This window comes from Schistocerca gregaria, chromosome 10, assembly GCF_023897955.1.
Source record: "Schistocerca gregaria isolate iqSchGreg1 chromosome 10, iqSchGreg1.2, whole genome shotgun sequence".
Lineage (NCBI taxonomy): Eukaryota > Metazoa > Arthropoda > Insecta > Orthoptera > Acrididae > Schistocerca > Schistocerca gregaria.
Genome location: NC_064929.1, coordinates 129645000 through 129789178, shown reverse-complemented (window position 1 = coordinate 129789178; position 144179 = coordinate 129645000). Strand labels below are relative to the sequence as shown.

The following is a 144179-nucleotide window of genomic DNA, read 5'->3' as shown; positions in this document are numbered from 1 at the left end:
TTATAGCACAGCATTGTATGATAGTGATTCAAAGACTGTAAGAAGTCAGGAGAAGAAGGGAATTGTAATACAGTAGAGCGTCGATTATCCGAAGTAATTGGGGTACATGGGTGTTCGGAAAACTGGTTTGTTCAGATAATTGAACTGTACATGTTTGTTTGCCAAAAAGAAGTACTGTACAGTAAATTTATTAATAAAAACAGGTGTCTCTTTTAGTATTACAAAGTAACATACAAAGGTAACTTCAGTAGGAATATATAGTATGTGGCACAGTTTATTAAACAAAAATATACACATATTACATACGCATTATGCATGAACAATACACACAGTATACAAAATTAACATTTAAGAAAATCCTTTATTTTGGTCTGTCTAAGCAAGCCTACATGCTTACGAGCAGTTAAGTCACGTACTTTTTTCATTGCAGATATCTGAAACTGGTCACTTTCATCTTGGGCTTCTACTGTCAGTGACAAACCGACAGAAGTGTGCTGATTGTTGAATCACAGCGACTGGCGGCTTGGCTGGTGAGCAGCGCCTCGGGAAGGCCCCACTAGAAGCAATGTTCCGCTGGCAGTGGTCCAGTGCGGCGACTACTGTGGGATACTTGGTTTGGGAGTGAGGGGGATGATGGACGGTAGGGTGGGAGAGTAACAGGGGCGAGCGAGTACACAGTTTGGTTAAGCGGTCGTTCGGTTGACCGACGTTTGGATAATCGACGCTCTACTGTATTTGAGATACCGTAAAACCCTACTTTTACATATTTCAAGAGACTTCAAAAGGATTGTGTAAAATGTGGGAAAATGAAAAATGTGGGAAATACTGTTTTAAGTTGTAAAAGTTATGTATAGGATACCCCCTTGCACTTTGTTTGATATATGTACATAACAGCAATCTAAAGACATGCCAGGGACTTGTTTTTTATCTCATGGAGGTTTATCATCTAACAAAAACCACTGAGGTATAAGTTTAAGGACATAAATGCTTATCCTGTTGAGAATAGTCTTTCAGATCATAGTGCACAGCTTGTTACAGTACATGACATAGCTCCATGCAGTATAATAAATCAGACTTTCAAAGCAGTGCGTTCAATTAACAATATAAATATTGCAAACTTTAGGGAAAGCCTACAGCAGCTAGACTGGGATGAAGTGTATAAGGAACCCGATGCAAACTTGAAATATAACTTATTTCACAATACATTTTTAAGGGTATTTGAAAATTGTTTTCCCAAGAAAATAGTTAAACATAATTCCAAGAACACATATAAAAAACCTTGGCTAACTAAAGGAATAAGAATATCTTGCAACCGCAAAAGAGAACTGTATCTAACAGCAAGAGGGAGTACTGACCCCGAAATTGTTCAATATTATAAAAACTATTGTGCGGTACTAAGAAAAGTTATTAAAAAGTCCAGAAGCATGTGTATCATGTCTGAGATCAGTAACTCTGATAATAAAATTAAAGCAATTTGGAATATTATTGAAAGGGAAACAGGGCAACCAAGAGCACAGGAAGACTTTAGTGCAATAAAACTGAATGACAAGTGCACTAACAAACAATCAGAAATTGAAAATATTTTGAATAATCATTTTTTAAATGTTGTGGAGAAAATAGGATCTAGATCTTCACTAGAAGAGGCAAGGCTATTAATAGAAGAGGCCATACCTGCGCAGTTTGAAACAACTGTAATTCCACCAACCTCTCCCTCTGAAATCAGTAAAATAATAAACTCACTGAAAAGTAAAAGCTCTTACGGAATTGATGGCATTTCCAGCAAAGTACTTAAAGCTTGTTCCCCACAGATAAGTAGGATTCTCAGCCACGTATTTAATAGCTCTTTGGAGCAGGGTGTTTTCCCTGATAGACTGAAATATGCCATTGTAAAACCATTGCATAAAAAGGGGGATACATCGGATGTCAACAACTACCGCCCAATCTCTCTTCTGACAGCTCTATCAAAAATTTTTGAGAAAGTAATGTATTCAAGAGTAGCCTCCCATATTTGTAAAAATAAAGTACTAACAAAATGTCAGTTTGGTTTTCAGAAAGGCTTTTCAACAGAAAATGCTATATATGCTTTCACTGATCAAATATTAAATGCTCTGAATAACCGGACATCACCCATTGGTATTTTTTGTGATCTCTCAAAGGCCTTTGATTGTGTAAATCATGGAATTCTTTTAGATAAGCTAAATCATTATGGTTTGAGTGGGGCAGTGCACAAATGGTTTAATTCATACTTAACTGGAAGAATGCAGAAAGTTGAAATAAGTGGTTCGTGTAATGTTAAAACAACAGCTGATTCCTCAAACTGAGGTGCTATCAAGCACGGGGTCCCACAGGGTTCGGTCTTAGGTCCTTTACTGTTCTTGATATACATTAATGACTTACCATTCCACATTGATGAAGATGCAAAGTTAGTTCTTTTTGCTGATGATACAAGTATAGTAATAACATCCAAAAACCAAGAACTAAGTGATGTAATTGTAAATGATGTTTTTCACAAAATTATTAAGTGGTTCTCAGCAAACGGACTCTCTTTAAATTTTGATAAAACACAGTATATACAGTTTCGTACAGTAAATGGCACAACTCCAGTAATAAATATAGAATTTGAACAGAAGTCTGTAGCTAAGGTAGAATTTTCAAAATTTTTAGGTGTGTCCATTGATGAGAGGTTAAACTGGAAGCAACACATTGATGGTCTGCTGAAACGTCTGAGTTCAGCTACGTATGCTATTAGGGTTATTGCAAATTTTGGTGATAAGAATCCCAGTAAATTAGCTTACTATGCCTACTTTCATTCACTGCTTTCGTATGGCATCATATTCTGGGGTAATTCATCGTTGAGTAGAAAAGTATTCATTGCACAAAAACGTGTAATCAGAATAATTGCTGGAGCCCACCCACGGTCATCCTGCAGACATCTATTTAAGGATATAGGGATCCTCACAGTAACCTCACAGTATATATATTCCCTTATGAAATTTGTTGATAATAATCCAACCCAATTCAAAAGTAATAGCAGTGTGCATACCTATAACACCAGGAGAAAGGATGATCTTCACTATGCAGGGTTAAATCTGACTTTGGCACAGAAAGGGGTAAATTATGCTGCCACAAAAGTCTTTGGGCACCTACCAAACAGCATCAAAAGCCTGACAGATAGCCAACTAACATTTAAAAATAAATTAAAAGAATTTCTAGATGACAACTCCTTCTACTCATTGGCTGAATTTTTAGATATAAACTAAGTTAAAAAAAAAACTTAATCATTAGTGTCATGCAATATTTTGTGTAATGCAATTTCTTGTACAGACATCTTTTATTAACCTGACACGTTCCACATCATTACGAAGTATCGTATTCATGATCTATGGAACAAGTATTAATCTAATCTAATCTAATCTAATCTAATCTAATCTACTGGAACTGATAACTGTCTGGGAAGTAGGAACGCTTGACTCAATTTCATACGTCATAACCGATGTTTTTGAAAGCCTGCAGCTGTAATTCATTATTTGAATAATGAAATACTGCACTAGTTACGTATTTTTCCATGCTTATCACAATGTGTTTCAAGAATTTTTTCTCATTGTCAAATGCAAATATGTACATAAGTATTTTGCGTGGTGTTTGAATATGTATTATTTTGTGTCTCTTGCACTGTAGTTGTCTTAGTGACGTTACTAGGTAATGTCTCATCAGCTATGTAGATACCACTCCCACCCCGCCCGCCCAGCGCGCACACACACACACACACACACACACACACACACACACACACACACACACACATTGTTTGTTTGTTTAACATGATGAAAAAATTTACGTAAATACTGCACTTGACAAAGAGGATAAATTCTTGAAACACGTTTTGCTCGACATGAATAAAATATGTAACCAGCACTGTGTTTCAACTAAAACCATTTGATCAAAGCAAAGTGATGACAGTGTTAGCTAGTCCTCCAAGTGGCTACATGCTGAAACATGCTAAATGTGGTTCGACAATGGTGTCACAATGATAACAACAATCACGAAACTGCATTTGCACAATAGGAACAGTTTGGAAATGGTTGTGATATCTTCATTCGAACGAACGTAGTTCCTCCCAGCAGCCACTATGCCAAGTAGAGCTTGGAAGTGGTTGGAGATATGGCATGAATTGTTCTAACTTTTGCACATTTACCAGTTCAGATCCGCCTAGTAAGAGTGCCCTGGTGTCAAGAAACTTTTACCACATAATATTTGTAAACACTACTCGACGGCCAACATCATGACATCATCATTTTTTCTCCACAAATTTTATTTCATAATGCGTAAATTGTGGGAAAATTATAAATATGTTGATCAAAATTGGGTGCAAATTAACATTGTGCGCATAGGAAATTTGATGGGACCGATAAAAAATGTTGTAAACAGTGGGAAAACATTAATTTTGGGAACGTAAAAGTGGAGTTATATTGTATGCTTCTATAGGAGGATGTTGAAAATTCAGTGGATTGATGAGATACGGAATGAGGTGGTTCTCCACATAATTGGTGAAGAAAGGGACATGGGGAAAACACTAATAAGAAGAAGGGACAACACGACTGGGTACATGTTAAAGCATCAGCAAATAACTTCCACAGTACTGGAAGGAGCTGTAGAGGATAAAAACTGTAGTGAAAGACAGAGATCGGACTGTGTCCTGCAAATAATTGAAGATGTAAGATGCAGTTGTTACTCTGAGAGGAAGGGGATGGCACAAGAGAGGAATTCGTGGCAGACCGCCAAAAAACTATTCAAAAGACTGATGACTCATTGTGATCGTGGAGTCTGGTAGATAGTAGCTTACATCCTGGCGAAATGCTCCCTTCTCCTAGTTTTGCTTGCCTGGCACAGTCTGAATTCTTTAATGTTGGAGGCTGACATATGGACAGATTAATTGGTGTTGATTTTCCTCCAAAAATATAGTTTATGTTGAGCAATCTAACATTTTTAAACTGCTCTCGGGAAGGGGGAGGGAGGGGGAGATTCCCACCCCCACCCACATACTGCATCCAGTGGGCCCTCGTTACTTTTAAATGTGGTTGTATTGAATTGTATTGTGTTATTTATTGGTCCTGTTGTCTACATAGCAGCTTATGCATAAGACATTGGACAAGTCAAGTTATAAATTTAAAGGCATACATATTTAAGGTTACAATAATACGCTTTACCCGTAAGTATTTATATAACACATTTCATAAATCAAAATATTCTTCAATTGAGTAAAAGCAGTGCTGCTGCAGATATGACTTTAGAGATTTTCCAAATGTATTGTCCTCAGTGACAGGTTTTATGTTTTCAGGAAGTTTGTTATAAAGCTTAACACCCATGTGAAAAGTACCTTTTTGGCACACTGCTGTGCTGATTTGAGTCATATGTAAGTTTCTGTTTTGTCCGGTAAAGTGCTCATGTATATCACAGTTTTTTTGCAGTCTCTGGTCCTTGCCTATTACATTTAATTTAAAGAAGAAAAGGGTTTCCATAATGTATACACATGGTAATGGAGGAATACCAGATTTTTAAACAGGGGTACAAGAGTCTAGGCTTGCACCGAAACAAGATTCTAATGGCCCTTTTTTGTAGTTTAAAAGTGCTATCAGCTGTTTTAGAGTTTCCCCAGAAGGCGACCCCATATCTAAGACGAGAATGAAAGTACGCATGATATGCATTCAATACTGTTTTCTCACTACACTGTACCACATTTTTCTAGGAATACCCCTTAAAATAGACTCAGATAAAGGCAAGCCATTAAGATTTCCTTATCCTTCATGCTATCAAATGCTGACAGTTCAGTTGAACAGGTTTCTATGCTTCCTGAAAGGGGGTGGCTTACATTCCCTCATTTAACCTTTTGATGCATGGGTGGCTGGACTATCAAAAATCTGTGAGAGGGTTCTGTGAGAGAGTGTTAGAAAATTTTGAAGGGGTTGGTGACAGAATGAATATGAAAGCATTTATAATGATGCTGTGACCCTTATATGAAATACAATATTATAAATTATAATTTACCACAGTACAATAAGGTAAGTGTCATTTTTACTGATCCACATCAGAATATTTGCTCATTAAAAATTGCACTCTCACAAATAATTTCACTGTGTTCTCTGCATAAATTTTTTTCTGCACTTGCAAAATAATTGACCACTTTTGTTTCTAACTGATGTGAATATACGAAGCTGCTTCTTTACAGTGACCTTTCTGTTTCCTCGATCTTTGTCTGTCGGTGAATAATTCCGTAGTGTGTTGTGGTTTGCAGAACTTTAATTTGGCAGGATGCTTCTTGATTCTCCTCTGCATATCAGAGAAGTTTTGCTTTTATCAGTTCAGTCTTACATGTAGTAGGCATATTACTATGAAAGTAAGCCGAAGATATTAACTGCTACATCCACATTTGTGTGGAAGACTTAAGTATCATCTTCTTGACAGACCCTTCTAAGTTTATGTAAGTCCCTTCTAGTCAAGAGAACAAGCCCACGATTTATGTTCATTATAGAATAATACTTTCTCTCGCTCGCCTTTACGTTTTTCGCCTACAGTGGTGCTGTGGTGCAGAGGCTTAGCAATATCACACATTTGTTCTGTTTGACCACAGAACATACCACTGTCAAATTTTCTTTCAGATGGAAATGACGATTATGTGAAAGTTCTCTGGACAGGGAATTCGTCTTAACTGGATTTTCCTTCTTATTCAATTACACTACCTTTTACTGAGCCTGGGGGTATTTTCATGATGCACTCAGATTTTGCTCATTGATGATTTATTTCCCCTATTGAGATCCGTTGTGGCCTGTAAGGAAATCAGCAATTCTATACTCACAAGGGGAGGCCACGACGTTGTGATTATAAATTTACTTCGAAATTTATATGCCTCTAGTAGGCCATTAAAACAACAGAATTTGCAAGTAGTAAGGTGCGCTATTCTGGCAATGCTAAGTAAAATGCAAGAGAAGCTTATGATTGTATTATGTAACTGATGTATCTGTGCACAGGTGGCGGAGTTTAGAGTTCACGGTAATGAATAGCAAACTTTAGCAGCTATATAACATTATGTAATTTACTCTGTCACATATGTATAACAATTGATGTATTTTGCACACCTTGATAACTACATCTGTTGCATTATTACTTAGTTATCTAATAAATGTTAAAACTATTAATACATTATATAAAATAGAGTACTTCATTTGTGAACTTCACATCTGTTGTAATGGAGATATGTGGTTCATGGGCAACCTGAATGTAGACTAGAGTGTGCTTTATGTTCCTTCCCATTGAATTGCTCTTTCTTTTGAAAGTATTTACATTTTGATTTTATTATGAAATGTATAAAGCTGCAAATGAGAAATAATCTGGGCTTGTCTACATTAGTTTCAATACACCTGAAATATTGAATGTTATAGTTATAAGGGCTATCCAGATAACCCAATGTGTACACAAGGGTTAATTAGATAACAATTAAAAAACCTTACATTTTATGAGGTAAATCACTGTTCAGTTAAACAATAACAAAATAAACTTTCATTCAATCACTCTGTTGTCATGTACAAGTGTTACTGCACAGTAATGAACCTTCAAAGCATTAAACAGCACAGTTGCATCATATCCCAGCCAACCTCTTATTTGATTGCTAATTATTTCATAGACAACTGCCTCTTTGTGAGAGTGTGCTGCTAGCTTGGAATCTTGCACATGTTTCTTGCACTGATTGTAATTTGTTTCTTGTGACACAACTTATCGATGTGTTACCTGAAGCAATAATTAAGGTACAGATACAGGCTCACAACTGTGAAACAACAATGGATTGGTACAAGACAAAGCGAATTGTGGGTGGTGCACTTTATACATAGATGTGCTCACTTGAGGGTAAAAACAATAATACATTGTCATGTGGGGCATGATACATTATTTCGGTCCAAAGTGTGCATAACCTTCATGCACATTACATGTTAGTTACATCATATTTTCTGTAGGTATACACAGTAACCATTTATTTAAGTTGCTATTCTTATGAAAAAAAAATGCCTTTGTGTATCTTCCAAGTTCCTTTGTTGGTGGTGTTAATGTCCTGTAAATAATGATTGTGAACATATAGATTAACATTTTGACCTTTAAGGAATTCTAAATTGTAATAGAATTTAATAATTTCTTTTCTGATTTTTATTAACTTTTAAAAAATGTATGTTATGTGAAAACTACAAGTCGTCAAAGAAACTCCAGATGATAAAACAGAACGTGTACATCCAATAAAATCTGAACAAGACAATTTAATTCAGAGTTCAGATTGTAGAGAAAGAATTATTAGAAACTAAAAACATATTACACAAGTTTACAGGTACGGATATAGGTGCAATTTCAGCAATCAGTAGCGAACTAAAACCTAGCTTGCAGAAACTTGAATTAGAATGGAATCTTCGAAACAAGATAAACATCAAACCTAACGACTCTTCTGAGACTGAAGAGACAGTATACAGAGTCATATACTATACTCATGGGTGATAGATCAACAACTAGACTTAATCATAAATTTCCAAAATTACAGCATCAGGAGATATACATCTTGTTTTATTTCTAAAATCTTTCACAAATATGGAACAGATCACAATAAAATTAAATTTTTGATAACTCACACAGCACAGTGGGGATTTTCAAAAGTATGAAGAGTTCGAAAGAGCTTTTAAAAGAAAAAAAACTGGGGCGATGGGGCTCAAAAGAAGCTATGTCCAGAACTTTTATGTTCAGAGCCTTACAGCAATAATTATTGGTAGGGCTACAGAAACTTCATAGAGTGGCATATTAATGAAGCAACAGACTTTGACAGGCCATAACAGTCGAACATTTGTTAAAAGTGGTCATCAGTTGCTGATCATGGAGGGCAAGAGACAGACTTTTTAAAAAAGAGACTGGCGTAAAATTAATAGTTTATTAGAATATTTGGAACACATAGACACCATGGAGCAATAATCAGAAAGGTGGGCTAATAGTAATAGAAAAAGGGACCAAGACAATACCACCTATAGCCATCACAATAGAGGAAATGATGGTCAGGATCGTAATAGATTAGGACGAAGATATAATAATAGGAATAATAACAGGGGACATCAAAATAGGGCATTCAACAACAACATTTGTAATTTAATTAGATTGGTGATGGAATAAGTTTAAGAGTTGGGCTATTATAGGGAAGATTGTATCACACAGATGCGAGTATGGGTGATTTTAGAATCTGGCAGTGATATTTCAGTAATAGATCAAAAATTTATAGAACAAAACAACATGTTTCAACTTTTTCCATGACTTCCAGCAGCCAGAGTCAAGGTCATAGGAACAACAGGGTCTACAAGTAAACTGGTAAGTAAAGAACTATTCATTGCATTTTTGTTAAACAAATATAACATTCAGTTCCTAATCGTTGTTATTGTAGGTTTCTATGTACCTGTGATTTTAGGAATAGATTGGTTAGCAGAGCACAAAGTAACATCAGATTTTGAAAATGCCTCAGTGAGATTTCCATATAGAGCAGATGAAAACATACACTACTGGCCATTAAAATTGCTACACCATGAGTATGACTTGCTACAGACACGAAATTTAACTGACAGGAAGAAGATGCTGTGATATGCAAATGATTAGCTTTTCAGAGCATTCACACAAGGTTGACGCCAGTCCCGACACCTACAACGTGCTGACATTAGGAAAGTTTCCAACCGATTTCTCATACACAAACAGCAGTTGACCGGTGTTGCCTGGTGAAACATTGTTGTGATGCCTCATGTAAGGAGGAGCAATGTGTACCATCACATTTCCGACTTTGATAAAAGTCGGACTGTAACCTATCGCAATTGCGGTTTAGCGTATCATGCCATTGCTTCTCGTGTTGGTCGAGATCCAGTGACTGATAGCAGAATATGGAATCGGTGGGTTCAGGAGGGTAATACGGAATGCTGTGCTCGATTCCAACAGTCTCGTATCACTAGCAGTCGAGATGACAGGCACCTTATCCGCATGGCTGTAATGGATTGTGCACCCATGTCTCGATCCCTGAGTCAACAGATGGGGACATTTGCAAGACAACAACCATCTGCATGAACAGTTTGATGATGTTTGCAGCAGCATGGACATTCAGCTCAGAGACCATGGCTGCGGTTCCCCTTGACGCTGCATCACAGACATGAGTGCCTGCGATGGTGTACTCAACGAGGAACCTGGGTGCACGAATGGCAAAACGTAATTTTTTTGAATGAATCCAGATTCTGTTTACAGCATCGTGATGGTCACATCCGTTTTTGGCGACATCGCGGTGAACCCACATTGCAAGGGTGTATTCGTCATCGCCATACTGGCGTATCACCTGGCGTGATGGTATGGGGTGCCATAGGTTACACGTCTCAGTCACCTCTTGTTCGCATTGACGGCACTTTGAACAGTGGACGTTACATTTCAGATGTGCTATGAACCGTGGCTCTAGCCTTCATTCGATCCCTACGAAACCCTACATTTCAGCAGGATAATGCACGACCTCATGTTGTAGGTCATGTCCGGCCCTTTCTGGATACAGAGCAACTGGCTAGTCACAATACGCCACGTGGTATCATGTTGAAGCTGTATGGGCAGCTGTACCTGTACATTTCATCCAAGGTCTGTTTGACTGAATGTCCAGGTGTATCAAGGCCGTTATTATGGCCAGAGGTGGTTGTTCTGGGCACTGATTTCTCAGGATCTATGCACCCAAATTGCATGAAAATGTAATCACATGTCAATTCTAGAATAATATATTTGTCCAATGAACACCCGTTTATCATCTGCATTTCTTCTTGGTGTAGCAATGTTAATGGCCAGTAGCGTAGTTAACGTATGTTCTGAATTGTTACCTACACAAAAATTGGGTGTAATGCTTACAACAGAAGTTGAAGATGTGAGTACAATTAAACGATTTCATAACAATGATTTACAAATAACCTAAGACGATGTAGTTAGTAATATTACTAAATCAAATAATCCTAACAAAGAAGAAAAGTTTTAATTTATGTTGATGGCATTGTAGTTGTATCTACATAGCAGACTGAACACATTCAGTCTCTGGACGAATTTATTCATAGACTAAATTAGCAAGGCTTTACAATTAAACTATGAAAATCAGAATTTGGTAGAAATGAAGTAAAAATTTTGGGTTGTTGTTTTTGTTGTTGTTGTTGTTGTTGTTGTTGTTGTTGTTGTGGTCTTCAATCATGAGACAGGTTTGATGAGGCTCTCCATGCTACTCTACCCTGTGCAAGCTTCTTCATCTCCTAGTACCTACTGTAGCCTACCTCCTTCTGAATCTGCTTAGTGTATTCATCTATTGGTCTCCCTCTACCCTCCACCCTGCCCTCCAGTACCAAATTGGTGATCCCTTGATGCCTCAGAACATGTCCTACCAACCGATCGCTTCTTCTAGTCAAGTTGTGCCACAAACTCCTCTTCTCCCCAGTTCTATTCAGTATCTCCTCATTAGTTATGTGATCTATCCATCTAATCTTCAGCATTCTTCTGTAGCACCACAATTCGAAATCTTCTATTCTCTTCTTGTCCGAACTATTCATCGTCCATGTTTCACTTCCATACATGGCTACACTCCATACAGATACTTTCAGCAATGACTTCTTAACACTTAAATCTACATTCCTTGATGTTAACAAACTTCTCTTCTTCAGAAACGTTTTCCTTGCCATTGCCAGCTACATTTTATATCCTCTCTACTTCGACCATCATCAGTTATTTTGCTCACCAAATAGCAAAACTCCTTTACTACTTTAAGTGTCTCATTTCCTAATCTAATCCCCTCAGCATCACCCGACTTAATTTGACTACATTCCATTATCCTTGTTTTGCTTTTGTTGATGTTCATCGTATACCCTCATTTCAAGACACTGTCCATTCCATTCAACTGCTCTTCCAAGTCCTTTGCTGTCTCTGACAGAATTACAATGTCATCGGCGAACCTTAAAGTTTTTATTTCTTCTCCATGGATTTTAATACCTACTCAGAACTTTTCTTTCGTTTCCTTTACTGCTTGCTCAATGTACAGATTGAATAACATCGGGGAGAGGGTACAACCCTGTCACACTCCTTTCCCAACCACTGCTTCCCTTTCATGCCCCTCAACTCTTATGACTGCCATCTGGTTTCTGTACAAATTGTAAATAGCCTTTCATCCCCTGTACTTTACCCCTGCCACCTTCAGAATTTGAAAGATAGTATTCCTTAATCTAGCTTCTAAAGATAAGTCGTAGGGTCAGTATTGCCTCACATGTTCCAACATTTCTACAGATTCCAAACTAATCTTCCCCGAGGTCAGCTTCTACCAGTTTTTCCATTCGTCTGTAAAGAATTCGCGTTAGTATTTTGCAGCTGTCACTTATTAAACTGATAGTTCGGTAATTTTCACATCTGTCAACACCTGATTTCTTGGAATTATTATATTCTTCTTCAAATCTGAGGGAATTTTGCCTGTCTCATACATCTGGCTCACCAGATGGTAGAGTTTTGTCAGGACTGGCTCTCCCAAGGCCGTCAGTAGTTCCAATGGAATGTTGTCTACTCCGGTGGCCTTGTTTCGACTCAGGTCTTTCAGTGCTCTGTCAAACTCTTCACGCAGTATCGTATCTCCCATTTCATCTTCATATACATTCTCTTCCATTTCAATTATATTGTCCTCAAGTACATCACCCTTGTAAAAACCATCTATATACTCCTTCCACCTTTCTGCCTTCCCTTCTTTACTTAGAACTGAGCTCTTGATATTCATGCAAGTGGTTCTCTTTTTCTCCAAAGGTCTCTTTAATTTTCCTGTAGGCAGTATCTATCTTACCCCTCGTGAGATAAGCCTCTATATCCTTACATTTGTCCTCTAGCCATCCCTGCTTAGCCATTTTGCACTTCCTGTTCATCTCATTTTTGAGACGTTTGTATTCCTTTTTGCTTGCTTCATTTACTGCATTTTGTATTTTCTCCTTTCATCAATTAAATTCAGTATCTCTTCTGTTACTCATGGGTTTCTACTAGCCCTCATGTTTTTACCTACTTGATCCTCTGCTACCTTCACTATTTCATCCCTTAAAGCTACCTGTTCTTCTTCTACTGTATTTCTTTCCCTTATGCTCTACCTGAAACTCTGTACAACCTCTGGTTCTTTCAGTTTATCCAGGTCCCATCTCCTTAAATCACCACCTTTTTGCAGTTTTTTTACTTTTAATCTACAGTTCGTAACCAATTGATTGTAGTCAGAGTTCACATCTGACCCTGGAAATGTCTTACAGTTTAAAACCTGGTTCCTAAATCTCTGTCTTACCATTATATAATCTATCTGAAACCTTCTAGTATCTCCAGGGTTCTTCCATGCATACAACCTTCTTTCATGATTCTTGAACCAAGTGTTAGCTATGATTAAGTTATGCTCTGTGCAAAATTCTACCAGGCAGCTTCCTCTTTCATTTCGTAGGCCCAATCCATATTCACCTACTACACTACACTATAGGGCAACAGCTTGACCAGCTCATTTTAACTTGGACAGCACTGGCCGGTCAGCTTGTACAGCTAGCCTGCAGTGACATGGCCAGCTGCAGTTTATGCATAAAAAGAGGAGCAATACAGCTTCGAATGTCATTTAATTTTTAAGCAGAATGAAATAATACACTGCCGTGCTTTGTGTCCCGAAAGAGTTTATCATCCGATAACTATAATTGGGAGAGTCTTTTTGTTGTGCCTATCTGCGACTCGGCATCTCTGCTATATGGTCAATAAAGGATAAACATTTATTGATTACTGTGGCTAGTGGTTCAGCAAGCCCTAGAGTAATCTTCTTCAGGACTGTGCAGGACATGTCAAAGATATCTACAATCTCTGAATGTTTATATGTATTCACTATTTGTCCAGTGTCCTTCGGGTGCAAGCCATTCTAGTTTTTAATAGTGTAACAGCTTACATTTTTTATTTGAACTGTGGAATCTAAGCCTGAGTCTGGAATTTCATTTAAAATATTTCTTACTATCCTTACGAAGTACTGATTGAAGGCACCAGGACTATAGGAATTTATGACTGAAGTAGGCTTCTTCCAGATCTCATTTATCAGATTACAAGCTGTTTTACATGGACTGTGAGCATGTTTAATATCCTCAACACCGTTTTTGTCAATCTTCTTGTCTCTTAAGTAGTTACAATGAAGCAGATCTCTAGTTGGAAAATCTAAATCTGTCTTCATATGGTCCCTGAATGTTAATATGGCACCTTTTAATTTATATAGCTTAGGGTGTGTACTGCATCTTCCCTGTAATAGGTTTTCCCCTTCCTTGTCATTTGCCTGTAGGATATTTCTTGATGATTTCTGGGAACCTGTCATCAAATTTTGTTTTCAAGGTTTGGAACAGACATTCAGATGTGGCACTGGCTCCTGTTACTGAAATTTTTTGCTGCTAATTCACACCAGACAGCACTTCTTTGAGATCAGTTAATCTCTCATCTTTAATAACCCTTTTACTGAATGTGTAGCTTGATCATTATGCGCTTGATTGCAATTTGCTCTCTCTCCTCATGTTAAGATCTATTACTAACACACTGTGATCTGCAATCATTGGTTCAACTACGTTGATATTGTAATCCCAAATGTTAAGGTTGTTGATAACTGTGTCTAGACAGGCATCGCCCTTAGTTGAGAATATGTTTGCTGCAAACAGCCCACAATACACAGGTAGATGCCGTGTTTCTTGACTTCCGCAAGGCGTTTGACACAGTTCCTCATAGTCGTTTAATGAACAAAGTAAGAGCATACGGACTATCAGATCAATTGTGTGATTGGATTGAGGAGTTCCTAGATAACAGAACGCAGCACGTCATTCTCAATGGAGAGAAGTCTTCCGAAGTAAGAGTGATTTCAGGTGTGCCGCAGGGGAGTGTCATAGGACCGTTGCTATTCACAATATACATAAATGACCTGGTGGATGACATCGGAAGTTCACTGAGGCTTTTTGCAGATGATGCTGTGGTGTATCGAGAGGTTGCAACAATGGAAAATTGTACTGAAATGCAGGAGGATCTGCAGCGAATTGACGCATGGTGCACGGAATGGCAATTGAATCTCAATGTAGCGAAGTGTAATGTGATGCGAATACATTGAAAGATAGGTCCCTTATCATTTAGCTACAAAATAGCAGGTCATCAACTGGAAGCAGTTAATTCCATAAATTATCTGGGAGTACGCATTAGGAGTGATTTAAAATGGAATGATCATATAAAGTTGATCGTCGGTAAAGCAGATGCCAGACTGAGATTCATTGGAAGAATCCTAAGGAAATGCAATCCGACAACAAAGGAAGTAGGTTACAGTACGCTTGTTCGCCCAATGCTTGAATACTGCTCAGCAGTGTGGGATCCGCACCAGGTAGGGTTGATAGAAGAGATAGAGAAGATCCAACGGAGAGCAGCGCGCTTCGTTACAGGATCATTTAGTAATTGCGAAAGCGTTACGGAGATGATAGATAAACTCCAGTGGAAGACTCTGCAGGAGAGACGCTCAGTAGCTCGGTACGGGCTTTTGTTGAAGTTTCGAGAACATACCTTCACCGAAGAGTCAAGCAGTATATTGCTCCCTCCTACGTATATCTCGCGAAGAGACCATGAGGATAAAATCAGAGAGATTAGAGCCCACACAGAAGCATACCGACAATCCTTCTTTCCACGTACAATACGAGACTGGAATAGAAGGGAGAACCGATAGAGGTACTCAGGGTACCCTCCGCCACACACCGTCAGGTGGCTTGCGGAGTACGGATGTAGATGTAGATGTAGATGTAGAATACAGGTTTAGATTTAAGGTGTGTAAGGTAAGATAAACAATTCTCCATCTGTGCAATGAAGTTTTTGAAGTTACCACCTGGTGACTGGTACAAAGAGATAACAATGACATCAGTGTTTGCTGACACTAGTGAAGCCTGATTGAGATCCAGGTCTGTACATTTTTTAAAAAATCAGTGTACTTTATACTAAGATTTTTGTTTGTACTCACAGATATGCCATCACAAATTGTAGTGGATCAATACCGGTGCATTTACCGTATCTAAATATTAGTATAAACGAGAAATGAGAAAATCGGTAAGTGCTTATGAAAGACTTATAACAATACTGAGGTAATCAGCAACTGCCGGAAGCTATGCTAATCTGAAATTTTGTGCTGTTTTGTTACCTTAATTTTTGAGCCACATAGTTAGGGAAACAAGTCGTGCCACAAGGTGAGGTGCCAAGTGTCACGGAATCGCAGTATGCACATATACACATGGCGGTTGTATCGCGTACATAAAGTTTATAAAAGAGCCGTGCATTGAAGGGATGTCACTTGTACTCAGGTGATCAAAAGCGAAAGGTTTCTGACATGATTATGGCCCCACCGTGGGAATTAACAGACTCTGAATGCATAATTGTAGTTGGAGCTAGACACCTGGGACACTGAATTTCGAAAATTGTTAGGAAATTTAATATTCTGAGATTCACGGCATCAAAAGTGTGATGAGAACACCAAATTTTAGGCATTACTTCTCGCAATGGACAACACAGTGGCCGACGGCTTTCACCGAGAGCAGTGGCATTTGTGTAGAGTTGCAACTATTAACAGATGAGCAACACTGCGTGAAATAATCACAGAAATCAATGTGGGACCTATAATGAACATACTGTCAGGACGGTGTGGCAAAATTTGGTGTTATTGGGGTTACGGCAGCAGACAACTGATGCGAGTATCTTTGCTAACGGCACATCTTCACCTGCAGTGCCTGTCCTGTCCTCTTGACCGTATTGGTTGGACCCGAGACTGCTGAAAAATTGTGCCCTGTTCAGAAGTGTCCCAGTTTCAGTTGGACAGAGCTGACAGTAGGGTTCAAGTGTGGCACAGACGCCGCAAAGCCACCCAAACTGTCAACAAGGCACAGTGCAAGCTGGTCATGGTTCCATAGCTGTGTCGGCTGTGTTTACATGGAATGGACTGTGTCCGTGTTCCAACTGGATAGGTCATTGACTGGAAATGATTATGTTAGGTGCTTGGAGACCATTTGGTTCCAAACAATTACGCCATGTCACTGGGCTCAACTGTTCACAGTTGGTTTGAAGAACATTCTGGACAATTTAAGTGAACGATTTGGGCACTCATATCACCCGACACGAATGCCTTCTAATGTTTACGGGACAAAGTTGAGAGGTCATTTCGTGCACATCCTGCACTGGCAACACTGACACAATTGTGGAGGGCTATAGAGGCAGCATGCCTCAATATTTCTGCAGGAGACTTCTAACGACTTGCAGTGTCCACGCCACATCGAATTGTTGCACTGTGCTGGACAAAAGGGGGTCTGACAATATATAAGAGATACTCCATGACTTTTGTTACCTCTGTGTATATGAAATAGTGAAGCATTTCAACTGGTCTGTGTCAATTCGAGTGCCACCAGGCTTCACGCAGGCCAAACACCGACAAATTTTTCAACTTTTGTTTCATTCACATGCAATTTGTGTGGACAAACACTGCCTGTATAGACAAGTCAGTGCAAGTATCTCAGTGTGTAAGAGGCCCTTAATGCTCTCGTGCCGATTGAACAATCCCGTGATGAAGTGTACCACTCTTTGTTGGATCTACCCTATCTCTTCTGTTAAATCAACATGGTAAGAGACCTAGACTAATGAGCAATACTGCAGAATTGCTTGAACAAGTTCCTTGTAGGCCACTTCTCTCTTGGATGAATTATATTTCCTTAAGATTCTTCCTATGAATCTGTCTTGGGTATCTGCCAATATCTACAGTGCAGTGGGCCTTGTGGTGGAACAGAGCAAGCTGAGTATCGCAAGATCTCTTGTCTGCAGAATCCGTGTTGATTTCTATAGGGAAGATATTTGTTCTCCAAAAATGTCATATTACATGAGCAAAAAGCATCTTCAACAGATTGATGTTAATGTTATAGGCCTATAAATATGTGCCTCTGTCCTAAAACCCTTTAGGAAATAGAAATGACCTGCACTCTTTTGTCCAGACACTAAGTACCCTTCTTTGCTTGAAAACTACAATAAGTTGCTGCTACAAATGGTGCATGTGTTTTCACTTAATCTCTGTAGAATTGCACAAGATATCTCATCTGGTTCACATGCCTTTCTAATACTAAATGATCACAGTGTGTTTCTCTTCCATGGTCGCTTACCTCAATATCTGCTGTTGCAGTTTGCGTGCAATGATTGAAAGCAGGTACTGTATTGTGATATTCTGTAGTGAAACAGTTTCAAAAGACCAAATTCAGCATTTTGGTCTTCTGTCACCTTCCATTTCACTGCCAGTATGGTTATGACAAGTGAAAGAGAGTGAGATAGCGAGAGGAATTTATGTGTGTGATGAATCCCTTTCCTAAAAATTTCTTTCTTTCATACCTTCTCTGTGTTACCACAGATAACGGTGTCACCGATATTATTTATACTAAGATTGCAGTACACATGCGTTGCCTAGTTGCTTCCTCCACCTTGAGTGGAATGCATAAGTTCTGAATAACGCTCACCAACTTCCAATCTTCTATAGTTGCTGTGCCTTGCACAGATAACAGCACTTAGGTAATGATTCCATTATCTTGAGGCTGCAATAAACAATTAGTGAGGAACAGGTATTGTATAAATAATTAAATTTTGAATTAGTTTGTTTAAATGAGATACCACTTGCTTTTAATTAGCAGAATATGAGAAACTGCACAGTTATAGTCCACTATGTGAAACACAAATAAATTTCATTCTTCACACTTTAACTGCATGCTTTGCTATTAAAGTTCTTAACCAGTACTGAATGTGGCACACAATAGTTCTATCCTACGAGATTGCCAATGGAGCTCTGAGCTGATAGTCGAACCACTTTGCCCACCATCCAGATTAGGTGCAACCCGAGAATCTCTGAAGTGCTTTGTCTACCTTTTTCTTTAGCAATTGTTTATTGTTATGCTGGTAATTAACACTTTTGAAATTATGGAATGATAGCCTGCTATTGAGAGAAGCTTTTATATGAAATGCAAGTAAATTCACTGTTTAGTTTATCATTTTGGCATGTTACTTCCGAACACAGTAGCCAATAGTGGAGAAGGATTACAATTTGGGCGGTCGTTCTCATGATACACATACGTAATAAACCACTTTTCACCAGTGCCTCACACAGCGTTGCGTCATCTTCCCACTGCTGCCTTCTCAACTGCTCTAAGAAGTCTTCTTGCCGATGAAATGATGACTATAAAGCTAGAAATGTTACATGGTCACCGGGTGACTGACTAGATGATTTCGATCCACTTACTTATTTGATGTAAGTCAATAACTTCTTACCTGAAAGCCAATTATATGGATAATTCAGTGCATCTAAATGACATTCAGAGTCCCTCGCAAGCTGCCATGTCTGTTTGCATGTGTATTGTGTTTATAATATACTGACTGGACAAGGTTGAACAGAAGTGGGGGATTAAAAAATTACAAAATAAAAACTGCTAGCAAAATGTCAAAATAGAAATGAAACTATGTTATTCTGATGTTTATCAAATGATTCTGTGTAATCAAAGAATTATGAAACTGACATTGGGTTCTGTCTAGGTATGTATCAATGTATCTTTATCCATTTTCTCTACATTTACATATATATGATCACTCTGCAATTCACAAGTAAGAGCTTGGCAGAGGGTTCATCAAACCACATTTAAGCTACTTCTCTACTGCTCCACTCTTGAGCGGTGCATGGAAATGAACAATTAAATCTTTCCATGCAAGTTCTGATTTCTCTTACTTCATTGTGGTGATCATTTCTCCCTATTCAGGTGAGCACCAGCAAAATATTTTCATACCCTGAGGAAAACGATGGTGACTGAAATTTCATGAGAAGGTCCTGCTGCAAAAAAAAAAAAAAAAAAAAAAAAAAAAAAAAAAAACACGAATGACTTCACACCATTTGTCATTTGCAGTCAATTGCCACTTTTCAGAAGGAGATTTTCACTGTGCACTGATATAAAACTTCCTGGCAGATTAAAACTATGTGCCAGAACGAGACTCGAACTCGGGATCTTTGCCTTTCGCAAGCAAGTGCTCTACCGTCTGAGCTACCCAAGCACAACTTACGCCCTGTTCTCACAGCTTTACTTCTGCCAGTACTTCGTCTCCTACCTTCCAAACTTTACAGAAGCTCTCCTGTTCGCAGAAGACATGGCTTAGATGGTAGAGCACTTGCCCGCGGCAGGCAAGGGTCCCGAGTTCGAGTCTCGGTCTGGCACACAGTTTTAATCTGTCAGGAAGTTTCATATCAACGCAAATTCCGCTGCAGAGTGAAAATCTAATTCTGGAAACATCCCCCAGGCTGTCACTAAACCATGTCTCCACAATATCCTTTCTTTCAGGAATGCTAATTCTGCAAGGTTCGCAGGAGAGCTTCTGTTAAGTTTGGAAGGTAGGAGATGAGGTACTGGTAGAAGTAAAGCTGTGAGGACGGGGCGTGAGTCGTGCTTGGGTAGCTCAGATGGTAGAGCACTTGCCTGCCAATTGCCACTTTTTCTGCCACATAGATATCTTGCCCAAATCATTCTGCAATTTGTTTTGACCATCTGATGACTTTATATAATGGTAAATAACAGCATTGCCTGTAAAAAATCTAAGAGGACTGTTCAGGTTATCTCCTAAATTGTTTATGTATATCAGAGACAACATAGGGCCTATAACACTTACTTGGGGAATGGCAGATATTACTTCTGTTTCTCTCCATGACTTTCCATCTCTTATTTCAAACTGTAAACTTTCCAGTAGGAAATGACACTGATCCAGTGACTCACCCCAAATGATACTCCATAGGCACGCAATTTAATTAGAAGTCACTTGTGAGGATTGGTATCAAAAGACGTCTGGAAATCTAAATATATGGAATCAATTTGACATACCCTGTCAGTGGCATCCATTACTTCATGAGAGTAAAGAGCTAGTTGTGTTTCACAAGACTGATATTTTTCTAAATCTGTCTTGGCTATTTTTCAATAAATCATTTTCTTCGGGGTGATTCGTAATGTCTGAGCACAGTATATGTTCTAAAATCCTACTGCAAATTGACATTAGTGATATTGTTCTGTAATTCAGTGGATTACTCCCATTTCCTTTCTTGGGTGTTGCTGTAACTTGCTCAACTTTCCAGTCTTCAGATACAGATCTTTCTACGAGTGAGCAGTTGTATATGATTGCTAAGTATGGAGCTATTGTATCAGCATACTCTGAAAGGAACGTGACTGGTATACAATCTGGACTGGAGACCTTGCTTTTATTAAGAGATTTAACCTTCTTTGCTACACTTAGGGTATCTACTTCTAAGTTATTCTTGTTGGCAGTTGTTTTTGATTCAAATTCAGGAGTATTTACTTCGCCTTCTCTTGTCAAGAAATTTTGGAAAACTGTGTTTAGCAACCCTGCTTTACTGATGCTGTCAATAACACCACCATTGTTATCATGCAGTGAAGGTATTGATTACATCTTTCCACTGGTGTACTTTACATATGGCCAGAAACTCTTTGGGTTTTCTGCCAGATTTTGGAACAGAGTTTTGTTGTGGAAACTATTAAAAGTATCACGATAAAACAAACTAGTTTCAAAACAGAGATATTTTGACTTTGTGCTTTGCTTGATACATCTCAATTACTTCACAAGGCTTTTCTAAAAATGTATCAAAATTAATAAAGCAGTGATCTGTCGCCTAGAGAACCTATTCTTCTTCTTCTTCTTCTTCTGTAGTGGTCAATCCAAGGATTGGTTTGCAACAGCTACAATGGCAGTTTGTCTCCATTCTGTGCGTCTTTCAGCTTTTCTCTTCATTTCTTTATAGGTGTTACATCCCACATCTTTCACGATTTGATCATGTACCTCATCCGTTGTCTTCCTCCTGGTCTTTTTCCCTCGACATATCCCTCTATGATTGTGTTCAGGAGTCCTTTATGTCTTAATAGATGGCCTGTAAATTACACTCTTCCTTTAACAATGAAACTCCAGAAGCTTCTCTTCTCACCTGCTCTTTCCAGAACCACTTTGTTTGTGACCTTGTTGAGACATTTTATTTTGAGCATGCATCTATCTATAGCACCACATTTCAAAAGAATTTAGCTTCTGGTCTTCCTCTGTCCTGAGAGTCCATGTTTCACACCCATAGCACGCCACACTCCACACATATGATTTCAAAAATCTTTTCCTGATTTCAAGGCTGATGCTCTTAGATGTTAAGATGTTTTTCTTCTTGTTAAAAGCAGCCTTTGCTTGAGCAATTATACTTCTCACTTCTGCCTTGCCCCTTCCATCCCTGGTAATATTATACTGCCCAGATAAGTAAATTTACCTACTTGGTTTTTTCGGTCATCGGTCTCATCGGATTAGGGAAGGACAGGGAAGGAAGTCAAATTCCTTTTGAAAGGAACCATCCCGGCATTTGCCTGGAGCGATTTAGGGAAATCACGGAAAACCTAAATCAGGATGGCCGGACGCGGGATTGAACTTTCGTCCTCCCAAATGCGAGTCCAGTGTCTAACCACTGCGCTTATCTATTTGTTCAAGCAGTTCATTGCCTACATGAACTTGAACTTTCACTTGATCTTTTTTGTTGCATGCCATTACTTTTGTTTTTGCTTTATTAATTCTCATATTATATTCTTACCCCATAACTTTATCCATTGTATTCAGTAGGACTACAAGATCTTCTTCACTTTCAGCTAGGACATCTATGTCATCAGCATATCTTATCATATCTATTCGTTAGCCATGAATTACTACACCTGTCTGTGAATTTTCCCTTACTTTTTTCAGCGCCTCTTCAATGTATAGGTTAAAGACAATAGGATAGTGCGCAACCTTGTTGGACACCTTTCTGTATCTGCATCTCTTCTTGTTTTGTCTGTCCACGGATAACTGCTGTCTGGTTTTTGTACATGTTCCATATAATTTTTGTATCTTTATAGTCTATTCCTACTTTTTTGAGTACCTCAAACATCTTATCCCATTTAACATTATCAAAGGCTTCTCTACAGATACGAAAGCTATGTATGTTGTCAGGTTCTTATCTAGTCATTTCTCTTTTATTAGTTTTAGAGCAAATATTGCTTCTCTGGTTCCTCTATCTTTCCGGAATCCAAAGTGATCTTCGGAGAGCTTTGACTTTTTGTTCTATGCATTTTAGGATAATTGAGGTTTCTATTTTAGAGGTGTGAGTAACTAGACTGAGCGTCCTATAATTTTCACATCTTGTAGCATTTGCTTTCTTTGATGGGGATCATAATGTTTTTCTCAAAGTCTGTAGGATTTTTACCCTGCTCGTACATGTTGAAAACAAGATTATACAACTCCTGATTCAGTTTTGCTCCTCCAGAGAACCTATTATGTCACTGCAAATGAGAGGTGGTTCTGACTTCCAGTACATGTTAGTAAAGATGGGGATAATTTCTAAATGAGAAGCAAAAATTACATAATTTTTTTCTTAAGCAATTTCTAGGCATTATCTTCTGATTATTCGATGGTTTCCAGAAGGCAAAATCTAAGTGAATGTGGCATTTTGAGACTGTATCTATTATATATTAAATAGTTTCCATTATTTCACAAGCAGTTTTGGCTTTCTAAGCTATTATCCAGTGATAAGTATTTGAGTGAGTGGTGTTGAGAAACTGCTGAGATCATTAAATCTGAACAAAACTCCAGGCCCGGTGGAATCCCTATCAGATTCTACACTGAATTTGACCCTCTTCTAACTGTTATCTGTCATACCTCTCGAATAAAAAACTGTGCAGAGTTCTTGGAAAAAGCACGGGTCACACCCATCTACAGATCCACAAAACTGCTTTCCAGTATACTTGACATCGTTTTTGTTGGTATGAGCTTAGAACAAAAGATTGATCATGTGAAACCAGACTCACACTTTTCTCACATGACATATTGAAAGCTTTGCATAAAGGCAGCTGGGTAGATGTAGTATTTCTTGATTTCCAAAAAGCATTTGACTCAGTACAACACGTATGATTATTGTCAAAATTATGATTAGATGTGGTATAAAGTGAAATTTGTGGCTGTATTGAGGACCTTTTGGTAAGGAGGATGCAGCATGTTATCTTGGATGGAGAGCCATCATCAGATGTAGAAGTAACATCTGATGTGACCCAGTGAAGTGTGTTGGGACCTTTGCTGTTCATGTCGTACATTAATGACCTTGCAGACAATATTAATAGTAAAATTAGACTTTTTGCAGATGAAAGAAGTTGCATAAATATTCAGTCACATCTTGATAAGATTTAAAAGTGGTGCAGGGCTTGACAACTTACTTTAAATATCTGGAAATGTAAAACTGTGCACTTCACAAAATGGAAAAATGTAGTATCCTATGACTATACTATCAATGAATCACTGTTGGAATCGACCAAATTGTTCAAATACCTGGCTTTAAAACTTTGGGTTGTAGACTCCAGTTTATTGGTAGAATAATGGGAAAGTGCAATCAGTCTACAAAGGAGATTGCTTCTAGAATATGGCTTAAGTGAGTGGGACCCATACCAGATAGGACTAACAGGGGATACTGAACATATACAGAGAAGGGCAGCACGAATGTCTACAGGTTTGTTTAATCTGTGGAAGACTGTTACAAAGGCACTGAAGGACTCGAATAGGAAGACTCTTGAAGACAGATGTAAATTATTTGGAGAAAATCTACTAACAAAGTTTAAAGAACCAGCTGTAAATGATGACTAGGAATATACTACAACCCCCTATGTATTGCTCACAAAGGGATCGTGAGGATAAAATTAGAACAATTACGGCATGCACAGAGGCATTCAGAGAATCATTCTCCCTGGGTTTCATATGTGAATGGAACAGGAAGAAACCCTAATAACTAGTAAAATGCTCTGCTGCATGTCCGCAGTGGTTTGCAGAGTATAGATGTAGATATAGATATAGACAAGCTAGAAAAGTTGCCACATGCACAAAAATGGCAGCAAATTTCAACTTGTGTTTCCATTCATTTTCGTTTATGAAATTAACTGTTCTTGACATTTTAACTGTTAACTGGCGCACATAAGGTCCTTACAACACATTCTCCACTCCCAAAATCTGTCCTCTCACCTCCTCCCCACTCTTGTCTCCCAACCTCTTTGCTTGCTACCCACTGTCAACACACTCGCCTATCTTTCCCCACTCCTCTCTTATTTTGCTCATTTTTTCGTCACCTGCCCGGTCCACCCCCCCCTGAGGCTGCTCCTGTTGGCATTCCAGTCCCTGCACACTCGGCCAGGCAGTGTTTCTCTGCTGCCCCACTTGTACATTACTATCCCCTTCCCCTTCCCCACTTCTTCCGGATTGCTGCTACCATCCCATGTAATGGTTGCAGCCTGACCTGAGCTGCCGGAGTTGGCAGTTGTGATTGTGAGATGTGGTTGCCCGAATGGTGTGTGTTTCTCTGTTCCTCTTTTGCTGATGAAGGCTGTGGCCAAAAGCTTTTTGCAAGTGGTGGCTATTAATTGTCCCTGTCTGCAACTCAATGTGTCTTCTTTACAGTAAGTAGCAATATATCTTTTCCTACATTGTTACAATAAATGAGTGTTCCTCCATCTTATCTGTTGTTCTGTTTCCACCAGTCATCATAACTTATTGGTGCAGTTGTCTGATTGACGATTCCTGCTTGCAAAATGGATAATGGTGTTCTGATTAATTCCATACACATTACTAATTGAAAGATGAGAGGCCATTTGAAATGTTCTTCAATATGTTTTATCCCTTGTTATGTGTTTTAGCATCAATCCAATACAATGAACACACATTACTTTTGCAGCACTTTCAAAGTAGACAAAGTCCAACCGATAACTCTGCTGTTAAAAGGCTTTGCATAAGGATGGAACTTAACAAAAAAAGTCATAGGTCATTGAAGTATTTTTCCAAACAGTAACTTTTGTTTATATAATTTCAACTAAAAATTACATCATAATTAATGTACTCTATTTATTTTAGGGTCAAAGCTTTTTCATAATGATAATTTTATATTTGTGTTACCTTTTTTATAACAGTTCTTTTTAGTAGCTTCAATGCAAACATATTATGAGGACGTAAGAATTTAAAATACACCAAATTTATTTCTGGATGATCATTTTCAAATGTTTAAACAGTCAATAATATTACTTACAAATATAACAAAATATCTAAAAAAATGTAATACATAAACAACAGCGATAGCAAACAAAACTTTCACTAAGAACCATAACTTACATTGTTTTCAGAAGGATTTTATATTGGTCCTTTCATGTTGTTGTTTTTGTTGTGGTCTTCAGTCCAGAGACAGGTTTGATGCAGCTCCCCATGCTACTCTATCCTGTGCAAGGTTCTTCATCTCCCAGTGCCTACTGCAATCTACATCCTTCTGAACCTGCTTAGTGTATTCATCTCTTGGTCTCCCTCTGCGATTTTTACCCTCCACGCTACCCTCCAATACTAAATTGGGGATCCCTTGATGTCTCAGAATATGCCCTACCAACCGATCCCTTCTTCTAGTCAAATTGTGCCCAAAATTTCTCTTTTCTCCAATTCTATTCAATACCTCCTTTCATATAAACAGCAAAAGGCTAACCCAATATATCACACATGTAATATTTTTGTACTGTGTCGTATACCAAAGTGAGTGCAAGACATTGTCCAGTATCATTACAAATCGCATGGGGAGCACATATCCTGTGGTAGGGAAGTTTCCGTGGTGGAAGCGCATTCTCGTAATGGACCTTACATGTTGACTGTCGTGCGACTGATCTGTAATCCACAATCTTGTGGGATGAGCAAATTTCTGCTCTTTTTCGTATGTGTTATATTGCTTTGCTGTAAGTTCTGCGATGTGGTCAGATGCACTGAAATTTTGAATTGCTATGTGCTGTGATGAAATTTAGAGAAATTTCAACTATGTTTTACACCGTTGCAACTCCGACACCTGTTATATATTAGTTAAATGCATGTTTCCGCCCCTCAACTCTGTTACAGGGTTGAGTACTGAGATTACAGTTAATGACTCACATATGATGTGCATCTTGGTGAACCATAGCAGTTCCTGTCTCCCATCCATGTGGATTACATGTTGGTGTCACCACGGACTTTCAGACTGAGCCACACACAACTGATTTCATCAAAGTGTATGGTCCTGAAGATGGCATTGACGCAACATTGAAACCAGTAGTGAAGTAAATATAAAATCTTAAGTATAGGTGGAGGAATTTAATTTTTAATAAAAATAAAATGTTGGTTCTACTGTATCTGTTATCAGTTATCACCCACTGTGTTATGTTTGATTTTTCTTTAAAGAAATATATGAGTACAAAGCGTACAAACTGCCAGCGATTGCCATAATTTTCTTCTTCTTATCATCCATACTTTCCAATATATGAACTACTTTCGAGGTGCAAAAATGTACTAGGATAAATAAAATACCGCACTGTGCAATGTACTTGTGGTGATATAGTCGCAATTCCTGAAATCCATCACCCATGGCCTCAGGCCTGCCGAGGAGCATCGCAGTCCTGGATGTGTGGATAAATATTGAAAATCCACCACATTATGCAGTACATAAGTACTGTTGACACAGTACTTATGTACCGCATTTTTAAAATGTGGCGACTATTCAGGCGGTTTTAGTTTTATTTCTAGACCATGCCCTTTTAGACATATTATAGATTCAGGTATATCTTCTGAAGAAGGCTCAATTACTTGGGCTGAAGCCTAGGTAAAGGTTGGTTTCATTAGCGCAATCGAGGTTGATAGTTTTTATATATTACGCAATTGAAAAGCCTGTGGCACCGGATGTACTGTGTGGCCTGATACATGGCGAAGAGTTCTGCTGCTGAAGACTAAGCTGTGTTATATACACTGATACCAGGAAACATCGGTGCCAGTGACGAAGGCACACCCGACACCACGATCAGTATACACAAAGGTACTATCGCGAAGTTCTGTACGAAGGTTGTGAAACTGAAGGTGATAGCGTGAGGTTTGAGTGGTATCCTTAGAAGCAAATAAAGTCCAAGGTGAACACAGGCCGCAGTGTGAAACCAAGGTACTGAAGGGTTGACACCAACCAGGAAAGCAGCAGATAACATGAAGTTAAACTTCCGAAAGCGAACTCCTGTGGAGGTGGAGTGTGCAATGGAACACTGCTTTATGAGGGGTGGGAAGGATCTGGGGTAGGATGTTCCTCATTTCAGGGCACAATGATAGATAATCAGAGCCCTGATGAACCTGTATAGGAGGGATTTTATGGTGTGGAAGGGATGGCAGCTGTCAAAATGCAAGTACTGTTCGCGATTGGTGGATTTAACGTGGGCAGATGGAGCCATCAGAGATGAGATATATACCTTCCCTTTGAAGGAGATGTAATTGTATAATAGGACAAATTTAGGTGTGTGAGGTAGAGAGTTTGGCATTTGAAACACATTGGGGAAGGAAGTGTTAAAATTGCAGCAAGACCATGGACTTGAGGCTGTTGATGTATAGGGACATGGCATCAACAGTGACAAGCAGGAATCCGGGAGGTAAAGAGGTGGGGATGGTGCAGAGTCAGTGAAGGAACCAGTTGGTATCTTTGACTTGGGGTGCTAGATTAAGGGCAAATGGTTGAATATTTTGGTCAACGAGTGCCAAAATCCTTCCTATGGGGCCATATTAACCAGCTAGAATGCAGCATCCAGAATTGTTGGGTTTGTGAATTTTGGGGAGCGTGTAGAAGGTGTGTGTATGCAGTGTCATAGGAGTGAGAAGGCAAATGGATTCTGGGAAGTGCCTACGGCTTTAAGTAGGGATTGGAGGTTATGTTGTACTTCTGGGATAGGTCACTCTGGCAGACTTTATAGGTGGACAAGTCAATCAGCAGAGACCTTCCACCAGAAAGTCACTGCAGCTCATCGTGACAGTGGCACAGGCTTTGTCTACAGGGAGGACGAGTAGGTGAGGATCTGTTTTTGTGACTGTGTATGACCGTCTTTACCTCTACGGAAAGGATGGTGTACATAGGAAGGGACCTGGGGAAGGATGGTGAGGCCAAGTTGGAGATAAGGAATTCCTGAATGTGACCAGGGGGTGGTTAGGTGGGGAGTATCAGGTCTGGATGGTAGTATGAACAGGGAGAGGTACGGTTCATTGTTGGAATTATATTGGCTTTGGTTGGAGGCGTTGGTGGCAAGTAAGTTTTTCCATTGCAGGGATTGGGAGAAGAGGAGTAGGTCTTTGAAAAGTTGAACATGGTTAAACTTAGGTGTAGAGCAAGAGGTGGCCCTTGGATAGAACTTAAATTTTGTGGAATTGAGAATCTTGGTGAAAAGATTGATGACAGTATTGTGGGATAGTTTAAGCTCTGCAACTGGAATGTTGGCTGGAAGTTTTAGGAGCTGTGGCAGGTTGAAAAGGCCCACTAGGTAGGGTCTGGGTGCTATGAGGGATCGACCAACAGGGGCACTGTGGGTGGGATAGGGGCCGGATAGTGGTGCTCCAATGTGGCTGTAGGATGTTGGCAGGTTGGATTACTTACACAGGTAGTGTCTGGAACGCTCATCCAGGTGCTGGAGACCTCATCTCTTCTCCAACCTGTACCCTGCTATTCCTCCCCCTTCCCCACCCTATTCACCTGGCAGTATCATTCTCATCACAGCTGCTGGTGGGAACAGTCATATGTACATGATATGTGCTTGTGTGTTTTCTTTTTTTTTTTTGCTGAAAAAGGCTTTGGCCAGAAGCTACAATGTCAAAGTATCTTCATTGTATCTGTCTGCACCTCAATGGATCAACTGTACATTGAGTAGCAATCCATCCTTTAAGAAGTATTTCATACAAATTTATTGTTCTGTGCATAATTTTCTGAATATTTATGCCGATGTATTGTTAGTTAAACTGGAAATATTTTCTTTAAATAAATATTTGTTATTTACTACAAATGAGAATATTTTCCACTGTGTACAAATTCTAGGGATTGATCGATGAGAGGATATGGAAAAGAAAGGTCTAATGACCTTTGGTCCAGAAGTGCACAGTTTCCATGCTACAGACAATTTATTCAATTGTACATTGTTACAGAGACTGTGGTCTGATATGCGCTGTACCGTGCAGTCACAGTCACAGTATGCATGTTTTCTTCCTAGAAGATGGTACTGTCTCTCATATGTCAGGCCCCTAGCACTCTCTCCTGCCATAATAATTGGCAATGATGTGTCTGATTCATTTCTCTTGCTGAATCACCTCGTAGTGGATGTGGTACAGCATTGTCCACAGTGGTTCCATATTAGAATTGAGGAGCTTGTTGACATGGTTATTATTTACAGGAAGGCAAATGGCAGTGGGCACCAAGGCTGTATCAGGAGACCTACCGCCACTGAAAACAAGCACAGCATTCAACGTTTGCAGCAGTATTATGCTGTTTGTCTGAGACAGGGTCATTTCAAGAAGCAGTAAATCATGAAGGATGTACCTGAAATGTCCAGACACCAGACTTTGAAGAAAACGTGATTAACACTGTGGAAGGCGACCTCCGTAACAGAACCAGTCAGTTGGCCCACCGGTACATGGTAAGACATATGACCCTGTGGAACATTCTCCATGACAACCGTTACTACCCTTATCATGTACAGCACGTGCAGGGCTTACTTTCGACAGACTTTCCACATCAGGAGCAGTTTAGTCACTGGTTTCTGTAACAGGGAACCACGACTCCGGGATTCGTGTCATCCATCCTATTCACAGGTGAAGCCACCTTTATGCGGAGTGGTATCTTCAACTCTCAAAACAGTCAGCTGTGGGGTAGTATGCAGCGACTACGAATCGTCAACATCGGTGCAGCCAGAATGTGTGGGCCGGGATAATTGGCGACCGTATTCAGGGACCAGTCTTCCTTCCATGTCACCTAGCAGGCCGGAACCATCGGCATTTCTTGTCAGTGACTTTGCCTCCCCTGCTGGAAGAACTGCCAATGGTGATTCAGAGGGTGATCGAGCCCATTTGGCCGTTACTGTTTGGACGCATCTCAAGCCGTGCAACTGGCCCCCCTTGTCCGATCCAACAAACAGGGAAGGCACAACTGCTCGTTCACCGGATCTCAACCCGTAAAATTTCTGGTTGTTGGGCCATCTCAAAAGTATCGTGTATGCATAGCCCATTCCACATGTGGAGACATTGGAGCAGCGTATTCGCAGTGCTTTTGACACTGTTCGGATGCAGTCCGGCCAATGTGAACGTTGAGAGACAAAACATGCTACAGCCTGTACAGGCATGCATTGAGGCACATGGAAACCATTTTCATCACATACTGTAACTGTGGCTGCGTGGTATAGTGCGTATTAGACCACAACCTCTGTAACAAAGTATGATTGTTAGTAGTATGAGTCTCTAGCATAGAAACCATGCATTTCCGGACATAACTTCATTAGGCCTTGTTTGCTCTGTATCCTGTCATCAATCAAACCCTAGAGTTTGTGCATTGTGGACAAAAATCTGCCTGTTAAAAAAATTTTACTTTTGTATTCAACTTTTGGGAATCCCTTTCACAATTAACCGTTTTCCCAATAATTTTGCCATTTTCTAACCAGACAGATATTAGCTAAACTCACTTAAATGGCTATTGTATATCTCTCTTAATTTCCCTATTTTTTTAATAGGCAGCATGTAGTATGCTCATATTTTACCATTTGATGATTCCTGTAACACGCACATCTACGAAGAGTCATTGCGTGAAACCTTATTCAGTCCAAGCTAAGTAATCCAAATATAAAAATATTATTTGGCAATTTCTGCTTGATATTCAAACAGTAATTATGTGGGGTCAGTCAGCATCCAACAATCCAAACATATAAACTGGACACGTAGAGGATGTGAACTGCATCACAACCGTATAAAGTAACATGTTGCTCTGGTACAGGTGAAGGATCCTGCTTGCTGCAAAGCTAATGAAAGAGAGGAACATTGGGTGGCAACAAATACAAAGACGTTGTAAATAAAGTTACTCAAGTGTTCTGTACTTTATTTAACTTAAGGTGCATCAAGTCCATTAACAGCAGATGGACATTCAGAGAATACATACCAAGAGACATCAATGACATAATTATAGATCAGCTAAGCAACAAAGTTGCGAACAAAACTTCTTCCATTGTCTGTTGAATACTCGTGTGTCAGTCGAAAAGTAGTAATGAGTTTGAGCCGAGGCATGTTGCGTAGCAGCTCAGAGAAAGCATTTCCTCCCTCATATGCCACATGCAGCTCCCTGTTAATTGAGGAAAAAAAGGCATATTAGAATAACACTTGAATTTCTATAATTTGTTACAACTTATTTATTGTAATACTCACATCGAGTACACAACTCCAACTCTCACTGTTGTGTTGTAAATGGGGTGCCAAGGAAATTTATCAGGATATTTGAAACTGGTGAACTGAAGTCTCCGTAACTTCAGAAGCACACAGACAGCCAATAGCATTCTGCATAAAGTTTTATAAATGCTTAGTTCGGCATTTTGGATAAAACATTAGTTAAATTGTGTAAGTGGAAGCCTTAATGTCTAGTACTAAACTGCACTGGCTGTGTTGTTCTAAAATACTTTGCAGTGTTCTTAAGACACGTCTGAGGGAATGGGCAATGCAGTGATCGAAAGCTGCACGCTACATTTTTGTCGGGCTACGCACTGGTAACACACTAGACCTTCCACTCAATGCTAACTGTCGCCTCGGCCAACCGAGCACACTCTCCAGACTGATTCGAAGTTCCACGTGTTACCGCTATCGTCTACATCATATGCTTGCATTCCCATCATTTCCCTATATTCCTGTCCCTTTCACAATTGCTGGGTAGGAGAACAATTGTCGGTAAGTCTCCATACGATGTCTAACTTCCCATTCTGGGACATTTCATGAGATTTATGTAGCAGAAAATTATATACTATCTGATTCTTGTTGGTGTGTACATTCTTAGAATTCAGTGGCACGCTGCAAGATTTTTTACCAGTAGGTTTGATTAACAAGTGACTATTGTGGAAATGCTATGTCAACTTGAAGCACAACCTGTGGAGCAAAGATGACCTTTTCTTGAATCACTTAAGAGTTTAGAGAATTGGTAGCTGCAATAAAGTGTGTAACAATTGTACTGCCACTTACATATCATGTAATGTATATAGATGGTGTAAGGACAAATGCACATGGTGGTCAATGGGAGCTGGTGATCTGCACGCTTAATGCAGATTTGAGATTGTGAGATCATATATATATATATATATATATATATATATATATATATATATATATATATTAAAAACAAAGATTCCAAGACTTACCAAGCGGGAAAGCGCCGGCAGACAGGCACATGAACAAAACACACAAAAAACACACACACAGAATTACGAGCTTTCGCAACTGGCAGTTGCTTCGTCAGGAAAGAGGGAAGGAGAGGGAAAAATGAAAGGATGTGGGTTTTAAGGGAGAGGGTAAGGAGTCATTCCAATCCCGGGAGCGGAAAGACTTCCCTTAGGGGAAAAAAAGGACAGGTGTACACTCGCACACACACACACAAGGGAAGTCTTTCCGCTCCCGGGATTGGAATGACTCCTTACCCTCTCCCTTAAAACCCACATCCTTTCATTTTTCCCTCTCCTTCCCTCTTTCCTGACGAAGCAACTGCCAGTTGCGAAAGCTCGTAATTCTGTGTGTGTGTTTGTGTGTTTTGTTCATGTGCCTGTCTGCCGGCGCTTTCCCGCTTGGTAAGTCTTGGAATCTTTGTTTTTAACATATTTTTCCCATGTGGATTTTTGTTTCTGTTTTATATATATATATATATATATATATATATATATATATATATATATATATATAAGATGATGATGTGACTTACCAAACAAAAGCGCTGGCAGGTCGATAGACACACAAACGTACACACAAAATTCGAGCTTTCACAACGGGCGGTTGCTTCGTCAGGAAAGAGGGAAGGAGAGGGAAAGATGAAAGGATGTGGGTTTTAAGGGAGAGGGTAAGGAGTCATTCCAATCCCGGGAGCGGAAAGACTTACCTTAGGGGGAAAAAAGGATAGGTATACACTCGCACACACACACACACACACACACACACACACGCGCGCGCATACCTATCCTTTTCCCCCTAAGTAAGTCTTTCCGCTCCCGGGATTGGAATGACTCCTTACCCTCTCCCTTAAAACCCACATCCTTTCATCTTTCCCTCTCCTTCCCTCTTTCCTGATGAAGCAACCGCCGGTTGCGAAAGCTCGAATTTTGTGTGTCTATCGACCTGCCAGCACTTTTGTTTGATAAGTCACATCATCTTTGTTTTTAGATATATTTTTCCCAGGTATATATATAAATTGAATTGCAAAATACTAGGTTTAAGTAATGCGTTATAGGTGAATTATAGGTGAAAGTAGATTAGGGTCTGTTTCGGTTGGTGCAGTAATTTATGGCGGAGTTATTCCGGGAGGGGGGCCACCAGATAGCTGCACCTGACGTCAGAGCAGGTGGGATTTTATGAAGTTATTGTCAATCAGAAGTTAAATCAATTTGTGACCCTACCAGCACCTGTTACTATGTAACAGTAGTAATTTCACAGGAGAGAATCCTTATGGTGTCAATGATCATCTGCAGGTCTCACTGCATCTATGATACACACATCATTCAGAAACAGACTCGAGGGACTTCCGATGTTACCAACTTCTATGAGCTCTTCAATATTCCTCTTCAATTTGGGACAAGAACCAGGTAGGAAACAAACACAACAGGAAGACTGAAAGAAGAGTAGCACATTTTGGTATGAAGGTGCTTGTCCAACTCTAGAATCACGTGCTTCACGAAGCGCATTACTTTTACAACAGTCAGATTTTACATTCCAAAAAGAATAAATATCAAAAACTGCAATGCTGCTGTAACACTCGCTCTGAGTACTGTCAAATTTGTTTGTATAATAAAGACACAAAACCTATTTAACTCCACATACAGAAGGAAAATGGGATCATTTGTGCAGTTTTCTGCTGCAGCAGCGTTTTTGAGGCAGAAAGTTTGTGTGACACTGTCCAGCAGTATCAGCTGCCACACTTCTGTTACAGTCACAGGATATTAAGCACCTGCAAGACAGTGTTATTCTTCACAATGAGCCTAAATTTTTCTAACTTTTGTAACCTAGTTATTTTGTGAGATCTATACTGTAGGTAATAGTACAGCTTTACACTCATTTTGCCCCTTCTGTCTATTAGGTCTACAACTTCGCTTCCACCATTTTTTCCTCAAAGTTCAAGGCTTTATTGTGAGAAACTTAAAAAATGGCCATCACTGGCCACTACTTTCTCCCATCTTTTGGGCAGCATACGAATCCTGTGGTGGAAGACCTGGGCATCTTATGAGGAGATCCACAAACTGGTCCAATTTTGCACTTGTTTGTACGAGCAGAAGCGCTGCTCAGCCAGGCCGTGTGCCACTGGTCAAAACATGTTGTAGTCAGAGGGAGCTAGGGATTCTCATTTCAATGTTGCAGAGTACGTTTCGATGAGTTTTGTGACTAGGAGTCGAGCACTGTCGTGCTGCAGAATCCCCTTTTCATATCTATCAAAGTATTGTGGTCATTTGTCTTCCAATGATTGGCTTAAATGCATCAACTGCTTCCGATAACAATCTCCTGTGATGCTTTCAGTCGGTTTCAGTACCTCTAAAAACCTTCTCTCTTCCGACACCATGCCGATCTTCACTGTCAAAATCACCGTTCTCGAGGTGTTGAAACTGTTCTCTGCACATTCTTTCACTAATGTGTGTCTCACCGTAGGTCTTAACCACTTTTTTTTTTTTAGCCACAGATTTCTTCACATTAAAGTAGAAAATTAAAGCTTCCCGCAAACGCTGAGAATTGGGCTCTTAAGTCGACACCTTTATTGAGAATAACTTTATGGTGCTATCACAGATCGACTAACATTTTCACGGTGTTATGTTTACAAATGCCTGAGTTCACTGTACAGCACTTACAATCTGGCACCTGCACCACCACTTGCCACTGCTGCCATCTGTTGCAAAATGGCGAAAGCAAAGTTGTATACCTAATACGTACAGATACAGGGTGACAATTTTTAAAGTATATGGAATTAAACTGCCATAACTTCTGAAAGATTTGAGATAGGACGTGCAAACTGCACAGTTGACTGCATGATGGGAATTATTATGTGGATGCACGGTTTGGTTAACCAACGAAGCCCACTTTCATTTGGACGGATTCGTCAATGAGCAAAATTAGTGCATTTGGGGAACTGAGAATCCACATTTCACAATCGAGAAGTGTTTTCACCTTCGACAGGTGACTGTGTGGTGTGGAACGTCCAATCGATCAGCGCAATATTCTTCGACAGCTCGGTGACTACGGAACGTTCATAACGGGTGGCAAGGACAAAGAATCCAGTGAAATTTTTTAAAGTGCTTTATCTGAAAACTACCTTCAGCAGTTAAACAGAGAAGCGACTCGTGGCAATAACATATTAGACCTTCTGGAGACAAACAGACCCAAACTATTTGAAACAGTTAATGCAGAACAGGGAATCAGCGATCATAAAGCGGTTACTGCATCGATGATTTCAGCCGTAAACAGAAATATTAAAAAAGGTAGGAAGCTTTTTCTGTTTAGCAAAAGTGACAAAAAACAGATCACAGAGTACCTGACGGCTCAACACAAAAGTTTTGTCTCAAGTACAGTTAATGTTGAGGATCAGTGGACAAAGTTCAAAACCATCGTATAATATGCGTTAGATGAGTATGTGCCAAGCAAGTTCATAAAAGAGATGTAAAAGAGCCACCGTGGTACAACAACCGAGTTAGAAAACTGCTGCAGAAGCAAAGGGAACTTCACAGCAAACATAAACATAGCCAAAGCCTTGCAGACAAACAAAAATTACGCGAAACGAAATGTAGTGTGAGGAGGGCTATGTGAGAGCCGTTAAATGAATTTGAAAGTGAAGTTCTATGTACTGACTTGGCAGAAAATCCTAAGAAATTCTGGTCTTATGTCAAAGCGGTAGGTGGATCAAAACAAAATGTCCAGACAATCTGTGACCAAAATGGTACTGAAACAAAGGATGACAGACTAAAGGCCTAAATACTAAATGTCTTCTTCCAGAGCTGTTTCACAGAGGAAGACTGCACTGTAGTTCCTTCTCCAGATTGTCGCACAGATGACAAAATGGTAGACACCGGAATAGACGACAGAGGGATAGAGAAACAATTAAAATCGTTCAAAAGAGGAAAGGCCGCTGGACCTGATGGGATACCAGTTCGATTTTACACAGAGTATGTGGAGGAACTTGCCCTACTTCTTGCAGCGGTGTAACGTAGGTCTCTAGAAGAGCGAAGCGTTCCAAAGGATTGGAAAAGGGCACAGGTCATCCCCGTTTTCAAGAAGGGACGTCGAACAGATGTGCAGAACTATAGACCTATATCTCTAACGTTCAGTTGTAGAATTTCGGAACACGTATTATGTTCGAGTATAATGTCTTTTCTGGAGACTAGAAATCTACTCTGTAGGAATCAGCATGGGGTTTCAAAAAAGATGGTCGTGTGAAACCCAGCTCACGCTATTCGTCCATGAGACTCGGAGGGCCATAGACACGGGTTCCCAGGTAGATGCCGTGTTTCTTGACTTCTGCAAGGCATTCGATACAATTCCCCGCAGTCGTTTAATGAACAAAGTAAGAGCATATGAACTATGGGACCAATTGTGTGATTGGATTGAAGAGTTCCTAGATAACAGAACGCAGCATGTCATTCTCAATGGAGAGCAGCATGTCATTCTCAATGGAGAGAAGTTTTCCGAAGTAAGAGTGATTTCAGGTGTGCCGCAGGGGAGTGTCATAGGACCATTGCTATTCACAATATACATAAATGACCTGGTGGATGACATTGGAAGTTCACTGAGGCTTTTTGCAGATGATACTGTGGTGTATCGAGAGGTTGTAACAATGGAAAATTGTACTGAAATGCAGGAGGACCTGCAGCGAATTGACGCATGGTGCAGGGAATGGCAATTGAATCTCAATGTAGACAAGTGTAATGTGCTCCGAATACATAGAAAGATAGATCCCTTATCATTTAGCTACAATATAGCAGGTCAGCAACTGGAAGCAGTTAATTCCATAAATTATCTGGGAGTACGCATTAGGAGTGATTCAAAATGGAATGATCATAAAAAGTTGATTGTTGGTAAAGCAGATGCCAGACTGAGAATCATTGGAAGAATCCTTCGGAAATGCAATCCGACAACAAAGGAAGTAGGTTACAGTATGCTTGTTCGCCCACTGCTTGAATACTGCTCAATGTGGGATCCGCACCAGATATGGTTGATAGAAGAGATAGAGAAGATCCAACGGAGAGCAGCGCGCTTCGTTACAGGATCATTTAGTAATCGCGAAAGCATTACGGAGATGATAGATAAACTCCAGTGGAAGACTCTGCAGGAGAGACGCTCAGTAGCCCGGTACGGGCTTTTGTTAAAGTTTCGAGAACATACCTTCACCGAAGAGTCAAGCAGTATATTGCTCCCTCCTACGTATATCTCGCGAAGAGACCATGAGGATAAAATCAGAGAGATTAGAGCCCACACAGAGGCATACCGACAATCCTTCTTTCCCCGAACAATAAGAGACTGGAATAGAAGAGAGAACCGATAGAGGTACTCAGGGTACCGTCCGCCACACACAGTCAGGTGGCTTGCGGAGTATGGATGTAAATGTAGATGTAGATGTAGAATGGTAGTGAATGTTTTGGCAGACGATTTCTTCCTCATTATCCAAAGTAACCCTCATTTTCACAAGATGATGTTTGTGCAAGACTGAGCTCGACCCCATCAAAGCAGGAGAGTGATGTCCTGGAGAAGTACTTTGGAGACCGTATTAGGGCTCTCAGGTACCCAGAGGCCACTGACACTGGCCTGGATAGGCCGCCAAATTCTCCAGATCTGAACGTGAGCAACTTCTTTTTGCGCAGCTATATTAAAGAGAAGCTGTACAGCAATAACCACAAAACCATTGCTGAGCTGAAAACAGCCATTCACGAGATCATGAGGGCATCAATGTTCTAACACTTCGGCGGATCATGCAGAATCTTGCTATTTGTTTATGCCACGTCATCGCCAATGATGCCAGGCGTATTTATTGTGTCATAACCTAAATCAGAATATCTGTAGTGATGTGTGTGCATGGGGTAGTTTGTAACTAATTTTTTTTTTTTTTTTTTTTTTTGTTCATATACTTCAATAATTGTAAATCGCCACTGTGTTTTCACACAGGGATAGGTGCCAAATATACACACTGATTAGTACTTTATTTGTGCAGTGGACAGATGCAGCAGTACTACCCACCGGAGCTTCTTTAGTCTGCCAGGAAATTCACGGAACGGCACAGCTCCGATATTGGAGCTGTGCACAATATCCAGGCACCGCAGTTCCTTCATGTCTAAGATCTTCCGAAGGCTCGGTTGCAGCACAGACAAGTCATCGAGTGCCCGGAGGACCAATGTGTGCAGAGCTGGTAGCTGTGATATGAAAGCCATGCAAGCTCCACCCAACCTTTGGCACCCAGAAAGCTCCAATCTGCAAAAAAACAAAACATAAAGGTACCAAAATGTCCATTAAACATTGTAAGAGCTGTGACTGTCCAGTCCAGAAGAACTGGTGGTCTCCAACCATGGTGTGCAGACCGACATCCTGTCAGCTGGTGGATACTCAGTGGCAAAATTACAGTTACAGAAAACTGCTTTGCACATGTTAGTTTACTAATTACTACATTCATAATTCCAAACTGACGTGTGCATTGCGATGATATTTGCAATGAAACTGGACAATGCTACACTCATTTTGAAGTCAACAAAATACACAACATTACTAAACTATACGATACACCACTTTATTAAATAATGTGACACCGTAATGCCACACACGGGTCTGAGTTGTCTGCATTACTACTAGAAAGTTATTTATACTGTGTACATGTATACATCGGTATGAAGTGTTCCTCCAAGTAAATGATGTTAACTCATAATAATTTTTATACCTTGTCATTTCTTTACAGATTTTATTCTTTCAAAAATTTTCTTTATTCTAATACATCTGTTACTAATACTATCAATTACTAAAACTTTTGTATACAATAAACGAAAAAGGTACGACAAAACTGCACTGTTAGACAGACAAACCTAAATACATATGTTTTCTAGACAAACTCACATACACTTGTCACTCACTGGCTGCCACTTTTACAGTTTTAAGTCTACAACAGTGCATTTCTGACCTGTAGTTCTCTGGGAAAATTTTCATAATTTGAAGTCCTCTGTCCTGGTCTCAACTTATCATCTTGTTTCATTCCATCCTATGTAATATAAAACAGAACAAATTAACATACATTAATAATGGAAGTGTGTGCACGAATAATGCTGTGTGGCACATTTTGCAGTTTTTAGGAAATTGACAAAAATTAATTCCACAGAATTATTACAAAACAATAATTTTACAGCAGATATGTATTGTTTGTACATACAGACTCTTGAAAATACTTCATTGTGCTTTTTAAAATTCCGCTAAGCACACTTTTTTTAAAAATAAGTACGTATTAAAATGGGAAAAATACTGTAGCAATGGGCAGATCATTCTGTATTCTACTGCAATGGTGAAGTTGTCTAGAATCTAAAAGTTGTAAGAAAGAAAATTATAACAAGACATAAAATAATACTTATTGTAAACTGATTCCTTTGGTCTTCAAAAAAGTAAGAGAACATGAGCTTTTATCAAGTTTAGACACACATCTGTTACATAAAACTCAGTCATAATGTCCAAGGGATCCCTTTTCTTCTCTTTATGAAGTTTCAGTGCCCCACTGTAGAGCAGTTGGAAACCAGAAGGCAATGGAAAATTTTTTTAGTTGATGTTCAAAACCACATTTTAGAACAGCACGTGTGTCCATGACGCACACTTACATCTTACAGGATTGTCACTAGACAGCTTTGACCTGAGTACATCACAACTTTTCAAACCATACGGCTTTCTTAAAACCAACTCAGTGGATCCTATGCCCTCGATGTCTTCCAGCATCATTTCCTCGATGGGCAGTTTTTAAGGACTGACAAAGGATTCGGCAATGACATACTTCTATCCTGAAGGAACCATAACTCTAACACTTTAATTCTTTTCTTGATCATTGCGATGTTCCAGTCGTTACGTAGGAAACTGTGACTTGAATATAACTTCTAATGTATTCCTGTAAAGTACATGCTTCAAAATAAGTTTTGCCTCACCTCGGTTCCAAGACTTCCAAAACCCGTACATAAAATTGGAATTGAGATCAACATAAACATCATTTCCGTCCTTTTTATTGCTCATGAAGACCACACATTGCATGTTGTACCACCCTACAGTGAGACCTTTAGGTGGTGGCCCAGATTGTTGTACCTCTAATACCCAGTAGCACGTCCTCTTGCACTGATGCATGCCTGTGTCATGGCATACTATTCAGAAGTTCATCAAGGCACTGTTGGTCCAGATTGTCCCTGCCTTCAATGGCAATTTGGCGTAGATCCCTCATAGTGGTTGGATAGGGTTCAAGTCTGGAGAACATGCCGGCCACTCTAGTCGGGTGATGTCATTGTTCTGAAGGAAGTTATTCATAAGATGTGCACCAATGGAGGTGCAAATTGTTGTCCATGGAGACAAATGCCTCTCCAATATGCTGCCAACATGGCTGCATTATCGGTCAGAGGATGGCATTCACATATTGTACAGCTGTTATGGCACTTCCATGACCACCAGCAGCGTACGTCGCCCTCACATAATGCCACCCCAAAACAGCAGAGAACATCCACCTTGCTGCACTCGCTGGACAGTGTGTCTCATTCGTTCAGCCTGACCAGGTCACCACCAAACATGTCCCCGACGATTGGTTGAAGGCATATGTGACACTCATCTCTGAAGAGAACATGATGCCAATCCCAAGCGGTCCATTCGGCATGTTGTTGGGCCCATCTTTACGGCGACGTATGATGTCATGGTTGCAAAGATGGACCTCGCTGTGGGCGTTGGGAGTGAAGTTGCGCATTGTGCAGTCTACTGCACACATTTTGAATCTTAACACAACATCCTGTCACTGCATGAAAAGCATTATTCAACACGGTGGCATTGCTGTCAGGGATCCTCTGAGCCATAATCCGTAAATAGCAGTCATCCACTGCAGTAGTAGCCCTTGGGCGGCCAGAGTGAGGCATATCATTGATGGTTCCTGTCTCAGTGTATCTCCTCCATGTCCAAACAATATCACTTGGGTTCACTCCGAGACACCTGGACACTTCCCTTGTTAAGAGCCCTTCCTGGCACAGAGTAACAATGTGGATGCGTTCGAACCAAGGTACTGACCGTTTAGGCATGGTTGAACTACAGACAACTCGAGCCGTATTCCTCCTTCCTGGTGGAACAACTGGAACTGATCAACTGTCGGACCCCTCCGTCTAATAGGCGCTGCTCATGCATGGTTGTTTACATCTTTGGCGGTTTTAGTGACATTTCTGAAGAGTCACAGGTACTGTGTCTGTGATACAATATCCACAGTCAATGTCTATCTTCAGGAGTTCTGGGAACCAGGGTGATGCAAAACTTTTTGTGCTGGTCAGATAGAAACGTAGTGCTAAAACTCTCCAGTTATTGTTCTGTCTGGCACAGCAACCAGACTGTACAGTCACTTTGCGTTCCATACCTCCCTTCTTCAAGCATATTGTAATTGTTCACCACAGACTTAAGCAGACAAGGAACTATTTTGGCCAAACCTCTCCTTGTGGTGGATTCATCCCACAAATTTACTGTGATGTTTCCAGTACTGACATCACAAACTGTAAAATTATGCCACGACAGCTGTCTTCTGGTAGAATACCTTAGAATGTGTCAATGTAGGCCAAAGTATACCTTTTTGTAGGTCAACACCCATTCCACGTACACTGTTGTTCCTTTTAGCCGTTTTCGTATCTGTTTTTAGTGATTCATGTGCTCGGTCTGCTTTCGTGTGATGCAACTGACTGTAAAGTTCGATGTTGTGCAGTTCTATTTCATCTAAAACTGCAATCATTTTGTGAAACAACGAATCTCACTGTCTGTAAATATCTGACCTAGGTGTTACAAAACACAAATTAAAATCTGCGTGAAAAACACACTGTTAGTGTGACCTGCTTATTGATTTATCAGGAAACTTTTTGGTATACAATCAATACACTCTGCACAGGTTGAGGTTGGGGTGCAGACGTTCTTTTGAGGATTTATTCCTGCTGTAATATCTCGTGTGCTTTGAGAAACTTGCTATGTGTTCCTGAATCAGAGCTCTGTCATCATTTGATAAAATGTTTTCCGTGACCATTTTTAGGAGTGGCCATCCCATCTTTTAGTTTATGTTGAAGAGCTTGTATTCATTGTTGGACAATGCAGAATATTTCAAGCAATGTTCTTTGACACACTTCTTTTTACAGGACTTTGTATTTGAAAGTAGCTCCTTTCCGTGAAGTATCGTCTGTCATTCTTTCATCCGTCTGGCATGCATATTTCCACGGATCTTATCCAGTAAATGGACTCATATCAAGACATGATATTCTTTCTATAGCTTTAACTTAATTTCCAGTTTATGTTCTCGCGTCTTTCTTTTGAGGATACTTCTGGATTGCACACACAAGCGTGAATATGCAGACAATATCATTCAACTGGATTCCAATATTTCACATTCTCTTTTAATTATATGGCGTTATATTTTTTCATTGATGATAGCTACAGAACTGTAATTACTTTTATTCATGTTACTTACTCTTACTGTAATTTTTTTGGAAAATTCAAATAATGTATGTCGCCAGAACCATGTACTCAACAGGGCACATTTACTACTGAACAGAACACACATGCTACTCTGTATACATACATCTTTTTAGAAAACCCATACAGCATTATTCCACTCACATGCGCCAAAGGCTGTTTCACAGGAACTAACTTTCCTTTTCCGATTTATTTTGCAATCTGGCATGACAAAGCCTTTTGGTCTTAATATCCTGCCACTTACTGATGTTAATTTCCCTTTTCCACACATTATTTGCACATTTCAAACCACTGACAGTAAGTGTCACCCCACTACACTTGGCCAGTCTCATAACATACAGCACCGTTCACACAGAGGAGTGAAAACTGTTTAGTGCTGCCCTCAGATGGTAAATGGCTCAAATGGCTCTGAGCACTATGGGACTTAACACCTGAGGTCGTCAGTCCCCTAGAACTTAGAACTACTTAAACCTAACTAACCTAAGGACATCACACAGATCAATGCCCAAGGCAGGATTCGAACCTGCGACCATAGCAGTCACGTGGTTCCGGACTGACGCGCCTAGAACCGCTCGGCCACCGCAGCCGGCTGACGGTAAATGGATCAACTATTACAGCAGGTGATGTATGCTACATTGTTCTCCACAATTATATAAAATGTCAAAATTTGCCATACAGCATTATTTGTGTGCACACTACAATAAATGAAAACTACCTCAGCTGCATTACTACGCATTTGTCGTGTTAGACTAGTTTCATCTGTCGATCACAACTGGGTTGGCAAGTTACGCTCAAGTCATGACATGAATGGTCTGTCCGCTGTATGTAATGTTAAAGACCAAATCGAAAAACATGAATTGTAAACACCCTGCTGACTGTCGAGCAGAAGTATGGTGAGCAAACATGTCACATACGTGCAGTAAACTCAAAACCAGCAGATTCCTGTTTCCAAAATGATATTTTCACTTTGCAGCGGAGTGTGTGCTGATGCGAAAACTTCCTGGCACATTAAAACTGTGTGTTGGACCGAAACTTGAACTTGAGTTCGCATCTCGCTCAGGGCACACAGTTTTAATCTGCCAGGAAGTTTCATATCAACGCACACTCCGCTCCAGAGTGAAAATCTCATTCTGGAAACGTCCTTCAGGCTGTGGCTAAGCCATATCTCCGCAATATCCTTTTTTGAGGAGTGCTTGTTCTGCAACGTTCGCAGGAGAGCTTCTGTAAAGTTTTTAAGGTAGGAGACGAGGTACTGGCAGAAGTAAAGCTGTGAGGATGGGGCGAGAGTTGTGCTTGGGTACCTCACATGGTAGAGCAATTGCCCGCGAAAGGCAAAGGTCCCGAGTTCGAGTCTCAGTCCGGCACACAATTTTTAACTACCAGGAAGTTTCTACAGAAGGAGGCTGTCACTGTGTAACTTAACACCCGTGGGACCTAACATTCACCAGTCAGATATACTACTCACATTTCCAAATGTTCCAGACGGTTGATCATGGCCAGTGCTCTGTCGGTAATTCTCAGTGAAAACCTCAACCTCAGTTCACGCAGATTAGGGCAGCCCTCTGAAATGGCAAGCACCGTGTCATCCTCGAGGTCACTGGCGAAAGGCAGCTGCAGCCGTCGGAGCTGTGTCAGACATCCAGGCCTGGAATCGCAAAAAAGAAAGATGTATAACGGAGTTTCGGGTAGGACTACATACTCTACGAAGAAATGTGGATGTCTCCACTGATGTCCACAGAAAGAGAAAGGGTGTCCCATAAAGAATGCAATTTATAAATTGAGCAGCGATTTCAGCTTGTTAGGTAGCTGGGCCTGAAATGTAAGCGACTGTTACCTGTTGGTACTGAAATTACCTACTGTCACGGTAAGTTGGCATTTGCGCTTATTGGTGTCAGCTAAAATGGAGCGATACACAACAGATCGACACGTCAGGAGTTTGAAAGTGCATGTTGAGTTCGGTGAATGCTACGCAGAGACTGTGCGAAAACTGTAATTTTTGGTAGGCGAAATGCACCTATGTGTCCACAGTACAGCGACTGGTGAGGAAACTTGAAGATACAGGATCGACAGAACATCAAATCATCTGGACGTCCAAGTCCATGTCCTCGTTCCCATCATTCAGTAGATAATATCACTGTCGTCAGTGAGAGCATCACTACGAGCCCAGTGAGCTGATTTGCGGCCATTCTCAAGGGTCGGCCAGTCTGAGAAGCAGTTTGCATCAAATTTTAACAGAACACCTGCATTTGCATCCTTCTACAACCCAACTAACATGAGAGCTGTAACTGACGGACCGTTTGAAGTAACGAACATTTTCCGACTGGATATTCACAAAACAAGAATTCAATAGCAATTTTTGTTAGGAAAATAATATTCAGTGATGAGGCACACTTCCAGGTTAATGGTTATGTGAATAAACAAAATTGCTGGATTTAGGGCACGGAGATTCCTAGCACGGTCTGTGAGAAGTCTCTTTATCTGGAGCATGTCACCGTTTGGTACCGGTTATGGGGTGGCGGATTAATTAGGAATTTTTTTTTTTTTTTAAGTCAGTGACATGTGATCATTATCACCACATGATAACACAGTTTTTATGGCTGCAGATGCAAGTACTGAATACAGAAAACATGTGGTTCAAACAGGATGGGGTAAACTACTACACTGCCAGGGAAATGACAACGTTGCCGACAGAAAGATTCTCCGCTCATCTTATCTCTTACAATGGCGATCAGAAGTGACTACTGAGATCATCTGATTTGACACTGTGTGACTTTTTTGTAGGGATAAGTCAAATCTTCTACTTACGTAAACAATCCACAAACCATCCCTCCACCCGAGGCAGGGATTTGACATGTCATGGGTCAAATTCAAGCAGAATTTTGCTCCAGAGTCATTGAAAATTTTGCCCACAGAGTAGATGTGTGCAGATGAAGCTGTGCACATTTGCCTGATATTTTGTGTGTTTCATACTGACATAATACTACCAGCAATCTTCAAATAAATTGCGTGTATTATTCCTAAATTTAAAGAAATGCAGTCTTCATGGGACACCCTATACTATTCTACACCATCATAATTGATACACTCCAAATGCTTCCATTCTTTACACTGTCAAATGGCAGAATCATTCATCACATGATTTCAATTCTCCAAAACAAGTGAATGTGAGTGTTCATTGTTATCAAACTACAAATACATAATTTACTCCTACTTCTTGACCTTTCAACAATTATGGCACTCTTATCACAGCCAGCATCATCCATTGTTGAGTACATTATTCCACACAAAAAACTGTGCAAAACTGAAGAAACATTATCTGTTTATCATTCACGCAATCAAAGCCTACATTTCACAATTTTGAATCCAACAATGAAGCACATAACATAATGACGCGCTGCTGACGAACGCAATTTACACTCACCGTTCTTCCCGTCTCCAAATACGTCTCACATAATCCTCGTCCTAAAACCGGCGATGTTATACGTAGCGCAGTCACAAAGATATTAGCAAAAGCACTTAATCACTCCTCACTGCAGTGTTTTCTCCAGATCTATGACAGTATGCAATCTTCCAGTAGTATTCCTTCAGCCCACAGGATGTGTACTAACAGCATGTCCCTTATTTTAGTCAAGTTGTACCACAAAGCACTTTTATCTCTAATTTGATGCAGTATTATTTCGTTAGTTACTCAAGCCAACCCTCTTGTCTTCCAGTGGTGGTCTACAATGTACTTCTTCACGAACAATAGTATGACTATCTCCAAATGTTTTAACCCTTTTCTTCTCATTTCACCACTTGTACTGTTTCCTTCATGAACACCTCTAATTTGTCAATGAATTCTGAAAGCTTTCATGCATTACGCATTACGCACTGTGCATTGCTCACACATGGCAGGATTTTCAATTAATTGCGGCACTTTCAATACACACAAAAAACGTGCAACGACAAATGCTTCTGTCTTGTCACTACCAGTAGCCAGTCAGTGAAAGGTAACAGAATGCACCCATGGATCACCAAACACAGCACCGCAGCTGCCATATTTAAATCAAAAATTACATTTATATCTACCAGGTGTACCAGTATGAAATGTGCATTTTTTTCTGAAAATGAAACACTAATTTTGAATTGAAAAGTAAAAACATTTTATTCAAAGTACTGACCATTGCTTTCTATACATTTTGACCGCCTTTCTGGCAATTTGTGCACACCACACCAATGTAAATGTTCATCTTTTGAAGCAAACTAATCAGACACCCAATTTCTGACTTCTTCGTAGGAATCAAAGTGTTCCTCAGCCAACGCGTGCGTCACTGATGAAAACAAAAAAGGTAGTCGGAAGCGGGCCAAGCCTGGTGAATATGGCAGGTGGGGTAGCAGCTCCTAGCCAAGTGTTTTGATTGTATCCTGAACCAGTTTTGCTTTGTGTGAAATGTGCATTGGCGTGTAAAAAATTACTTTGTCATGTCTTCTGGCCCATTCTGGTCTTTTTTTCTACCAATGCATAGTTCAAATTAATCATTTGTTGTCTGTAGCGATTAGTATTCAGTTTCACCGGGTTTTAGAACCTCATGATACACCACAGCTTTCTGATCCCACCAAACACAGAGCATTGTCTTCTTGCCGAAGCGGTCTGGTTTTGCAGTTGATGTTGATGGTTGTCTCGAATTAACCCACGATTTTTCCCATTTAGGATTCTTAAAATAAATCCATTTTTCATCGCCAGTAACAATTCAATGCAAAATTTATTTTCTTCCATGTCTTTTTGAAGCAAAATTTGACAAATGGTTTTTTCGGTCTTTCATTCAAATCGTGTGGCACGCATTTTCCACACTTTTGGATCTTTCCCATAGCTTTCAAACGGTCAGAAATTGTTTGTTGTGCAACATTTAGCACTGCTGCCGTTTGCTTCTGACTCAAAGTCCAATATTGCTTGCAATTCGGTGTCTTCGATCTTTTTTTGTGGTCTTCCACGTTCATTTCTTACATCAAAATCATTATTTCTGAACAGTTTAAACCATCTTTTGCATGTTGCTTCTCATAGAGCATGATCACCATATGCCTCGACAAGCATTGGATGCGACTCTGCAGCACTTGTTTTTCAAATGAAAACAAAAAATTAATGATTTCTGTAAATTATTACTTTCTGGTACAAAATTGAACACTATTAACACAATGAAAACATGTCATGATGTTTGTTCCATGACTAAATGTATATTAAATATCTTCGACAGATGTCATACCAACCAAACAAAAACGAATTAAGGCTTGTTCACAACAAATGTTCCCTAATGACATATTTGTATCTTAACGCTCATTTCATAGTGGTACACCTGGTATACGGTACAAACAACATAAATGTGCAGCACAGAGTACTTTCATTTTTCCACTTATTAGGGCTTCTATCAATTTCATTCGCATAAGCAGCACACGAAGAAGTAATGCTTAAATACACAGCAATCAATCTAATTTTGTGTAATAGTTGAGACCTACATTCAAGCATCGGCCAGTTCAGGTTTATGAGCATTTCCATTACACTTCTTCCCACATCACGCAAACTTGTGACGATATGCGTTGTTGTTTTTATTGTTATTGTCCTCATCATTGCCTTCAGTCCAAAGACTGGTTTGATGCAGCTCTCCATGCTACTCTATCCTGTGCAAGCCTCTTCATTTCCTAGTAACTACTGCAACCAACATCCTTCTGAATCTGCTTTTGTACTTGTCTGTTGGGTTCTCTCTACAGTTTTACAGAGGGAGAATATGCCCTACCAAACAACCATCTTTTTGCCAAGTTATGTCATAAATTTATTTTCTCTCCAACTCTATTCAGTACCCCCTCATTAGTTACGTAACCTACCCATCTACTCTTCGGCATTCTGCTGTAGCACCACATTTCAAAAGCCTCTATTCTTATCTCACCTGAACTATTTACCATCTGCGTTTCACTTCCAGACGAGGCTACACTTAAATTCATATTCAATGTCAACAAATTTATGTTCTTGAGAAACACCTTTCCTTAGCCACTGCCAGTCCACATTTTATATCCTCTACTTCAACTAGCCATCATAAGTTATTTCACTGCCCCAATAGCAAAACAAATCTACTTTCGAGACACTGTCCATTCCGCTTCGCTGATCTTCTTTCTACAGGTTCAATGTCCATTGACAGTACTACACTGTATGGATCCCACACATTTGAGCAATATTCTAGGATGGCTGGCAAGAGTATATTGTAACCAGTCTGCCTTGTAGGTTTGTTGCATTTTTCTGTTATCTGACTTGTGAATTGAACTCGGGCACTTGTTTCAGCTATAACTGAGCCTATGTTAATATTAGCATTTGAATACATTTCAACCCAGTTGTGACTCGTTGCTATTGCAATCATAGGATGCTACAAATTTTTGTTTTCTGAAGAGGACAATTTTACATTTCTCACATTTGAAGCAAGTTACCATTCTTCGCACCACTTTGAAATCTTATCAAAAGCTGACTCAATATTTGTTTAGCTTTAACAGGCAATACCATGTTACAGATAAATGCAAGATGTGCAAAAGTTCTGAGGTTACTATTAATATTGCTCCAAGGTCATTCATACACACCGTGAACAGCAAAGGTCCCAACACACTTCCCTGGGGCATGCCTGGAGTTACTCCACCTCTCAATGCCTCTCTGTCTTATGACATGCTACATCCTCAATCTTGTCACAAATTTCATCACATATCTATGTGATTGTCCTTTCATTACTATATATTAGTGTGGTAAAGTATCAAATGCTGATCAGAATATTACTTACCATAATGAAGACACTTCAGGTTGCAAACAGACACAATTAAAAGACACTCACATATAGCTTTCAGCCACAGCCTTTGTCAGTAAACACACGCACACACACGCACACACACACACACACACACACACACACATACACACACACGAAAGCCAACTCCACCAACTTGGGCCAGAATGCAACATCTTCGGCCAAGGGAAAGGGGTGGCAGTAGACAGGTGAGGAGAGAGACGAACACTGTCTGGTGGAGTGTGAATGGACTAGACTGCAAACAGGTGCAGTGTCAGGAAGTTGTGGGGCCGGAGGGAGGTAAAAAAAAGGAGAAAACAAGAAGAGGAGCAGGGAAATACAGGTGGATGCATTGGCAGAGGGCTGAAAATAAACAGGCTGCGAGACGAGAATGGGGAGAAGATGGTAGGGTGGAAACTGTTGGGTAGACGGTGTGGGGACTGTTTTTTACTTTTGGTCGAGGCCGGGATAATTACACGAGTGGAGAATGTGTTGTAAGGACAACTCTCATCTGCACAGTTCAGAAAAGCTGGTGAAGGGAAGGATCCAGATGGCTCCGGTAGTGAAGCAGCCATTGAAATCGAGTGTTTTGTGTTCACGTTGGCCACAGTTTGGCAGTGGCCGTTCATCTACATCTACATCCATACTCCACAACCCACCTGACGGTGTGTGGCGGAGGGTACTTTCAGTACCTCTATCGGTTCTCCCTACTATTCCAGTCTCGTATTGCGCATGGAAAGAAGGATTGTCGTTATGCCTCTGTGTGGGCTCTAATCTCTCTGATTTTATCCTCATGGTCTCCTCGCGAGATATACGTAGGAGGGAGCAATATACTGCTTGACTCCTCGGTGAAGGTATGTTCTCGAAACTTCAACAAAAGCCCGTACCGAGCTACTGAGCATCTCTCCTACTGAGTCTTCCAATGAAGTTTATTATCTCCGTAACACTTTTGTGATTACTAAATGATCCTGTAACGAAGCGCGCTGCTTTCCATTGGATCTTCTCTATCTCTTCTATCAACCCTATCTGGTACGGATCCCACACTGCTGAGCAGTATTCAAGCAGTGGGCGAACAAGCATACTGTAACCTACTTCCTTTGTTTTCAGATTGCATTTCCTTAGGATTCTTCCAATGAATCTGTCTGGCATCTGTTTTACCGACGATCAACTTTATACGATCATTCCATTTTAAATCATTCCTAATGCGTACTCCCAGATAATTTATGGAATTAACTGCTTTCAGTTGCTGACCTGCTATATTGTAGCTAAATGTTATGGGATCTTTCTTTCTATGTATTCGCAGAACATTACATGTGTCTACATTGAGATTCAATTGCCTGGTGGTCAGCTGGTCGGTAGTCATACCAATGTAAAAAGCTGTGCAGTGACTGCAGCAAAGCTGGTATATGATGTGGTTGCTTTCACAAGTGGCACGGACCCTGATGGAGTAGGACAAAACTGTGGCAGGAATGGAATAGGAAATGCTTGGTGGGTGGATTGGGCAGGTTTTGTACCTGACTCTTCCACAGGGACATTATCCTTGTGGCAAGGTGTTGGGATTGGGACTGGCGTAGGGATGGACTAGGATGTTGTGAAGGTTGAATGGGTAATGGAACACCACTTTAGGAGAGGGGGAGAGTATTTCGGGTAGAATGTCCCTCATTTCAGAGCACGGTGACAGGTAATCGAAGCCCTGGCGAAGGATTTGGTTCTCCTGTTTCAGTCCAGGATGGTACTGAGTGACAAAGGGGACTGTCCTTTGTGGCTGGTTCTGGTGGTGGGAGGATTGGGGTTTTCATGGGAAATGGCACAGGGTACCTGTCTGCTGACTACATCTGGGGAATAGTGCCTGTGTGTGAAAGCCTTCATGAGACCCTCAGCAGGCTATATGGGAGGAATGACGGCTGTGAAAATGCAGGTACTGTTGCTAGTTGGTGGGTTTAATGTGGACAGAGGTGTGTGCAGATGGGGTCATCAGAAAGGAAGAGAAAAACATTTCAGAAGGTGGCACTGTGTTGAGGAGGATCACATGAAGTGGATGGGAGGGAAGGTGTTAAGGTTGTGAAGGAGCAAAGATAGGCCGTTTTGGCCCTGGGTCAAAATCATGAAGGTATCACCAATGAACCTGTACTAGGCTAGGGGTTTGGTGTTTAGGGAGGTTGGGAATGTCTTCTCTAGATGGCCCTTAAAAAGTTTGGCACAGGAGGGTGCCATGTGGGTGATGTTCTGGGAAAGAGCTAAGGCTTGAACTTCTTCCGGGAACATCTCCCATGAATCCATTTCCTCCTCACACCTGTGACATGCCACACACCCACCTTCTACGTGTTCTCAAAATCCACAAACCCAACTATCCTGGATGCCCCAATGTGGCCTGTTATTGTACCCCCAAGTGAAGAATTTGAGCACTAACTGACCGACACATCCGTAATCTAGCCTTCCGCATCAAAGACACCAACCACTTCCTTCAATGACTCTCCGCCATCCCCATTCCTTTACTTCCTGGATCCCTACTAGTTACTGTTAACACCACCTCCCTATACACCAACATACCTTACATCCATGGTCATACCGCTATTGAGCACTACCTTTCCTATCATCATACAAACTCCAAACCCACTATCTCATTCCTCATACATCTTATTAACTTTATCCTAACCCACAAATATTTCTCATTTGAAGGGAAATTATATAAACAAATCTGTGGCACAGCCACGGGCACCCCGCATGGCACCTTCCTATGCCAACCTTTTTATGGGCCATCTAGTGGAGACCTTCCTAGCATCATAATAGACCAAAGGCCTATCTAATTCAGGTTTATTATTGATCTTCATGACCTGGACCCATGGCCAAAACACCCTATTTTTGTTCCTTCAAAATCTCAACACCTCTCCCATCCACTTCAACCTAGCCTGCTGTGATCATAGATGCTGACCACCTCCTCTCTGATGGCTCCATCTCCACATTTGTCCACATTAAACCCACGACCCACCACAGAACTCACATTTTGACAGCTGTCGTCCCATCCATACCAAAAAATTCCTCCCATATAGCGTGGCTACCCAGTGACAGCATATCTGTAGTGACAAAAACTACCATGCTCAGTATGCTGAGGGTCTCTCAAAGGCTTTCACACACAGGCACTATCCCCCGGATGTAGTCCGCAAACAGATACCCTGTGTCATTTCCCCTCACAACCCCAATCCACCCACCACCCCCAAGAACCAGCCACAAAGTACTGTCCGCTTTGTCACCCAATATCACCCTGGACTGAAACAGGTGAACTGCACCCTTTCACAGGGCTTCGATTACGTATCTTCGTGCGCTGAAATGAGGGACATCCTACCCGAGATACTTTCCATCCCTCACGAAGTGGTGTTCCCTCGCCCACCTAATCTCCACAACATCATAGTGCATCCCTACGCCACACCAAATCCCAACCCCCTGCCACAAAGGTCATATCCCTGTGGAAGAATCGGGTGCAAAAACTGCCCAATCCACCCACCCACCACTTCCTACTCCAATCCTGTTATAGGTTTATCCTACACCATCAGGGTCCGGGGCACTTGTGAAAGCAGCCATGTCATTTACCTGCTCTGCTGCAGTCACTGCACAGCTTTTTATACTGGTATGACTACCAACCAGCTGACCACCAGGATGAATGGCCACTGCTAAACTGTGGCCACCATGTGGCACAACGTGCAGCTGAAAACAACACACTCAATTTCAATTGCTGCTTCACTACCGGAGCCATCTGGATCCCCCTTCCGCCGTCAGCTTTTCTGAACTGCGCGTATGGGAATTAGCTTTACAACACATTATCCACTCCTGCATGTATCCCAGCCTCAAACTAAGATATCATACTGTCCTCACACCCTCCACCCAACAGTTTCCACCTTGTTTGTCCTGTCATCTCCTCCTCATTCTCGCTTCCCACCCTGTTTATTTGCTCCCCTCTGCCAATGCATCTGCCTGTCTTTCTACACCACTCTCCTTTTTTGTTCGTATTGTGCCCACCTCCCTGTCCCACAATCTACTGACACTGCGCTTGTTTACAATCTAGTTCTGGCACACTCCACGAGACAGTGTTCGTCTTCCCCCCCCCACCTGTGCACTGTTATCCCAACCCCCTCCAGATTGCTGCTTGCAACCCATGTGATGTTGCATTCCGGCCCACGCTGTTGGATTTGGCTGTCGTGTGTGTGTGTGTGTGTGTGTGTGTGTGTGTGTGTGTGTGTTTACTGATGAAGTATTTGGCCAAAAGCTATATGTGTGTGTCTTTCAATCACGCTTGTCTGCAACTTGGCATGTCTTCTTTACAGTAAGTAGCAATCTATCTTCTCCTACAATGCTGGTATTCCTACCTGGAATTTCCATTGTTTGCTTTTCAGGATACGGCATGTACGCAGAAAACATTCCTCGTACCCACCTCTGGTCACCTCAAAGAATGAAATTTTGGTAATATAAACTATAACAGTGCCAAACTAAACAATGTTGACATCTAAAACAGTAATAATGACAAGTGACTTACTGAAATGCATAAGATACCGTATGTGGTACACGTGGAAAGAGGCGCTCAATGCACAGCTCCTCCAGAGTGTGTAGCTCACCGAGGGCTTGAAACGCCGCGGTTTCGTGACGTTCGGCATCCAACTCGTTTGTCACATTAAAATTGACCAGCCGCAGTTTTTTAAGTGAAGTGTTATACTTTTTCAGCAGCTGCACAGTACACCTGTGGACAGATCACAAAGTTCATTTCTTTATCTCATTTACACACATAAATGTCAAAGATATGGAGACTACGAAATAATACTACCGAGAACTCTGGACTGAGGAACACTATAAAGGAGAAGAATTAGCAAATTCAGAGGATGACAGGGACTAATTTGTATATTCAGGTGGTGACGAAACACTAGGCAAGATACGGGAATACAGGAGAGGCCCTGAAACAGATGAAACACAGAAAATCTGCAGGACATGCAATCGACATACTACTTCTTCAGTACACAGGGTTAAAGCTGCAACTGAGGCTCTAGAAGACAAGGGTGGCACCTGAGTTATGGCAGCCAGTAGAGATGATATTGCTCTACAAAGAATGATGGTGAAATGTCCGTGAGACCTACAGAGAATTAACTCTATGTGACTATCACCTACATTCGACATCACAACAACCATTCACAAACGGGAAGCAGTATTAGTCGTGGAGGTTACATAAAAATGTTGGGGGATACAGAAAACGGGGCATTCGTCATCTTAACGCGGAAACGGAGCGATTTACCGCAAGTCCAAAAGCAGTCCATTGGCTTCTGGACCAAGTGTGAAACCATTTCCAAAATGAGTATGTTTGTAAACTCTCCGCAGGGTGTCGGATAGTGCGTGGTTGTAACAGTCTAAATCTATATCCATACTCCGCTAGCCATCTGAACGTGTGTGGCGGAGGGTACTTTGTGTACCTCTATTGTTCTCCCTTCTATTCCAGTCTCGTATTTTTCGTGGAAAAAAAGATGGTCAGTATGTCTCCGTGTGGGCTCTAATCTCTCCGATTTTATCCTCATGGTCTCTTCGCGAGATATACGTAGGAGGGAGCGATATACTGCTTGACTCCTCGATGAAGGTATGTTCTCGAAACTTCAACAAAAGCCCGTACCGAGATACTGAGCGTCTCTCTTGCAGAGTCTTCCACTGGAGTTTATTTATCATCTCCGTAATGCTTTCACGAGTACTAAATGATCCTGTAACAAAGCGCACTGCTCTCCATTGGATTTTCTCTCTCTCTTCTATCAACCCTATCTGGTACAGATCCAACACTGCTGAGCAGTATTCAAGCAGTGGGCAAACAAGCGTACTGTAACCTACTTCCTTTGTTTTCGGATTGCATTTCCTTAGGATTCTTCCAATGAATCTCAGTCTGGCGTCTGCTTTACCGACGATCAACTGTATATAATCATTCTATTTTAAATCACTCCTAATGCCTACTCCCAGATAATTTATGGAATTAACTGCTTCCAGTTGCTTACCTGCCATATTGTAGCTAAATGATAAAGGATCTCTTTCTTTCTATGTATTCACAGCACATTACACTTGTCTACTTTGAGTTTCAGTTGCTGTTCCCTGGACCATGCGTCAATTCGTTGCAGATCCTCCTGCATTTCAGTACAATTTTCAATTGTTACAACCTCTCAATATACCACAGCATCATCTGCAAAAAGCTTCAGTGAACTTCCAATGTTATCCACAAGGTCATTTATGTTTATTGTGAATAGCAACGGTCCTACGACACTCCTCTGCGGCACACCTGAAATCACTCTTACTTCGGAAGACTTCTCTCCAATCACACATTTGGCCTCATAGTCCTTATGCTCTTACTTTGTCTATTAAATGACTGTGGGGAACTGTATCGAATGCCTTGCGGAAGTCAAGAAACACGGCGCACCTACCTGGGAAACAGTGTCTATGGCCCTCTGAGTCTCGTGGATGCTACGTTCTTCTAGAGACCTACGGTACACCGCTGCAAGAAGGGGAGCAAGTTCCTTCGCGTACTCTGTGTAAAATCTAACTGGTATCCTATCAGGTCCAGCGGCCTTTCCTCTTTTTGAGCGATTTTAATTGTTTCTCTATCCCTCTGTCATCTATTTCGATATCTACCATTTTGTCATCTGTGCGACAATCTAGAGAAGGGACTACAGTGCAGTCTTCCTCTGTGAAACAGCTTTGGAAAAAGACATTTAGCATTTCGGCCTTCAGTCTGTCATCCTCTGTTTCAGTACCATTTTGGTCACAGATTGTCTGGACATTTTGTTTTGATCCACCTACTGCTTTGACATAAGACCAGAATTTCTTAGGATTTTCTGCCAAGTCAGTACATAGAACCTCACTTTCAAATTCATTTAACGCCTCTCACATAGCCCTCCTCACACTACATTTCACTTCGCGTAATTTTTGTTTGTCTCCAAGGCTTTGTCTATGTTTATGTTTTCCTGTGAAGTTCCCTTTGCTTCCGCAGCAGTTTTCTAACTCGGTTGTTGTACCACGGTGGCTCTTCACATAGCCCTCCTCACACTACATTTCACTTCGCGTAATTTTTGTTTGTCTGCAAGGCTTTGTCTATGTTTATGTTTTCCTGTGAAGTTCCCTTTGCTTCCGCAGCAGTTTTCTAACTCGGTTGTTGTACCACGGTGGCTCTTTTCCATCTCTTACAATCTTGCTTGGCACATACTCATCTAATGCTCGTACGCGATTTGAGGTATCAAAATGCGATTTTTGCAAACGATAGCACACGACGAGGCGCATACGCCATGCGTTTAATACTCAAAACTTTTCTATTTGGTGAGATATAGAAGTAACTCTTCCACAGCAGTGAGAGGTCGGCAACTCGGGATGCGTACAGATGTCTGAAACACTATAGGAAAACTCCAGCACAGAGCACACGTACGTGTCTGCAACACTCGGGGGAGCGGCTCAGCATGACACGTATACGTTCCCGCGGCAGTGAAAGGGTTGAAAGACGTACTCGCTTCTATATGGCAGTTATTAGACGAGTTAAGTGAACTAAATATGCTACAAAATTATGCGCCCCTCTGCATGCTCACCTCGTTTCCTGAACTTCCTCCATCATCCAGGGCAGTGTGGCAGAAGTGAGGATGTGCCTCTTCACCTTCAGGAAGTATTCTAAGTCGAACACGCTGTAACAGCTCGAGTCAATGTGTATCTCCTGCAGCTGGGGACAGGAATTGGCCAGGATGCGCAGCTTTACAAATCCCATGGGGCCGAAGGTCGTGCGCATTCCCAGGCTGTGGAGGTCCGGACGCAGCCCCAGGCTGGTCACGCTGCTCAGATGCTGCAGGTTGGACAGCAGTTGCACGTACTGTCCATCCGAGAGGAGGCTGCTCCCCAGTGTCAGCTTCTGTATCTTCGGACACTTCTCGAATACGTACTTCATAAGCTGCGAGAAGAACAAAATGTGGCACATCTTTTAGGAAGCCAGTTAAACTTTCCACAGTAAAACTACAAGGAAACATTTACTAATGCGTACCACAATTGGGTTGGGTTGTTTGGGCAAGGAGACCAGACAGCGAGGTCATCGGTCTCATGGGACTAGGGAAGGATGGAGAAGGAAGTCGGCCACGTCCTTTTAAAGGAACCATCCCGGCATTTGCCTGGAGCGATTTAGGGAAATCACGGAAAACCTAAATTTAGATGGCCGGACGCGGGATTGAAGCGTCGTCCTCCCGAATGCATACCACAATTAATTTGTTCTCTCGTTTCTAGTTCGTTCCAGAGATAGTGTTCAGAATCGTGGCAATGAAAATGACAAATTTTCTTCATAATCCTAAAGCAATAGTGGAGTTTACTTAATGTAATTGTTAACCCTCAGCTCTCAACCATGGGACAGGCCCGACAATGTAAACAATTGATTAGACTCGCACGGCGGCAACCACAACCGTAGATGGAAGCATAACAGACCAAAGACATTACTAGCTAGGAACTAAACACCTATGGTTCATAAAATGCTAACACGACAGTACTGGCGAGCCCCTGCAACACAGTTATTACTGGAAACCCAGATGTGCGACCAGCCGAAAAACAGGCAACTGCAGGGAAACCGTACTGTACACAGCACGCAAACCAGCCACCCCCCCCCCCCCCTCACCCTACACCATCTGTGAGACGATCCATGACCAATCAACCACTAATGTACAACGACCTTGAACTGTTGCAGGGACGCAGCAACTGCAGCAAGCGCCGCAACAAGCTCCAACGACGACAAAGGTAACGATGCACGTTACCTCGAACTAACACAACCACACCTTGCAAACACTGTCGCAGATAGCAAGCCGCTACTGCTCTTACTACCCGTCCCACTGTCGCAGAGGTATTTTTTCCCTTAGCTCTTGCCTTGGCACTTTTTTTCCTCTGCCCTTACAACCGCTACCCTTCAATCGTTTTCGACCACTTCTATCTCCTGATGGACCATGTTAATGAGTAATCTTACCCAGACGCATGGACAACATCACAGCCCGCATCCTGTGAGGCCTGATTCAAAAACTAACATGTTTACGGAGGTGACAGTAGAACATTTGGTTTGGTCACCATGTTGGTGTGGGCATTGAGGGGCCCCATCCTTAAAAAAAAAAATCGCACAGTGGCCGTCGCCCGATGTGAACTTCCGTTCACTGTAACTGGTATACTGGAGCTTTCACTGCCTTACATCTTGTACTGAAGAGTTCTAACATCTACCGGCAAGCAATGTAACTACATGGAAATGCATCTAGCGAATGCACACTAAGTTGCTGTCACGTTCCTGATTCATTCTGCAGGTAGTGTTCAGAATCGTAGCAACAAGAATGGCTAGTTTACTTCGCAATCCTGAAGCAACAGTAGAGATACTAGACAAAAGTGTGAATGATACGAGTGATTTTAGCAATGACAGCAGTAACAAAACAGTGACAGTAGTCAACTGCTTCATTCTGTACAACTTGGGTGTTACCACCAACCCAACTGAGCCACTAGACATATAGGAGTGGCATTTCTGAAAGCTCTGGTTGGGAATGTACAGTACAAAAATGGAAGAGGGAAAGACCATTCACTTTCGATGACGAGGAGAGACGGTCGAAGCAGCCACACTTCATTTGCCCGAACAAAAAGATCGACAGCAAGGGATGTGCTGTTTGCAATAACAGGAAGGTAAAAGATTGTACAAGAGAAGCTGTCCACTACTGCAACACGCGTTCCAGAAAACCAGAAATCCATCTGGATGAATACTTCGAAAAGTACTGCCCACTGAAGAAATATAGGGCATACATAATGATGATGATGATTATTGGTTTGTGGGGCACTCAACTGTGTGGTCATCAGCACCCATACAAATTCCCAATTTTTCCACAGTCCAAGTTTTATACACAGTATGAAGGGGAGGATGAAATGATGAGGACAACACGAATACCCACTCCCCAGGCACAAAAAATCCCCCAACCTGGCTGGGAATCGAACCCGGGAACCCGTGATCCACAGGCAGCAACGCTAGCAACTGGACCACGAGCTGCAGAGTAGGGCATAAATGACGAAATAGTGAAATGAAAGACAAAACATGACATGATTAGTGTTACAATGTATGTCTAACTTGTTTTATTGTTCAGTTTGTGGTTAGCCTTTGCATAATTTCATACTGAGTGAGAGAGATTATTCAGTGCAAATATTATAAATACAGTGACAGTACAGGGTGAAAAAAAAATTGAGAAGGAAGAGTTGCTGCAGTCATCTGTTAAAGACTGAGGTGAGTGAGGTATCATTATCTGTTAATGCATTCCAACTTCTCTCGTTAGTACTAAACCGATTTGGTACGCAAGAATATTTCTCTGCACTTTGAGAACAAATAACATAGAGAGATTAGAATTTTTATAATTTCTTCTGTTTGTTGTCCAGTTATTATTCAGTTTAACTCTTGGCACAGTTAATTCAATGGTACAGCCTTGCTTTCAAAATACATTTCAGGGTTTCAGTTTTTCAATGTATGAGAGGCATTCAATAATAATTAGTTCAACAATTTTTGTTTCTTAAAGCAGGTTGATTTTATTCAGGATTCCAATACTCCATATTACTCCCCACTGTTTTGGCTACAGAATCTTATTTTTTGACACAATCTCTGTTCAATGGACAGCCTTACGCCACCTTACTGGCTGGGCCCGTAGACCCTCAAGGTTCCACTCCATTGCTCGACGTGAGAGCCGACGTCTCGCTGCATCGATAAGCTCCCCCGTCAGAGTACTGCTTTCCACAGAAACCGTCCTTCAGCGCGCCAAACAGGTGGAAGTCTGAAGACGCGAGATCTGAGCTGTAGGGTGGCTAAGGAATCCAGCGGCCATGCGCCTTCAAATACCGCGACTGGTGGACAACCGTACCAGCACTAGACACAGCGATGTGCAGTTGTGCAGGGAGGTGTTTGGTTGTTATCCATCAATCACCTCGAATGACAGTGTCTGCACACACTGACACTGCAGGAATCCCAGGTGTGTGTGTGTGTGTGTGTGTGTGTGTGTGTGTGTGTGTGTGTGTGTGTGTGTGTGTGTGTGTGTTTTAGCACTGCCTACGTCTCTGCTGCACATTAACAGATTGCACAGGGGTAAACAACAATGGCTTGAAAATAATCAACCAATAGACAAATGTGCCAATTTGAACAATGGCAGAAGGACAACAACTTCATAAAAGAACCATTTATCTGTTGTTCATGAACGCATTAGCTGAACACCAAAAAATGGGCATACGGGCCAAAACCAGCTGGCTGCATTAGAATACACACTTTTGTCTAATAATTGCAGCCTAACAAAGGAAAAAGTGTCACATTTATACAGGCTGAAGATTTCAATTCTATGAAATTATTAAATACACAAAATTTACAGTGAAACAATTATAATCAAACTTGAAAGAAAGGTCAAACTTACTGAGTAAGTCATCTCCTGTCGGCTATCAATTTGTAGGCTCGTGAGGTTAGGACAACTTGCGCAAACCTTTTGCAGGATATAGGGCTTAACGCCACGCATCAGTGTCAACGTTCGCAGCTGTGGCATGGTTGGCGCTGCCCGCAGAATCTCTTCATCCTTCCCTTCAAATTTGCAGTTGACGCATTCTGTGCAGACGACTCCAGAGCAGCTCCACTCTTTCACTGGGCTGCAGGTGTGAGAGAGACACACACATTTTGTAATACTGGTAACAGCTCAGACTCTTACATTCTAACACCAGCTTGTAATGGTACTTCATTTACGTGACCATTACGACACTCCAACCCCAGTTCTCGATACCAGTAATACTGTTCTACTTTTCTGCAAAGTAACAGACATATTTTTGCGCCAATATTCACATTTGGTTTTATTAATGTATAGGTACTCCGATGTATCGATATATTACAGTGATATGGTTCTCGTGTGTATTCATTTCTGTGAGACTGTCATACCTTTTGACTTACTTGTAACCATTTTGGCGCAAATGCGCACAGAGAGCAGTCTTCGTTTCACTTTGCAGAAGTTAAGTTGTTTTTTCGCTTTGTAAAAGAACAGCCAAGTCTTGTGCTTGGTTAAAGCGGAATTTAAATACATGAAGATTGATACAAAACTGTTTTATTGATGATGTGACAATTAAGAAGAAGTATATGTGAATTTACAAAAAGCTTAACAAAAATGTGGATCGTGAACACCAAGTCAAAAATTATTTCTACCATACCATTGTTCTGATCTGGGCTTGTTTGATCATAAAGAGTTTCCTGAAAAATGCATTTGTTAGGACTTCAAATATTGCTAAAATACAGATCTGGACCTTCTAGCAGTCAAAGTGGAATCACCCTAGAATCAACAAGATGGGCCATAACAACTTTTACGAAATCTATGTGGGACTCGGTTCAAGATAAGTGCCAAAATTAATGACTTTTTTACAGTGACATCATTATTTCCATTCTGACGATACTATCCACAGTCAATAACTTTGTTGTTGCCAAATAAAGTGAACATATGCTGCATGAGCAAAATTTTTAATCTGATTTCTAACTTACTTAGCAAGTGGTGGTATTGTTAGAAGCTGTCGGTCAGTTTTATCCCACATGCAGAATGAGTCACACGACACACACAAAAGATAGTCATAACCTTTTAGTTGTAACACAATGTTGCAGGCCATCTGAAATTATCGGTGGTCCACTCCATTCGGTTTTCGTTCCTGTGGCAGAGGGATTTTAATATTACTTTGAAATCGCTGCACGTGTTTTTCACTCTCAGGGGTACATTAACCCTAGAGAGCACACGACCAGGTGCAGACCTGGGAATGCTCGTCAGCATCTCCTGCCCGTAGAAGGGCAGGAGGGAAATAAAGTATCTCCCATGGACCAGAAAGCCAGGGAGAAAAACTGTCAACATATCCAATTACAACAGCTCCTGCAAGCCAGTAGTGGATAAAATATGTGCTTTGAAATATGCCTCAGAAAGAATGGAAAACAATCCAGCTATTCCCAATCATTAATATTTGGTACACACAACATACTCACTGACGGGGAAGATGGAGGAAGTGGTGGATTTGATGAATGGGAGCAGACCAGATAGTCTAGGACTGCCAGAAACCACGTGGAGGGGTAAAGGAAGCAGAGAACTCAAGACTGCATACAAGGCAGACGGAAGACACGGAGTGGCAGTAGTTCTGAGAGGAAGGTTGAGGAGGAGGTCAAGGCAGTAAGTGGCTTGATGATGAAAGTCAGAGTGGTAGCGAAAGGAAATGATATGGAAACTGTACAATCTTAATGTCCTTTGATGATTTCACTTTCGTGAGATTGGCACTGAACTGATTCTGCAAACTGTGCATTTTTGTATGACAGTCATTGCTTGTTTTGCAAACCTTGTGAGAGCTTCTCCGCAAAAATATTTAAAATAATGGTTCGTGGTTTTTTCTATACATAGACACGGTTCCTTCCTATATGCACATATCAAAGCATTGACTGCTCCCTCATTTCACAGCAGTGCCATATACGACAACAGAACAAAAGCGAGCAGCAACAAAAGTGTGCTGGCTGTTCTTCCGAGGCACGATGTCAGAGGTAAAAATGTCTTATGATAGGCCTGCGGGCAGCATTAGAAGAATATTACCAGCAAAACAGCACTGGATCTATGAAGGAAAAGGTAGCTGGCTAGCAGCTGACAGAACTTACCTGGCAGCTGTCGCGTGAGACATCGCGTGGGCTTATGGCGATACTTACTCTGTGTGAGATAGCTTTATGCCGAGGAGGGAGTTTAAGGTGGAGGTTGTAAGAATTAGTAGTTATCGAGGTAACTGACTGTCAGGATCGTGAGGCAGTGCAAACAGTTGTAAAAAAGGGAGGAATTACTGAATTTGGCTATCACAATTTATGTTTAAAAATGCTGCCAGTTCCACGTGTAGTATGCAAAACAATAGAAATCCAAAGGTTTCTGCAAAATATGGAACAGCTGCAATAAACGGACCATCAGTTCTTGAATTTCAGTACAAAATCTGTTTAATTTCTGGCTCTTTAATAACTCTGAATACATGACAAACTCAATCCATTAGAGTAAGCTGTAATTATAGCTAAATTCTGTGTCAATCTTAAACTTTGAAACAAGGAGTGTTAAACAGGAAATCAAAAAGTTTGTGGATAATGTCTGAAATTAACAGCTCCAACAAGAAAGTAAAATCAAATCAATCTGGAATATCAAAAAGATACAGAGCAGCTGTACACTCCAGCAATATCAAAAGGAATGTTCTGAACAATGATTATTCAAGGAAAGCTAGAACTTTTAGCAATCATTTTTTGAGTGTCACTTCTCAAACAAGTTGCAGTTCTTTGTTAGATGGTGTAATAAGTATATTAAAACACAATAAATTAGAATATTATGGTGTCACTGGCAGTGCTGTGAAATGGTTCGAATCGTATCTAACAGAAATCAAAGGGCATCGTTGCGAAATATCTGAGCAGTAGGCCGGAAGTCTTCATCTGAGTGGGAATTAATTACATGTGGTGTTCCTCAAGGTTCCATTGCTTTCTCTTGTGTACATTAATGACCTCTTGTCTATTACATTGCCAGATGCTACATTTGTTTTATTAGCTGATAATACAAACATTGCAGTAAGTAGCAACTATAGTACGATTTAGAAATGGCTACTAATCAAATTTTCACTAACATCAATAAATAGTTTGAAGCTAATTCAGTGTCATTAAACTTTGAAAAGATTCACTATATGCAGTTCAGAACCTGTAAGAGATTTCCTTCCATCATGTCTATACCATATGAAGACGTGCAGATTGAAGAGGTTGACAGAGTTAAATTACTGGGATTACAACTCAATAACAAATTCATCTGGGCAGGGCATATCACAGAATTGCTGAAGCACCTAAACAAGTCTATATTTGCAGTGAGAATGATGTCAGATGTAGGAGATATAAATATAAAAAACTTGCATACTTTGCTTACTTTCATTCTATTATGTCATACAGGATCATATTCTGGGATAACTCATCAAACCGAGCAAAAGTTTTTTGCATTCCAAAGCATGTAATACGACTACATTTGTGCTGTCAATTCAAGAACATCATGAAGAAACCTGTTCAAGGAACTTGGTTGGTATTCTAACCACTGCTTCTCAGTATATATGTTGCAAGTAATTTAGCCTATCTCTATTTCCAACCAATAGCTCAACACAAAGTATCAATACTAGGTATAAAAACAACCCACATAAAGACCTATAATCAGTCACCTTGGTCCAAAAAGTGATTCAATATTCAAGAACACACATTTTCAATAAATTGCCAGTGACCATTAAAACTTTATTTCTGATAAAGCACAGTTTAAACAGTTTGGAAGAGTTTTTGATAGGCAAGTTCTCCTACTCTACAGGTGAATATCTTTGCACGGAGTTTTAGACCAGCTTAAATAAAAATGACTGTTGGATTTCACTTTTGACAGCACTTGGTTAGGTATTGTGTGTATGATGAATTTATTTAAAATGCATAACTGCATTTCATTATGACAGTGTATTAATTCTGTAGTTAGCAGTTCCAGTTTATGTAATGCATTCACCTATCTCTTGACAATTATCTGGACAGTGAGTACTATATTCAAATGTTTTATGTTTTTTATGTTCTACTTTCTAACTTGATCCACACTCATGAGAATAATCTAATTTTGGGCCCATGGAATGAAAACTGAATGTAATCTAATTTAACCTAACCTAAACAGCTCATCTGTGCCTTTTCATCAGACAGGAGTTCCCAAGTAATCCTTAGAGAAATAAAAAATGTCATTTATACTTTTGAAAAATAACAATTTTGCAGGTATTGACAGTATTTCCAGAAAGCTATTTAAGGCACGCTGTAATGAAATTAGCAGTGTCCTAGCTCTCACACACAACACATCGCAGCAGGGTGGCTACTCAAACTTGGTTATGGGAGAGGTGGGGGGAGGGGGGGGGGGGAATTCAAGGTAAGAGGAGAAACATGATATCATAAGACACTCCCTATAAGTTAACATGGCTGGGGGTACCACAATAACTTTTTCTTCGCTACAGAGACATACTAGCCAATAAGCAGTTCAATTGTGGTTCTTAAACTTACCTAATTTATATTGAATAATTTTGTACTCTTAACAGAGTTTGAAATATAATTACTTTCAAATATGTGATTTATAAAGCCCGATAAAATCAGGCTACAATAGGTTAAAAGCATAAAATTACCTGCGATTTTATGAAATTCCCTGAGATTTCCAGGTAAAATGTAGTTCCATGGTTTCCTGGAAAAATTGGCACTCTCACCAAAGAGTGATTCCGCAGAGGATGAAGTATGCTGTAGTCAGACCTGTTCAAAATTTTTTTTTTCCAATGACAGTGATTGCAGCAATGGATGTCACAACTTCGAAACTTCGATTAGAATAGCATTTTATTTTCCTTTTTCACTGGCATAGTTTTGGCAACATAGTAATTTTCAAGTAAGTTTCAAGTACCTAAACCACACTGCTGACCAATACAATTGCAACTCATGGGCGGTGCGGGCAACAGGTGCCAAACTGGCATGATGTGTTCTACATCCTTAGATGCATACACAGATCAGGCAGAACATTTATGTCCAGCTAGCTAATAACCGGTATGTCCACCTTTGGCACGATTAACAACAGCAACACATCGTTGGAAACAATGAGGCCTTGGTAGGTCATTGGAGGGAGTTGGGATCACATCGACGCACACAAGTCACGTAATTCCTGTAAATTCCGGGAAAGGGGGGGGGGGGGGGGGGGGGTGTGATGAAGTCTGATACCACATTCTATTACGTCCCAAATGTGTTCGATCGAGTACAGATCTGTTGAGTTGGGGGGCCTGTACATCAATTGGAACTAGCCACTGTGTTCCTCGAACCACTCCATCACGCTTCTGGCCTTGTGACATGGTGTGTTATCTTGCTGAAAAAGGACACTGCCTTAGAGAAAGGTGATCATCAAGAAGGGGTATACATGGTCTGTAACCAGTCTATGATACTCTGGGCATCACGGTGCCTTGCATTAGCTCCACTGAACACACAGTTACTCATGTGAACATCCCCCAGAGCATAAAGGCGCATTTACATTGAGCTCAGAACAGGTTTTTGTTCGGAACATGGTGTGCAACTTGTTCCCGAAACATGTTGGCAACATTGTTCGTTGTTCGCATTCCTGTTTGCACTAGCGACCAACATTTCTACGTATTCACATAGTCTGCTGCGGTGAAGGTTACTTTGTGTATTCACATCAAAAGGTACACTATGTCAAGTGAAGAGGAAGAATTAATGACATTTGGTGCTGCATTAATAATACTTAATGAAATGAACAGACGAAGAAAACTATGTAGTCATCGTCGGTGGACCAAAACATACTATAGATGGTTCAAATGGCTCTGAGCACTATGGTACTTAACTTCTGAGATCATTAGTCCCCTAGAACTTAGAACTACTTAAACCTAACTAACCTAAGGACATCACACAAATCCACGCCCGAGGCAGGATATGAACCTGTGACTGTAGCGGTCGCGCCGTTCCAGACTGTAGCGCCTAGAACCACTTGGCCACTCTGGCCAGCCTACTATAGAAGACGTGGCGGGAATGACAAGCTTTGTGAGCTGAATTTGGAAGACTGTTCTGGCTTTGGCAACTTCAGTAGGGTCGTCGTCCGATTTTGAAATGTTGAATATTATAGGACCAGTTGTTTCAAAGAAAGTCACAAATTTCAGAAAAACAATCCCTGTGAACCAAAGACTTGCTGTTACTCTTCATTTTCTAGCATCAGGAGACTCCTATCAAAGCCAGCCATATCTCAAATAGTTCGAAATAGTTTCATACCATCCAGGAAACGTAGATATTTAAATCCAAACCACTTCTTTTCGTAAAGTGCGTCAGTAGCACATCCAGATTTTTTACTTTAGTTTTCTTTTCTCTCGTCGATACTGAGACAAGAGATTTCATTTTTTTGTCCATGTCACTGCTGCTGTTGCCAAGTGCCGCAGCAACTTTTTGTAATGAATCATGTTTGATTTTAGTATTTTTGTAACCTGCACAATGTAAATTCCACAGGCACTCCTCTGCCTCAAAGAGCGACATCAGCTGGAAAATTTTGTCTTGTGACCACTCCATTTCAAATAAAAATGAAGGAACATAAAATAAACGCACCACTACACTCCAGCAAAACAAACACCAAAACACTCACTCAGAGCAAACTAACACTAGTGCTGCATAGCAGAATTTAGTGGTAGCAGGCCACAAACAATGTTTCTTCGATCTCTACTGATGCAGCTGGGGAACATTGATTTTGTGTTGCGAACATTGGTAGTCCATTACTAGACACGAACAATGTCGCATTGTGAACAATGTCGCGTTGCGAACTCAGTGTAAATGTGCCTTAATGGAGTCGCCACCAGCTTGTCTCCATCCCACAGTACAGGTACGAAGGAGCTGTCGCCCTGATAGATGGTGGATTAGCGCCCTCCCATCTGCACGATGAAGAAGGTTTCAGGATTCACCAGACCGTGCAATGCTCTGCCACTGTGCCGATGTCCAGTGCCAGGTGACACTGCTATTGGTTAGATGGGTTTATATTGATAGTAGGTCAATGGTAATAATGTTCTGACTGGTCAGTGTAGATGATTATCATTTCAGCTTGCAATGCTATGACACTGTAAGTTCAATATTTAGCAAGGTTCATCTGAAAAATTTTGTGTTAACAACGATGACAGGAAAAGTATTAGCTGCTAAAAATTACACACCAAGTGCATAATGAGGGTGACAGGAAATGTGTGTGTCCAGTAGGTGCAGAGATCAACCTTCTGTGGAAGGTATGTACTACAATTCACAAAATGGACATATTTGGCATTCAAGAAACATTCAAAACAAACCATTAACTTGCACCATGAACACTGAATGAAAAATGGTGCATCGCAGACAGCACAAAGATTCACACCTTCAAGATAGAAGGTTTGGGAGTTACAAACTGTGCACGAGATTCAGCTAGGAACCAACCCTTACAGAACGCATACAAAATCCTATTGATGTAACGGGGTGATGAGAACTGGCAGAATGTGATGGTATGCAACCACCGAATGCAAAACTGGGTGTCACGGAGCTCCTCATGAAACTGGCTATCCTTTTAGGCACAGCTGCAGATAGTGCAATAATGTGTTTCGAAGGCACAGAAAAAACAAACATTCAGATGTTAAGTGTGTCCAGTGGTCCCAGATGGTATGAACTGCAATGTCACACACTATTCAGAAGGGACAGTTTGCTTTAAAGGAAAATGATTTTTACATGTAGACCAGAAATCAAGCAAAAGCAAGTTATTTTGAGCAGCTATTGGTAAACAAAGTGCTCATACCATATTTGTAGTTCTCTTGCGCCCACTGTCCCACTCTCGCTTGCTACGATGTAAATATTTCTTACTGTCCTCGAAAGGTCACGACACGAGAAAGAACCGTAGGGGGCAAACCACCTCCAACCACTCACAGTACAATAAATTACTTTCCTACAAATGTACTATCCAGATTAATAGTTCACATAATTATATACGAGTGCATTAATGCGTTAAGTTGATAAAACTCTCTTGGAACCTCTAAATTCCAAGGTCCATTTCATATGCATTTCCTGTTCAATTCCCAATTGGTCAGAGTTGAAAATAAATTCCTTACTGAATAATGGGATGCTTTTGCTTATCTCGCATACAAGTGTTCAGGCCAATTGCGCAGTTTGCCGTGCATCGTCAAATTGATGCCTTGTTTAAAATTATGTCTTCAATCTTCCAAGTCTGTAGCACTCTTTGAAGCTACCTTGAAATCATTATAATCTACACTGCATGCAGTTTGAAATGCAAACCTTAGTGGGTCACAATTAACTAAGCACATCCTGTAAATAGTATCGAGAATCCTTGAACTGTGCAAACACCAGTTTTTGTAACAAGTGCGCCTCATCCTCACTCGAACATTTTTAGTTTTTCTTATGCACCACACAATCGTGTTGCAATGGACGCATTGGAAATCAGTTGATAAAATTTTTTTCAATATGCTGTGGATTATTGTCCACATACATAGTTACTTTAGTACCCACTTCTCGGACAATTGTCCTTTACTACATTTCACTGGAAATAGGATTTGTGGTTCCTGTCCGACAAGGTTGATAAACTACACGACTCGACAACTATTTCAATATCACTTTCACTTGTTAAGCAAGTAACATCACTCTATTTTTCACGTAAATTGCCCGCAGAGTCGAGCGTATATGACACCACACATTTTTCTGTCACATCTTGCAGAAACACAAAATTTCATGTGCCACTACTTTCTCACTCTAAATTTCTTTGGGTACCATTCAGATGAAAGCAACCTCGGAAACTGTTGTTGTAGATATAACACAATGTATACTTTGTTTATCATTGCCATTGCTCTGCTTTGTAACAGCACAAACAGCACTGTAGCACTGTTGTGAGATACTCATCAACTGAGCTGTTTGACTACGCTCCGTAGCCTTGTGCTGTGCTCACCACTGGATACTTCAGCCATGCTCCCTGTTGCCATTAGCAGCCAATACTGTGGTGGCGCAGTAGACAATATGTAGGGCATCGAACACCATAAACACCACTGGCCTTTCGCAACCTCAAGGGGTTCCTCAGAAGTAGTTCAGTGTAATGACACCTACATTTTCCACAAAAGAAAAGACCGCACAGAGGGTTTCTTATTCACGTATTGCATTTGAATGTTGGCGTTTGTGAGAAGATCGTGTTATGCCTCGTGTGACGTGGAGAAATGTCAACCGGCAAGTGTCTGAACTGAACGGCAACAAGATTTCAGAATACTGAGACTGGCTACTCGTACAGTGATACTACCGCTCAAGTCGTCGTATCCCACGACTGTCATGTGAATGGTGTTGTTGTTGTTGTTGTCTTCAGGCCTGAGACTGGTTTGATGCAGCTCTCCATGCTACTCTGTCCTGTGCAAGCTTCTTCATCTCCCAGTACCTACAGCAACCTACATCCTTTTGAATCTGCTTAGTGTATTCATCTCTTGGTCTCCCTCTACGATTTTTACCCTCCATGCTGCACTCCAATGCTAAATTTGTGATCCCTTGATGCCTCAGAACATGTCCTACCAACCGGTCCCTTCTTCTAGTCAAGTTGTGCCACAAACTTCTCTTCTCCTCAATCCTATTCAATACTTCCTCATTAGTTATGTGATCCACCCACCTAATCTTCAGCATTCTTCTGTAACACCACATTTCGAAAGCTTCTATTCTCTTCGTGTCCAAACTATTTATCATCCATGTTTCACTTCCATACATGGCTACACTCCATACAAATACTTTCAGTTATTTTACTTCCTAAATAGCAAAACTCCTTTACTACTTTAAGTGTCTCATTTCCTAATCTAATTCCCTCAGCATCACCCAACTTAATTCGACTACATTCCATTATCCTTATTTTGCATTTGTTGATGTTCATCTTATACCCTCCTTTCAAGACACTGTCCATGCCGTTCAACTGCTCTTCCAAATCCTTTGCTGTCTCTGACAGAATTACAATGTCATCGGCGAACCTCAAAGTTTTTACTTCTTCTCCATGGATTTTAATACCTACTCCAAATTTTTCTTTTGTTTCCTTTACTGCTTGCTCAATATACAGATTGAATAACATCGGGGAGAGGCTACAACCCTGTCTCACTCCTATCCCAACCACTGCTTCCCTTTCATGCCCCTTAACTCTTATGACTGCCATCTGGTTTCTGTACAAATTGTAAATAGCCTTTCGTTCCCTGTACTTTACCCCTGCCACCTTCAGAATTTGAAAGAGAATATTCCTTAATCTAGCTTCTAAGATAAGTCGTAGGGTCAGTATTGCCTCACGTGTTCCAACATTTCTACGGAATCCAAACTGATCTTCCCCGAGGTCAGCTTCTACTAATTTTTCCATTCGTCTGTAAATATCTCGTGTTAGTATTTTGCAGCTGTGACTTATTAAACTGATAGTTCGGTAATTTTCACATCTGTCAACACCTGTTTTCTTTGGGATTGGAATTATTATATTCTTCTTCAAATCTGAGGGAATTTTGCCTGTCTCATACATCTGGCTCACCAGATGGTAGAGTTTTGTCAGGACTGGCTCTCCCAAGGCCGTCAGTAGTTCCAATGGAATGTTGTATACTCCGGTGGCCTTGTTTCGACTCAGGTCTTTCAGTGCTCTGTCAAACTCTTCATGCAGTATCATATCTCCCATTTCATCTTCATCTACATCTTCTTCCCTTTCCATAATATTGTCCTCAAGTACATCGCCCTTGTATAAACCCTCTATATACTCCTTCCACCTTTCTGCTTTCCCTTCTTTGCTTAGAAGTGGGTTGCCATCTGAGCTCTTGATATTCATACAAGTGGTTCTCTTCTCTCCAAAGGTCTCTTTAATTTTCCTGTAGGCAGTATCTATCTTACCCCTGGTGAGATAAGCTTCTATATCCTTACATTTGTCCTCTAGCCATCCCTGCTTAGCCATTTTGCACTTCCTGTCGATCTCATTTTTGAGACGTTTGTATTCCTTTTTGCCTGCTTCATTTACTGCGTTTTTATATTTTCTCCTTTCATCAATTAAATTCAATATTTCTTCTGTTACCCAAGGATTTCTATTAGCCCTCGTCATTTTACCTACTTCATCCTCTGCTGCCTTCACTACTTCATCCCTCAAAGCTACCCATTCTTCTCCTACTGTATTACTGTATTTCTTTCCCCCATTCCTGCCATTTGTTCCCTTATGCTCTCCCTGACACTCTGTACAACCACTGGTTCTTTCAGTTTACCCAGGTCCCATCTCCTTAAATTCCCACCTTTTTGCAGTTTCTTCAGTTTTAATCTACAGGTCATAACCAATAGATTGTGGTCAGAGTCCAAATCTGCCCCTGGAAATGTCCTACAATTTAAAACCTGATTCCTAAATCTCTGTGGTTTTTCTTCCCCCCCCCCCCCCCCCCCCCCTCAGTCTACTGACTGGTTTGATGCGGCCCGCCACGAATTCCTTTCCTGTGCTAACCTCTTCATCTCAGAGTAGCACTTGCAACCTATGTCCTCAATTATTTGCTTGATGTATTCCAATCTCTGTCTTCCTCTACAGTTTTTGCCCTCTACAGCTCCCTCTAGTACCATGGAAGTCATTCCCCCATGTCTTAGCAGATGTCCTATCATCCTGTCCCTTCTCCTTATCAGTGTTTTCCACATATTCCTTTCCGATTCTGCGTAGAACCTCCTCATTCCTTACCTTATCAGTCCACCTAATTTTCAACATTCGTCTATAGCACCACATCTCAAATGCTTTGATTCTCTTCTGTTCCGTTTTTCCACAGTCCATGTTTCACTACCATACAATGCTGTACTCCAGACATACATTCTCAGAAATTTCTTCCTCAAATTAAGGCCGGTATTTGATATTAGTAGACTTCTCTTCGCCAGAAATGTCTTTTTTGCCATAGCGAGTCTGCTTTTGATGTCCTCCTTGCTCTGTCCGTCATTGGCTATTTTACTGCCTAGGTAGCAGAATTCCTTAACTTCATTGACTTCGTGACCATCAATCCTGATGTTAAGTTTCTCGCTGTTCTCATTTCTACTATTTCTCATTACCTTCGTATTTCTCCGATTTACTCTCAAACCATACTGTGTACTCATTAGACTGTTCATTCCGTTCAGCAGATCATTTAATTCTTCTTCACTTTCACTCAGGATAGCAATGTCATCAGCGAATCTTATCATTGATATCCTTTCACCTTGTATTTTAATTCCACTCCTGAACCTTTCTTTTATTTCCAGAATTGCTTCCTCGATGTACAGATTGAAGAGTAGGGGCGAAAGGCTACAGCCTTGTCTTACACCCTTCTTAATAACAGCACTTCGTTCTTGATCGTCCACTCTTATTATTCCCTCTTGGTTGTTGTACATATTGTATATGACCCGTCTCTCCCTATAGCTTACCCCTACTTTTTTCAGACTCTCTAACAGCTTGCACCATTTTATATTGTCAAACACTTTTTCCAGGTTGACAAATCCTATGAACGTGTCTTGATTTTTCTTTAGCCTTGCTTCCATTATTAGCCGTAACGTCAGAATTGCCTCTCTCGTGCCTTTACTTCTCCTAAAGCCAAACTGATCATCACCTAGCGCATTATCAATTTTCTTTTCCATTGTTCTGTATATTATTCTTGTAAGCAGCTTCGATGCATGAGCTGTTAAGCTGATTGTGCGATAATTCTCGCACTTGTCAGCTCTTGCCGTCTTCGGAATTGTGTGGATGATGCTTTTCCGAAAGTCAGATGGTATGTCACCAGACTCATATATTCTACACACCAACGTGAATAGTCGTTTTGTTGCCACTTCCCCTAATGATTTTAGAAATTCTGATGGAACGTTATCCATCTCTTCTGCCTTATTTGACCGTAAGTCCTCCAAAGCTCTTTTAAATTCCGATTCTAATACTGGATCCCCTATCTCTTCTAAATCGACTCCTGTTTCTTCTTCTATCACATCAGACAAATCTTCACGCTCAGAGGCTTTCAATGTATTCTTTCCACCTATCTGCTCTCTCCTCTGCATTTAACAGTGGAATTCCCGTTGCACTCTTAATGTTACCACCGTTTCCTTTAATATCACCAAAGGTTGTTTTGACTTTCCTGTATGCTGAGTCTGTCCTTCCGACAATCATATCTTTTTCGATGTCTTCATATTTTTCCTGCAGCCATTTCGTCTTAGCTTCCCTGCACTTCCTATTTATTTCATTCCTCAGCGACTTTTATTTCTGTATTCCTGATTTTCCCAGAACATGTTTGTACTTCCTCCTTTCATCAATCAACTGAAGTATTTCTTCTGTTACCCATGGTTTCTTCGCAGCTACCTACTTTGTACCTATGCTTTCCTTCCCAACTTCTGTGATGGCCCTTTTTAGAGATGTCCATTCCTCTTCAACTGTGTCGCCTACTACGCTATTCCTTATTGCTGTATCTATAGTGTTAGAGAACTTCAAACGTATCTCGTCATTCCTCACTACTATATTGTGATCTGAGTCTATATCTGCTCCTGGGTACGCCGTACAATCCTATATCTGATTTCGGAATCTCTGTCTGACCATGATGTAATCTAATTGAAAGCTTCCCGTATCTACCAGCCTTTTCCAAGTATACCTCCTCCTCTTGTGATTCTTGAACAGAGTATTCACTATTACTAGCTGAAACTTGTTACAGAACTCAATTAGTCTTTCTCCTCTTTCATTCCTTGTCCCAAGCCCATATTCTCCTGTAACGTTTTCTTCTACTCCTTCCCCTACAACTGCATTCCAGTCGCCCATGACTTTTAGATTTTCGTCCCCCTTTATATACTGCATTACCCTTTCAATATCCTCATACACTTTCTCTATCTGTTCATCTTCAGCTTGCGACGTCGGCATGTATACCTGAACTATTGTTGTTGGTGTTGGTCTGCTGTCAATTCTGATTAGAACAACACGGTCACTGAACTGTTCACAGTAACACACCCTCTGCCCTACCTTCCTATTCATAACGAATCCTACACCTGTTATACCATTTTCTGCTGCTGTTGATATTACCCAATACTCATCTGACCAGAAATCCTTGTCTTCCTTCCACTTCACTTCACTGACCCCTACTATATCTAGATTGAGCCTTTGCATTTCCCTTTTCAGATTTTCAAGTTTCCCTACCACGTTCACGCTTCTGACATTCCACGCCCCGACTCTTAGAACATTATCCTTTTGTTGATTATTCAATCTTTTTCTCATGGTAACCTCCCCCTTGGCAGTCCCCTCCTGGAGATCCGAATGGGGGACTATTCCGGAATCTTTTGCCAATGGAGAGATCATCATGACACTTCTTCAACTACAGGCCACATGTCCTGTGGATACACGTCACGTGTCTTTAACGCAGTGGCTTCCATTGCCTTCTGCATCCTCATGTCGTTGATCATTGCTGAGTCTTCCACCTTTAGGGGCAATTTCCCACCCCTAGGACAAGAGAGTGCCCTGAACCTCTATCTGCTCCTCCGCTCTCTTTGACAAGGCCACTGGCAGAATGAGGCTGACTTCTTATGCCGGAAGTCTTCGGCCGCCAATGCTGATTATTTATCAAAATTTAGACAGTGGCGGGGATCGAACCCGGGACCGAAGATGTTTTGATTATGAATCAAAGACGCTACCCCTAGACCACAGGTCTTACCGTTATATAATCTATCTGATACCTTTTAGTATCTCCAGGATTCTTCCATGTATACAACCTTCTTTTATGATTCTTGAACCAAGTGTTAGCTATGATGATTAAGTTATGCTCTGTGCAAAATTCTACCAGACAGCTTCCTCTTTCATTTCTTAGCCCCAATCCATATTCACCACTATGTTTCCTTCTCTCCCTTTTCCTCTGACGAATAACAGTCAGCCATGACTATTAAATTTTCATCTCCCTTCACTACCTGAATAATTTCGTTTATCTCATCATACATTTCATCAATTTCTTTATCATCTGCAGAGCTAGTTGGCATATAAACTTGTACTACTGTAGTAGGCATGGGCTTTGTGTCTATCTTGGCCACAATAATGCGTTCACTATGCTGTTTGTAGTTGCTTACCCGCACTCCTATTTTTTTATTCATTATTAAACCTACTCCTGCATTACCCCTATTTGATTTTGTATTTATGACCCTGTGTTCACATGACCAAAAGTCTTGTTCCTCCTGCCACCGAACTTCACTAATTCCCTCTATATCTAACTTTAATCTATCCATTTCCCTTTTTAAATTTTCTAACCTACCTGCCCGATTAAGGGATCTGACATTCCATGCTCCGATCTGTAGAACGCCAATTTTCTTTCTCCTGATAATGACGTCCTCCTGAGTAGTCCCCGCCCGGAGATCCGAATGGGGGACTATTTTACCTCCGGAATATTTTACCCAAGAGGACGCCATCATCATTTAATCATACAGTAAAGCTGCATGTCCTCAGGAAAAATTACGGCTGTAGTTTCCCCTTGCTTTCAGCCGTTCACAGCAAGGCCGTTTTGGTTAATGTTGCAAGGCCAGATCAGTCAATCATCCAGACTGTTGCCCCTGCAACTACTGAAAAGGCTGCTGCCCCTCTTCAGGAACCACATGTTTTTCTGGCCTCTCAACAGATACCCCTCCGTTGTGGTTGCACCTACGGTACGGCCATCTGTATCGCTGAGGCACGCAAGCCTCCCCACCAACGGCAAGGTTCATGTGAATACGGAATCTATACTCGAGACCTAGCAGTATCTCGAGAGCTCCATTGGCTAGCACCCAAGAGGACAGACACTGTTTGTTTGGCCGAGTGAGATTGTACAGCTGTGTCATGTGCTTAGAATAGGAAATGTGTTGTTGTGTAGCAGGGCAAGTCTCCAGACAGAGTGATGGAGACGAGCACAACACACCATAGACATGGGAACCACTGTGGTACTTCCTTTAACAGTGCAGCACGCGCGCCTGCACACACACACACACACACACACACACACACACACACACACACACACACACACACACACACACACACACACACAGAGAGAGAGAGAGAGAGAGAGAGAGAGAGAGAGAGAGAGAGAGAGAGGTGTGTACCCAATAACAACAATGAACATATGACTGGCACCATGTCACCTTTCCAGCCAGGTCCCGATTCTCTGTACAGCACCACGGAGTATCTGTCTGCGTGTGGGAGCTCTGAAGCAAACAAATATTGCCAGATTCCTTTTGTCATTGTCACAGGGCTCTGGCACCTGCAGTGATGCTGTAGTGTGCCACTCGGTGCACAACACGAGCGCATCTGGTTCACATTGCTGGTAATTTGGACAGCAGCTTGGGGTGTATTTTTCCTTTTTTTCTGCTGTTGTTTATTTTGTAAGATTTGTGGTGCATCTTATACCGGCACTTGCGTAGCCGATACGACGGCAATATTTTGCCAACCCCAATTCACCACCAGATGAAGGTAGTACTACTTTTATCCTCTCTTCTCAGAGTAATTTTTTTGATGGTCCGGATCCTTCCGTGAAGCCACCTCCCTTTCAGTCCAGCTGCAGTGAAGATTCCTGGAATGCTTCTGTAAGTTCTCTCTACTGCACTACTAAATAAATAGCCACATTTCTCACAAACAGGGGTATATTTTGTCAAACATTTTCACTATTACTCTTAACAATACAACTAAAAATTGGTACAGTAATACTACTCTCTCAAGTACATTCAAACGTCTGTACATATACACTGTAGTATCTGAGAGGAAAACCAGAAAATCAACTACCACTCTTCAATTGTTCATTATGCCCTTGAGAGTGTGTCATTTACTCTGTGGCTCTCAGATTCAGGCACTTGCTGCACTCTGGCACAAATGACTCCCGGATGACCAGTGGTTGTGATACCATTTTTACTAGTCCCCTTCTCGCCAGCTCTACCACTGCTCCACATTCACTGCACACAAGAAAGGAAAACACACAGTTTCCCTTTCCCCCTACATTTATCCTTCTTCAATTTACCTAAGAGCATCTCTTGTCAATTGCTTTCCAATGGTGTGTTGGGATGTTTACAAATATCCCGAAGCACTACATATAGCGCCACTCAGACAAGAGATCTTGTGCTCAAGTCTCTAGTTACATACACATTTTTATTAACAATTCTATTATTATTATCATCCTACTCTTACAGCTGCTTTTACATAATCTCTCCAATATAACTTTTTATAATCGTTAATGACCACTTGTGACTATGTTGAGTTAATTACTTAACTACTTTGTTCCTGTTTGGCAGGATTCATTCATTTTCTTCATATTTGTAATATTATTTTGCATATCTTCTTACTTTCTTTAATTCTATGGCTGTCATTTCTAGATCACCTGAATTATCTGAAGGAATGTACATTGTAATACAAACATATTACTTGTCATTAATGTTGTTCTTAAGTTCCTTTTATTTGTGATCCTCTTGACCCCATAATTGGTTAACCATTTTCGTTTTCTGTTTTAGAGAATTTTACTATCTATATACTGGATACTTGTGAGACATTTATTCTGATATACTTAGATATCATAATATTATTCCTCTTTAAATATGGTACTGCAATATTAACCTTCTTTACATAACTAACTCACCTTTCATTATTATACTGATTATAAACTTTATGATTTTCCATTATATTGACATCTAAGCGTTCTCTTTTTAGAAAACTTTACTTCCTTAATAACCCACCTTCCAAGAATTCGGACTTGTATTCCAAAGGTTTTGCGCGCAGTTATGTTGAGGTGTAAATTGTCTCCACCACTGCACTCAAATCATTTCACTTCTTTACTGTAAACCATTGGGAAAAACCTCTTGTTATTTATAACCAATTTTAAGAATAATCTGTGGATTATCCTTTTAACAAAACTTATGCTCACTTCCACCAAAGAGCACTTCTGCATCTTAGTACTGTAAAATGTTTCTATTTCCTTCAGTGTGGTAGTGCCCCATATTAATTCCTATTCTACTATGGTATAACCAGTCCCTTTCTTGGTGCCCTTTCTGGCACAGTATAGGTCAGCTTCTCTTGGGTCCACCTATCAGCCTTTTTTTCATCATTCCTAATTAGAGAGTACACTCCACATTTCATATACATTTATATCTCCCATTACTTTTCCTTCTACTTTCTACAATATTACTTTGAGGTTCCCTTTTGACTTCCATGTCTGTACTCTATTTCAGATGTTAAGTCTTTTGCTTACTATCTTCTCCATATCTTAATTCATCTATTGACGACACTACATGTCCAAGTATTGTTAGCAAAGTTTGATTATATTTCTTTAGTTTGTCGGCACTATATAAACCTTTCTCGTGAACAGTGTGTGGTTCAATTAAACAGTATGCTTTCGGGTGTGGACTAAGATCTTAAATGGGCCTGCACATTTTGGAAAAAAACTTCCTGAAAGTCCTGTTTTATATTGATAGGTACATGGTACGGTCTGCAGGAAAAAAGATACCTTTGTTTTTAATCTTAAAACCACACACACACACACACACACACACACACACACACACACACACACACAATCTCCTGTACTGTCTGAAAATACATCTGAATATCTGAACAATATTCGAAATAGCTCTTCCTTTTGAGTAAGTGTTAACAGTTCTGCTTCATAAGCCTTTGCATACATATCAGCTTTATTTGCAGTTTGTTGTAGATTCCTTACAACCTTCTCCATTGAACTTTTATTCGTTATTAACCATAAATTACTCCCATTTAGTACTTGACAGTGATCTGTCTTAACTAAGATCTCTTTTATTATAGTTACCAAGATTGCACTTAAAAGAATCACTTGAAGTCAATTACCACTTAGTATTTCATTAACCTGTTTACTCCTAGTAATACTTGCATATTTATTTTAGGGACTATTAACATGGTTTGTTCAAACTCCACCCGATGTATTCCATAGGTAATCCCTGTTTCCCATTTCGCTACATTGCTCTTAGTACCTGTAATACCTACAATATGTACTACCATAACAGGTAACTTAGGAAATTCCTTTATTCTTCCACTTAATAGCAATTCCTTTGTAATTATTGATACTTCGCTTCCTGAATCAATGTAAATTTCCGCTCCTCTATTTCCTATTCTTCTGATTTCAATTGGTTTGCATTGCACCTTTTTAAATTTTCCTCTTCTGTTAATAACCAATTGTTAATAGGTGACATTTTACTATAAATGGTCATTTTACTTATATATGAGTTGAGTACTGTTCTGCGTCATCCTGGAGTTTGCCCCTTGACCCAGGATTGTTCTCGTTATCTGTCACTATGACTGGATACTGGTTGGAACTTACTTCAATAATATGCTGAATTGCTTATGCGTCATTATTTCGTTGCATATTTATTTGTTGGTTGTGAGGTGTGAACATCTGCAAGTTTATGTTATCAGTCTGATTTCTTCCCCCTCTAGGGTTGTTATGATTTAGTCTGTTATCCTTGCTGTGAACAGTTTCATTACTGCTTACTTTACAATAATTGGATTCCTTCATCGGTGGTAAGAAATTAGGAAAGGATTTGTTATTCCTATTCCCCGTATTTTGGTCACACGCTGAATAATTTTCATTTCTTCCAATATTCAGACTGTCTAAACCTTCAAGAAATATTAATAACTCTTTCACAGTTTTCCACCCTCTATACAATGTCCCTTGTCAAGTGTGGTATGGTAAAAGTCTAAGTTCATTTCATCTATTGGATCATCTAAGTACGTCAATTTTGTCAATTGCCATTCTATTTACTTTTTATATGTGCCCCATGAATTATTGTGTGGAGTAGGGTCTAATAACTTTAAGATTAATTTGTCCCGAGTACTTTATGACCAGTACTTCCTCTTAAAGCTTTCCTCGACATCTTTCCAAGACACAAATTCTTCTGCACAACCATTTTCTCATTCCACAGCATCTCCCATTAACTATATTAATGTGAAATTTATTTTCTTTAAGTAATCCCACTTTTTAGGTAAAGATCCGGCAAACACTCTTATAAAATAAATTCAGTGTACATCACTGTCTGGTTTATACTTTGGAAATTGCTTTGCTAAATTAAACCCATTTCCTATATATAAATCCTCTACTACATCTTTAACAACTCCTGACACAGTTTCAGGTTTACTGTTTTCTAATTTCTTTTGTATTGTCTATTGTTTCCCATATTCTATCAAGTTCTTGTTTACTGTTAGTTGCACCTTCCCCAGAAGTGATTTTGTTATTTCCCTCTCCTTCCCTCTTTCCTGATGAAGCAACCGTTGGTTGTGAAAGCATGAATTTTGTGTGTATGTTTGCGTTTATTTGTGTGTCTTACCAATGTATAAAGCCTATTCATATTTTTGTTGTGATGTACCAGTCATTTATAATTCATTTATTGTGTATTCACACCTAAGCAGTGAACACTTCAATGTATAATGCCTAACCATGTTTTGTCATGATGTACCACTCGCTTATGATTCTTTTATTGTGTATTCACACCCAAGTGGTGAACATGTACCTGTGTATAAGGCTCAACCACATAATTGTTGGTGATGTTTCAATCACTTATAAAACACAACCAATATGATGTATTAGTCACTTATTCAAGTTTTTGTATACTCTTACGTATCATTCAATTATATGCTAGCTAGCACTTACTGTGAAGGGAAAAGCAACAACTTCGTTGCGCATATATTCCTGAAAAAAAAAAAAAAAAAAAATACATTAATTAATGTTTGAATGATTGTAAAGGTGGGAAGGAGGTGTTGAAAGTGCCTTGACAAATGAAAAATAGTAAGATTGGCCCTGGTCAGACATTTCATTCAACAAAGCAGTAGCCGGCCACGGTGGTCTCACGGTTAAGGCGATCAATCCGGAACCGCGTGACTGCTACTGTCGCAGGTTCGAATCCTGCCTCGGGCATGGATGTGTGTGATGTCCTTAGGTTAGTTAGGTTTAAGTAGTTCTAAGTTCTAGGGGACTGATGGCCACAGCTGTTAAGTCCCATAGTGCTCAGAGCCATTTGAACCATTTTTTTTTTAACAAAGCAGTCTGCATACTGCAAACATCTAGACTATCTACAAAAGAGTCAGTGTACTGGATTCTCAATGTTCATACAGTTAAGAAATAACTTCTTCTTTCCTTGTACTACTGAGTAATAATTTTTGCATAATACTTCATATTTAATTTACACATTTAATCAAACACAGGACTTATCCCATACCATAAATAGAATGCTTGTTCCTCCAATTTACTGCAAAATGTGTACTGTTACACAGATCTATCAGAAAATGTTTCATTCAACTTTCAGTTTCACAAATCCTTTTGGGGGGCGCTGAACTGTAACAACTCATTAAGACCCACTTAAAATGAACATTTTCCAGTCTAATTCAGGAGCGCACATGTGAACAAAATACGTAATTTGTCTGAAAAAATTATAGCTACAAAACTAACTATTACATCCGAATTATCTTAAAGTATAGAAGCCCTGTAAATGAAGGGAACATTTTCCATAAAGGGAGCCTCTAGTAATTAATAAAATATGAAAATACATTATTGTAATTTCATATTCGACAAGTTATACTCGAATAAAATAACGAACACAAACTAATATAGAATTGTACTTGCTGTTCTGGAGCAAACATACGTTTATATGTGTATTTTCAGTTTTTATATGTTAATTTTGATTGTTACTTAATCAAAAAATCATTTTAAACAATCCGAGGATTGTTCGGGGTTGTTTATATTATATATATATAAAATAGAAAGAAACTTCCACATGTCTGCTTGTGTGTGTGTGTGTGTGTGTGTGTGTGTGTGTGTGTGTGTGTGTATGTTTTATTCATTGTGCCTATCTACCGGCACTTTCCCACTTGGTAAGTCTTGGAATCTTTGTTTTTAATATATATATATAGGGATAGCCGTATTGGCATAGTGAGTCAGTACTTTGTGTATATTTGGACAGAAGACTTGTAGCTTGCTCAGCAAGATTCATTTCATTATTGTAAGTATGTTACTGCTTATTTCAGATTTGTCAAGATGCTTTTATTTACTTTGAGACCATAACAAATACTCAGCTGAAACACTATACTGGATTAAATATTCATTTAACTTTATAGTTAAATTTTACAGTAGCTGTTATCCAGGACTTCGGCTGCGACAGATCGTCTGCAACGATGAGCACACAAACCCCAATATAAAAGTCAAACTTATTCACAGATACGTTTTAGACCTGATGTGAATATTCCTCCCCCTGAAGATGCTCCATAAGAAAGAAACATAACGCCTTATTTTAGATTTTTTTAAATAAGCAAAATTTAATTTGTTATTTCATAGTTTGAATGATATAAAGAGAATGACAGTAAGAGTAATTTATTTATTTTCGACTGTTGTGTGTCCTATGCATCCCTTAATTTTACAATTTTTTGGAGAGTCTGCTGAAAAGTGTAAAAAGGAGGTCTTATCGGAATTAAAAAGCAAATTGGAAACTACCATTGGTCATTTGGACACAGGAATAAAAATTGGAATAATAGAAGATGTAACATAGTTAAAATACAAATAGAATATTACTAATGGTTGTTAAGTCATCAGAACAAAAATGCAAATTGAATAAAATGAAAGAGCTCTTGCAGTGTTCAGACTAGTCACCCCGAATAGCAGTAACAGCCACCTTCGCTTACCTCGCTGTGACGACGTACTCTTTGTCGAGCCAGAGCATCGGGTCCTGTGCCAGCCTCCTCCAGCGCACACAAACATTCTGCACGATGTCTACGAGGTCGCTGAAGCTCAAGGAGGAAAATATATTGATGATAACTTCATCTGGAAGGTGGTGAAAATGCATCCCTCCTTCATCAGCCGAATCATTTTTCTCAGCCATCTCACTGTTGCGACGGACCTTCGTCGACGGCTCGCCCCACTTGCGTCTGCCCTCTGCCATTCCTCGCGTGCCGACAGCGGCGCACAATTGGGTGTTACGGAAGTCTCAGATTAAGAGTGTGCTTCCTTCCGCTGAAACCAATATTATTCACTCTTCCCGATCACAGATTTCTCATTAACAATAATAGATCGACATTGAATTAAAATATGACATTTAAACATTAACAATACTATAAATGGATAGAATGCTACTCACAGTTGAAGACAAGGACGACAAGAATGTCCCGCGTAAGCTTTCGGCAAAATCCTTCTTCAGAAAGAGATATATACACACACATATTCATCCGAGGAAGGACACCACACACACGATGACGACAACCTCCGGCCGGGCAGCGGTCATGCGTGTGAGGTGTGCTTGCGTTTATGAATGTGTCTGAATTTCTCTTTTGTGAAGAAGGCTTTGTCTGAAAGCTTATATGAAACAGTCTTTTTATTTTGTCTGCCTGAAACTTAATGTATACTTTCCAAATACTGTTGATATTCCTACCTCTAATTTCCATTGTTTATGTTGAAATACTACATCACAAATGATACTCTACAGCAGGGCTTCTCAAATTTTTTCCGTCAGCATTCTGCTTTGTGCAGCCACTTTTCTCTGCTGCCCCCGCTGACAGTCATCAATGTAGTTAGTTTTGTGTTGGTGCATAAGTTCGTTGCGTTTTTCTGTAAGTTTAATAAATGTAATACATACACGTCAGAGACACTAAAGTGCGTGTCATTTGTGACGGCGGCCGAGTTTAGGTTCGTTCTGTGCATCTGACGTCACAAAACACAGTCAGCCAATGAACAGAGAACGACGTTGCCAGAGCTCGACTGCTGTGCAGAGCACAGACGAGTGTCTTCAGTTTTAGAATCGTTCAGTCATAAATAAAGTAATTGAACAAAAGCAATGTCTTGATAGCAGACTTTCTTTTATAGAAAGTTTGGATAAAGCATTCTTCATATTCTGCTAATTAATTAAACCAAACAAGCAATAAGCCTCATAATTCAGGTGATAGCAAGGAAAGGTGTTTGTATCATTCTCACTAACTGCTTTTTCGCAATAAAGAACAGCGGTAATTTTTTATTTCCTATTGTACTTTGACGAAACGTGAGTAATTCATAATCATACCAACAGTGTTTGTTGGTATTTTGGATGATATTTTAAAGTCCTCCGGGAGATATATTGAATGACGAGCTGCGTTAGCATAATGGTTAAGGTGTATGGCTACTAAGCGAAAGGTTCTCAGTTCAATCCTTGAACGGTGATTTATATTTTCTTTATTTAAAACCAATATCAAAGTGCCTTACTTTATGAATTTTATTCATTAGAACATAATTTTTTGAAATTTCTAGTGACAACTAAAATCAACCATACGGAAAATGTACGCTGTGGACTTTTACCTCTGCAAACTCTTCAAAATTTCGTGCAATGGTTTACTACATCTAATGCTGCACAATAACTGTGTTGAACATCAAAACAAAATTAAGTCATTTATGGGGGGAAAGTATCAGTCAAAAAGATGTGTAAAAATCAAATTTTTGGGTCAAATAGTTTTTGTGAAATCGAATGATAAAGTGTGTCAAAACAGTCTAAACACCATGTGCCTGCACAGGCGAGCAGTGCAATGATGACAAAATCGCGCACCACGGAATGCGGGGAGCTTCGCTCCTCCCTAAATGTAAGTTTGCAAACTATACTATGGCGCTGTTTCTCTTGGCACGTACAACTGGCAACGCAGTAATCTCCCATGTCTGGGCGGGCATGCACAAACTGCCAAGATCAAAGAATTTAACTATAGTCACCAATGATATATTCTCCTACACTATTTACAACAATCTGCCAAGGCTGGGGTAACTTTTCAATTATGGAACTGTAGAAATTATACGGTTTTCAGGCAAAGAACTTATGTTCCATGTTCAGAGGGCATTTTCATCCAGAAAGGAAATTCCTCAGAGGTTGTTCGATAGAGAATGAAAAAGGCGAAAATATGAGGGTGCAAGATCGGGGGAATAATGTAGATGCAGAATGACTTCCCAACCCAATTCCTGTATAGCATATTTTGTCAGTCTAGCAGGATGTGGGCATGCACTGCCTTAGAGGAGCATTTTTCACACAGTCTTCCTGCTCATCATTCTTCGACTGCATCTACAATATGTCTCAGTTGTTGACAATAAATGTCAGCAGTGACGGTTGATTACATCTCGGGGCAGCAGTTAGTAGTACACCACAATGTTGCTGTTCCAATAGATGCACAATATTATCTTTCAAGGATGCATGCATATCTTTGTATGGGAAGTTGTTTTGTTTGGGCTCAAACAGACTTTCTCACCAACAGTAATGCAACAGGATGGGAACCATCAGTGTCGTTCATGAGCTAACTGGTGATGAGCAAGCACAGATGCACATATGGGCACCTGCTGATTTTTGTGATTTTAACTTAGACCATGCGGTACCCATACAACTGATTTCTGAACATTCCCAATCAGATGCAAATGTCATACGATAGTAGAAGGATCACAGTTCACCACATCTGCCAGTTTTCGAGTACAATGATGTGGATCATTGTGGGTAAATGTTTTTAAACGGCCTTCACCGGTCTTCCCAAATGTGGAGAGTGCCTATTATCAAAACAATCCTCCTTAAAACGATAAAACCATTTTCTTGCTGTCCTGTATCCAGTGGCATTATCCGCATACACGGTGAATACGTTTCTGGCTGCTTCTACCGATGTCAAACAGAAGAATATGTTGGAAATGTACCGATTTCTCCACTTGGCACTCTATTTTCTAGTGTCCGCAGCTCCACTAACTATCTCCAAATGACAATATGTAAACTCAAATAGCAACAGTTAATTACAAATAACAAATCACAACCAATAATAAAGCCACAGCAGCTCTAATACTAACAAGCAAAACAAAATGTTACAAACTTATGCACCAAACAAACCGTAGTAAATAACTTCACGAGTCAAGGTGATGCTTACCTTTAGGACAAATTCTTATAGAAAAGAAGTTCATTGGGAGGGGAGATAGAGCAGTTGGCTGCAAGGGGAGTTGTGGCTAATGCACAATGATGGGAAGCTGTTCATTGGAGGGGAGCTGTTCATCGGAATGGGAGATAGAGCAGAGGAATGGGAGACTGCAAGGGTGGGGGGGGTGGGGGTGCAGGATGAGTGAAGTCACAGTCCTGTTGTAAAGTGGAAAGGTCGGTGTGGGGCAGTGGGCTAGCAGAGACTAGTCAGCAGGATTTAAGGGGCCAAAGGATGCATTGTAAGGGCAACCCTTATCTACGTACTTCAGACAAGATGGTGTTGTGGGGAAGTTCCTGCATGGCACACGTTATGAAGCAGCAATTTAAAACCACCACATTGTGTTCTGCACCATATTCTGCTGCCAGATAGTCTATGGTACTCTTGTCCAGTTTTGAACCGGTTGACAGTTGGTTGCTTTTCACGTCCACATAAAAAGCTGTGCATAAATGGCATCACAGCTGGTATACCACAGGGACTCTTTCTGCAGCTCGCCCTGTCTGTGGTACGACAAGCCCGTGACGGGACTTGAGTCGGACGTGCAGAGTGGGTGTATTGGAAAGGTCTGGCAGCTGGGTCTCCCACATAGGTATGCTACATGAGGTGTGCAGTTGGCAGTAGGTCTGTCACTGGGTGGACTAGAATACTGCTATGTTGGGTGGTTAATGGAATACCATTTTCAGAGTTTTGAACAGATGTACAGTCAGTGGTACACATAATTAACAAGGCATGACTAGGAAATGTAAATTTAAGTGTACTTCTGGCAACTTCTACAGTGCCTTAATGATTAAAGATGGTATAAGTTTCAATGTCCCAGATAGTAGAATACAGGAAGAGATGTTGAAATACTCTGACCCATCACTTTCTCAAGTGTTGCAAATCTTAGGGCAATACGATTTGGGTGCCACAGCAGTCAAGAAGTTTGAGCGGGCCTCAATTTGTCGGGTCGAGTCACCCCTTGCTCGCGATTGCCCCGAGCAGCCACAACAACGACCACATACACAGGCGTTCAGGCAGGTAACCAGACCTGTGAATTTAGTGAAGTCTTAAACTAGATGTCTTGCTCGCCATAAAAGAAAGGATTGCCCATCACGTAGTGCAACGTGTTACACATGTGGAAAAAAAGGCCACGTCCGAGTAGTTTGTTTGCAACGGCACAAAAATGCCAATTTTGCCCACTTCCAGAAAAACAGGTTCGTGCACATGCAATGAACATTATGTTTTCTAAATCTATGACAGACTAAGGTTGTGCCTCCTTCTTGCCCTAGTGCTGTGCAACGAGATTCTAACAAACTATGTCTCACTACGAATGTCGTGTGAACATTCAGTTACACACAGGTACCTCAGTAACTTTACATAAGTGTGCCACATATGAACAGTTAGGCTCACCACACCTTTCAAAATCTAGTAAGCACCTCACTGCTTACAACGGACAGGAAATACCAGTGCTTGGAAAGTGTAGTTTGCCTGAGACTTACAAAATCTCACACCAGAACAATGAATATTACTGCTAAATCTACAGAGTGAGAACCAAATTTTATTGCCAACTTTTTATTAAGGAAACTGCAATAAGCCACCATCGGTACCACACTCTTCAAAATTAAAAAAAGACCAGTAAGGATCCTTTGTTCGGATCAAGGAAATAACAGCAAATTCCTATAATCAGAGTTCCCTTCAACTCTATACCCGTACAACTGTTCCATGTCATAGTCGGCTGTTAGTAGCTGGTAGACAGCCAAACACGTTGGAAGCGACCTATCACAACTGTTGCGGGAGAGAGGATGGTGAGGTGGCACACCGCTGAACCCAGCAATCTTCTCTGCACTCGGTGAGTCGAGAACTGCCTGCTGAACAGTCGGCACCGACTTATCTAGCCCTGGGTGGAAGGATATTTGCAGGACGATTTGCACACACGTGAACACCAGGAAATGGTTCGTTGTTCATTGCGCCCCCTTCTTCTACTGTCGGCTGATGCCCTGATGTTCGCCAGACCTACGTGTTTGTTGTCAACTGTGATACTTGCTTGTAAACACTCGTGTCGGCCAGACTTCACAGTGGAGTCAGCAACCCGCACTGCTGGTCTGTCTGCGGAGTTGCTGCTGTGTTAGGCGTCTGTAGTGACTGCAGCATTTACTGTGTTGAAATCGAGAGAGAGAGAGAGAGAGAGAGAGAGAGAGAGAGAGAGCTTTTTCGGATTAGATGCCTTTGATTTGTTTGGACTTGGCATCCACGACAATGTACTTTCCGTATCGGCTTGAGATCCAAAAGACAGTGTCGATAGCTTGCTTAAAGAATTTCCTGAACTATTTTCCGAAGGAATGGGAAAAGCTAAAACCTTTTTAGCGCATATTACATTGAAAGACAATGCACAGTCTAATTTTTTCTGGGCCCGCCCTGTTCCAATTGCTTTACGAGACAAAATAGCCAGTGAACTGAAAGAATTGCAGGATAATGGCATAATTGACCCCACTCTAGCTAGACAGAGGACAAGTCCACTAGTTTTGTTACCTAAGCCTTCTGGTCACATTCGCATTTGTGTTGACTTCAAGTCTACAGTCAGTCCACAGGCACCAGTTGATACTTATCCGTTACCTCACCCTGAGGAACTCGTGGACAGGCTCGGTGCAGGACACTACTTTTCTAAGATAGATTTGTGTGATGCCTACTTGCAAATTCCTTTGGATGAAGAATTGCAGAAAGCGTTTGTTGTAAACACACATACGTCTGCTCAAGTATTTGCATCTGCCCTTCGGCAGTGCTTCAGCATCCATCATTTTTCAATGTTACTTAGAACAGCTGACTGCAAATTTCCTTTTTGTTCAAACTACCTTGACATTATTGTCGTCTCAGGTCGTACACCAGAGGAACACACCACCAATTTGTATGCTAATTTTCAAGTGTTGTCAGAATCAGGACTCAAGTGTTGCCTCGAAAAGTGTGGCTTTTTTCAGTCTGAACTACGGGACATAGGTCATGTGATAAACAATCAGGGTGTTCACCCTGTCCAACCTCATTTGCTTGCAAACTGTGACCTGACCGTTACTTGCAATGTGTCTGAACTGCAGTCGTACTAGGCAGGATGATGTACTACATCCAGTTTATACCGAATACCGCTCATATCACAGTTCCATTGCATCGCTTGCGGCGTAGAAATGTACCTTTTGTTTGGACTAAAGAGGGTCTAGATCCATTCCTATGGAATCGGCACTGTGCTTTCGCACAAAACTGGTGCGCGAGACAGATCTGTTGCTTTTGCCTCAAAGTTGTTAACTCAAACCCACTGCAATTATTGTCAAACAGAAAAAGAGGTTCTCGCTATTGTGTATGGTGTCGCAAAATTCCATCACTATTTGTAATGTCGCAAGTTCTATTTAGTGACAGATCACAAGCCTTTGCAGTCCTTGTTTCATCTGTCAAAGGCGCTTCCTACATTCACTGCTCAAAAACGGCAACATTGAGGGGTTTTGCTTTTGCAGTATGTGTATGGAATTGTGTAGAGACGTACGGCAATGCAGATGCCTTATCTCACCTTCCGATTGGCCCAGACTCTGATTTTGATGCATCTATCATTTCTTGCTGCCAAATCGATGCACAGTATTCCAAATTGCTGCAATCTTTTCCCTTGCACTACAGAAAAATTGCACAGGCCACGGAAGCAGGCCCAGATCTCAAGATTTTGTTTCATTACATTCGCATGTCTTGATCTCATTCATTGAACAGTATCCAGCTGATATCTTGCATGTCGGCATAATGTTTCAGATCAATCGCATGGGCTTATTCCAAAAGTGTTGCAAAAGGATGTGTTGTTATTGCCCCACCAAGGACAGTTGGGAATTGATCGCACAAAACAATGTGCCGGCACTGTACTTGTCAGGGCATGGGTGCCCACATATAACAGATAACGTCTCAGTGTCACGCATGCACGAAAAGCCATCTGCTCCGTCACAGACATTCTCAACTTGGCCTAAGACTCAAACGCCACGGCAATGAATACACATTGACTTTAAGGACCATTTTGGGACACTCATTGGCTCACAGTGGTATACTCTTTTAGTAAGTTCCCTTTTGCGGTTCCTACAAACTCTACCACATCACACAGCACCATCCAAGCATTGTCCTCCATATTTTACATCGAAGGTTTGCCAGAAGTACGTGTCGGACGATGGACTGCAGTTCACATCATGTAATTTTGGACGGTTTTGCGAACAGAATCTGTTTCTCCCACAGTCCAATGGAGATGCAGAACACTTTGTACGCACTTTGAAGCAACAGGTGGCCAAGCTTCTCATCTCCTACACACAGGAATAGGCGCTGCAACTCTTTCTCGCCTCCTATTACTCTCACCTACAAAATGTACTATTACTGGCAGAACTTCCGCATGGCCACCGCCATCAGACGCTGCTACACTTGCTACAGCCACCGCAGCATTGGGCCCTGCCAATGGTCCAATGTATTACTTTACATCATGTGATCTTGTTCTTTTCAGGGTTTGTGACAACTGGGGCACTGGGAAAGAGGCATGATCCAAGAACGCATTGGCTCTTCTAAGTATTTGATTGCAGGTCCCGATAGTTTGCAGCACCGTCACCAGAACCAAATTTCCGCATGTCATTTGCCCCGCGATTCTGCTGCTTTTCTTCCCTCAGCTTCGCGTGTTCAGGGGACTGCGTGGCCTTTGTAGCTCCCTGCTGGTGCCACCAGGGCACTCCAGGAGAAGTGAATGGATGATACGCTCTCGCCCCCCGCCATCTCTTCACCAACCCAATGGACGTGGCCACACTGTGACCGTTGTAACAATACGAGTCAAGATAGATGTAATGGAACTTGAATAGCGTATTTGCCTCTATTGGTTACGGCAGAGAGATCGATCTTTCGGTCCTGTCTGTATATTTATATATACTATTTCATGAATAAAGGCTCGGCGAGTGTAAAGCTATCGTTAAAGACGCACAACGCGCGATTTGTTACGATTTGGTCGGTCATAACAATAATAATATGCTTTTGAATACAATAAAATATAACTGTGATACCTGTCTAGTGTTATTGGAAATAATATGTAGTAAATTAATGAGTAAGGTAGCCGATCCTTTAAGAAGAGGTAAAATTGGGCATGTTGAGGTGTTTTGCTTCATATCGACGAAGCCGATGATACGGCGTCATTTTTTCGTTTACTCTTAGAAATAAACAAGTAAAGAAGTGCTAATTGTGCGTTGTGAAAAAATATAAGGGTGAGTATTAAATAACTACAGTATACAATCAGAGTAACAAAAGGACAATTAGTTACACAAAATCATGGCTAGCAAAGTGTGGTCATTAAATTGAGTACAACAACAGGGCAGTCAGTTCCAGGATAAATCTATACGCATCTCACGAGGGACGTGGTATTGAGACAAATTTTTTTTAATTATATCGCAGAGAGCGGGCTCCAATTTATGAAAAGGAGAAAAGCGTTAACTTTTACGCGAACTCTTAATAATAGCGGATCGGAGAGAAAAGTGTGTAATTGTCTTACGCCTAACATACATTCGTGGAGGGCGGTGGCTGAACTAAAAGAGTCAATTACAAAATACTGTACCCTTATCATTGACTGTTGCTTTCGAGCAACCAAATCTGTTCATCAAAGGTATTCGATGGAACTTGGGAGTTGGGGTTCAGGCACTCGCATATACTCCACATCAGAGTGTGAATGAGTGGTGAATGCGAAATAAAACTGTGAACAAAGTTACATTAAATAAGACAGAAGAAAAAAGACAGTTTGGTCGTAGCTGTTATTATTCCATAAACTGTAACATTTCTTATCATTGTACGAAGCCTTTATAGGTGATCTTTATGACAATTTGCTTCGAAGGGATCTCGTTATGAGTTAAGTTTTGGGGTCCCTGGTCAAGAGGAAGTAGTTCGTAGATCCTAACTACTGCAGCTATTCTGGAATCAGGTGCTACCGTGACTGTTGTGTGTTGTCAGTGACTGAAGGTTACAATATCTCATGCTATAACATCGACGCGCCTTTCCACTTGGTATAACGGTGCCTCAAGGCAACAACGACAACACCAACGACGAAGGAAGATACGGTAGACCGTCATCGCCCCAGGACAAACCCTCACACCTGCCAATGTCCCCTGGCAGCTGTTTTCTGGAAGATGTTCATGTTGCTTCACAACACCGATGGCAGGGTATATTCGGGAGTCGCCATCCTCCACGGTCACGGCTCCAGGCTCATCTCTACATCCAGCATCCTGCCTCCCTCCCCGTTGTTCTTGTTCGCAACCTCACTACACGACAACAGGGCGGCAATTCGGCGGGGAAGAATGTGCTGGCGTAAGCAACAATTGTGATACGTCACTTCCGTCGTGTTAGGTTATCTACCAGCTGCTAACAGCAGACTTTGACTTGGAACAGTTGTACGGGTAGAGTTGAAGGGAACTCTGATTATATTGCTTGATCCACAGAAGGGTTCCTTATTGTTGTTTTACTTTTGAAGAGAGTGGTACTGATGGTGGTTTATTGAATTTTCCTTAATAAAAAGTTGGCAATACAATTTGGTTCTTGCTCTGTAGATTTAGCAGTAATATTCACTGTTCTGGTATGAGATTTGTAAGTATCAGGCAAAGTACACTTTCCAAGCACTGGTATTTCCTGTCCGTTGTAAGCAGTGAGGTGCTTGCTAGATTTTGAAAGGTGTGGTGAGCCTAACTGTTCATACGTGGCACACTTATGTAAAGTTACTGAGGTACCTGTGTGTAACTGAATGTTCACACGACATTCCTAGTGAGACAGTTTGTTAGAATGTCACTGCACAGCACTAGGGCGAGAAGGAGGCACAACCTTAATCTGTCATCAGTTGCAGCCCAGTCGAGTTGCAAAATCAGGCATCACATAGCAACCAGAATAGTGTACATAGTGGACTTTGTACTTCGCCAGCAGTGATGCTAACATGGACTACTGCAGAGAGCTTGCAACACAATGACTGGCTAGAGCTAAGTAATTTTCTATTCTTATGAAAAAAGAACCCAGTTAATATATGTGCGCAGTTTCTGTTATAGAAAGAGTATACGGGCCACCAGTCTTCTCCTGGCTTCCCTTGGTACAGCTAGTTAGTTAGTTAGTTATATTACTTGTTCCATGGATCATGAACACGATTCTTTCGTAATGATGTGGAACGTGTCAAAGTACAAAAGATTCATTTATCCCAAATAATCTTTGTTAGTCTTATATACGGTACAATTGTTAATACTTACTGTATTTCTTTAGCCTATGTCTAAAAATTCATCTATGGAGTAGAAGGAGTTGTCATTCTGGAATTCCCTTAACTTACTTTTGAATGCCGATTGGTTGTCTGTCAGACTTTTGATATTGTTTGGCAAGTGACCAAAAATCTTTGTGGCAGTATAATTCACCCCCTTTTGTGCCAATGTCAAATTCAATGAACGGTAGTGAAGGTCACCCTGTCTCCTAGTATTGTAGCTATGGACTGTGCTATTAATTCTGAAGTGATCTGGGTTACTAACAACAAATTTCATTAGGCTGTATATATATTGTGAAGCTACTGGCAATATCCCTAATTCTTTAAATAATTGTCTACAAGATGATCTTGGATGAGCCCCAGATATTATTCTGATAACACGTTTTTGTGCAATAAATACGTTCTTTCTTAGTGATGAATTGCCCCAAAAGATGATTCCGTAAGAAAGCAACGAATGAAAATATGCATGGTAAGCTAACTTACTGATGTGCTTGTCTCCAAAATTTGCAAAGACACTAATAGCATAGGTAGCTGAGCTCAATCGTTTCAGTAGATTGTCAATGTGTGTCTTCCAGTTTAAATTCTGATCAATACAGACACCCAGAAATTTTGAACAATCAGTTTTCGCTAAAGATTTTCCCCCACACTCTATAATTATTTCTGGTGTTATGCCTTTCCCTGTACTGAACTGTCTGTGTAGAATTGATCTGAGATCCCTTGTCAACAGCACTCATTACTTAATGGGAATAAAGTGCTAGCCGTGTTGTACAAGGACGATATTTTCTGAATCCGTGTTGGTTATGTACCAATGAGTCATTTTCTGCAAGGCGATTCATAAAGTTCGAGTACAGTATATGCTCCAAAATCTTACTGCAAATTGAGGTCAGTGATATGGGTCTGTAATTCAGTGGGTTACTCCTATTTCCTTTCTTGAATATTGGTGTGATCTGTCCTACTTTCCAGTCTTTAGGAACAGACCTTTCGTCAAGTGAGCGGTTGCATATGATTGCTAAGAAAGGCAGTATTGTGTCGGCATACTCTGAAAGTAACCTGACTGGTAAACCATCTGGACCTGAAGCCTTGCCCTTCTTAAGTGATTTAAGCTGTTTCGAAACATCTAAGACATCTACTTTCATGTCACCCATGCTAACAGCTGTTCTGGTTTTGAATTCGGGAATATTTACTTCGTCTTCTTTCATGAAGGAATTACGGAAAACTGTATTTAGTAACTCTACTTTAGTGTCACCATCATCGGTAACATTTCCATTGCTATTGCCCAGTAGTGGTATTGACTGTTTTTGCCACTGGTGTACTGTACATATGACCTTTGGGTTTTCAACCATATTTTGAGACAATGTTTCATTGTAGAAACTATTAAAAGCATCTCGCAATGATGTCCGCACTAAATTTCAAGCCAGTCTTGGGGATTTTGCGTTCTTCAGAATTTGGCATGTTTTTTTCGTTGCTTCTGCAACAGTGTTCTGATGTGTTTTGTGTACCACGGTGGATCAGTCCTGTCTCTTATTAACTTATGCGGTATGAATCTACCTATTGCTGTCAATACAGTATCTTTGAATTTGAGCCGTATCTGGTCTACATATACATAATTAGCTTGGAAGGAATGGAGATTATCTCTTAGGAAGGCATCAAGCGAATTTTTATCTGGTGTTTTAAATAGACATATTTTGTGTATATTTTTAGTAATTTTGGTTTATATGCTTTCGAGCCTTGCTGCAGTGACCTTGTGTTCATTAATCCGTGTATCTGTCATGATGCTCTGTATTAGATTAAGTGTGTTTTCACAACCATTTACAACTCGTGTGGGTTCATGAACTAATTGTTCAAAGTAATTCTCAGAGAGAGAATTTAGTACAATTTTGGAAGATGTTTTCTGTCTTCCACCAGCTTTGAACATGGATTTTCACCAAAAAAAATCGAGGGTAGATTGAAGTCTCCACTAATTATAACTGTATGAGTGGGGCACTTATTTGTAATGAGATTCAAGTTTTCTTTGAACGGTTCAGCTATTATATCATCTGAGTCAGGGGGTTGGTAGAAGGAGCCAATTATTATTTTGGCACAGCTGTTGAGTATAACCTCTACCCATAGTAATTTGCAGGAACTATCTATTTCAACTTCATTACAAGATAAACTACTACCAACATTCACAAACACACCACCTACTTTATTTAATCTATCCTTTCTGAACACGGTTTGCACCTCTGCAAGAATTTCAACAAATTTATCTCTGGCTTTAGCCAGCTTTATGTTCCTATAACGATTTCAGTTTCAGTGCTTTCTATCAGCGATTGAAAGTACTTTTAGATCTTTCCCGAGACTGTCTAACCTAAAAAACCGCCCAGTCCACGGCACACAGGCCCTGATACCCGTGTAGCCGCCTCCTGCGTGTAGTGGACACCTGACCTATTTAGAGGACCCTGAAACCCCATCACCCTATGGCGCAAGTTGATGAATCTGCAGCCTACACAGTCGCAGAACTGTCTAAGCCTCTGATTCAGACCCTCCACTTGGCTCTGTACCAAAGGTCCGCAATCGGTCCTGTCGACGATGCTGCAGATGGTGAGCTCTGCCTTTATCTCGGTAGCATTACTGGCAGTCTTCACCGACTCAGATAGCTGCCGGAAACCAGAGAGAATCTCTTCCAATCCATAACGACACACATCATTACTGCCGACATGGACCACCACCTGTAGTTGGCTGCACCCTGTACCCTTCATGGCATCCGGAAGGACCCTTTCCCCATCTCTGATGACTCCCCCGGTATGCACACGGAGTGCACATTGGCTTTCTTCCCGTCCTTAGCTGCCATACCCGTAAGCGTCTCCATCACCCGCCTAATATTGGAGCTCCCAATGACAAGCAATCCTACCATCTGCACTTGTCCAGACCTCTCAGGAAGACCGGCCACTGCCGCAACAGGCGAGACCGCCCTTGCTGGCTCAGAAGTACTTTCAGCAGTGGGCAGTACCTCAAACCTGTTGTGGAGGCATAAGGGTACAGCCTTCTGGCCAGCACCAACTCTGGTGTAATTTCTGGACAGCATTTTATGTGAGGACGGCTATTAGTTACCCATCGTAAGAAATGGTAAACAAGAGTTGACCGCCAGTGACAGAAAACACTTTTAAGCTCAAGATGGTGGATCCTTCCCCACAACACCAGCTTCTCTGAAGAATACATCTGAGCTGTTCTTGCAACATACCCTTCAGTTCAACACCTGTTTCCTCCACAACCACTTTTCCACACTATACCAAGAACATAGCTTTACTCATCTCACATCCATGTCTCCTCCTCATGCAGTCTCCCCTTCTTCAGTCCTATCTGCTCCTGTCAATGAACATCTGCATGCCATCGTGCACTGCAACGAGCCCTCTTGCTTAAGAAAGATTTATCCGAAAGCTAGGGAAAGTTCCCACTCTTCTGTACATCCCTACTGACGACTCAGTACTTTGACTATATGGCAAGTTGTTATCATACTCCTAAAATAATTTGTATTTCATTGAGGATCTTCCATTATTGTATTAGTAGTAACAACACACAAAAACAATAAACTCTTACAGTGAAGGCTAAGGTAAATGCTCGCACTGTTATCTATTTCAAGACAGCTGTTTGGCCATCTGTTGCTTGAAAGTGTCTACAAAGTTTTCTGCTTCTCGACTGGACTGTGAGTGGAACAGATCACTTTTGAGATGACAAATACCATTCTGCTCACAAAACTGTCCAAAATCGCTTGAGGTGAACCGCAGTCCTTTGCCCGACACAAGTACTTCTGGCAAACCTCCGACGCAAAATATGGAGGACAATGCTTGAATGGTGCTGTGTGATGTAGTAGAGTTCATAGGAACTGCAAATGGGAACTTGCTAAAATAGTCTGCCACTATGATTGGTTTAGCATGTCCTGGTGGAATATCACAATAAAAACTCACGATTAGTCGAGTGAAGTGCCTTCACTTCTAAGTGTAATAATATTGTGGTCAACTAATAGCAGTTTTGGGAGATATCTGGTTTTGGAGATATCTGAACGCAATCCCAATGACCCCTTTTCAGAAACCCTGATCTGGTAAACACTTTGCCATGAACAATATCTGAGAAAAAAATACTTGAAACAGATTAATAAATAGTTAAAGAACTACAATTAATGTACTGAATTAAAACATCAACAATGGAAACAAAAAGAAGTAGATAATAAATCTTGCACAGTAAGCTGTAAATTAATTTATCTCAAACAATGAAAGATACAGAAGGATGGGTTACTGAAGATCATAAGAAAGATAAATTTAGCATTAAGGCAAAGGGTATGACAAATTTACCATTAAGGCAAAGGATAGGGTAAATTTACCATTAAGGCAATGAGTGCTTATTCTGACAATTGCTTTAATTGTAGCTGTTGTTTCAGTCCCTGACAGGTTAACCCACTTATTCGTTGCTAATATTTCTGAATTATTCTTTGAGATGAAACAGTTTCAGCCCATAAAACCCTTCCCAAACCGCTGATTCGTTTCCAACTTCATACACTGAAGTGTGTAAGAAACACTCAACTACATGAAACACTATTCCACATACCATGCATTGAACTCCTCAATAGATAAACACTGGCACTGAAGCCGAGTAGCTCGACATAGCACTGAACTGTTACTAATCGCCTGCGCAGAAGCACGTACACACAAAATCGCAAACTTCGACACAGCTAGTTTGTGAGAGCAATCTTTAGAGGTGGTGAGAGTTCCCGTAACACACACTGACTGGCAACAAAGGCAAAAGTCACAAAAATGAATGCGAATGCTTATCGTCACTGACAACTGACTATTAGCGGTAAACTAAAAAAATCTATAAAGACTAGCCAGCAAGTGGTTGCCGTTTAACTTTTACTGCAGAACAAACAATTATAACCCTGTTGTCCAAAGTGAAAATTATGATTATAAATTACAGAAAGCAGCTTCTCTATATAATTATGCTCCTACCAAAAATGTTTGCCTTATAACCATAGAGTTGCAACCCCAAGACTGAAAAGCCCACTGTACATGGACTGCAATTTGGTCATCTTTATGTAATGAGTACCGGCTCTGCACACATCTATTTCCCAGTTGCTGCTTATTCTGCATCTGATTTAACAGTTACTTAGTTGGCTATTTCCATCTTCCAGAGATCATAACTGCCATCTAGAATGAGATGTAGCGGAGTGTGCAAAGATATGAAACTTCCTGCCAGATTAAAACTGTGTGCCGGACCGAGACTCGAACTCGGGACCTTTGCCTTTCGCGGGCAAGTGCTCTACCAACTGAGCTACCCAAGCACGACTCGTGCCCCGTTTGCAGGAGAGCTTCTGTAAAGTGTGGAATGTAGGAGATGAGGTACTGGCAGAAGCAAAGCTGTGAGGACGGGGCACAAGTCGTGCTTCGGTAGCACAGTTGGTAGAGCACTTGCCCGCGAAAGGCAAAGGTCCCGAGTTTGAGTCTCACTCCGGCACACAGTTTTAATGTGCCAGGAAGTTTCATAACTGCCATCTCTTGCTATCATGAGGAGGGATATTCCACATAAAGTAAGACACACTAACGATATTTAAAAGTTTAAAATTTTGTACTTTTTATATATTTTTTGAAAAGGCTGGACTTTTTACTGTATGGCAACAACAGTTGTGGCCCATTATTGCTTTCCATCCATAATTTGTAGTCATATGTTTTTTATGTCATGTGAGTGAGTTATTGGAAATTTTGGATCTTCATTTCAACTAATTGGCAGGTGAGAATCAGCATATCATTATTTATATTTTTGTTAAATGCCCTAATGTATTACATAAAGAGTATTAAACTGAAGTAGGTAAATTATAGGTTGGGGTAAACAACATAATACATCAGCATGAACTTTCATGTAACGTGAGTCTCTTTCAAGTAACCAAGTTTTTATACCAAGAGAGTTATTAGTAATTTACTTCTTAGTGTGAATGTGTAACTAATACAACTACTAAAAATTTCCCAATTTCAACCAATATTGTAAAAACAGCAAATTAAATGTGTAACATGAATCACATAATTTAAGTCACAGTTGTATTATTTTAAGATTAGAAGAAGAGGATGCCCTTACAACCAGCAGAAAGCCAGAGTAGGAGGAGGGAAAAATTAAAGAGTGAAGGAAAATATGAAGAATTTAAGACAAAGCACCTGGAAGAAGCTTGAAAAGCCTAGCAGAAGCAGAAACAAAAGTTTCCGCAGTTGAGCAAGGACTATTACTAGAAGAAAAAAGAGCTAAAAATAGGGAGAGTGTTACAAAAACATAGGCTACATAAGATGCAAGATCAGCAACCTAGTAAAACAAGTTTGTCACCGTATAAGTCACTTAGTACTCTGGATAAAGCCATGGCTTGAGTGTGGCAATTGCTTACATTAGCAAGGTACTGTCAACTATACCTGAAAATGTGACGGTAGTTTCAATCTGGTCAGATGGGCCTGCCTCACAATTTAAAAACAAATATATTACTGTTGCTGTACCTCAAATTCAAACATTTCATAATGTGGAAATCTATTGGAACTTATTTGCTACATCCCATGGTAAAAAAGCTGTCTATGGAATTGGTGCAGTTGCAGAACAGCTAGTGGGGAATACAGTAAAAAAGCAAACATTCATAGTAGGTGATGCATCAACGTTCACTCTGATAGCTGCAAGTACCACACCTATTCAGGTTTTTCATGGTGTTTTGATGAAATTCAAGAAATCAATGTGAAACTTAATCTGGCTCAAATATTTTCTTCAGCACCATCAGTACCAAACTTAAAGCGCATTCACTGCTTTCACCACAAGAAAGGAGTACTACAAACATATCTGCTGTCTCCAAAGAATTTTGCTGCTGCAGATCATCATACAAAAGAAACTATAGAAAGTGTGAATATTGGAGATAGGTACAAAGTAGGATATGACAGTAAATTCAATGCTGGAGAAGTATGTGCAGTATTTAGAAATTCTTACCTAATCAGTGCAATGAAATGTTCTGGTCACTATTGGAAATGGCCTGTAAAATGAGATGAAATTACTAAGAAAATTAATGCACTTGAAGTTGTCAATGCAAGAGTATATTTTCAGTTATCTGACTTTTAATTACATTTGCAGTTCATTTTCCCAGATGTTACGCTCTTATAATTTTTCATAGTGTTTGTAAAGTGAAATGTTAATGTTAAGTTTACCTTACTTGGCACATAAGGTCATATTTTCATTTCTCCACTTGCAGGAAAACAGTTTTTCCAACAAAAAAGTAGCAAGTAGCATGAGTCACATAACACTGAGACATGCGTCTTTTTCAGTATATTAAAATATTTCACATGGTAAAAATATTTTTAGAAATCTGTAACTCTGGCATTTTAATGCCAACTTAATATGCATTTTCTGTAACAAAAACCAGATCCATACTCCTAATACTTTGAGGAAAATTTTGACCTACAATGAGCATTAGGAATAGGATCTCCCAAATTTGTAACTTGAGTCACAACATGAATTACATGCTTGTTCTTTAATTTTAATGCTCTTCTCTACTTAAATAACTCTTCTTAATCTTTCTCTGAATAACACAACTTGTGATGATGATTTACAAAAGAAAATACGGGTTTACAGATTGATAAAATGTCAACAAAATAAAACACTGATTTCAAAATGTAACGTGAGTCACCATGGACTGTCCCAGGATCATGTCAGTTACTTTACAAATGTAACACGTATTCTACATGTTGTCTACTCACACGGTTGTCTTTTAAGTTACCATCAATTTTTTAGCATATGGTGGCCTATATTTATCTCGATTCTACGAAACTGGAAGTATTATGTTGTTCTTCAAGTCAGAGTACAAATGAAGTTATCATTTGACCATTCATTCACCAAAGCGATTGACCACCACCTGGAGGAATCTGTGATCTAGCTGCTACATTTAGTGACAGGACAGATCCCACAACCTGTGGCCGTTCACCTGCACATTAATCCCCGTGTCCATGCAGACAACGCCTACTGTAATGTAATAGACTAAAGTGCTCTATAGAAGTATACGATACACTTATTTACCTACCACCTCAATACACTATGATTTTTGTTATCTACATTTACATCTATACTCTACAAACCATGGCGAGCTGCACGGCAGTGGAGACATCCCAGTTATTCGAATTTCTTCCAGTTCCATCCAATTATGGAACACAAGAAGAATGACTGTTTCAATGCCTCTGTGCATGCTGCAATTATTGTAGTCTTGTCCTCTGGATCCCTGTGTGATCAATACATAGGGTGTTGTAGTAAAATCCTAGAGTCATAATTTAAAGCCAGTTCTTGAAACTGCATTAGTAGACTTTCTCAGGATTGCTTACATGTGTCTACAACAGGCTGCCAGTCCGATTTATTCACCTCTGTGACACTCTCCCAAGGATCAAACAAACCTTTGACCATTCGTGCTGCCTCTCTCTGTATATATTCAATACCCCATGTTAGTCCAATTTGGTACAAGTCCCACACACACAAACAATATTCTAGAATGGGTCGTACGAGTTATTTGTACGCACCCTCCTTTGTACACTGATTGCACTTCCCCAACATTCTACCGATAAACCAATGTAAACCACCTACTTTATCCATAGATGAACCTATGTGATCATTCCATCTCATATCCCTACATAGTGTTACACCCAGGTTTTTTTGAGTGTTGGCCAATTCCAACTGTGACTCATTGATATTGTAATAAAAAGGTTTTTTTTTTTTTCATTTTGTGAATTGCACAGTTTTACATTTCTGAACATTTAAAGCAAGCTGCCAATCTTTGCACCACATTGAAATTTTAGCACTATCTGACTGAATATTTATGCAGCTTCATTCAGACAGTACATCATCATCATAGATAACTGCATAATATGCAAGGTCATTAATATACAACATGAGGAGCAAGGGTTCCAACACACTTCCCTGGAGCACACCAGGAGTTAGTTCTATGTCTGACGATGACTCTCCATCCAACATAACAGGCTGCATCCTCCCTGCCAAAAAGTCCTCAATCCAGTCACAAATTTCACAGGATACCCCATATGATCGTACTTTTGACAATAAATGTAGGTGTGGTACTGAGTCAAATGCCTTTTCAGAAATCAAGAAATACTGACTCGATCCAATGCTTTCAGTATGCGATGTGAGAAAAGTGAGGTTGGGTTTCACATGATTGATATTTTCAGAATCCCTGCTGGTTGGGATGGAGTAGATCATTCTGTTCAAGATATCTCATTATGGGTCAATCAAATGAAGTGGTCCAATAAAAATTAAGTTGGTTGCTTGACCATTTTTTAAAAAATGGTTCAAATGGCTGTAAGCACTATGGGACTTAACATCTGAGGTCATCTGTCACCTACACTTAGAACTACTTAAACCTAACTAACCTAAGGACATCACACACATCCATGCCCGAGGCAGGATTCAAACCTACAACCGTAGCAGCAGTGCGGTTCTGGACTGAAGTGCCTAGAACTGCTTGGCCACATGACCATTTTTAATTTTTTTTTATATGTGATTACCCTATAAATGAGAAGTTCAAAACAGTTTTTAAAAAAATTTACCTTTCACCTTTACTGAATGGAGGCCATTTTCAATTGTAAGTGCATGACAATGTTTCAATTTAGAGATGTTAGCAAAATATGAATATTTATGCACTGGGTTAAGTTACAACATTTCAATTGACATGATTGTTTTTAGAAAAGTGTCCTCTATAACATTGTCTATTAAACAAAATACCCTAAATTCAAAAATAACCAGTCAAAATGACCTCCAAAGTTTGGTATCTAAATTTTCAAAAATCCACTTTTTAGGTCCAAAAATAACAAACAAGAAGTGATTTATGAGAATATTTTTTCCCTATAGTTAGATATCATACACTACTAGCCTCATATAAAACAAGAACACTTACAAATGTTTCTTAATTTTTTATGATGTTTTAAATTTGAAAATTTTCATTTTTGTGAAGTTGTGAGTTAGTTATCTCATTTGGGACACAATACAAAAATATGACTTTTGCACAGTTTGTACAACTATATGATAGCAATGTACTGTAAAAATTTCAACACTGATATCCGACTGTGAACAAAGAAATGAATTTTTGAAAATGAGGAGATAATTCACATTACTCTACAACTGATATTATGGCTGTTGCCTATTCATGTGTGACATTGGTGGGATATAATCAATTATTACTGTAGTAAGGTACTGAATTACATATGAAAAGTGGAAACATTATTTTGACATATTTAAAATAAATATTTTCAATTAACAACCTTTGAGATACTACTGTTCCTAAACCTCGTGGTGAATGTTGAGAACACTTATTTCTTCAGACAGCTTCTGTCGGATAGAATAACCTCCCAGTTGCTGTGGTAAGTTCAAGCACTGAAAGTTTCCTTAAAACATTTTTCCTTGGTATCCAAACTTTGTCACTAATAGCTTTCTTGAATTATGTTCTTGGGCCAGCTTTCCAAACTTATTCTTTCAACCACTGCAAGCCACCACTGTCCATCACACACACATGCCACTATGTCATTCAACATTAAAGACAGAGCTGTAATTTTACTGGCACAATGATCCTCATAAATTTCAGTTTTTGATGTTACATAGTATCAAACTAAGTTTTCTGCAAGGCCAAGGAATTTGTGGAAATGCCTTGTTCCTTTTATTGCTATACAGTTTTCAAATCTGGTTTGAAGTGTTGTTTTCATATGCAGAAGCACTTTGTTCTTGATCAGAAAACAGGGAATGCGCTTAATATTATCCTTGCAAAAGACGTAAATGTCCTGTGCCGTGAGAATTTGGTCTGTGGTTGGTCTTTGTAGGCTGGCTTTACTTACTTCATGTCTTGTTGTACCTCCTACAGCATGACATGCATTTTTACCATGGCAAGATGCAAAAAAGTGCCATTCAGCCTCCAACCCAAAGTCTATTTTGTGGTTGCACAGATTTGAAAAATTCTTTTTGTTCTTATACCGACTACCACTTCCATCTGAAAAGTATATCAGCTTCTGAACCTTGGGAAAATTTTCTTTTATGTAATATATTACATACTTTTGAAACACATGTACAGCCAAAGTGTTGTGCTCCAAGTAGTTGCTTAAAATGCAAATTGAAGTACTGCAAACTTTTTCTTTCTCATTTTTAAAGCAGAGAATAAATGGATGCACTGTTGCCTGGTCACAGACCCAGTGGTACCCTTGTATTGCATCCTGAATCACAAATGTAAAATCTTCTGCAAAATCAGCTAGCACTATGCAGACAGTTTCATGAAGTTGTGCTTTTTTTTTTTCCTTCAAAAACTTACTTTGTATTTTAGAAGTTATCAATTAAAGATTCCAAGTACTCTTCCTGAGATTTAACCACTGTTTTCATTTCTGCCCAGTCAGTTGTGACCCACTGTTTGAAGGTAATACTGTCTGGCATTTCCTCATCATTTTCATGAAACAATTCAACAATGGTTTCCTTACCAGGGCATTTGTTACACAAACTCATTATGCAGTCACAACTGTTCGTGTCACAGACCATTAAATCTAGTAATTCTTCGTAGTTAAGATCACCGAGTTTTGCACCCGCAATCATCAGTTTCACATTTTGATGATTTAAACTAACACATACGGTGTGTCCCCCTGAGGATCCAGCCAAAATACACAACTTAGGGCAGAGGTCACAAAATTTTGTCGTTCCGACTTTGCATTCAGGATGTGAATTTTTGAAAGCTACATAAATTTCATTTAAATTTGAGTTCACTAGTCGTTTCTGCTTTGTTACTTTAACTCCATTTATAACAACTCTTGATATCTGTGCAACCTGGGCACATTCTGTTGTTTTCATAATCTTCAAAAAACTGCTCAATCTTTTTAATTACTTCTTCACTTACACTTACTCCTTTCTTATTTCCTAAAACTGGAAGAATGCATTGCTCTTTCACTAATTTTTGGGTTATTTTAACCAAACGATGAGAAACGTTGAATTCGTGAACTTTCCTCCCCCCCCCCCCCCCCCCCCTGACAATGAGTCTGGGAGCAAACTTAAAATTTTAACTTTTTCCTCTTCAGATGTCACTGAACATTTAACTTTTAATTTCTCTATTAAGATCAAATATTCAGTGTCAGATGATACTGGTGGTAGGTTTCTTCTTCTTTAAAAATAATTTTGGTATCTGTATTACTAAAGCATGATTCCAAATTTCTCTAATTTTGTGTGAAATTTGTTGTACCTAATTTTCAGTACCTGCTTTTCTTTTTCTGCTACTTAATTTTATTATTTTCGAAGCAGGAAATGCATTTAATTTAGAACAAGCAAAATCCAATATGCTAACTGCTTCCTCATTAGGAACATAAATGTCATTAACAAGAATACATGATTCCAGTTTTAGAGTCACAACAAATATTTTTGAGTAACAATTTGGGCACAGGGAATTTTCAGGAATCACATTATGTTTGACTTGGGAAGCTGTTTCACTCTAACATACATTTTATTTCCCTCAAACCTTTAGTAATAGGCTTTTTATGAACTTTAAGTGGATCACAGCACTTTCTTCCAAAAATGTGGCTGTACTTCAGAATATCTTTCTTCTCATGTTACTCACAGACTGACGTTACAGAAGAACATACTCAAAATTTAAACAAAGTTTTTCTACCTTCATCAAAGTCATTGACATTTTTAAAGTTTCTTGAAACTTTTGCATTCCAGTTAATCTCTCAAAATTAATTACAAATTACACACAGAACAAAGCACATAACATTTACATAAGCAACAGCCATGAGATCAGTTGAAGAATAATGTGAATTGTTTCCTCATTCTCAAAAATTGGTATCTTTCTGAACAATATCAATAGATATCAATGTTGAAATTTTTACAGTATGTTGCTGTCATATAGGTGTACAAACTGTGCAAAAATCATATTTTTATATTCAGTCCCCCCTGAGATAACTAACACCCAACTTAACAAAAAATGAAAATTACCAAATTTCAAACATTCATAAAAAATCAAGGGAACATTTGTAAGTGTTCTTGCTGTATATGAGGCTAGTAGTGTATGATATCTAACTATAGGAAAAAATAGTCTCTCATAAATCACTCCTTGTTTGTCATTTTGGGGCCTAAAAAGTGGATTTTTGAAAATTTGAATACCAAACTTTGGAGATCATTTTGACTGGTTATTTCTGAATTTAGGATGTTTTGTGTAATAGACAATGTTGTAGAGGACACTTTTCTAAAAACAATCATGTCAATTGCAATGTTGTAGTTTAACCCAGTGCGGAGACATTAAAATTTTCGCTAATGTCTCCAGACTGAAAATTCGTTGTGCACCTACAAATAAAAATGGTTGCCATCCAGTAAAGGTGCCAAATAAGTTATTCTGAAAAACTGTTTTGAACATCTCAAATATAGGGCAAACAAATACTTAAAAAAAATATTTAAAAATGGTCAAGCAACCATTACTGGACCACTTCATATAGATTGACCCTTTTGTTTGATTTCAGAATACCTTCTATGATTGTACACCAAAAACCAATGTCCAAGATAATGGATGGTTTGTATTGTGCATCATTTCTACTACCCTTTTCAAAGCCAGGAGTGACCCTTGCTTTCTTACAACTACTGTGCACAGTTTTTTTGTTTGAGGGCTCCACGATAGATTATAGTTAGAAGAGAGGTTAACTGAGGCAAAAATTCAGTACAGATGGGGATTCCATCACGCCCTGGAGATTTGTTCAGTTTTAACAATCTCAACAACAGTGACACTAATACTAATTTTATTTTCATTGGCACAAGGCTTAAATTGGGGCATTTTCTTTGGGTTTTTCTTTGTAAAGAACATTTGAAAATAGTGTTAAGCATTTCATTTTTTGTTTTGCTGACCTCAATTTCAGCTTTTGTCTCATTCGCAAGTAACTGGACTCTTACTTTGGTACCACTAACAGCCTTTACATTGACCAGAATTTCTTCACGTTTTGTGAAAGATCATGTGACAATATTTTGCTACAGCAGTCACTGAAGGCTTCGTGCATTGGTGTCTTGACAGCCAAATGCATTTCATTCAACACTTCTCTATCTACAGTTCTACACTTCATTTTACACATGTTAAACAATAGCCTCTCTTTCTTTAGAAGTTTCGTTCTCAGTGACTGCATACCACTTAGGGTTCTTTGCATGATAAAATGTTCCACTGGGCACATATATTTCATCCAGCATGTGGTCAACTATTCTTTTAAACTTGAGCCATAGCTCCTTCACATGCTATTGCACTGTGTTGTAAATAGTTATTATCTTGCATTAGTTTCCATCTTACACTAATCTTTGTTTAACAAAATTTGAAGCTATATATAATCTAAAGTAGAAAATTTACAATGAAATGTTAAAAATTAATGTAATACAGTGTTCAATATGTGAACAATTACCACACTCCTAGTCCCCAATAAAAGTTGAAATACTATTTTTTGCATGAAATGATAAAACTCCGGCTTTACAGTCAGTACTACTGCAGGGAAATTGTCTACATAAGGAGCAGATTTAAACCAATGCAGTTAGTTGTCAACTTAGTAGTGAGTTAGATGGTAGTAGTGGGGTCGTCTATGTCAAGGGCACCAGGGATCTCCATTCGACCACCTCCACGTCTAATGAAATTCGGTGTGAAAGTCTTTCCGCTCCCAGGATTGGAATGACTCCTTACCCTCTCCCTTAAAACCCACATCCTTTCGTCTTTCCCTCTCCTTCCCTCTTTCCTGAAGAAGCAACCGTTGGTTGCGAAAGCTAGAAATTTTGTGTGTGTGTGTTATTTTATTGTGCCTGTCTACCGGCGCTTTCCCGCTTGGTAAGTCTTGGAATCTTTGTTTTTAATATATTTTTCCCATGTGAATGTTTCTTTCTATAACTTTTTATGCTGAATCACACCATAGCAAAAATGAGGGATTCAGCCACACCTAAACATAGATACAAGCCTCTTAAGTGGCTAAAAAATTTGTCTTGCCATTCTGAGAGCCAAGGTTTGTCTGACCACTGCTACTTTTCATATGAACCAATCACACCAAAATTTCAGAGGGTTATTCCTACCTGAGATTTCTATATATTGATCAAATTTAATTAACATCGGATGCCTAGACAAAAGATAAGCTTCTTCAAAGCTGGCCGAAATTTTCTACATGCAAATTTTAGGGCATTTCTGGGGAGCAATCTCATCTGTGTCTTGTTCAATTCTTTTTTTCTTGTAACAGCTGGATGAACATGCTTTAAGCTTTCCAAGCTATATTGTTTAATTTCTGGATCTTGCATTTTGATGAGTAAGAATACGTAGCAAAAGTTATTATTTTAACACTTTGAGGAGATTGAAAAATGAAATATTTTGCTGATTAAGTCCCAAAATTAATTTTTTTCATTCCAGTATATAAATCAGTTTCAAATATTAATTTAATACATGTCATAAAACAAATATAATACCCAACACAGCAAATCTGCAAAACAAAAAAACTACAGTTCAGTTCCATTTTTGGTTAAACATTTCTACAGTTTTGTCAAAGGTAGATTGTGGATAACTGTTCTGTCTTCCTGGTGATGATGATGCATCACAAGGTGATTTACCGTGGCTTGTTTAAAAAAAAAAAAAAAAAAAAAAAAATCCATTCAGCAGTGATGCCAAAATGCTTTTCATGCAGACATAAACTAATGAATTTTTTTTAAATTCTTATACTGAGCAGCTGATCCCTCACCAAAGTAATAAATGTTCTTAATGGTTTCCATCTTTGTCTTTAAATATGCTATTAACTTTATTTGAAAGGCATCAACAGCAGTGGTATCATGACGGAGACAGTTGCTGATCACACAAATGCTAATACTCTGACATTATCATCAAGAAAAGCTTCTAGTTGCCTTTTTTCTGGACATTCCTAACAATGTTGCATACAATCTTTTGATTCCACACTGGATACAGTGGATTAATTGCACATGCACATACGAAATGTGATCCCGAAGCACCAACTGTAGTACACCATTTCAGCCTGAGTTCACAAAATTTTGAGAAGCTTACTTGATTTCCATAGTGTTTACAATAAGCAATAAACATTTCTTCCAGGTTACAAAGGAGCAGGTGTTTCTGCTTGTGAATCTTTTCCCCATTTATTCTCACTGCAAGACAATCCTTTTTGTTGGGACATAAGTGAGAAAAAAGTGAGGACTTTTGTTTCACTTCAACACTGAGCTTTCTCTCTTTTTCGGTTTGCAGGCATTACCAAACTCCCATCTTCCATCTTTAGTTTTCTAGCCTTGTTCACTAATTTAGTTGAAACAGCAAATTCTTTCACTGTTTTTTCAATAGTCCAGCTATTTGGGGCTAGGGTCAAAATTTGAACTTTACTGCAATTGCTTGAATCCTGAAGCTTTATCTTAAGTTCTTCAATTAAGATGTCCATATCTTCACATTTTCAGCACTCTTCTGTTTGTATTTGTGCAATATCTACTTAGCTCACACCAGCAGCTGTGGCAATTACTTTAGTAATGCTGTCTGGGGCTTTCAGAACTTTGCGCTTTACGTACCCCACTGAATCCCTTTTTCTGATCTGTTGAAGCTTTAATGGTGACTCTCCAAGTGGTGGTGATGAAGTATTAGCAGTAAAGCAAGCATCAACTACAACCATGTCTTCAGTGAATGGTGATTCTTGCTTATCCTGGTGGGAAGATTCTTTCTGGGCCATTTCATGTCTACATTTGGTACAAATTTTCTGACCAAGTTTAAAAACCTCATCAGTTAGTAACTTCAATCTATCAGACACTGCAATGGTTATTGGTGTTAAAGCCTTCTTTATTACATGTTTTTCTTTACTAGACAGGTTGCAGCATGTCTTCTGCAGGAACTGAAATTCTGTCATCAACAGGCATTATGGTATGGGCAAATTTGGGTATCTTCAGTAAAATCAGGCCCAAACTTACATCGTACAAGCTCCTAGTCCACTGGTAAAACTTCCTTAAAACTGATCTTAGTTGAATTCCCTAATAGAATGATGATGACCCATGACAATCAGCTGCATCTGATCCACCAAAGTAGCAAGGTGAGAGCATCTCTTCGTTCATTTTATACAATAGTTTATTAACCTATAACAAGCAATTTTGGAAGCTCTTGGATATCCTGATTTGAAGCATAGCAGATTCAGACTTATTTGTATACAAAATATACAAATTAGCATATCAAAATATATTGTTTCAGTGCATACCTCCAGCTACAACAATGATTATTGATTATCCAAACACTCAGTCCTCAACACTAAGACTGTACAATGCCAACACTGAAGATTACACCGCACAGAAGACAGACTGTGAAAATTGCCAATAATGAAAGCAACAATTGAAAGCGGTGATTCAGCAGTGTGTCGCTACTGCATGAATAGAGCCTTAAAAAGACCATCGCTGCTCTATAAGGACAATGGAAACTGACTGATGGTGTGTATATGCACCAACATGCATTGTAGGGTTAAAATATTCTAAAGTAAGTTGGCGTTCCATTATGATCTTCTGGATTTTATAATCTGAAGAGCATTTTCTGAGGTTTTACTATGTTTATAGCCTGTACTGGAAAATAATGTAAAAACACTTCTTATTAACATGGTCACATTACCTAAACCACAAGCAAATCTTACTATTACACAACACTGCAATTACACATTTTACTGCCCCCCTACCCCGCTCTCCTCCCCAAATACCCTAAAATTTGCACGTAGAAATTTTTGGCCAACTTCGCAGATGCGTATCTTTTTATCTAGGGATCCAATGTTAATTAAATTTGATCCACATATAGACATCATAAGTATGAATAACCCTCTGAAGTGTTAGTGTGATTGGTTCATACAAAAAGTAGCAGTGGTCGGCCAAACCTTGACTCTCGCAATAGCGCAATGTATTTTTCACCAGTTTAGAGGCTTGTATCTATATCTAGGTGTGGCTAAATCCCTAATTTTTGCCATTGTGTGATTTAGCGTAAAAAGTTGTCTATGTATATTAAAGCAAATGACTAAATGTCTGCTAGAACTAGGCACATTTGCATCTCCATATGTGATGCGAAGATGAGTGGACTCTCTTTAAAATCCCCTAAAAATTGAACGTGGAAGATACTGGACTGAAATTTGGCATACAACCATCAGAGACCATACAGAACCATCACACCAAATTTCATTAGATTTAGAGAGGGTCAGGTGGGGACACTTTTTAATATTGGTCCCTTTGACATGGAATGACCCAGTTGTTATGAGTTAAAAAGATGCAGTGAGATGTTGCTAGTGAAAATTGTTTGTAAATGAAAAAATATGAAACTTGGCTATCAAAAAATATTTGAGAAAAATAAATTCCATATTGGCATAAAAATATAAAAAAAGTAAGACAGACTTCTCCAGTAAACAAGAACGATGTACGACTACAATCAACCATCATCTTTGCACTTGATTCTTTGAAGTTTCCTCCTCAAACTTTTACTATTTGCAATAAAATCTCTTATTTATTGGGAGACTGCAATGTAAAAGTAAATTTTTGTCTCCACTGAAAGCAGGAGCATTTATGTTTCCTTTGTTTGCCTTTCAAATGCCTTTTTGAAGGTCTCTGATTTCTTAACAGGATGGTGACTTTGGCTCGTCTAAGTTGAAATTACGAGATTTCCTTTCAGTTATTTTTGTTGCTGGCAAGAGTTGAGTGTTCCTTTACAAGTTTGCGCAACTGCAATTGAAACTGCTTTGATTTATTACCTCACTTATTAGCAATTATTCCCAGTTAAGCTTTATTTTGTAAACCCCACTTACCTCTTGAAAGGCTGCCAGCCTATGTCAGCATTCTGAGCTTCCACAAAAGTAAAACTGACAACAGTCATAGGGATCGCAATTCCTTTTGTTGTGGTCATGGCCTCATTTGGATCCCTTTATGCAATAGGATTAGTCTCTTCTCTATAAAAATAAAATCCGCAACACAAAGCACATGGTAGAGGCTACTGCACAATTGTATGCTGCAGTCAGCACTGGTAGTTCAGGCCCAATCTTATGCAATCTTAATTCGCAACACTCCCACCTAAAACTGCCAGGATATAGTGTCCGAATAATAGCAACAACATGTTTCAAACCAAATGTCCTTCACACTATATTAACTTTTATTATTTGGCGACATGACCAGTTGCTTCCAAAGCAGAATCTCAGGAGTAATATGTAACATTCCTTTCCATCAACTAAAATTTCAACACCATCACGAATGTCTCTGAATTCCATGAGGCTTTCATGATTCCTTGAAAATTTCCTGACTTTTCCAGTACATTCAATTTCCCTGAGAATTCCATATTTTCCAGAAAAGTCTGTTTGAACCTGTAAAGACCTTAATATTTTCCACTGCTAATGACAGAACTCATTCACAGTTTAACTGTTATACTTAATATAATATGCACATGGAATTTTCATGTAGACTTTGCATCCCTGCCTGGGGTTTAAAGTGAAGATGTGTGCTTTAATGTTGGGTTAATTAATGAGATTTCCTAAAATGCAAAGTGGAAAGTTGTGAATTACTACCAACTCTCATGATAATTAAAAAACATATCATATAGGATATTCCTTCTACAAACTGTTTTATTATTTTGAGTAGGTATCGAAAGTTCCATCGGTTTCACAGCAAGTAGCTAGCAATATTCACGGTAAGGCTAGATAACTGATGATGTTTTATTGGTGACAGAACATTGTTGTTGTAAATTAGGTTAGCAGTCTTCTCTGAGAAAGCTATTGTGGACAAATGAGTATTGGGCCGCTGATGGAGGATATGCAGCAGGTATTTGGTGGAAAAGGGGAAGCTGAAATTTTTCAAAGTAATAGCTATCCTCCTGATCTACTGGAAGCAGGAATAGCTTCAGAGTGTGTTAACAAGGTAGTGTAGTTGTATTTTTTTTTCACTCACATTGGCAATTTATTATAAAGCAAGTTCCGTTTATAGCTCAAACTATTGTGAACTTTGCTGAGCTATTGGCTTCTTAAGTAGATTATGTTATTTGAGTTTGATGGCAATGAATATCATTGTTCAGTTGGAAGAAATGCAGATTCCTTGGCCAAAGTGCACTTGGCATATCAGCAACTCTCATGCTGCTATTAGCAACTCCGTCACATTGGTCACAACTGATCAGGCGAGAGTATGTGGTAGCCAAGCAACAGGGTGCAGTAAAGATTTCTTTTGACAAAAGATAGAGATTGATTATATCTGTTCTCCATATTGATTGCCATTTGACGAAACCAATGAATGTGAATGGAAGGAAGCTAGATTTGCTAACATACTGGCCTGTAGCATGGCCTTACGATAGGTTAAGATGGAATGTAATAATCCTACCAGCAAGTCTGTGAAGCCAAAGGATATCAACAGGAAAAATGAAACTTCCTGGCAGATTAAAACTGTGTGCCCGACCGAGACTCAAACTCGGGACCATTGCCTTTCGCGGGCAATTGCTCTACCATCTGAGCTACCGAAGCACAGCTCACGCCCTGTACTCACAGCTTTACTTCTGCCAGTATCTCGTCTCCTACCTTCCAAACTTTACAGAAGCTCTCCTGCGAACCTTGCAGAACTAGCACTCCTGAAAGAAAGGATATAGTGGAGACATGACTTAGCCACAGCCTGGGGGATGTTTCCAGAATGAGATTTTCACTCTGCCAGGAAGTTTCATATCAGCGCACACTCCGCTGCAGAGTGAAAATCTCATTCTGGAAACAGGAAAAATGATTGTCATAACATCACAGAACAAAATACCACCAATGAACCGTGAGATATTACTAACGAGAACGTCACTGTCTACCTACATATGGCCCATGGTTTATTGTGTGATACTTCCCATAATTCATCATTCGAACTGTTACTAACAGCAACAGGCAACACAAAAGTCGCGAACACTGTAAGTGCACTTTCGTCCCCCACCGACTGTATGAATGACTATACAGAGGCCACTTTGTATTAAAATTAAACTTCCCATCTGTCTTCTCACATATAATCCCTATATATTCTTATGGTGATAGTTACAGTAAATGACTATTCTACTGTCTTGCATGTGACATTCTTGTATGCAGATACTGACAAGGCACAGGCAAGAGAAAGATGTTATATCATTGTACTATATGTAATTACTTTACAGCTTCCAACAAACTGGTTCAAATGACTCTGATAACTATGGGACTTAACTGCTGAGGTCATCATTCCCATAGAACTTAGAACTACTTAAACCTAACTAACATAAGGACATCACACACATCCATGCCCGAGGCAGGATTCGAACCCGCAACCGTAGCAGTCGCGCGGTTCCAGACTGAAGCGCCTAGAACCACTCGTCCACCACGGCCGGCCAACTTCCAACAGTTCAAATGTTGAAACGAGTCTTTCGCACTAATAAACGACAACGAGAATGGTTTTCGCCAGAACATGGTAGGACTTATACACAACAAACAAGTATAAAAGAAAAGACAACGTAAAATATGCTCGTATGAAATCTAACTGAACTACGTATGATAAAACTGAGCAAATATTTCGAAAAATGTGTTAAAAATTGCGTTTATAACAGCATGAAATTCATGGTTTCCGCTCTACCACGACGTATGAACTATAAATAATAAATTTACCACTGCCGGTGTGTACATAATTACGTGAGATAGCCGTGGAAAGCATTATACAGGCCAAGCAGGAATAAAGTTTGACACATTAATGAGCATACGTACGTAAGTAACAAGGAATCATTTTGTTTTCACATGCAAACAGCAAATTATAGCATTACTAACAACGAGAAACATCTTAAAAAATTTTGCACACAATCCAGTAAGAACATTAACTGAGCATAGTTGATGTGCTAGAAATTTATACAGTAAGCAATATGGAACAAAAAACGTTACCGAGTGGACAAAGTGGATGCATTTCGTGCGCGTATTTTGATACACTAACAACGTAGACCTACCTGTTACCCTGTCGCTCGATGGGCGCGTCCAAGTATTGATATTTCACAGGGAAGCAAGCGATATATCGATGTTCCGAAAAATCGAGATTTCGTCCGTAAACGTAGAATTTACCATCGATGTTTCGAAGGTCGGTGCAACAACAGCAAAAGTCCAAAAATATCGATATCCTTCAACAATGCATATGTAGCGACAACGTTCACTTTGCATCACTGTCGCGTGTATTGCGAGCGAGCATTGTTTTGTTTACATCGAGGCTGTCAGTTGGCTTCCCGTGCCAGTCACCAGGGGCGCTGCAATCGACATTGATATTTCGCAGCCGCCAAGAAGCGTACATATTGTTTTGATATCTGTTGTTATTTGCAGTCAGTTATTAGTCTCTGTTAGTTTCGCCTAGTAAAAGTAATGTCTGTCTCGGATGTACCTTCATCTAAGTAATATTGTATATTTATCAGATCTGTATACGCTAATTCTTCTGCGCCGCCTCGATCCTCCGGCGGACGCAAATAAAGATTTGTTCTTCAACTGCGCAGTGATAATTTCTTGCGCCCTCAGGCTATTAACAAACCAGTCGACGCTGATAAGTTAGTAAAGGCCAAAGTGGGGACCACGACGTGATCGAAACGTCAAAAACGCCGAGAGGTGTAACTACATTGATGAAGTCCTATACTCCTTGACAGAGCGTAGGGGAAGGAGACCCGCACCGCCGTACTAGGCAAGGTCCTAGTAGAGATGGTTTGCCATTGCCTTTCTCCGACCATACTGGGGATGGATGATGATCATGAAGACACAATAACACCCAGTCATCCCGAGGCAGGTGTAAATCCCTGACTCCGCCGGGAATTGAACCCGGGACCCCGTGCTCGGAAAGCAAGAACGCTACCGCGAGACCACGAGCTGCAGACCAACTATACTTGATTCGACATTACAGATCGTCGGAAGAAATAATTCGTCACAGTGCGCTCACCCCCGTTCTTGCCGCACACCCCGGCGCTTTGGTTTGCGCAAGTCGAAGCCAGCTTCCTCTGCGTCGGTATTACTACAGAATCCTCCAGATTTGCTCTGGTCGTCAGTCAATTAGACCGTAGTTACGCCGCGGAAGTGCAAGATGTAAGTGCCGCACCGCCGGCAGTCAATTCATATGATAGATTGAGGGCAGAGTTGATGTGACGCGTATCCACATCAGAAGAGGAGCGTGGGAGACCGCAGGCCATCGCAGTTTTTATGTCACTTGCGCAGCACATTGGTGCTGTGTCTGATAGCCTGCTGCGTGCATCGTGGTCGCTGTCTGCTGCCACACATCCATCACAGTGTCGCAGACTGACAGATCCGTGGACGCAGTGGCCGACTTGACCGATTGGTGGATGCTACAGGGCAGGCTACACTTAGTACGTCAGTAGCAGCATGCAATGGTGCATCGGTGGTGTCCAACATCCTAAAGGTGGGATTGCTATGCCACGTTTGACGCATGCGGCAGCCGTTGTGCGTCTGACGTAGCGCGGCTGACGCATAACTATTCCTATAGAGCCGCGGCCGCACAGTGTTTAGTTGGTCTGCTGCGTCTGTGCCGAAAGGATGAATGAACGCGATTTGTTGTTTTATCTAATGTTAGAAGACGTTGAAGATGAAGTAATTCAGCTTCAGCTATGTGAGGGAAATGCTGAAACACATCCGATTTACCTCACAAGAACTGAGGAAGGCTGTTTTGAACAACTCATCAATCGCCACTTGTCAAAAAAAGACCAGAAACTTAGAGTATCTCAGGTTGAACATAGCGCAGTTTAACTACGTTCTCGATCTCGTCAAAGAAGATATCAGGAATGATTCGTTTCCCAGATATCCATACCCTATAACGACAGATGAAAAACTAGTTTTAACATTGAGATATGTACAATAAAATTTGTTAATGTGTTACTGCTTTATTAATAATGCACACAGTGTAAAAAATGAAAATAGCACAATACAAAAATATGAAATTAACATTTATCACAACATTAAATGGGTTTGTAAGCTGGCGTTTCGGTCTGTGTTGTCAGATTGTGTGATGGTAGTATTATCCACATTTGATGTCGTTGGAGTTGTTGAGTATGAGAAAGTACTGGGAGATGAAAGACACACGGAAAAGTAGTATTCAAATGAACAGCGCTTCTTCAAATCAATAAGCATCTGCAAGGATCTCAATTTGGCTTCATTGACCAAATTATGATTCAATTTTTTGACGTTGCTGGCGATACTTTCAAAAAATAAATCGATTTCATCATCACGTTTTTCTTCAGCCAGTCTTTTCATTAAGGTTTCTCGGCCGGCTAGGGTGGCCAAGCGGTTAATGGCGCTACAGTCTGGAACCGTGGGACCGCTACGGTCACAGGTTCGAATCCTGCTTTGGGCATGGATGTGTGTGATGTCCTTAGGTTAGTTGGGTTTAAGTAGTTCTAAATTCTTGGAGACTGATGACGTTAGAAGTTAGGTCCCATAGTGCTCAGAGCCATTAAGGTTTCTCTCTCAGTCTGCCGAGACTTCATCAATTCCATGATTTTTTCATTTTGTCGTGACCTTTTCCTAGGTGGTCTGACCGACGCGATGTCTTCCACGTCTTCGAAAAAAAATTTCTTTTTCTGACAAAGTTGACAATGTGTGGCACACCTCTCTGTTCACAGAACTGGCTGGTTCAACTGGCTCTGAGCACTATGGGACTCAACTGCTCTGGACATCAGTCCCCTAGAACTTACAACTACTTAAACCTAACTACCCTAAGGACATCACAAACATCCATGCCCGAGGCAGGATTCGAACCTGCGACCGTAGCGGTCGCGCGGTTTTCACAGAACTCAGTAGGCTTTGAACTCCAGAGCATTACTGTTGTGTTATGTCCACACTATAGCACAACAAATATTCCGTGATAACCAAATTTACCCTGACCTTCTGTCACTCAAAACAAAACTTAAGTTCGACTACACAACACTTCGCTGGCTGTAGCACCAAGGAGAAATCAGAGTCACTAGTAGAGAATACAAGTCCAAATCACTGCCAACCAGTCGATACCGCCGCGTCGCAAGTTTCCAGCCAGGGAGTCCACAGTACGGTTCCGTCATCGTGAATCCAACAGCCAGGTAGTAATACAGTCACTGGCGAAGATTGAACTGGTTAAACGGGCTCAGGGAGCTCGCTTAAATCCGCAGGTCCAGCCAATCAGAGTGTTTGTAGGTGGCGCCCGTATATGGTTGCTCACTCTGGTGGCAAGGGCAGCAGCGCCACGGTAATCCATATCGATAGCGGTGTGTACGCTGCAGCTAACCCCGCGACGATGCGTTCACTTGCGCCAGTTGTTGACATCTTATGCGGTGCCAGCAATACTCGCTGTGACATTGTAATAAATTCAACTTTTATTAGTTTATACATCAGGTTTTGGTATTCACTTTGTGTACACTTCATCATTATAATAATAACTGAGTATTATGTGGGACGATGCTACTGACAACTAAGTAATAAACATTATAAATAAACAGAAAGTATATAGTACGTTTCTTACAGTGTGTAAACTTTTAGATGGCAGACCTCTCCCTAGTCCTGAATCGGTAGAATCGGTAATCGTCTGGAGGCTTCGGTAGGCAGTTTCGACTGCTGCCAACATTACGTAGCTGACTGTGTTGTACAAGGTAGCCATTGTCGTCTGCTTCGTTATTGTTTTGCGCTGTACTGTTCTACGTGTTTTTATTGTGAAGTTGTGCTGAACATTATCAAAATGAGTGAAGAGACAGTTGCTTGCCCATCTCGGGAGTTTCTTAAGGAATACGCCCGTGGTTTTATATACTTTTTTTTAACACATTTGCGAAACGTGTTGCGAATAGTGTTATTAGTGAAGAAATAATAGAACAAAACGTCATGCCTGACGCGGCACTTTTTCACGCATCTCGATGTTTAGCACGTCATACCTCCTGAATTGCATGTCGTAAAGAGACATAAATTTTCTGGCGCATTTACTGCTATATGTGGATACTGTATGCGAAATTTGTTACGATTAGAGTTACTAGTAACGAAATAATACATTAAAACGTCATGCCTACTGCGGCAGATTTACGGTAGGTACTGAGAAAATGTAGTAAGCGACAACCTTTTTTCCTTTCATTATTTTGTGGGGGGTGTCAGCGAGAGCCGGCCGCGGTGGTCTCGCGGTTCTAGGCGCGCAGTCCGGAACCGCGCGACTGCTACGGTCGCAGGTTCGAATCCTGCCTCGAGCATGGATGTGTGTGATGTCCTTAGGTTAAAGTAGTTCTAGGGGACTGATGACCACAGATGTTAAGTCCCATAGTGCTCAGATCCATTTGATTTTGTAAGCGAGAAAAATTTTCGTAAAGGTTTGAAATTGTATGTAACGTTACTTGCTACCCGCTAAGTGCTCTCATTCTCAGGTAGTGGATTCATAAATCTGAGCATTTTCCCGCGGTGGCATCTCATTGTTTATGACGTCATATCTCCTCAAGAATGTGTCTTATTTCTTTTTTTTCGGCTAGGAACCTTCGTGGGCGTACGGACAACAAATCACAAAAATTTCATCGCAATCGGATGAATGGTTTGGAAACGCGCAGAGGGCAGACATACATACATTCATTTTTATATATAGAGATTGATACTATATTTATACTATATGACCTGTTTAAGTATATTTAAATTTTATAATTAATAGTTCAACATTGCGGCGAATGAAATAAAATCAAAAAGAAATTGCGAACATTGGGAATCGAACCTGTGTCCTCTGCTTGACAACTCTTTACATAATCAATTGCGCTACGCATGCTACAGTGACATGACTGTTGAAACATTGTCCATTACGCTTGTAGGGGGTTCGGAACAACTCACGAAAGTTTCATTGCAATCCGATGATTGGTGTGTGAGCGCATAGTAGACACACACACACACACACATATATATATATATATATATATATATATATATATATATATATATATATATATATATATTAATGTACATGACGATTTCATTTTCGTTTACGAACAACATTTAAAGCGAGTTTTACTTCCAAGCCTTTCGTCTGGTTTCGTGTAAACATGACGCGCAATTTGTAGTGCCAGCACTGCAACTGGTAGGTGTGTCTTGTCCCTCCCCCCCCCCTCCCCCCCCCCCCACACACACACACATTGGCTCCTCTCCCCTCGCCAGCTAATGTTTGCTTCCTCCTCTCCCAGCACTCCCCTCCCAAATCTGCCGTCTTACAATTAACACACTGTACTTGTTCTTTCCACGAATTCCGCTGTCTCTCTCTCCAAGCGATATCCTTCACAGTTTGGTCCTTGTACACTGCGAACGATACATCGTAAATACAAGGAAATTTAGAAATTATGTTTAGCATTTTCTCATCTTCCACCGTGACCAATACTTTTCCCTCAGACATGTTGTCCTGTTCTCCTTTGCGGCTGCGTCTAGACTGCTCTCAGACCGGCTGGACCGCAGCCGCATGCGGCCGTAGCGTCAGCTGCATGCAGCTGACGCAACACGGGACACGGTCCCGTTTAATACCGTCTGTAGGAGTACAGTGCGGCAGACGCACAACGGCTGCCGCATGGGACAGACGCTGCATAGGAATCCCACCTTTAACACAAACCGTGCCGTCCGCAGCTCCGACTAGTATGGTACAATGGAAGCGACACGTCTGAGCATATCGCCAGCAACAGCCACTCGTGCGTTTGGAAGTGGTCCATCTCACCAAACGAACTGAGGAGTTACCCTCACGGCTAAACAGTAGCAACACGCGCAGGTAGCGCAGGAGGTCGTGAAGTCGTGCCTCGACTACCTCTTCCACCACTGGACAAGAACGACCCTCCATATGTTGGTGGCATAAGGAATTCGGAAACCGGGCACATAAGTGCACATCTCCTTGCAGCTACACAAACGCCAAAGACGTCACACGTCAGACAACTTCTCTGATTATGAAACGTCGTCCCGACGCCTCTTCGCCAGCGACAGGAAGGCACGCTACAAATATCTAGTAGGAGGGTCGTCTGAAAAGTCCGTGCAAAGTCCGAGCGATGGCACCACCGGCGCGTATCGAGGTCCTGTTTAGTTAGTAGCAACTTTGGATAGAACGCACACCAAGTTTCAGCCATATTAGTCTATTTCTTTGTGTTTGGCATTCGTGCTAATCAAGGGAGGCGAGTGATTGTCAAAAAATGGACGAAAAAGAATTTCGCTTGTTGATTAAACATTACTCTATGAAAGGCAAAACGCCTCAGGAGACTAAAGAGAGGCTTGATAAACATTACGGTGACTCTGCACCTTCGATTAGAACAGTTTAGAAGTGGTTTCAAAATTTTCGGAGTGGCCAATGGGCACAAGTGATGCTGAACGTTCTGGACGCCCTGTGGAGGTTATGACTTCGGAAGTCATCGATAAAATCCGTGATATGGTGATGGATGACAGAAGAGTTAAGGTGCGTGAGATTGCTAGTGCTTGGGCATCTCGAATGAACGGGTACATAGTATTTTGTATAAACATTTGGACATGAGAAAGCTGTCCACAAGATGGGTTCCGCGATTGCTCACGCTTGGCCGAAAACGGAATTGCGTGAGGTGTTGCAAGGATGGTTTGCAGCTGTTCAGGAAGAATCCGCAGGACTTTAAACGGCGTTTCTTCATTGTGGATGAGACATGGATACATTACCATACTCCTGAGACCAAACAACAATCTAAACAATGGGTTACCAAGGGAGAATCGGCACAAAAAAGGCGAAGACCATTCCTTCAGCCGCAAAGGTTATGGCAACTGTCTTTTGGGATTCGCAGGGGATAATCCTCGTCGACTATCTGGAAAAGGGTAAAACTATTATAGGTGCTTATTATTGGACAGTTTGAAAACCGAGCTGCAGCGACAGGACCGCAAAAAAGTCCTTTTCCATCACGACAATGCACCAGCACACACCTCAGCAGTTGTGGTCGCAAAATTAACGGAAATAAGATTCCAACTCGTTTCACATTCCCCCTGTTCTCCAGACTTGGCTCCCTCGGACTACTGTTTGTTCCCCAATCTGAGGAAAAGGCTGGCACGACAAAGATTTCATTCAAACGAGGAGGTGATTGCAGCAACTAATAGCTATTTTGCAGACTTGGACAGCTCCTATTATTCGGAATGGATCAACAAATTAGAACAGCGTTGGACGAAGTGGATAAGTCTAAAAGGAGACTATGTGGTAAAGTAAAAAAAAAGCTAAACCCCAAAAACGTAAGTAGTTTTTATTTTTGCACGCTCTTTTCAAACGCCCGTCGTACATCACTAACCCCGCTAACGCGAAATGCAATTCTAGTTACAGGTACTCCATCTGACGGCTTCCGAGGGAAACAAAAATGTGATTTTCAGTACGTAGCGTAATTATTGACATAATTTTAAATGTTGTCATAGTCTTCTCATTGAGAGGTGTAATCTCACGTTAAAACTGCAAGACAGTAAGACAACTACTGCAGTTATAAAGTGTGCAGCCATCATAGCTCACGACACACAAATTAGCCAAACTTAACTGATCCAGTGTTTCAGAAAGAGTGCACTTGACGACTTCCAACAAAATTAATACAATTTTAGACTGGTTCACTGTGTATTTAAAGCAAACCTGATTTGCATTCTCAAAGGGGCACTACTACTTCTTCGCTTCCCCTCATGACGTCACAATCCCACATGGGTCTTAGCCTCTTCAACAAGTTCTGGCCACTTTGCCCTCTCTAGCGCAGTTCTGCGCCATCATCTACCTCTGCGAGATTTTATATCTTGTTCCACATCGCCTATCCACCGCTCTCGTCGCCCTCCTCTCTGTCATATTCCAGTTGTCCGCCCCTGGTAGCTGAGTGGTCAGCGCTACGGAATGTCATACGTGACGGTCCGGGTTCGATTCCCGGCTGGGTCGGAGATTTTCTCCACTCAGGAACTGGGTGTTGTGTTGTCCTTATCATCATCATTTCATCCCCATCGACACGCAAGACGCTGAAGTGGCGTCAACTCGAAAGACTTGCGCCAGGCGAACGGTCTACTCGACGGGAGGCCCTAGCCACACGGCATCTTCCATTTAGCCTTCATTCATTGTTGCTGTTCCACCAGTATCCATCCTAAGGACGTGTCCAAGGCTGACTATTCTCCTACCTTTTATTGTTCTTACAATGTCAGCTCCTTGCATGAGGCGATCCAGCTCAGTGTTTGTTCCAGATCTACAGAAACCATTTGTATCAAATCGTTATAGGCATTGAAAGCTGGCTAAAGACGGAGTTAAGTTCAGCCGAAATTTTTGTGTTGAACCTAACGGTGTTCCTAAAGAATAGGATAAACACAATTGGCAGTGGCGAGTTTGTTGTTGTTAGAAGTAGTTTATCTTGTCGCGAAAAAGTAGTAGTAATAGCTTTATTCGTCCGTAGATCTCTTTTTACAAGGATAAAGGACATGTCAAAGTGTTTACAGGTTTAGACCAATTTTAAATAAGCTAATTCGTATGCACATACGTTTACAGACTTCTAGTTAGACATAATTATTAGATTTACTTCTGGTATACAATACTTTTTTTTACTTATTAAATAATGTAATGCCAGGCTGTTCACTCATATCTCACTATCAGTCACTGCACACACTGTACACACATTATTTCATAAGACTTCGCTCACTACACACACAAACACACACTGGTGATCTCGGAGCCATTTTCTGTGCCTCAACTCCTCATTTGCTATCCTGAAAAACTGAGTCAGCGTCCGTCCACAATGAATGAGATGTTGAGCTCAGAGGAAGAGGTGTCAGTATAGTGCTATGCATAGCTTGGGGTAAGTATTTCTGGAAAGGAAAAAAAAGAAGGAAACAAACATAAAGTGAAGGTGTTATGTGGAATGTTGCATATTTTATAATCATTATTATTGTTATTTATTTGTACAACATATTTTATCAAATCCCTACTCTGTTTTATCTAAGTAATCCTTCAATGTATAAAATGTACTGCATAACAGGTACTTTTCAGCTGCTATTTTAAATAAGTGTATTTTGGCAATTTATTTAATCTCTTTTGGTAATTTAATGTAGAGTTTTATTCCTTGGCAGAAAATGCTGTTTTGAGTTTTATGTTTATTTTTTCTTGGTAAATGTAAGTTGAGTCTGTCTCTTGTAGCATGGCCATGGACAGAGCTGTTTGTGCAGTAATTACTAATGTTATTTTTGATGTGTAGAACTGACTGGTGAATGTATTCACATGCAGCAGTTAAAATCCCCAGTGTTTTGAACAGATCTTTACAATGAGCTCGACTAGTATTTTTGTTTATTATTCTTATGGCTTTTTTCTGGAGTTTGAAAATTGTGTTCATATTTCGTGCGTTTGTTTCCCAAAAAAGACTTGCATAGCTAAGAATTGAGTGTATGTATGAAAAGTATGTAACTAAAAGACACTGCATGTTAGACACTGATGATAAGATTCTAATGCTGATGACATTCTGTTTGCAAGTACCTTTGTGTGTTCACACCACTTCAACTGAGAATCAGTATTCATTCCTAGAAATTTTGCATTTGTTACAGTTACACTGTCTATATAGATGCCATCTACATTTAATTTAGCATTGTCATATCCTCTTCAAACTGAAATTCATGGCATTAGTTTCCTTTATGTTCAATGTCACTTTATTGCTTATTGATCAATCATAAACTTTCTTGAGAGCTTCATTTGCTTTCTCGGCAAGGAGTTCTCTTGTTTTCTCAGTTACTATAATATTGCTGTCATCAGAGACGAGAATTTTTTTCACCATGCGTAACACTAGCGGGAAAGTCATTGATGTAAATCAGGAATAGTATTGGTCTTAATATGCTACCTTGCGGAACCCCTATTCTAATGTATTTTGGTTCTGATAAGTGTTATACTAAATGTTTAGATCTATTTGAAGTATGTGTTATCTCTACTCTTTGTACCCTATCTGCTAGGTATTATCGAATCCAGTCATTAGCTACTCCTCTTATTCCTAATTTATTTAATAGAATCTTGTGGTCGACTGTATCAGACGCCTTAGAAAGATCCAAAAATATGCCTGTGACACACTCATCTTTATTAAGAGCATCAAATACAACTTTTGTAAATTCTACTATGACTGAATGCGTATTTTTGCCACTTCGGAAACCAAACTGTGATTTACTTAAAAGATTGTATTTATTCAGGTAATAATTGTTTCTATTATTTTTTAGAATGCTGACAGCAGGGAAATGGGCCAGTAATTTTCTATGTCTTCTGGATCACCTTTCTTAAGCAAATGTACAACTAAAGCAGGCAAATTGAAATAGATAGTTCCTGTAAGTTATGTAGTATGGGTCAGAGGTCATTGTTGGCAACCGGAATAAAATAATGATTGCATCCTTTTACCGATATCCCTATTCAGATGATAAAATTGCTGAAAGGTTGAAAGAAAACTTGAGTTTAATTTTTAACATGTACCCGACTAATACAATTATAGTTGGTGGTGACTTTAATTTGCTCTTCATATGTTGGCAAAAATACATGTTTAATTCTGGATGTACGCATACAGCATCATCCGAAATTGTGCTAAACGCATTCTCTGAAACTTATTTCGAGCAGTTAGTTCATGAACTCACGCGAATTGTAAAAAGTTGTGAAAACACACTTGACCTCTTAGAACAAATAATCCTGAGCTAATAACGAGCATCAAAACTGATACAGCGATTAGTGAACACAGAGGCTCTCGTAGCTATACTGAATATTGTAGCCCCCCAAAATCCTCCAAAAATAGACGTAAAATATACATATTCAGAAAACAGATAAAAATTCACTTGGCGCCTTCCTGAGAGACAATCTCCACTCGTAAAAAATTAATAATGTACGTGTAGACCAGATGTGGGATGAACTCAAAGAAAGAGTATCGGCAACAATTGAGGAATTTATACCAAATAAACTAACAAATGACGAAGTTGATCCTCCGTGGTATACGAAACGGGTCAGAACACTGTTGCACAAACAGCGATAAAAGCATGCCAAATTGAAACGGACGCAAAATCCCCAGGAGGGGCGATCTTTTACAGAAGCTCGAAACTTAGCGTTGACTTCAAAGCGAGATGCCTGTAATGGATTCCACAACCAAACTTTGTCTCGAAACCTGGTCGTATGTGAAGTGTGCTAGCGGCAAGAAACAATCAATGCCTTCTCTGAGCGATAGCAATGGAGATACTATCGAAGACAGTGCTGCCAAAGCAGAGTTACTAAACACAGCCTTCCGAAATGCCTTCACAAAATAAGACGAAGCAGTTATTCCAGAATTCGAATCAAGAACAGCTGCCAGCATGAATAACGTAGAAGCCGAAATCCTCGGAGTAGTGAAGCACCTAACAGCAAGTCTTCCGGTCCAGACTGTACACCAGTTAGGTTCCTTTCAGATTATGTTGATACAATAGCTCCATACTTGACAATCATGTACAACCGTTCGCCCGACGAAATATCCGTACCCAAAGACTGGAAAGTTGCACAGGTCACACCAATATGCAAGAAAGGTAGTAGGAGTAATACATGAAATTTCAGGCCCATATCATTAACGTCAATATGCAGCAAGATTTTGGAACACATATTTTACTCGAACATTATGCAATATCTCAAAGAGAACGGTCTATTGACACACAGTCAACGCGATTTAGAAAATATCTTTCTTGTGAAACACAACTAGCTGTTTACTCAAACAAAGTGTTGAGTGCTATTGACAAGGGATTTCAAATTGATTCCCTACTTCTGAATTTCCGGAAGGCATTTGACACTGTACCACACAAGCGCCTTGTAGTGAAATTGCGTGCTCGTGGAATATCGTCTCAGTTATGTCACTGGATTCGTGATTTCCTGTCAGAGAGGTCACAGACCGTAGTAATTGACGAGAAGTCATCGAGCAAAAGGGAAGTGACTTCTGGCGTTCCGCAAGAGAGTGTTATAGGCCCTTTTCCGTTCCTTATCTATATAAACGATTTGGGAGACAATCTGAGCAACCGTCTTAGATCGTTTGCAGATGACGCTGTCGTTTATCGACTAGTAAAGTCATCAGAGGAGCAAAACAAATTGCAAAACGATTTAAAAAAGATATCTGTATGGCGCAAAAGTTGGCAGTTGACGCTAAATAACGAAAAGTGTGAGGTCATCCATATGAGTTCTAAAAGGAGGCGGTTAAAGTTCGATTACACGATAAATCAGTCAAATCTAAAGGCCGTACATTCAACTAAATACCTAGGAATTAGAATTACGAACAATTAAATTGGAAGGAACACATAGTAAATGTTGTGGGGAAGGCTAACTGAAAACTGCGTTTTATTGGCAGGACACTTAGAAAATGTAACAGATGTACCAAAGAGACTGCCTACACTACGCTTGTCCGTCCTCTTTTGAACTACTGCTGCGAGGTGTGGGATCCTTACCAGATAGGATTGACGGAGTACATCGAAAAAGTTCAAAGAAAGGCAGCTGGTTTTGTATTACCGCGAAATAGAGGTGGGAGTGTCACTGAAATGATACAGCATTTGCGGAGGACATCATTAAAACAAAGGCGTTATTCGTTGCGGCAGAATCTTCTCGCAAAATTTCAACTTTATCCTCCGAATGCGAAAATATTTTGTTGACGCCGACCTGCATAGGGAGAAACGATTATCATAAAAAAATGAGAGAAATCAGAACTCGCGCTGAAAGATGGTTGTGGTTGAAATGGCTCTGAGCACTATGGGACTTAACTTCTGAGGTCATCAGTCCCCTAGAATTTAGAACTACTTCAACCTAACTATCCTAAGGGCGCTACACACATCTTTGCCTGAGGCAGGATTCGAACCTGCAACCGTAGCGGTCGCGCGGTTCCAGACTGTAGCGCCTAGAACCGTTCGGTCATCCCGGCCGCAGCACTGTTGTGCTCTGATTATCGCGCTGTTAGTACGCAGTATGAAAATTGTTGAGGCTGCTTCCTGTTCTGTAGTGAAACACACGTGTGGAACACGGTTAAAAAGTGCCGGGAAATAGGTTGTTTTTGATGTTTGTCATAACTTCGAAGTTATCCACGGACTATTACACACAATTGAGACCCTAGTGCATCTTCACCATGCAGTGGAATCGCCAACGTAGTAATTCGGCAAATGTTTTCAATTTGTGGTTCAAGCCTCGCCTGCGTCAGTATTTTTCCTCGTTCAGTTTCAAACACCTACATCTCGTAATTGTAAAATTCATCATCATTTTTTATGAATAATGCAGGTTTTCTTGTTTTTGGTTACATATTGCTCGCGAAATTCCTGTTTTCATTTCAAATATAAATTCTCAATTATCGATATTTTATGAAAGACTTAGTAAAGATTGCTTAAATTGAGAAAACATAATAGTTTAATTTTTAAGGCAAAAATGAAAAACCAAATACTTTTTATTTGGACTATGTCCACTATTTTATATCACAAATGTACATATGTGTCGTAGAAACACGAGAAACAAAACATTTTCGCAGCATCGAACACACCATATAAATTTTTACATTTTCCACTGTAACATTACAATATGAACCTAACAGAACTGATCTAGTACCAAATTAAGGATTTGGCCGGAGAAATAACAAGACTGCTAAGCTTCAAAACGTATAGCTCAATTCTCTTGGCGGCTGGCGCATGCCCGCCCAGACGCGGGAGATTGCTGCGTTGCCAGTTGCAAACGACGCACTCGCCAAGAGAGCCAGCGCCATAGTATAGTATGTTCACAAACTTACGTCTAGCGCGAAGTTCATGAAGTAAAGCCACCACGGCCGCATTAACCCTTTTGCTGCTACAGAGACGTGTTCCCCGCATTCCGCGCTGTGCGCGATTTTGTCATCACTGCACTGCTCGCTTGTGCAGACACATGGTGTTCCGGCTGCTTTGACACACTTATCATTCGATTTCAGAAAAACTATTTAGCCCAAAAATTTTATTTTTACACATCTTCTTGACTGATACCTTCCCCCCATAAATGACTTAATTTTGTTTCGATGTTCAACGCAGTTATTGTGCAGCATTAAATGTAGTAAACCATTGCACGAAATTTTGAAGAGTTTGCAGAGTTAAAAGTCCATAGCGTATACTTTCCTTATGGCCGATTTTAGTTGCCACAGTGTTGAGAATGAAATGTGAACAAGATACCAAAATTTCATATAAAATTTAATGTATAACAATATCTCATTTAATTTAAGAATCCGGCCCTGGTAGCTGAGTGGTCAGCGTGACAGCCTGTCAATCCTAAGCCACCTTACGGATGAAAAGCTAAAGCAGGAAATTGCCGACACGATCCAGGCATGCAGACAGCGGCGAGGCGAATATTATTCCACTACCGAGTGGTGGGTAGAACACGCCAAGCCGCAAGTAAGACGGGAACTGATAAGGCACAGCGCTGAGAAGGCCTTCAGGAAAAGAAACACTACAGACTTCTACACACAATGCCTCCGAGACGCGATAGACGCCCCTGCGGACGACGAACTGTTTCTGCCGCGGATAAGAAGACTCAAGGCACGTATACTGAGCCTGAAAAGAGACAAAATGAGAGGAGTCATCGCCCGTAGCCAGACAAACGGCGAAATCGAGGATGAACCTGCCACGCTGCACCACCTGCACAGGGAAAGACAGAGGGCTAATAGCAAACAAATAAGACAACTGGTCGACAAGGACGGGAACAGGTTAACGACGAAGAAAGACATCATGAGCCACGTCGAAGACCATTTCAACGTCCTGTTCCGAGGAGAAGAAAATGACGACGGAGAATTGGCGAGGATCCTGTAAGAAACACGCCGGATACTTACCAACGCAGACCGGGCACTACTGAACGAAAACGTCACAGATGACGATGTGAAAGCCGCCATCAAAGACAGCAGAAACGGAAGAGCACCAGGCGCAGACGGAATCCCAACAGAATTCTACACTGCGCTCTGGGGCACAGTAGGCGGAATACTCACCGAGATAGTAAACGAAGTTCTGAACGGGTCAGAATTGCCTCCAAAATTCCTGCAAGGGACGGTGATTCTGCTCCCCAAAACGAAGGCAGCCAACAAAATTGAAGACTTTCGGCCAATAACCCTTCTAAATTCAGACTACAAAATAGCAGCAAAGTGCCTGGCTGCAAACATCAAGGTCGCGCTACAGAAAGCCGTTAGCCCTTGGCAAACTTGTGCAGTGTTCGGCAGGAACATTTTCGACGCCGTCTGCACATACAGGGACATTATAGCCCACGCAGCAACAACGAGGAGACCCGCAGCCGTAATATCTGTCGATTTCCACAAGGCTTTCGACAGGATCAGTCACCGGTACCTGCTGAAAACTATCGCACGCCTCGGATTCGGACCAAAATTCGGTAGATCAATCAGGAACGTCATCACAAACGCCACCTCAAAAGTGACAATAAACGGATGGACTTCCAAGTCAATAAGGCTGGGAAGATCCGTCAGGCAAGGATGTCCATTATCGATGGCCCTCTTCACAATAGCTCTCGACCCCCTACTACGAAAACTAACAGCTGAAGTAGGAGGATACACAATGGGTGCAACAAACATCGCATGTATGGCCTATGCCGATGACATGGGCATAATCATCCAAAACGAAGAAGAACTAGATATAATCCAGCCTATCATGGAATCTTTCGAAAAGGCTTCAGGTGCCAAAACGAATCCGAGGAAGACAGTGCTACTACCAATAGGCAACGCAGACTGCGACCAGCGAGACAGTGGTACAACCATAGGGCACTCGGAGTGGAAATACAACAGTGCCCATTGAAAATGGCAGCACAAAACTGGCGCAGCGTCTTGAACACAACGAGAGGGCTCGCGAGGACACACGCGAACCGGAGCCTGACGCTGAGCCAAAGAGTGCAGTTGGTGAACGAAACGATCCTGTCGAAAGCGTGGTACATGGCCCAAATACTATGCGCTCCCACAGAAATTGCGCGAGCGATAGGAGGCGCAGCGTACTACCTGCTGTGGAGGCGGGAAATCTTCAAGGTCTCCCAGGCGACGTGTTTCCTCTCGAGGGAAGAAGGCGGCCTCGGTCTGACCGATGTAAAAACAAAATGCGCTGCACTGCTCCTCCACCGTGCGATGAAAAATAAAACACCAGAACAACAGCAGCATAACGTCCAGCCTGATCAACGAATACAAACCGGAATCTGAGGATGCTCCAGTGGACACCACCCACATTCCATTCAAGTTGCGGCACATAAAACAGATGGTAATCGAGAAGAGTTACATCACCGCGGTTGTCGCCAACCCACAACAAAGAACGGCAAGGAGGATCTACAGCGCTCTGAGGGGGAAGGCAAGAAAGTCCAAAATAGAGACGAGACTTCCAGACCACGACTGGCCACAGGTCTGGAAGAACGTCTCGGAACGGACACTTCCTGAGCACGCCAGGGACACGTGGTATAAAATCATCCACCAAACAGTGCCGACAAACGAGAAACTGGCACGCATAAAAATGCGGGAATCCCCTAACTGCGAACTCTGCAACCAGACCGACACCATCGAGCATCGTTTTGGCTGCAGAGAGAGCGGGGAAATATGGGCGACAGCGAGAAGAATGATCGCCCACATCAACAGAACCGACGAGAGGGCGATACATGTCTCAGCTGTCACTGTCCCGGACGCGAAGCCTTTCCCCAACGCGAAACGCCTGACCACAATGTGGATCATCGCCATGACGGCACACGCCATCGTCACCAAACGGCAGACCGACAAGGCGCAGTTCCTCACGGACCTGTGGGAGGAACACAGGAGGGCCAAACAACGCTCCAAGTACCGCGAGACCTTCCAGAACTTCCTGCAGGTCCCGCTGGACGCCGCCTTCCGAGACGCCTTCAACACCACGTGACCGACGCCCTCCCACAACGCCCACACCCCAGTAGCTGAGGACGTCGCCCACCGAGCCCTCCAAAGCCCCTACGGCAAGATTGGTGCAGCGCGGAAAGCGTTTACGAAAATGTGCACAAAGTGAAGTGCGTAGTTGTAGCAGTGCCAAAGTGAGAGTGACGTGTGCCAATTATAGTCATACAGTGTCCAACTGCCAAATAAAGCAGGCGAAAGGAGATGACCAGCCATTCAATTAGTGTTCCAAGTGTTCCAAGAAAACAACAAAATGTCGATAGTGTATTTCATGAAATTAAGTGTTCTCTCACTCACATCCTCTCTCTCTCTCTCTCTCTCTCTCTCTCTCTCTCTACCAACCTCTCTCTCCACTCAAGGTATGTTTTCTTTTTTCCTTTGTCTTTATTTCATTAGATTTTTTTTGATTTTTGATTTGATCTTTTTGATTGCTGTTTCTTTTTTTATGTTTTGTTTTTGTTCTATGATTCGATTCGTTGTGTTTTTAATTCCTGTGCTATATGTGTATATATAACCTCCTAGCAAATAACAATAATTGTAATATTAGACATTCTTTGCACCAAACTCCGTGGAAACTGCCGCGTGCACCCTCACGCAGGACATTAATAATTCCGGCATTCACGAATTTAATAACATAGATGTTTCTAGTATATATTTCCCATTTCGCCTTTGGGAAAAATATAGCAAACATGCCAAAATAGGTGCATATCAAATACCATACAGGCAAATTTGTTTTTTATTCCATTTCATGTAAATTAAAAAAAATCTATGTAATGCAAGTTTTGTAATTAAAAGACATAAAAACACAAAAAGGAAAATCTATCTGAAGGACACTCAGTGAATAAATGTGTTGTAACTAGACCAAGAACTACCAAAAGAACAATCAGAACACAAACGTGAAAATAAATATCACCGTTCAATAATCAAGTACACCATTTAATGTAAACATTTGTAATTGTTAAAAATTGTAAATAAAAGTTTATATACGTTAAAAAAAAAGCTCCCGGGTTCGATTCCCGCCTGGGTCGGAGATTTTTTCCGCTCAGGGACTGGGTGTTGTGTTGTCCTAATCATCATCATTTCATCCCCATCGACACGCAGGTCGCCGAAGTGGCGTGAACCTGCACCAGGCCAACGGTCTACCTGACGGGAGGCCCTAGCTACACGACATTTCATTTAAGTACCAGATAGGTGTCGTATGTAATATTGAGAAATATTCCGTCTTTCGTAACTGTAATAAAAGTTTCATTTATACCAGAGTCATTTTGCTTTTTTCTAAAAAGTTCTGATTAAAACAAAATTGGCGAAATACACAAAACTGAATTGTGGACGTAATAAAACATAAAACTAAAATATATTGTAAGTGAGGCGCAATGTGCAAACAATTTGTGTTTGTCACAACGGACAGCAAATACTTGCCAAAACATAGATCAGTCGACGAAAACATTGAATACGATGATGTTGCCAACGCAGTGAAGTAAAGAATTGCGTCAGACAATCAAGAAGCTCGGCAACGAACAAGCCGAAATTCTGCTCTAAATAATACTTTTAATACTCTCGTAAAAGAAAATATATCAATATAAATAGTAAAACAGCGACTGCGGAAGAGAAGGTATACAAACAAAACAGATAACATGAATACTGTATGTGTGCTTTTTAATTGCTGTGAAAAGAAATACTGGAGGACAAAATTAGAAAAACCGAAAACTTATTATGATTATAATGAAGAGACAAAGCACTAAAGAGTTCAGAAAATTACATTCAAACGAATAAAATTCATGAAATAACACACTTCGATATTGTTTTTAAATGAAGAAAATATAAGCACCAAACAAGGTTTTCGCTTAGCAGCCAAACACCTTAACCATTACGCTAACATGGCCCTTCTTTGAAGAGAACTGTTGGAGGACTCTAAAATAACACCCAAAATACCGACACACACTGCTGGAATGACTATGAATTACTCACGTTTCGTCGAAGTACAAGAGGAAATAAACAATTATCGCTGTTCTTTATTGCGAAAAAGCGGTTCGTGAGAATGATACAAACACCTTTCCTTGCTATCGCCTGAATTAGGAGGCTTATTGCTTGTTTGGTTTAATTGATTAATAAAATATGAAGCAATTTGTATAAAGAATGCTTTTTCCAAAAGTGCTATAAAAGAAAGTCTTCTATCAAGGCATTGCTTTTGTTGAATTACTTTATTTATTACTGAACGTTTCTAAAACTGGGAACACTCGTCCGAGCTCTGCACTGCAGCCGAGCTCTGGCAACGTCGTTCTATGTTCATTGGCTGATTGTGTTTTGTGACGTCAGATGCGCAGAATGAACCTAAACTCGGACTCCGTCGTTAATGACGAGCACTATAACGCACACAGCTTTTTCACACGTCACTGCCGAATGCTGGCGGGATATTGAACAGCACGTCACAGAAGAAGAGGAGAAAATGCCGCTCGTGGGTGGCTTCGTGGATTCTGTTGTCGATCGACTCGTTATCAACGTAACAGATTGCAGATCCAGCTCTGAAACTTATTTCTTGGATTCGGATAAGGAAAGAGCTAAGAGATTACCAGACGACTGACTAATTAATACCATCAAAAATGTTCAAATTTGTGTGAATTCCGTGACATGGCGCCTCTAACCGCGCAGCCACCCCGCCCAGCAATACCTTCAGTGGCTTCAGTATTCAACAATACGGTGAAATCGCTACAGTATGCTATTGCATCACACATAGCTCGCTCAGAAAAATTACTCTGTGCTTAAGTTAGGAATTTTTATGACTCTTGTTTGTAATTACGATACTATGTCAGGCGAGAAGAGAGCGTTTTATGCTTTCCGTCCGGTCACCTAAGAAGCGCACGGTAGTTTTGCCGAATATTATTTCATTCTGTTTCAAAGTTACGTGACTTTCGAAGCTGTGCTGTTTCTTTGTCCGTCGCTTTTTACGTGTAAACTGCAACTGCTGATATCATTGAAGGTTAGTTGGACCGCTGGTTGGCCAGTGCTGTTCAAGTTTAATGCGGCGGTAAAGCTATTGTCCCGCATTATCGCTGAGCCTGTGTCCGTGTAACACAGCATAAAACGTATCCTTATGATCGTACTTGACTGTACAGCTCACAGCTTGGCTTCCACTACTCGTGAAACGAAACCCAGTGAGATTCAAGCGAACGAGGAAGAATACATGGCGTAATGTTTACATCTGATTTATTCTTGTGATGAACAGAGTATAGCCATCACCGATTTCTTGCAAAGAAGAGGCAGCTGCAGATTGCAAAGCGTTCAGAAAGAATGCTTCTTCGCTCGCTCGTCGGCCGGGTCATGAGTCAAGTCAGTAGCGTAGATTCCAGACAGCCGTTGGCGGAGCAGAAAGAGCACTGAATTTCGTGGGTCGAGTCCCTATGTGGAAACGTTTTTACATTTTCATTTTAAACTTTTACGTTACTTAAGCCACAGATAAACCGAAATAACGCTCAATGTATTGTATTTAGAAATATTTTAATGTTGTTGTTGTTGTCTTCAGTCCTGAGACTGGTTTGATGCAGCTCTCCATGCTACTCTATCCTGTGCAAGCTGCTTCATCTCCCAGTACCTACTGCAACCTACATCCTTCTGAATCTGCTTAGTGTACTCATCTCTCGGTCTCCCTCTACGATTTTTACCCTCCACGCTGCCCTCCAATGCTAAATTTGTGATCCCTTGATGCCTCAAAACATGTCCTACCAACCGATCCCTTCTTCTAGTCAAGTTGTGCCACAAACTTCTCTTCTCCCCAATCCTATTCAATACCTCCTCATTAGTTACGTGGTCTATCCACATTATCTTCAGTATTCTTCTGTAGCACCACATTTCGAAAGCTTCTATTCTCTTCTTGTCCAAACTAGTTATCGTCCATGTTTCACTTCCATACATGGCTACACTCCAAACAAATACTTTCAGAAACGACTTCCTGATACATAAATCTATATTCGATGTTAACAAATTTCTCTTCTTCAGAAATGCTTTCCTTGCCATTGCCAGTCTACATTTTATATCCTCTCTACTTCGACCATCATCAGTTATTTTACTTCCTAAATAGCAAAACTCCTTTACTACTTTAAGTGTCTCATTTCCTAATCTAATTCCCTCAGCATCACCCGATTTAATTTGACTACATTCCATTATCCTCGTTTTGCTTTTGTTAATGTTCATCTTATATCCTCCTTTCAAGACACTGTCTATTCCGTTCAACTGCTCTTCCAATTCCTTTGCCGTCTCTGACAGAATTACAATGTCATCGGCGAACCTCAAAGTTTTTACTTCGTCTCCATGAATTTTAATACCTACTCCAAATTTTTCTTTTGTTTCCTTTACTGCTTGCTCAATATACAGATTGAATAACATCGGGGAGAGGCTACAACCCTGTCTCACTCCTTTCCCAACCACTGCTTCCCTTTCATGCCCCTCGACTCTTATTACTGCCATCTGGTTTCTGTACAAATTGTAAATAGCCTTTCGCTCCCTGTATTTTACCCCTGCCACCTTTAGAATTTGAAAAAGAGTATTCCAGTCAACATTGTCAAAAGCTTTCTCTAAGTCTACAAATGCTAGAAACGTAGGTTTGCCTTTTCTTAATCTTTCTTCTAAGATAAGTCGTAAGGTCAGTATTGCCTCACGTGTTCCAACATTTCGACGGAATCCAAACTGATCCTCCCCGAGGTCTGCATCTACCAGTTTTTCCATTCGTCTGTAAAGAATTCGCGTTAGTATTTTGCAGCCGTGGCTTATTAAACTGATAGTTCGGTAATTATCACATCTGTCAGCACCTGCTTTCTTTGGGATTGGAATTATTATATAATATTTTAATAAAAAGCATGAAAAGGAAAGGCAAAGGAAACTTTGGGATTGCAGATAAATGTCCAGATACGGACTGTAACTGGTACACGAGAATGTCATATATAAAACTTCATACTTTTATTATAAGATAGTTATTCTGTATTATTTTACAGCTGATGGTTTACACGTGCTGGGGTGATATTCATCGTAAAAACAGGGGAAGCAGTAATTTTCTCGGCACTTTCACACGTTAAAAACGCCGTATTTTTAGAAACACTGTTGCTTTAAAGTTTCACTGCGTTCCCATAATATTCTGGAAAAATGCGCATTACCTTACGATAGGCAGCAAGAGACTAGCCGTTATCCCCAATCGGCGAACGGCCATTTTACCCATCTTTCTCGCGCAGTTGCTGACGGCTGCTCGCAAGTAAAAATTAACCTGAAGGAATATGAAGCTTTAACTACAGTCCCTTCTTGGACAGTTATTTGCTGAATCCTCGTCGACAATTCTTTCTTGGAAATATGTTTGCTATCCCATTTTTATGTTGCCTTTCCTTTTGACGCCTTTTACGAAAATATTAACAATCGCAATACACGGGGCATTATTTCAGTTTATTTGCGGTGTAAGTAACATAAAAACTGATAAAAATGAGAAAGGAAGGGCTTCTATAAATTACAAACGCTTCCTTCTGTAAATCAGTCTAGCCCATATATACACTGGCGGAAAATTATGGCAACACCGAGAAGTTGGGTGAACAAGCGAAAGTTGGTAACCGTGTTTCTACATCTGAAAGACGCTGTCTATTCCAGTTTCTCGCCAGTGCATGAAAGTGGAGTAGCGCCACTATCAAAGACAGAAATTTACTAACAGATGAACAAGATGCTCTAGAAAAATAGAAAGAATACTTCAAGGGAATTCTGAAGGGCAATCCCACCGGGAGTCTGCAGGCGCTCTGTTACACTGCAGGTCCAGAGACGGAAGAAGCCACATTGGAGGAGATACAGAAGGCAGTGCAGGGTCTAAAAAACCTACAAAGCTTTAGGAACTGATGGAACAGCAGCACAGCTTTGAAAAACAGGGGAATCGGTCTCCATAAGCGTATTCACAAACTTACACAAACTTATCAAGTTGATGTGGAAGCAGGAAAGAACCACAGACGAAAGGACGTTAGGGTCAATCGTACCAGTCCATAAGAAAAGAGACTAGACTTTACCAAGGAATTACCCTGTTGAATTTAACCTATAAGAGTCTGTCTAGTATTATGTGCAACAGGTTTGTTCCATAAACAGAAGAGATTCCGGGAGAATATCAGTGTAGATTTCGGCCTAATAGGTCAACAACAGACCAGAAATTCGCACTGACGAAATAAATGCAAAGTCGTATGAGTACAATATAGAACTTCATAACCTGTGTGTAGACTTCAACGCGACTGCGGATAGTCTTGATAGGGAAGAAATGCTAAATGACTTGCTGCTGCGTGGTACACCATTTCACGTGGACGTTTGACTTATCCAAGCATGCACCTGCATCCATTCCTGTCCATTTTGTATTCCGAAGTGCTTGGGCAGTTCCAGCAGGACAATGCGACACCCCACACGTCCAGAACTGTTACAGAGTGGCTCCAGAAACACTGTTCTGACTTTAAACGCTTCCGCTAGCCACCAAACTCCACAGAGCTGAGCATTATTGAGTGTATCTGGAACGCCTTGCAACGTGCTGTTCAAAAGAGATTTCTTCCACCCTCTCGTACTCTTACGGATTTGTGGACAGCCCTGCAGGACCCACGGAGTCAGTTGCCTCCATTCCTTCCAGTCCTTCAGACATTAGTCCGAGTCCATGCCACGTCGTGTTGCGGCACTTCTGCATCCTCGCGGGCGCCTTACACGATATTAGGCAGGTGTACCAGATTCTCTGGCTCTTCAGTGTATTATGGCCAATTACTTTCCCCGAATTTCAGAAAAATGATCGAACATGTTTCAAAAGGATCATTACGATACTCAGCACTGTTCGGATATACACTACTGGCCATTAAAATTGCTACACCAAGAAGAAATCCTGATGATAAACGGGTATTCATTGGACAAATATATTATACTAGAACTGACATGTCATTAAATTTTCACGCAGTTTGTCTGCATAGTTCCTGAGAAATCAGCACCTAGAACAACCACCTATAGCCGTAATAACGGCCTTGATACGCCTTGGATGGCTTGTACAGGTACAGCTGTCCATACCGCTTCAACACGATAGCTCAGTACATCGAGATTAGTGACTGGCCTATTGTGACGAGCCAGTTGCTCGACCACCATTGACCAGACGTTTTCAATTGCTGAGAGATCTGGAGAATGTGCTGGCCAGGGCAGCAGTCGAACATTTTCTGTATCTAGAAAGGCCCGTACACGACCTGCAACATGCGCTCGTGCATTATCCTGCTGAAATTTAGGGTTTCGAAGGGATCGAATGGAGGGTAGAGCCACGGGTCGTAACACATCTCAAATGTAACGTCCACTGTTCAAAGTGCCGTCAATGCGAACAAGAGGTGACCGAGACGTGTAACCAATGGCACCCCATACCATCACGCCGGGTGATACGCCAGTATGGCGATGACGAACGCACGATTCCAATGTGCGTTCACCGCGATGTCGCCAAACACGGATGCGACCATCACGATGCTGTAAACAGAACCTGGATTCGACATAAAAGTTTTCTGGGTTTGGTACCGGGTCAAATGTAAAAACTACTGCTGCTATAGAAAAGCCAACGTTTCCGCCACGATTGCAGCGGCCTTCTTCTGGATCTAAGAAGAAGGCAGCTGCAATCGAGGCCGAAACGTTGGCTTTTCTATAGCAGCAGTAGTTTTTACATTTGAGGCGGTACCAAACCCAGAAAACTTTTATGTCGACTGTATCTGGCCGCGGAAGCCTACGCAATTATGGAACCTGGATTCATAAAAAAATGACGTTTTGCCATTCGTGCACCCAGGTTCGTCGTTGAGTACACCATCGCACGCGCTCCTGTCTGTGATGCAGCGTCAAGGGTAACCTCAGCCATGATCTCCGAGCTAATACTCCATGCTGCTGTGAACGTCGTCGAACTGTTCGTGCATACGGTTGTTGTCTTACAAACGTCCCCATCTGTTGACTCATGGATCGAAACGTGGCTGCACGATCCGTTACAGCCGTGAGAATAAGATGCTTGTCATCTCGACTGCTAGTGATACGAGGCCGTTGGGATCCAGCACGGCGTTCCGGATTACCATCCTGAACCCATCGATTCCATATTCTGCTAATAGTCATTGGACCTCAACCAACGCGAGCAGCAATGTCGCGATACGATAAACCCCAATCGCGACAGGCTACATCTGACTTTATCAAAGTCGGAAACATGATGGTACGCATTTCTCCTCCTTACACGAAGCATCACAACAGCGTTTCACCAGGCAACGCCGGTCAACTGCTGTTTGTGTATGAGGAATCGGTTGGAAACTTTCCTCTTGTCAGCAGGTCATAGGTGTTGCCACCGGCGCCAATCTTGTATGAATGCTCTGAAAAGCTAATCATTTGCATATCACAGCATCTTCTTCGTGTCGGTTGAATTTCGCGTCTGTAGCACGTCATCTTCGTGGTGTAGCAATTTTAATGGCCAGTAGTGGATTAACGCATCTGCTAAGTGTTGCATTATGGGCCACTGTACATTTGTAAAGAAAAAGGATCATTAAAGGGAGTGGCGTGCATAAGGTGCAATTGAAGGTGAAAGTGCGGGAAACAGACCACCAGTGGGGCGCCTGAGTTGTAAACAAGGGTGAAATTGTGGACAACGAATCCTCTTAATTCAAGTTCAAAGATTTTATGACAGGCAGTAGTATCGTTGGTGCTGAGCTTTAAGTATATATCATCGCTGGTAGGTGATGGCAGCGGCTTTCAGTTTGCAACTGCACCTTGCGAACGGTGGATGCACTGGCTTGTGATCATTTATGTTTTTTTTTGTTTGTTTGTTTGAATTGGCAATGCGCGTGTGTAGCTTGTTTTTAATTTGTGACAGGGCCTAATGGCAAAAAAATGTTTTTTGACGTTTGGTTATAACTGAGGATGTCTGAAATTCTTTTATATCTCTCGGTACAAGAAGGAGAACGAAGTTTTATTTGGTTTTCTTGTTTTCAGCACTTGAAAATGGGATAATGGTGTCCCAAAAGATGTGGCAATAATCACACCATTGCTAACTGGGATGAATATTGTCAATATTCCAGAATGAGATTTTTCACTCTGCAGCGGAGTGTGCGCTGATGTGAAACTTCCAGGCAGATTAAAACTGTGTGCTGGACCGAGACTCGAACTCGGGACTTTTGCCTTTCACGGGCAAGTGCTCTACCCCGAGAAACTCAAAGGTCCCGACTTCGAGTCTCGGTCCGGCACACAGTTTTAATCTGCCAGGAAGTTTCATATCAGCGCACACTCCCCTGCAGAGAGATAAAATCTCATTCTGGAAACATCCTCCAGGCTGTGACATAGCCATGTCTCCGCAGTATCCTTTCTTTCAGGAGTGCTAGTTCTGCAAGGTTCGCAGGAGAGCTTCTGTAAAGTTTGGACGGTAGGAAACGAGGTACTGGCAGAAGTAAAGCTGTGAGGACGGGGCGCGACTCGTGCTAGGGTAGCTCAGTTGGTAGAGCACTTGCCCGCGAAAGGCAAAGGTCCCGAGTTTGAGTCTCGGTCCGGCACACAGTTTTAATTTGCCAGGTAGTTTCATCGTCAATATTGCTTAACTCAAACGAATGTCAGTCTTTACTGGAAGAGCCAGCGGATAAAATAGGAGGCTTCCGGCCTAACATAAAACCTGTCAGACCATAAGTTGAAAATTACTATTAAGACGTCATGCTCTTTGTTCAAAACTGCTGGATACAAAACAATGACTAACTAGTGGTATAAAGACTTGAGTTCCAACATCATGTAGCCCTGTTGTCGGATTGTAAGAGCTGCTGTGCATATTATTAGGAAAAGTACTGGGTCCTTGTGGCCACCCTTGGGAAATCTGCCCAGCAGATGATTTTCTTCAGGATGCGAACTCGGTGATGCCATTTACACGATCAGAGTTTTATTGCTAGACAAAGGCAACAATG

General features: G+C 40.6%; 1 protein-coding gene across 11 annotated transcripts; it reads right to left on the bottom strand.

Moving 5' to 3' along the window:
* Positions 1-32060: 32060 nt before the first annotated feature.
* LOC126293183 (F-box/LRR-repeat protein 17-like) lies at positions 32061-117629 on the bottom strand. Of its 11 annotated transcripts, none has more exons than XM_049986288.1 (10): positions 117391-117482; positions 103544-103683; positions 84917-85244; positions 82896-82934; positions 62138-62363; positions 58289-58641; positions 55231-55431; positions 45374-45553; positions 39439-39669; positions 32061-32326 (listed from the first exon to the last, which is right to left on the bottom strand). In XM_049986288.1, the coding sequence occupies exons 3-10, from the start codon at positions 85171-85173 to the stop codon at positions 32179-32181; spliced, it is 1635 nt and encodes a 544-aa protein (XP_049842245.1). In that variant the 5' UTR covers positions 85174-85244; positions 103544-103683; positions 117391-117482; the 3' UTR covers positions 32061-32178. The 11 variants fall into 11 exon arrangements, with proteins under 11 accessions (XP_049842245.1, XP_049842242.1, XP_049842244.1 ...); XM_049986285.1 differs by lacking the exon at positions 103544-103683 and adding an exon at positions 102405-102447 and having other exon boundaries at positions 117391-117443; XM_049986287.1 differs by lacking the exon at positions 103544-103683 and adding an exon at positions 102405-102447 and having other exon boundaries at positions 117329-117400.
* Positions 117630-144179: the final 26550 nt, after the last annotated feature.

Excerpts from the sequence above, each read along its gene's own strand:
- LOC126293183 (XM_049986284.1), bottom strand. The coding sequence starts at position 85,173 with ATGGCAGAGGGCAGACGCAAGTGGGGCGAGCCGTCGACGAAGGTCCGT. Across the intron at positions 62,364-82,895 it reads TTGTTGCTTTTCCCTTCACA|CCCAGTGAAAGAGTGGAGCT; the intron begins GTAAGTGCTAGC and ends TCACACCTGCAG. Across the intron at positions 32,327-39,438 it reads GGCAGACTAAAGAAGCTCCG|GGAGCTGCATGTGGCATATG; the intron begins GTGGGTAGTACT and ends CTCAATTAACAG.